Source organism: Cantharellus anzutake, assembly GCF_015039405.1.
Source record: "Cantharellus anzutake strain C23 chromosome Unknown EI90scaffold_19, whole genome shotgun sequence".
In the NCBI taxonomy this organism is placed as follows: Eukaryota; Fungi; Basidiomycota; class Agaricomycetes; order Cantharellales; family Hydnaceae; genus Cantharellus; species Cantharellus anzutake.
The window spans coordinates 828,574-957,405 of NW_024066969.1; the positions used below are offsets into that span (position 1 = coordinate 828,574).

Consider the following 128,832-nt stretch of genomic DNA (forward strand, 5'->3'; position numbering starts at 1 on the left):
TCTTGCATGTCCACAATTCGTGGGAATTCTGCAAATATATTGGTGGGAATTCTGCAAATGTATTGACCACTTTTCTGCACGTGTCCTTTCCTCCAATGGATCTTTCTGGCTCATTTGTCCTGCAAACTCTGTAGCGCAAATTTAGGCCCCAAAGGTGCTGTGCACAAGATCCTCTGTAACCTAGGGTCACCATGACAATATGACATATAATTCAGACCACTTTCACTATAGTACCGCTCAGGCAGTAAGGCAAGCCACCTGGCCCCTCTGCAAACAATCGATTGTTATCTTGAGCGCTTGTAGCTAAAACTGTTACAACTATGTTAACTCAGACTTCAGACACCCAGTTGGCTCCTGTAAGTATGAGTTTGGCTCACTGCGCATTCGTCTTCACTCATTATTCCAATCTCAGTTCAAAACTCATGCGCATCTCTCCAGATGCGATTGTACGCTCTAGAAACCTTTCCTACATGCAATCCACATGTGTGCGACTCTCAGATGCGCACCTGTGCTGATTAAGCCGTTCTCACTCAAAATTCACACGCCCATGCGCACCTAGAAATGCACGCTTGTACCCACTCCGCTTTCTTCTCTGTGTTCACGGCTCCCCAGGCTCAGACCCACGACTTTTGGGCCTTCCACACACATCTTCCACGTCCCCCACCTGCTTTTTTTGGCAACACACATGATATTTGCACCTGCGCATGCTGAGAAACTCGTGCCAGCACATCCTAGTCCAGCCACACGCGATATTCATGCGCTGACGGCACTCTACCTGTGTATTTGCCCTCCGACACTCTCTCTCGTGCACAGCTGTGGAAACTCGCCATGTACTGGCTTGATGGTAGGGATATGATTCTGCCTCGGGGTGGTGAGGAATACTGGGAGACACCTGAACGCGATGAGGTGATAGAGAAGGCTCACAATGTGATAGGAGTCCTTGCTGACAATCTCAAGGCTTCTGTTGTTTTGGGTGATTGCACGCGGTGGTGGATTTCTGCATGTGAATATATCGACGCTGTCATTGGGATTGTGCGTCGCGAGGCTTTGTGGAGTTATAGGGACGAGGGTGTCGGGTATAACACATGTAAGGATGTGTTTGAGTGGCTGGACACCATTTAGGCTGAGTGGACTTCTATTCCTATGGTCCGCTTGTATGAGCTTGCACGCGAGCACTATCTGAAGTCCCTTCCAATGGATCTCATTGTCCCTCTAGCCTTTGCCACATTTCGCCCATCCCTTTCCCCTCTTCCCCTTGATCTTGTGGCCGACTCTGCACAAGCCGACAACGAGCCAGAATCAGATAAGAAAAACAAAGGTGGGAAAAGTACTTAGTGTGCTCTTGCCACCACAGGCGGCATCCACCAATCATACGCCAGTGTAAAGTGGGCATGAGACAACATGACACCAGTTGGTTTGATGGGGTATAGGAAGTGCAAAGTGCATTCGTTTAATCAGATAAAGCTAGGGGAATGAAGAGCATTGGCAAAGCTAACTGGTGGCAGGTAATGGTGAATGTAGCGTGCTCATGGCAGACAAAAAGAAAAGGGAAAAGAACACCCGTGTGCAGAAAGATATTACCAGTTTGAGGGAAAGATCGATGATGTTGGCAGAAAACATTCCTGTTCCACTAACTTCACATGCAAAAGCCTTATCATAAGCAAGGTCAGGGCTGCACAGCAGCCATTTCTAGTTTGGTGGAGGGACTTCTTAATTGAATAATCTCTCAGCAATACTTGGTTATCACACCACAGGAGAAAAGTGAGCGATCCTGAACCTGCTAGATAACTAGCACACACTCTAAGCGATAGAAAGAGCAGTTTGGTCACTCCTGTATTGAGTAACATTTATTGCAGAATTATTTTATTAGTAGTTTTCCTTCAGTAAATTATCAGGAAAATCACGTCCTACTGAAAAGTGGTAAATCTAGGTGTAATATTGACTAGAAATCATAGTAAAGTCAATATAGAATTTTATCCCTATACATCAGGTGAGATCGTTGGGGGGTGTTTATTGTTGTTTAGACAGTGAACAATTATATATTTTGGCAACCAAAACACAGTCAGTACGCCAATCAGCACAAACTCTAATATCGTTATTGGACATAGGAAACTGGTTACATAAGGTGATCCAGCTCCGCTCCTTCAATGCAAATGGGATTCCGGAGTGGAGGTCCGGAGTCGGGAGCATAGGTGTTGCATGCTCGTCTGGAAGGTGTCGAGGTTGAGGTTGGACCTGGAATGTTCCAGAGTCGGACTGAAGGTGGTGTCGGAGCTGGAGGTGGGATAACCTCTTGGGAGTCGGCAAGGAGAAGGTGATGGAAGGGAAGTATGGCTCCGGAGTTAGTTTCGGAGTTCCGGGAGCCCAGAGTGGAGGTCGGGATTGTATGGATATGACACTGATTGTAAATTGGCTTTCATTCATTAATGGGCACTGTGCAGGTGACTGCGATGCAAAGCATGCACTCTAGTTGTATTGTCATGTTGTCAGAATGGGAAAAAAGGACCCTAGGTTTCAGAGGACCCTGTGCACAGAGTGGGGCCTAAATTTACAGGACCTGCTACAGAGTAGTGGGAATAACTGGGGAACGCTGCCTGAAGCAGCAGATCCTGCTACTCTTGCAATTGCATGCATGTTCACTCTCAATGTTGCTATTGGTTGAGACAAAGCCGAGATTCGTTCTAAACCCACTGTGCACACACTCTGGTTTCAGGATCACGTAATTTACACTGCAGCATGCAATAGAACTGTATGGGGCAGAGAATGGACCCTGGGTTTGAGGGTCATACAGGACCCTGTGCATAGGACAATTGAGAAAAAAACATAGGACCCGCTACGGAGTAGTGGGAATTAACCGGGTCGTCTTCTATTCCAGAGGTTCTGGCATTTGCCGGGACTGTTGCCCCGCTAATCTGTTGCGTCTCCTCCTGCGTGCACACAAGCAGCCCATCATTGAAATGGACTAACTAAGGCCTGAGGCAAATGGGGGAACGGAACGTTACCGTCCCCAACCAGTAAGCTCTACACTACCTCAGCAGATTCCATCGATGTCCCTGAAGGTTTCCCTTGTTTGTCCTTAACCCGCTTCGCTATCTTTCCTTTCAAGCCCCCTCCTTCTGACCAACACTGTTTTAATGTATGTCCTAAGTTGCCACACTTAAGGTTAGTGCAGCGGAGTGCCAGAATTAGCAAACATGGCGACAGTCTCAGGGTCCGAATTAGGGAGTTTTTCTTCCGAGAGGATGTAATCGATGTTGTTCCTCTTCATTTGCATGAGGGCGATGGATTTGAGAGTGTGGTAGGATTGGGGAGTGGCGGAGATAAGGCAGAGGCAGCTTTTGTCTCCAATTTGGAGACCCAAGGAGGCGACCTTGAGCCGCGTGTCTTCCAGCAGTTCAGAGTCGTCAAAAAACCGTAACTGGCACACCTTTTGTTTCAACATTCCTTGTACCCCACTAATTCACGGTATCCGGCGTCCCAGGCGAGTTGTCCAATCTTGTATTTACATTATGACCACCACCACTAATACATGGGTATCCAATGTCTCAGATCACGGGCACAACTTAGCACTCATGTATGGCGATATCGTGCTCAGTTATTGCCTGCGCAGTTGATAACAACATACATTATGGGCAAAAAAAAATTCCGCCATTTACTTGTAATCCCCCACAATGATCTCCGAGGCAAGCTCTGCAATCGCATAGATTGGAATCTGAGGATGGGCTGTGGGTACGAAAGGCTAAAAAAACCACAGGTCATTAAGCGACATGATCCAGTTAAGGCAAAGGACAAAAAAAAAAGGCACGCACGAAAATACTAGCATCGACGACGCGAAGCTTCTTAATTCCCTTCACGGTTAGGTCAGGGTTAACGACACCCCCGGGACTGTCCTTAGCCGAAATGACAAGCGTGCCTAGTAGTGAACAAGAAGCGAGATCAAATTAGTCATTCGCTTAACCCAATAATCAGAACCTACTGGTAGGGTGGAAAGCGGAAACTGGAAAGATGAATGCAAACGTCAGCACTCCAGATCAAAATCCTCGTATCACACACACACACACCCGTATTGTTGCGAATATACTGTATGATCGCTTCATCCGTCTGTGCCTGAGCTAAAGGGCCCCATTCTCCCAAAACATAGTCTTTGAAAACAGGCGCAGTCAAGAAGTTTCGTGCGTGCTTGAGGGCTATGGAAAGAATAAACCTCAGCCTTGGCCACGCCTCTGGAGGGTGATGTTGTGAGGGAAGCCTAAGCTTACCGGCCACGGCAGTGTGGAGATCGGGCTCCTTTGTGAAGAGTGCAGGATCGATCACGGGAGCGTCGAAAGGATTGCTTGACCTAAGTTTCACGCTTCCCCTAGAGCTAGGAGACAAGTTGACAGTCGCCATAGTCATGAAATTCCCCTCCGAGGGTTGGGGATAGAGTGTACTCGCGAATCCGTCATCCATGATGAATTCAAAGTTTGGTGAATTTGGACCTGGGGAATCATCGACGACGCCAGGTTGCGACCAGATGGGATCATCAGAAGGCAAACGGAAGAACCCAATCAATTGAGCGATCGTGTTGGACAAACGGCCTAAAATGGATGGTTCAGTATGTGGTTGCTTCGCCTGAATGGGGAAGGGGGGGGGGGTTGATTTTACCAGTTTTGTTTGTGTCGTACAAAATTTCTTGTTGTTGAGCGAAGGCAGGATCATGGGAGAGCTCGTCTCTTGTTCCATTGTCATTTATATACCACTTTTTCCCGAAAAATATCAAGAAATATGACCTTCCAACCTAAAATTCAGGAGGCCGGAACTCACGTTGTTTAAAAGTAGTGTGTGGTCTTGCAAGTTCTTGCCCACTTCGGGGTGGTCCTTAACCACTTTGATCCCCAATGCTTCGAGTTCTGACTGTGGACCAACGCCTGAGAGCAGAAGGATTTGGGGAGAGTTGATGGAACCAGCAGAAAGAATGACTTCTTTAGAGACATGAACGACGGTCTTTGGGCCTAGAATCCAAATTACATCACCAGGCAATTAATAAAATCGTTCCCTAATGCAATCCAAGGATCATTTACCATTTGGGCCTTTGGTAAACTCAACGCCAGTCACAACTGGTACTTCACCCTCAGTGAACAATATTCTGGTGACTTGGGCGTTCCGTAACAAATTCAAGTTCGGTCGGGCCCCAACCGCTTTGAAGTAGTTTCTCGAAGCACTCCTAACGCCCGTTCCTATGGTTCCAAACATTCTGCCAATACCGAGAGGTTTCCCAGAGTTGGCGTCGGAGTTCCAGCTGAAGTCCGGGTGCTCGAATGCAGCTATGATTGGACATTGATATATATGAAAACATCCGTGCGACACAGAAATTGACGTTGATGAGGCATACCTTGTTTAACCCTGTCGGCGAAAGGAGTTGGGTAATTAGGAAGGGAGATGAGTATGGGGCCTTTGTCTCCATAGACGGCGGGATTATAATCCCCGGTGTAGTCGTGACCACTGGTGGGGAGTTTGCGGGTTTCGGACTAAGAGCGAAGGGGGGGAGGGGGCGGATAAGATTAAGTCGGAACGAGGGGACGAATGTCCGAACCTTTTGGGAGAATGAGAGGATATTATCCCACGACCAACGTTGATCGCCGGTGATATTGGCGATTCTGTCGTACTCTTCGAACGACCCACGAGTATAGAACATGAAGTTGATCTACATCAATATTGTGTTCATCATCGAGCCTAATAGAGATGGGAATCGCTCACTCACCATTGATGTCCCGCCGACCACTTTTCCACGTGGGAATGGGACTATTCTGTTGTTAAGGCCGATTTGAGGCTCACTCTGATAACGCCACAGCCCCTCTGTGCCGAACGCTGGTTGCGGAGCAAATACCGGGACATTCCACGCCGGAGTGTTTGGCGCGCTGTTTGGAGGAACAACTGAGAGTGCGATTCCGGCACAATACTAACCAAACTTACTCTGTGCCAGCCTCGAGCACGAGGACTTTGAAATCAGGATTCTCCGATAGACGCGTCCCGAGGACAGCCCCCGCGGTGCCAGCTGCATATTTCGTAAACACTGAGCGCAATCTCGGCAGATAGGTGGAAACGTACCCCCGATGATAATGAAATCGTAGAGAGCTTTCAGTGCATTCTCAGAGGACATGGCCGGTTCGAACTACAGGATGATGATCTTGTTTCCTCATCCCCTTATCTAAATACGCAAAGAACGCGGCATTGACCCTTGCAGATTTTTTTGCTACTGTGTATGGGCATTCGCCTGGGACAAGTAACGGGATTGATTGGTCATCTCGGCGTGGAGTTGGCCGGATCTCGCGGAGCCCTTGACTACGGGGGGCGGTGCAAAGTTGTAGGACCCCCAATGTCTATCATTCAATTGTTGATGTGATGTGATGAGTAGAGCCATATACGCGCAAAGCCGCTTGTGAATCATGTCAGTACGGAACCTGCTGAATCATTAGGCAGGTTACCAGCCTTTACTATTAGTACTAGCTGAATCATGCATCTCAATCGCTTGGATGTGAAACCCGACGTCACAACGGCTTAGTGTGCATGGTGTATCCAAACCCTCTCGCAGCTAGGTCACAGGCGAGTTGGTTAAAGCAGATGATATTCAGTTCGGATTCAACACATTTGCGAATTAAGATAAGGATCTCATTATCATGAACCAAAAGCGGGTGCCGAACGTCAAGGCCCAAGGGCGATGAATAGGAGATGGAGGGTTTTGGGGGAAAAGACTTTTGTAATAGATACAAAAGGGAGGGGGGGGAAGCACACTGAAGCCACCATACGATTTTTGCTTTTTTTTTTTTTTGGCAGTGAGACAACAGGTACGTGAATTCAATGTGAAATGAGTTGCTGAAAAAAAAATTCTACATGAATTTCATTTCCTATTACCATTTGATGCTTAGTCGACCTAAGCTGACGATTCAAATACCTTTCATATACAAGCGCACGGATTTTTGTTGTCATGTCGCGGAAGGTAGCTCGGTCAATCGAAAGGATGGCCGAGGGGGGGCTTCGAACGGGGCTGCCAGCAGCGAAAGTGGGGGCTTTCATGCATGGTGTAAAGACAGTGAACACATAACGAATAATTAGCGTGCCAAATATGGTCAGCCAGTATTGGACGGCGCGGTATTCATTCTGTGTACCTGACTAGGTGCCCCCCGCAAATATATATGGCGTACTAACTTAACTGAGGGAACGGGTACTGGGATGGGAAACGAATGATAAACATTGTAAAGGGCGGCGTGGCAGGCCCGTATCCGAGGAAAACGGCAGTGTGGTTGGAGAATATTAAACTGAGTATGGCACGAGGTCAGCTCGCAAAGAAGGGCCTAAGGGACTGAAGAACAACACTGATATTCAAAGGGGGAGTTGTGCTTATTGAACTAAACGGCCTCGGACCTCTCAGTCCCGTTGTTCGGGCGGAGTGATACGTTCCTGGCACATTAAATGCAGCAGGCTTAGGTAAATATTATAGAAGCCAGTAATCGTCCATTCAAGGATAGAATTTGGGACGGAGGGGGTCACAATGCTGGAAGGGGTGCAGGGCAGGAGCCGAGCAAGGATGGGATAAGTACAATATACGGGTTTGCTCGGCAAGCCCCCCGGGTGTTTCGGAGAACGGCGAGAATGACTATACTGTGCTACTTATTGTGAGTAAGCTCTGATATGGTGGTTGGGGAGCACGCTGTCACGGACAGCCCCCCCGAGTGATGATGATGATTGGCGTAAAATTGGAGGGAAAACGTGCGTTTGCATGCATTGGTGGGCTGATGGCGACATGGCATCATGGCGTGATGTAGAAGTTCCAGCGTTCGTGCGTAGCGGTGGGCGGGCCCGTTGACTGGAAGGCAGCGGGGTGTGTGTGTCGAGCTTCCTTTCTCAAGTGGAGGGGATGGCATGAGCGGATCGAATACCCCCTCCCCCCAGGGGGGGGGGGGGGGACAGGAATCGACATGGGGCATGTCGCAAGAAGAACAATCTTGTACTGGATGGACCAAGAATGATCTCCTTCACTGTGGGGTCAAGATATTGAAGCAGTGACCCGCCAATTTCGCCTACAGCTTGGGTTTGCTGACCAGCGTATCACAGAAAGGCTAATTGAGCGGCCAAGACCTTTAGGTCTCTGAATTCGCACTTGACATCGCCACTGCTCGGACGACGCTCCAAATGGACGATCAGGGGGGGCAAGTAATAATCTTTACCGTGACGTTCCACACTTACATTGTATCGCCCCATGGAATCATTTCAGAATCCATACATAGAGATGCTATGCAATGGAGGGGGGGAACACAGCCCGCATCGGTGGGAAAAACCTAATCTCGTAGTATCGCCCCTCGCTATAGGCTACGCCACCAAATTCACACTACACACATCGCATGGGGAACATTGCTGAAAGCGATGGGACATGTACACGTGGTCCAAAAAGACACCAGAGGGTACCTGATATGTTGCATGCCGAAGAACAATTCCGAGGGGGGGAAGTCGATCACCAGCATTCAGTCAGACAGCAATCATTGTCGCTTGGCAGACACTGTAGCGATAGCACTGCTAGTTATTCCAAGTCGCGTACCATTCGTTCGTCAATAATGCACAATATTTAAGTAAGGCCTAGTGTGGGAAGGTAGTAATGACAACGTTGTGGGTGTTTACGTCCACTGTATGTATCAACCAAGCCGCCACCGGAGCACAAGCCGAAGTGGGATCCACTTTGATTAAGAATGAATCCAGGTTATAGGGTTGCATATGGCTTCGCGCTTTCTAGGAATAGAAGCGATACTAATATTTACAGTAGTATATCCGTGTGAGCAGTCAGAACGAGCTAGTGACCACATTACCAGCCGTTGGCATGCCGAAAGAGTTCAATTGCTTAGCAGCGTCCAGGGCTCATTTGTGCTATATCGCACTTTAGGTGGGCCTCTTTCTCCTGTCGTCCCTGTTGCTCCATGCTCGCCATTTCGACATTCCCCATTTCTACATCTGCGCCTCCCGCTTCGCATCAGTCTTTCCATTCGAATTTTTAAAAGATAGACCAAACAGCTTCAGAACGAACTCGCGTGACGAACAGATGCGCTTAATTGAGCCAACAGTGCTAGTGCTAGTGCGCGCTACCAGCGAGAGAATTATTGTAGGCAGAGGCTCCTGCACCAATACATATAGGAATTCCAGTAAGCAAGTTGGCGACTGCAAATGACCCGGAAGTTGATGGAGAACGCATGCAAGAGTCAAGTCCAAGATTTGGTCCTTAACTGGGTTGCTTCACTTTAACGGGAGAGGGGAGCCAGGCCAAAATCGGACTTGAACAGGACGTTCCTGGTAATCTCCGCAATTCAAAAAATTCGCTGTTTTCCCACGATTACACTCGTTGCACCCAGTCTGACGGCGCTTGTTGTGCCGGACAACCCAGTGTGAAAGGATCAGGAACAGCAGAGATGTCAAACCATTGCCGTACGCTATTCGGGGCCGGCTCTAGCCTCCCCCCTTGACTAAACTTCGATATAAGTACTGCCTCAGTAGCGCAAAATCACAAGGCAGTGATGCTACCGTCGCGACCAAGTCGTGTGAAATAGAATATTAAGCCTCGAATACGGGAAGGTTAATGTAGTGCTTGACATGACGCCGTTGGTCCCCATGGAGTAACGATGAATGATTGTTTCAACCCTCCGATCGATCGGATCCCCAGCTGTTCACATGTATGTACAGGTGGTTGCGCCATCCATATATACAACAGTCTGTACGTAGACATATACACAGTACTGTACTGTGGGCATATATATCCCAAATACATGATGCAAGCAGCTAGCTCAGCATGTACGACTACATAAGATGGAAAGCTATACATATAGCTAACATTGAGCAAGTCAAAAATCATGCTACATGGTAGAAGAAGCAAATGATGTCAGTGATCGATCGATGATTAAAAACACAAAAAAATGTGCTTTGACGTGTGAACATGGAGCTAAAAGGGATGATGATGATGACGTGGAGGCAAGTTCTCAGGAAACACAAGACCCGACCCGAGGCCGCCTCATCTCAGTTCGTCAAATCCAAACCCACCTGCCCCAACCCCTACCAAATTCCTTCCTGCCCCACCATGATAAGGCGGACTATACGAAGCACAAGAATACGAATCAAAAGAAGATGGACTCGAGGGGTTCATCGAACTCAACGAGTCGTATCGCGTCGAGTAGGAACGCGAAGAAAGGGACCTGTGGTTGTAAGTGTGGGTTGGTAACCAAGTGTGGAAGGATGAGGTGGAAGAGGCAGTGCGGGATTTTTTGTTTGAGGAAGATGTGGATGACCAAGGTAACCACCACCGCCATAATGATGACGTCTCGTCATCTTCATCTTCGTCGTCGTCGTCGTCGTCGTCATCGTCGTCGTCATCGTCATCGTCGTCACTGTTGTCTCGTTGATAAGGATAAGAATTCCCCGGGTCATTTTGGTTCATGGTACCACGCCCAAATAACGATGATGAGGAGTTTTTTGCAGCAACACGTTTTGGATGTGCATCCTAGTAAAAGCATGAACCCAGTTAAGCTCCCTGTCTCACCTCAAAGCTCAGATCAGGAAGAAAAAAACAACGCACCTGCCAAATGATCGTCTGACCAATCTTCTTCCATTTCCCTAATCCTCCTTCCTCAGCAGTATGTTTACCCCAAATCCTCTTCTCCTTGGCTTCCCAACTTTCAATTTCATACACCCTAAAATCATCTTCCTCACTGAATCGGACGTTTTTTCTTACGTCATTATTGCGGTGGTGGTTGCTACCAATGTCGATTGGGATCGGCGTTGTTGATCCAGTGGGTGTAAAAGTTGCAAGACTACTTGAGGATGCTGAAGGGGAGATGATGGAAGAAGCGGAAGAAGTCAGGGAAGGAGTATCGAGAGGAAGGGGGACTGGAAGGGGAGGTGTGAGATGAGGTGCGGAGGAGGACGTCGTCGTCGTCCTGCCCGGGGATGAAGTTTTTTTGAGCGCTGAGCGAAGAGTCTGGATGTGGATGGGAGACGATCGCGGAGAAGAGGGAGGTGAATTCGTTGAGGTCGTGGAAGTTGAGTCCATGCTCAGAAGGCGTGTCCGCTCGGTGGGTGCCCGTGTTTGTGTTTGTGTTTGTGCCTGTGCTTGTGTTTCCGCTGGAAATTGAATATGATGAGTGGGCGATGAAGGGAGGAATGTCGGTGATCTAGGTGAAGCAGGCAACGTAGAAGTTGAAGGAGAAGATGAGAGCAAAGGTGAGGGTGAACCGAGGCTACCACTCATCCTTGTAGAAGGCAAAGTATTGCTGTCACCACCACTTCTATCTCTCCTTCCTTCCCCCCTTAGAATCCTTACTAACAGCCGTCCTAAGGCAAGTAGATGGCGAAGGAAGACGAGGAGTGTTGAGAAGGCTTGCCCGAGCGTATGGAGGATTTGTGAAGGCAAGGGCACCGCCGTCGATGTTGTTTGCTTTTCGAGATCGTCGAGATCGTGGTCTGCATTGATGGTGGTAGTGGTGGTGGTGGTGGCAAGCATGGAGGTAGAGGTGGGTATCGTGTGGCAATGGCGCGGTGAGCCCGATGATGATGATGATGATGATGATGACAAATACGTCGATGTTTGATCCATTATTATAAGCACACGGTGTGTCTAACACTTCTAAACGACAGAGAGCGCCTAAGATCCTTTTCCTTTTTGCTGCGAGCGAATCAAAGTGTGTGTGTGGGAGGGAGGACGAGCTAACTTTTTTTCTAAGCTGTCGGAACGTCTAAGGGTTATCGTCTACACGAGCGCGTGCGGGGGGCGTGTCAACCTTGTGAGCTCTATATACGATCAATGCAAGAAGCGAGCGTGTCAGCAGAGGAAGAGAGAGAGAGAAGGGGGGGGGTGTCGTCCCCAGAAGCTAAGGACGATGTTTTTTTTTTTTTTTTAGAATTTGCGATGAAGGTTGGCTTGAAATGGTAAATGACTCTGACTTACCTCCACGCGTCATCAATTGAGTTTGACGCCACTAGTCTCATTCAGGAATATGGGTTGGCGGCCTAAACATGCAGACGCCTGGATCATGCAACAAAGGAAAGGATTACAATAGGCGGGCCAATGATCGAGCGCGAGTCAAAAAATCAGCGCTCGTTTCTGATTTGTCCGCGACTGAAAAGACTTATAAATAAGCGACCGGATCTTGATTTTGCTAACACCCCTTGTACAGTACTTGCTCTAGGCAGGATACCAGCCTCTATCGATCTATAGATAGACCTGTGCGCGATATGTAAGTAAAAGCGCTTTATGTATGTACATAATGCTCAGGCCGACCAGGCACGGATGGCTGCAGTGCGCTCAAACCCGCGCCCGGCCGGCACTGGCAATCTCGGCGCTGACCCAAGAAAGAAAAAAAAATTAGACTCTCCCTCATTCACAACTACTTATTTTCCGGGATTCGAGCATGCATGGAGGGCCGAGGACATTTGGGCGAACGGGGGGTTTGCGTCAACGGACCTAAAGATACCTTGACAACAACCTCCAGCCATATTCCCAATTGCGAGTTAATCACACCACCCCCAGGACCAAAGAGCCTGCTGCAACACGACTATGACAGGCTAAGGGTTGGGGAATTGGCCGAAATGGGTTCGCACTCTATGAGTTCAAGGGTAATATTGCTGGGGAGATTCGGATTCAGGCCAAGTTCGGTTGTCTAGTAACGCGATGTTGTTGAGACTGCATGCATGGATGTGGCAGCTAGAGAGGCTGTCGAGCTGGGTGAGATTCGACATCGAGTCCATGGCTTATGCCGAACTCTTTTTGGGATTATTCCTTCGGCCCGGCGAGCTTTAGGTTATGCTGAGCTGTTGGAATATGCGATGTGAGTGATATGTGTATGCACGCACGGTCAGCTCTATGGAATAGAATGATTTTTGTTCTTAGGTTCTCCGGCCGAGCCCATACGGAGCACTCGGCGGCACTGGAGTGGCTGTCATCAGCTGTCCACCCATGTAAGCGTAAAAGTATGGCCAACTAGTGTTTGATCATATCATATACGATTTTGCGCTGTTGCGCGTCACAAGTACTGTAGGCAGTGCGGCGGACATGCATTATTCATGCACACTCAGCGTGCAGGGGGGTCTCCCTTGTGACGCTTGCTACCGTGTTTCGGTCCGCGGAATTAACAGTGACGTTGCTGTGATCCGTGGTTCCCAGCGTCCTCGACTGCAAATCACTCTAACACGCGCGGGGGGCGCGGGATCACGCAGCCACAGTGGCCTATCAAGCTACCCCTCTTAAGTCCCAAGACATTTCAATGCAAGATGTGCTTTACCATCGCATCCTCACCTCAACGCCATGCTTGGCTCGTCGTCATTCTTCCCTTCCGTGTTGCCAAATTCCAATGACATGCACCGCAACTTTTTTAGCTTACGATTCAAACTAGCCCATTCTGCTCCGACACGGATTTTTGTCATGCAATTGTACAATGCCAATCTGACGTGCTAGGATAGTCGCTCAGCTAGCTATTCCCTCTACGTACGTACAAAGACTTATCATCTACTTATGCGTTGCGAGCTGCCGCCAAACAACTGACCGCCCTCTCTCTACCCCGGCACCGGGCATACAGTGACCTCTCCCCATCCCAAGGTGATCCGTAGCCGTCGGCTTTCCTTTACAATCCCCAACAAGCTTAGGAATACTTTGCGCAATGCCCAGTCTCCATACTGACAGGGGTGCGGACCAACATCCGGAACGTGGAGCGCCCTTCCACATCGGAGCCCACGCTCTTTGGGTCCCCCTCGTACCGAGCTTCGACGCGATCCCTACTGTGCTTCTGACATTGCTCCAGGTCCTTATTCTATGGTTGATGGGAGTGCGTCACTCACCGCCTTTAGCTCTACCCTGTGCGGACACTGGCAGTTACCAAAGCATTAAGCGACGAGGTCAAAAAGACTTTACATGCTATTATCCTGGAATCATTCCAATTAACCAAACTGATGAAATCCGGAAGTCGGTGCCGCTCGCCCAATTGCATATTCCAGCTTGCGGGAGGTCATGTCTAGAATCACTATCAGAGGGTCAAAATGCGCGCGAGCACACAGTGAAAAAAGGAACCTCTACCCGAACTTGCACCAGTTCATATGGAACATAGCGAGTTCGTTGTCTGTCGTGCGAAGGGTGGAGTCTGTCACACTTATCTGGAGACTTAATGCTCTGGCGGCGGCTATCATTGCTACCGCAAATAGGATCGGTGGAAGCTAATCATATTGATACAAGGTATGAAAGTATACGATTGATTGACAACGAAGAAATGGATTGCCCAACGACTGGTAAGGTGTGAGTGAATGGCGGTAGTTGTACAAAGATGCAATACAACGACATCAGCAGCGTGAAACAAGAGGTCAACAATGGCCGATGTTCCGATTGCCTGTGAGGGAAATGGACATTGGACGCGGAGTGTAGCCCTGCAAGCTTGACATCGATGATGAGGCCTGGTCATCCCATTACGACCGGGATTTAATCGAATAAGATTTCGTCTGGAACTTCACCAGGGCGTTCAAAGAGTTTGCCATAGCACCTTGTCCACTTTTCCGAATAGTGTGCGTATGGGTTCGTCGCGTTCAAGTAATCGCCACACAAAAAGCAATAATGTTGTCCACACTGTGCACACATCATCTGTAGGACCACCAGTCATTGGTAAGGATAGACCGGCCATGATGCCATCAAACTTACGTGATTACAACCTGTGATTGCGTTGGGGGAAAATAAATTAACAATCCTTTCAACACGGCTCCTGGAACACGCTTACCATAGGATTTTTCGCACCGCGTATGACACTTGGGACACCCAGTAGTGAATTCTTCGATATATTTTTGGCTCATTTCCTCTTCCTCCGCCTTGGCAATCATCCTCTGGAGATTCTTCCTTCCAATCGACCTTTCCAGGGCCTTCCTGCGCTGTGAGCTTTCCGGCAAGGAGCGGTATTCTTTGAGGATGGCCGACGTGCTGTGTGTCTCGCACGGTATCAGCGGTCCATGCCTATTGTGATCAAAAGTCGCGGTCAGGTCACATAACCCAAAACATAAGTATTTGAGACGATCTGACCATGATTTGCGACAAAACACACAAAAGGAATACCCACATCCTTCGCACATGCGAAATTTAAACCATCCAATCGAATAAGCGGAAAGTTCCTCGCCTGGAGAGTGGTCGTTTGCGGAAGCTGGGGGCCGGACGGGAGCTTGACAGAACTGAAGTGGACAATGCACAATTGAAGGATCTGAAAGTGTGAATCCATTCAAAATTTGAGCTAGACTACTCGTCAGCATGGAGTAAACACACCTCGTTCAATATCGCGTTTCACTTTAAGCCATTTCCAGCGCGTCACCTCCTCATCCGTGAGGACTCTCCTCACATCTTCCTCTGCAGCTTCACTGTTGGGCTCATTAGCTTGGGCATTCGAATTTGCGGATAAACATCTTGTGTCAGGACACTTAACCTGACCACAATCGCCCTCGCGCACAGCCATACCCCACCCTTCTCGCAGGCATCCCTTACAGAAGATATGCCCACATGAGAGTTGTATACACGCCGTTCCCTTACGACTCTCGAGACATATCAAGCAGAAGAAAGTAGTCCGTGCAAACGATTCCTCGCCCATCCGCGCGTCATGCCACCGAAGCAAACCGGCCATTGCCTTAGGAGCTGGGTGTGTTAAGCTGATGGTGGCCGACGAAGAATCAGCAATGTGCAACGTGTGGTCTAAAAATGAACCATCTAGGATGACTTCTGCGATACGCCATAAAACACCCTCGCCTAGCCCTTTTTGCTCGACCCACAAGTCATAGAAACTCCGCATCAATGGGAGCATCAGCGAAGAAGGTAGCCACGAGTGTGCGAAATATGCTGAAATGATGAGAGGGGGGTCATGCAATGGATATGCTGAAGAAAGACGCAAATCTAAGATCAAAGGAGGAAGGTGCGAAACTACCAACACTTCCTCCAATGATTCTGGAGTCATAGTGGATGTTGAGGAATCTTGTCCAGGGCCAGACGCCGGTGGGGGTTCAAACTCAACTCTGATGGGCTGCTCTCTGCCAAGACTGATAGGTAGTTCGAGTTTGATTAGAGTACCCCCATCTTCTGAGGACTCCAAGCGTGTTATACAGTCCGGATAAATCGCCTAAACGAAACATCTATGTGCATGCTCCGAGTAGAGTGAAAAGGTGCCTACTTCCAGTGCCAACAACTCATCTTCAACGATGCTCCGACATGTTTCACCACCGTATGCAGCACCAGCCATGTGTGCCTTCTGATAGCTCGACTTCTGTCGTAGAATTAGCAAGCACGGGTGGACTGTGTTGTGGTGACAGATAAGACTGCGGCGATAAATGAAGAGAGTCTGAGAGGAGCCAATATTCAAATCGCAGCAAGTCCGGCTAGGCGCTTGTAAAATGACTCGGACGCCCACTGTCTGCCAGTGGCGGATAGTAAGTACATCGAAGGACAGAAGCTGTTATTGGTTATTTGTAGCGGAGCCAATTGCCATTCATGGAAGGAGAACATACTTTGCTCTGACTCAGGTACATGCTCGATCAAGAGAAGATTATAATGAGACCGATGCATGCGTAGGATCCATTATCGTGTGCGGGCGCAAGTCCCGACGGTCGTCGGCCTCTATTAGTGCCACGTTGCTCCGCAACCATCACACCCAAGCCGAATGTCTGGAAAAAGAGGACACCGCCATCAGCGAACCACTTCATAGATCCACGACACGATGTTGACTTTTTTTGACCACAGAGATGCACAGGTAATCAGAAACTGAGTCTTGTTGTAAGACGACATACACAGCTAACTCAAACAAGCCTCGAAACCTGAAGTCCTCATTTTTATCGCTCGCTCTATGCATCTCTTCGATGCACTTGCCTAATGTCCTGATGTCCTCTCCATCCACACACAAATTAAACAGTAATCAAATTTGATTCATACACCCTCGATTGTTCGCACGCCTTAATTTGCTTCACAACCATCGACTAGGCTCTCTCAAACCGCGCCACGACTGCTTTATCTTCGCAATTCCTCAGCAAACGGAGCTTTCGCAATCCTTTCGAGGCTCAACTCTTTTCTGACGGAGGGACTACCGATGATCGAATGGGCGCCTTCCACGGGAATTACAGCTACGCTGGATACTGTCTAAGTGAGATGCATTGCGGTTTTTCGGTTTGGCTTCTGGGTGATCAAAATGTTGGCGGGAAAGATGGCCGGACCAGTCTGAGAGCGCACCCGGGTAAAAAAAACAATATGTTGTGCGATGCATTCCCATCTCGAATGGCACGAAGATCCCACATGCTGAGGGTGCTAACAGGCCGCCTTTTCCGGGCTTGTTTACTCGTCCACGTACGCCGCCTGTCACGGCATTCTTCAGATCAACCAGAGTGTCAGCAGGATCCAGGACATCGAAACAAGAGTAGTCAGTGAGAGCCTAGATACCTACGGAAGTGATTACAAGGGTCGTACTTGGACAAATGATTTGAGAAGGATGTTCAGATTTCACTACGCATTATAAATCTGGTGCCCCTGCCATTCTGACAGAGTGCAGGAGTATCGCTCTCGTGTACGAGTCGAAGTTCGCCTGATAGCTTTGGGAAGTCTCGTGGACCATCTGCCGATACCGGATAATGCGCACAACAGACCCATCCTGGATGTCACACTCAGAAAGTGCCAAAGTGGAACGGACTCCTGCCACCCCTCGAACAAGAGGCGCTGCTCAGAGGGTGGAATGCCCATCATGTACTGTTTATCTTTATCTTGAGATCGTTGATCGTATCGTTTCTCTCGATATAGAAACCGTACGTCCCACTCGGCCTGTAGAGATGGGAATGGTTTAAGAGGTGTCGCATGACGACGAAGACCCTCGTCTTAACGAGGAAGATGCATTGTACGACGGAGTTGATTAATGGAAAGAGTTGGCACATTCTGTATGTTGTTAGTCAAGAGGGTACAACCGTCCTCAGACTCCGTTTATTTTTTTTTGGTGGAACCTTCGGTAGCTTTCGCGGGCGAGATGCCTGAAGGTTTGTAGGGAAGGGCGGAGCCTTCCAGAGGGCAGTGATGATGGTGACGTAGGCTGAAAGAGCTTTTGGACCTAGCTTCTGGTATTCATCCTTTTGGGGACTGATTTAACTCCCCATAAAAGGCAATTTTCCTGTCACTGATCGGACTTTGGGTCCCGATTCAGGGTCCATTTTGAGAATGCCTTGCAAATGATCACTGTCAGCTCAAATGTGACCCCACAAAAGGGCCGGCCACAGCTTGTCGTTCAACTCTACGTCGGCCACCGAGCGTCTACAGACAAGAATTGTCAATGGCCATTGTGACATCTATCATTCTCGAAAGGAACTATCGCGTCGACATTATTGTGGACCTCGTGAGGCTCTTTGGCCCTCCCATTCTCATATTTTCAGCGGTAGTTTCCTTTATCGTTCCTCGCACAGTTCTCGCTGCGAATTTTTCGCGGCCTCTTCTCTATGTGTTGATAAGCGTGTTGTACTGGACTGCAAAAGTGCAAATTACCCAATGGAGGTACCGTCAAGAGGCCAAGAAACTGGGTGCGGTCTGCTTTCCTAAACTTCGGGGGAAATGGCCTGGAAACCTGGACATCATTTATCTGTACGTCTATGTCTAAACAAACCAATCCACTACATTAACTATTTTCATCTGAAAAAAAAACACACACACATTTGTTGTTTCTGCTCCCCCCGTCCCGGTTATGGACAGTGGGATGCGTTCACTCAAGGAGGGATACATCGCCGACTCTGAGGAATTTTTCGGCGATGGCGACACATTCAATATGGGAGCGTTCTGGACGAATATCTATGTTACTAGAAGTCCTACCTTCATACAACACGCACTAGCGACGGAACCTGACTTCTTCCCCATGGGAGAAGACCAGTGCACCTCGTGAGATCCTTTAATATATCATTTCTCCTTTTCTGCCGGGGACCTCATTTCATTTCATACATCGGTCTTGCCTGGTAGGCTTCACGGAATGTTTGGGAATGGTATTTTGGCAACTGATGGCGCTGAAGCTAAGGTACGTAGAGGAATAATGAGACCTTTTTTTGGTACGTGAAAGAACATTGTCCCAGTACATCATGAGCTCACCATCCCTCCAACTGACATGTCATAGCCAAACAGCGTGTCCGGGACTTCGACCTTCTTGATCGCTATGCCCAGAAGGCCCTCGCTCTCATCCATGAGAGGGCTCAATCTGGCCAATCCATCGACGTTCAAGACTTGTTCCAACGTTTCACTATCGACATTGCAGGAGAATTTCTCTTCGATACGACAGAACTTAACACTCTTGACCTACCGCTCCCCTTCCAGGACAAGTTAAGCCTGGTACAAGAGGAACTCTCGCGGAGGGACCTTATGGTGGAACAATCCACGCCATTGACAGGCTTCAGGATATTTCTGTCCTTCGTAGCCTTAAGGGGAGGGCTTGGGGGCTTTTCGAGTTTTTGAAAGACGAAACGAAGGAGCACAATAGGGTCGTTGATCGATTCATTTTACCGCTCGTTGCTAAGGCTTTGGAGAACAAGAAGAAGAGAGGGAATCAGAAGATCGATATTCAGGATGGGAAGTTCATCGACCATTTGGCGGATTCGATGGATAACGCTAGATTGATTCGCGATGAGGTAAGTACGACGTTCGACGTGGAAACCTTCAAGCTTTGGAGAAAATCCACCCTCCCATGCGTGGCTGGGATGCTCAGTGTGTTCATGGACTACGCAATAGTTGTTCAATGTCCTCTTGGCATCTTGGGATACTTCAGCGTCAACGTTAACCTTTGCACTCTATTTCCTATCCATATATCCTGAAGCCGCAGCCAAGTTGCGAGACGAAATAACCAGGATTCTTCCAAGCGGATCTCCTACACTCGATAGCATCCGGAAAATGACCTATTGTGAGTCTTGCGCGCGCGCGCGAACCTTTTCACAGTGTGAAGGCTAGCTGATGACACCACACTAGTGCGTGCCGTTCTCAATGAGACATTACGTCTCTTCCCTCCAGTTCCAACGATCCCTAAGGCTTCCAGAACGGCCTGTCTCGTACCTGGGGATCGCACGACAAACGGGAAACCAGCGTACATCCCTGCGGGAGAGGAGACGATTCTCCTATCTGTATTCGCTCTTCACCGAAAGAAAGATGTATGGGGGGAAGATGCAGAGCTATTCGTTCCGGAACGTTGGATCGATAAGGATGGAAGGCATAAAGTTTTGCATAACTCTCGTGCATTCTATCCGTTTGGCGCTGGGCCAAGGGCTTGTTTGGGTCAGGTAAGATGACGTTGATGACTATTTAAAGATCATTGCTCGGCTGTGGGAAACTGGCTAACGACGCTGCTGTATTATGCCTTGCAGGAGTTCGCATATAACGAGGCAAGCATCAGTACGTATCATATTCTATCCAAACGCTTTTCATCGTTTCGAATGGTTTTACTGATCACTGGGTGGGGTGTTCTGTTATCTGCGCAGTGCTAATTCGTATCCTTCAAATATGCGACACCTTTACATTACGCCAAGAACAAGATGCTCCCCAGGGTCTTGCCCACCGGAGTCATGGAAAGGGGCTCCAGGAAGGAAGGGAATTGAGCAGGTTTGGCCCAAGACGGCTATCACCTTATTTGTCAAGGTAAAACATAATCTCGCCGTTGACAACAACGCAACGGGATGTTACACAGCGGATCCTCACCAGATTTTCTTTTGGTTTAGGGGGGTTGTTGGGTCCAGATGGGCCTCGCATGTACTAGTTAAATGATGGTTTAATAGAAGTACATTGTTGCCACGCTATCACACCGGTATGCCCGTCCAGCTGGACATGATGGGGTGGCCGCATCAGAATCTACAGAACATCCGGATGCCGGGGCAAAAAAAAAACCACGGCAGGCCTGGATCTCTTTTTTGCGTTGCCGTTGGAACCGGCATCGGTGTTAGCTGCAAGTTGTAAACCAACACGGGCTATCGGTTACATAAACCCGGGAGCTGCTGGCGTAACTAGCTGTGCGTTATTTGATCGATGTGGTTGTATTTCCATCAAGTCAGACCCAGTTTACGCACAGCCGCAGAATTTGCTTATGTAAGAGTTACGAGGCCGTTGGCCGACCTAAATACATATTACATATCACGAGTCAGCGTTTTACTGTCTTCCCCGTACTTACCTTCTCGTTTTCTCTCTCAGCCACCGTCTACCAGTCAGCCCTTTGGCTTTTTTCTGTCTCCTCGTATTCACCTTTTCGCGTTTGCTCTCTCGTTCCAGTGAATTTCGACAGCGAATTCTTCAGCTCATGCGTTGCCGTCGCTCAGCAAGAGAGCACGGGGTTGCGTGTCTCTCCCGCAGTTGGCGACTTCGATCTCACCAAGACCAAGGATATCCTGGAAGACATCCCCCCTCAGTCGCCCCTAATTTCCAACTCCTACCCTGGGGCTTTCTCTGACTTCTATGGCTTCCCTTCTCATCCCATCTGCGTCTACCGTACGGGCGACGAGTGGCCAATGCCCAAAGGCCCCCAGGCGCAGCGTGTGCCGAGGGGGGCCAGGCCCGTCTGCAACCACCCAATCCGAGCCTTGTGGCGCACACTAGGTGAACAGGTGTACAAGTTCCTCGATTCCCTTGAAGTCTTGTGGTCGACCATCGATCCTGTCCGCTTCGCCGAGGAAGAAGGGGAAGCCGGTCCCCTCTATCTCTGGGTGGGCGTCATTCCTAGGTCTCTCTCCCTCGAGGTCGCCAAGGTCGCAGCCGTCGGCTGCAAGAAGATCCTCGCTGCCGCTCAGTTCCCTCACGTCGAGATCGCTTTCAGGGAGTCCGTCTTCACCCGATCCGCTGGCCCACAGCTTCTGAACCAGTAGACCCCACCGCCGACATTCGTAGCCCCTTCACTGGCACTCTCGGTGTTCAGATCGCTCCCCGAAACACTTCTCACTTCGAGGGCACCGGTGCTCTGTACCTCTGCGAGGGCGGCCAAAGCAATCGGGTCTTCCTCCTGACCACCCGCCACGTTGCTCTCCCGCCGAGCGTACACCACAATGAGCTCTATGAGCGCAAGAGGACCAGCCAGCCTCGTCATGAGGTTCTCATCCTCGGCAGCAAAGCGTACCCAGACACCCTCGAGGCCCTGATGGCTGACATCGGGCGCGAGCTTATCTTTGTCGATCACTTCAACAGGGAGCTTGCTGCGTTAGGGGAAGCCGTTGAGGGCGAGGACGCCACGGTAGCTGAGGTGCGCCAGGAGTTTAAAGGCAAGTTGGCAAAGGCGGAGAAGACGATCATGACCGTAAACGCGTTCCACAGTGACATCGCCAAGCACTGGAGCACGGCGAGCCAGCGCGTGATCGGTCACGTCATCTATGCCCCTCCTATTTCCGTCGGTACCGGCCCCAAGCCATTCACCGAAGATTGGGCTTTGATCGAACTCAACCGCGACAAGATCGATTGGAATAATTTCAAGGGCAACGCCGTGTATCTCGGTCCGTCCCGATCTATCTTACAGAAGTCATCTAGTCAGACTATTATATCCAGGAAACAAGATTTCGGCCCCTGACTTTGTCCTCAAGATGCACCCTCACCCTGAGGGCCGCTCCGCCTTCAAGTATCCGGTTGGCAGTCTCCTGCATGTTAAGGGCATCGTCAAGGAGGAAATACGCCAGCCGACCTTGCTCGACGCAAATGGAGAGGAGTGCCTTATCGTCATCAAAAACGGTAAGAGCACTGGTATCACCATTGGTCTCGGATCCGATATAGAGTCCTTCATTCGAGTGTACGACGAGTATGGCATTAAGTCGACATCGATGGAGATTGCCATCCACCCCTACAACCACAAGGACGGTGCATTCTCCGCCCCTGGGGATTCGGGGTCCATTGTCGTTGATGGGCTGGGACGTATCATCGGCCTGCTTACCGGCGGTTCCGGCACGACTGGCTCTACAGACGTGACCTACGTGACGCCGTATTCCTGGGTCGAGGAGCAAATCAAGAAGGCGTTCCCCGACTCCTACCTCTACCCGATCAAGGGGTAGGTTGCGACATCAACACCATGACATCGGCGAGGCTGGCGAGGCGTCTCGTTACTTTTCCACCTATGCGACTTCTTCTCTTTCCGTCACACTCCTTTATCTGTCAGTTGTCGCTGCCGACGTGGTGGACTATTGCTTAGGTTCGTCTCTTTCTTTTCCTCGCATTGAGGACTTTGACGTCTTAGGCCCTAGCATAGTGGACTCGTTTTTTTGTACAACTAACGGTTTTTTACTAATGGTGTAGGCCCCAGACTCGTCAGCTTGTCTCGTTTCCTTCCTCCCTTCGCGCAATTGACGACCTTGACGTCCAGGTCCCAGACGACTAGCTGGACTGCCGGACAAACTCGTGACCTTCGAGTGGCGTCTCCTGGGCATATGCGGACATTCGATTAATTGGTCCTTGTACGGTAGCATCTCGTTTTCTCTCGGACAGTCGCAACGTAACTTTGTATAATCACCCTCCACCACTCCTCGATCGCTTGTATGAACCTTGTATCTTGAATTGATTTCGTGTTTGAATTGCGCGCGATAATCCAAGGTTCAATACCTAAGTAAAGTCGACTTGGGCACTTGGTACTCTGGCGCTACGTAGTGCTTGTCTCTCTTCTCGCTCACCACTTCACCGTCGCGACTAAAACTCCAGTTTTTAACTTCGTCTTACGACTTCACCCCAATATAAGTACCACCGTTTGCAGGATTTCGGATACCGAAGCCAATGAGATTACCGCTAAGGCTTTGGAATATCATGTCGGACAAGGATCTACGTCGCCCGACTAAACTCGACTAAGATGATAACCGATACGTCAAAACCACATCTTTTTGGCAACAAGTTCAGTACTTCTCCACCAAGCTAGGACGACTGCAGCTCTATCTCTATTCACGACTCGACAACCCGACGTAACGGCCGATCTCTTTGCTAGATATTATGCACGTCTATTTGATAGGAGCTGATTTTAACAATGACGAAGTCCTTCGTATACTACCAACTTCGCTCATACAACGACGTTTGTACAACGTCGCTCTCTATATAAAGACGTAAGCACGTTAGCCCTTGTTACTAATAAAGTATCAGGTCTTTCTTGACTTTCTGAATATCGTATACGCCTAACGACATCGACTAACGATGTGAGGCGGACCTACTGAACGGCCTCCACCCATCTCTTAGCTGCAGAGTAGCTAGTAGTACTTCACCAGCCCTAGTCCTTCCTCCACCATGCAATGATTCAAGGCCATTGCAACCAGCTTATTGCTTCGGGTAGGCGTCGAGCTTTAGGTGGGTATTCCAGCCTAATCAGCCAACCGTTTTGCGTTGCTCAACACTAGAGGGTCACCCTCGGCCCCACGAGCCTGCAGTAGTCCCTGGATGAAGTGGGGGGCCTGTTGCGGTTGGTTATGTGAACAGAAGTGTGGAGGCCTGAATATTGTCATTTAGAATGAACTGAACAGCGCTGGAGGGGAGAATTGCACATGAAGGGGTGGCCGCATCAGAATCTGCAGAACATCCAGACACCCTAAGTGGATCCCACACCCATCGCAGGGACTTGAGCGTCTGGATCATGATATATATAGGGAGGTCGAGCTGAAAAAAAAAGAAGCCTCGAGTGCTGCAACAACATCACGGCCGGTGGGCCTATAGGCCCAGATCTCTTTTGCGTTGCGGTGTTGGAACTGGCATCGATGTTAGGGGCAAGATCGGCACAAACTGAAGAATGCTATTTGGGTTTTATATATATTGAGAAGGAACGGGAAAGAGTTGTTGATGAGCTCCATTCATTGGAAGATAGAGCACGTTCATTCCATGGGTGGTCAAACTCAAGAGCTGTTTGCTCATGGCGTGAAAAGCACTAGCTGATGTACCTCTGTGGGGCATTATCTTCATTTGATCGGTGTTGATAGGTGTCACGTCGCGATCATGTCATGACAAGACGCTCAGCAGATATACGTGAAGTTGTCCGAATTTGATTGTCATTATTGTCATGCATGGATCACACAACAATAACGGATAACAACGCCCCCCCCAAGCAAGCGGGCCGGGGCCATTCGGATTTACATGCATTGTTCATTGCGATCCGGAATAGTCCGCATGGTATCTATCATCCAAAGCCGCACAACTGTTGTAAGACCACATGTATGTACACATTCCCGAGAGGAAGCTATACCCGGCCTATGTTCGCGGTGGTCGGGCTAGATGAAGGAATCAGCGGTGCTTCCGTGTGCGGCCATTGCTGGTTAATTACGTTGTTGGGTTGCCGCGGCTGATAGCCACGGCATTATATCACGTGCCCTTCACCAATACTCTTGCGAGATCAATATATCACACCGGTTCGATCTTCCCTAGCTGATAACTCATATACATACACAGACTCCTACCCAGTCGTCTGGTAATTTTCCGAAATTTATCCGCAACTTCGTTGCTCTTCGGATTGAAAATTACCAGACGACTGGCTAGGAGTCTGATACATACATATTGATTTGTTAGCTTCGGAATCTAGTGATTCCTAGGCTGTTTCCGGATGGGAGTGACGGGGAGGTGGTGATACGGGTGCCGGCTCCGAGTATTGTTGGCCAGACGCTAAGCGTGCCTCTTGATGCGTTGGAGAACCGTGGCGGTAGGGGTGTGGCGGCTCCTGAAATTGTTGGCCGAACGTAAAAACGTGCCTCTTGATTTGTTGGAGAACTGCGCCAGCTCTGTGGAACGAAAGGAGGGAACCGCGTGCTTCAGAGACCCCCCAACGCCCAATGTGGTTAGCTGGTTATGGGTCTAAGAGGTTCTCTTTGCCGCGATGGATAAGGGCGTAGATGGCGCTCACACGTTTCGTTATCCTGCACTGGCCTTTATCATTCTTCTGCGCCGACTTTCTTATTCACCTTCCATTTTCCTTCCTTCTCGATTGCAGGGTTTAGTGGTCGAGTGGCCTGCTTTCACCCCATCAATGGATAATGGTGTAGATGGCACTCACACGTTGCGTTATCCTGCGTTGGCTCTTTTTCATTCTTTTGCACCGTCTTTCTTATCCACCTTCCATTTTCCTTCCTTCTCGATTGCAGGGTTTAGTGGTCGAGCGGCCTGCTTTCATTCTCCGTCCATTTCAAGCGATAACGCCGGGGGAGCCTCTAGACCACGGCAAGGTGGGTTCTCGTTCCTAGAGGTTAGCTTCTGGTATCCATCCTTTTGGGGACTGATTTGACTCCCCATGAAAGGCAATTTTCCTGTCACTGATCGGACTTTGGGTCCCGATTTAGGGTCCATTTTGAGGTGCCTTGCAGATGATCACTGTCAGCTCAAATGTGACCACACAAAAAGGCCGGCCACAGCTTGTCGTTCAACTCTACGTCGGCCACCGAGCGTCTACAGACAAGAATTGTCAATGGCCATTGTGACATCTATCATGCTCAAAAGGAACTATCGCGTCGACCTTATTGTGGACCTCGTGAGGCTCTTTGGCCCTCCCATTCTCATATTTTTGGCGGTAGTTTCCTTTGTCGTTCCTCGCGCAGTTCTCGTTGCGAATTTTTCGCGGCCTCTTCTCTATGTGTTGATAAGCGTGTTGTACTGGACTGCAAAAGTGCAAATTACCCAATGGAGGTACCGTCAAGAGGCCAAGAAACTGGGTGCGGTCTGCTTTCCTAAACTTCGGGGGAAATGGCCTGGAAACCTGGACATCATTTATCTGTACGTCTATATGGTTAAACAAACCAATCCACTACAGTAACTATCTTCATCTAAAAAAAAATCACACACGCACACACATTTGTTGTTTCTGCTCCCCCGGCTATGGACAGTGCGATGCGTTCACTCAAGGAGGGATACATCGCCGACTCTGAAGAATTTTTCGGCGATGGTGACACATTCAATATGGGGGCGTTCTGGACGAATATCTATGTTACTAGAAGCCCTACCTTCATACAACACGCACTAGCGACGGAACCTGACTTCTTCCCCATGGGAGAAGACCAGTGCACCTTGTGAGATGCTTATATATCATTTCTCTTTTTCTCCTGGGGATCTCATTTCGTACATCTGGTCTTGCCTGGTAGGCTTCACGGAATGTTTGGGAATGGTATTTTGGCAACTGATGGCGCTGAAGCTAAGGTACGTAGAGGAATAATGAGACCTTTTTTTGGTACGTGAAAGAACATTGTCCTAGTAGTACATCATGAGCTCACCATCCCTCCAACTGACATGTCGTAGCCAAACAGCGTGTCCGGGACTTCGATCTTCTTGATCGCTATGCCCAGAAGGCCCTCGCTCTCATCCATGAGAGGGCTCAATCTGGCCAATCCATCGACGTTCAAGACTTGTTCCAACGTTTCACTATCGACATTGCAGGAGAATTTCTCTTCGATACGACAGAACTCAACACTCTTGACCTACCACTCCCCCTTCCAGGACAAGTTGAGCCTGGTACAAGAGGAACTCTCGCGGAGGGACCTTACGGTGGAACGATTCATGCCATTGACAGGCTTCAGGATATTTCTGTCCTTCGTAGCCTTAAGGGGAAGGCTTGGGGGCTTTTCGAGTTTTTGAAAGACGAAACGAAGGAGCATAATGGGGTCGTTGATCGATTCATTTTACCGCTCGTTGCTAAGGCTTTGGAGAACAAGAAGAAGAGAGGGAATCAGAAGATCGATATTCAGGATGGGAAGTTCATCGACCATTTAGCGGATTCGATGGATAACGCTAGATTGATTCGCGATGAGGTAAGTAGGTCGTTCGACGTGGAAACCTCCAAACTCTGGAGAACATCCACCCCCCCATGCATGGCTGGGATGCTCAGTGTGCTCATGGACTACGCAATAGTTGTTCAATGTCCTCTTGGCATCTTGGGATACTTCAGCGTCAACGTTAACCTTTGTACTCTATTTCCTATCCATATATCCTGAAGCCGCAGCCAAGTTGCGAGACGAAGTAACAAGGATTCTTCCAAGCGGATCTCCTACACTCGATAGCATCCGGAAAATGACCTATTGTGAGTCTTGCGCACGCGCGCGAACCTTTTCACAGTGTGAGGGCTGATGACACCACACTAGTACGTGCCATTCTCAATGAGACATTACGTCTCTTCCCTCCAGTTCCAACGATCCCTAAGGCTTCCAGAACGGCCTGTCTCGTACCTGGGGATCACACGACAAACGGGAAACCAGCGTACATCCCTGCGGGAGAGGAGACGATTCTCCTATCTGTATTCGCTCTTCACCGAAAGAAAGATGTATGGGGGGAAGATGCAGAGCTATTCGTTCCGGAACGTTGGATCGATAAGGATGGAAGGCATAAAGTTTTGAATAACTCCCGTGCATTCTATCCGTTTGGCGCTGGGCCAAGGGCTTGTTTGGGTCAGGTAAGACTTTGATGACTATTTAAAAATCATTGATCGGCTGTGGAAACTGCCTAACGACACTGCTGTATTATACCTCGCAGGAGTTCGCATATAACGAGGCAAGCATCAGTACGTATCATATCTTATCCAAACGCTTTTCATCGTTTCGAATGTTTTACTGATCACTGGGTGGGGGTGTTCTGTTATCTGCGCAGTGCTAATTCGTATCCTTCAAATATGCGACACCTTTACATTACGCCAAGAACAAGATGCTCCCCCAGGGTCTTGCCCACCGGAGTCATGGAAAGGGGCTCCAGGAAGGAAAGGAATTGAGCAGGTTTGGCCCAAGACGGCTATCACCCTATTTGTCAAGGTAAAGCATAACCTCGCCGTTGACACCAACGCAACGGAATGTTACACTGCACACAGCGGATTCTCACCAGATTTTCTCTGTTTTCTTTTGGTTTAGGGGGGTTGTTGGGTCCAGATGGGTCTTGCATGTAGTTAAATGATGAATGCTTGTATCTGCCATCTGGGAATCTAATCGGGAGTGAGTTGGATTGTAGCGGGAGACGGCCAAGGTGGCCCAGAGTATTAGACGAAATGTCGGACTAGCGATGTTGTCGCTCAGTCCCGTTGTACGTGAACTAGAAATATATTGAAAAGTAATCACCTAGCGATGTTGTCGCTGGTGTACGAATATTAGATACACGTTTTATGAAAGATGAACAAGATCTAACCAACACACTTCAGTCCCGTTGTACGTGAACTGAGGAAAGGTTGGATTGTACAAAAATTGTTCTTTTATAGTCAGGCGCTATGAATGCGCACTGACTTTGGCACGGATGTCACCAAGAAAGGTAATAGGTGTAAATCTAGACGCCACACGACTCAACATCACCAAACGTGAGTTGGTCATAGCGTACACCATAGAACCAAGAATTCTAACACAGAGTGTATTAGCAGCTAGCATGCAGCGACCCACGCGTGACCCATTACAAGTACATCTTAGCTGCGTTGGCCTGTTCGTCTATACAGCGCCGAGAAGAAGTAAAATACATTCTGGTCACGAGATATCAACGGCGATGTGACACTGACATTCAACTGACATTCTCGTTCTTCCTCTCACCCGGCTAGCCGCCGTCTACCAGTCAGCCCTTTAGCCTTTTGCTATCTCCTCGTACTCACCCTTTCGCTTTTGCTTTCTCGTTCTAGTGAATTTCGACAGCGAATTCTTCAGCTCGTGCGTTGTCGCCGCTCAGCAAGAGAGCACAGGGTCACCTGTCTCTCCTACCGCCACCGCTGTTGGCGACTTCGATCTCACCAAGACCAAGGACGTCCCGGAAGACATCCCCCCTCAGTCGCCCCTGATCCCTGACTCCTACCCCGGGGCTTTCTCTGACTTCTACGGCTTCCCTTCTCACCCCATCTGCGTCTACCGTACGGGCGACGAGTGGCCAACACCCAAGGGCCCCCAGGCCCCGCGCGTGCCGAAGAGGGCCAGGCCCGTCTGCAACCACCCAATCCGAGCCGTGTGGCGCACACTAGGTGAACAGGTGTACAAGTTCCTCGATTCCCTTGAAATCTTGTGGTCGACCATCGATCCTGTCCGCTTCGCCGAGGAAGAAGGGGAAGCAGGTCCCCTCTATCTCTGGGTGGGCGTCATTCCTAGGTCTCTCTCCCTCGAGGTCGCCAAGGCCGCAGCCGTCGGCTGCAAGAAGATCCTCGCCGCCGCTCAGTTCCCTCACGTCGAGATCGCTTTCAGGGAGTCCGTCTTCACCCGATCCGCTGGTCCACAGCTTCTCAACCATGTCATCTCCGTAGACCCCACCGCTGACATCCGTAGCCCCTTCACTGGCACTCTCGGTGTTCAGATCGCTCCCCGAAACACTCCTCACTTCGAGGGCACCGGTGCTCTGTACCTCTGCGAGGGCGGCCAAAGCAATCGGGTCTTCCTCCTGACCACCCGCCACGTCGCTCTCCCGCCGAGCGTACACCGCAATGAGCTCTATGAGCGCAAGAGGACCAGCCAGCCTCGTCATGAGGTTCTCATCCTCGGCAGCAAAGCGTACCCAGACACCCTCGAGGCCATGATGGCTGACATCGGGCGCGAGCTTATCTTTGCCGATCACTACAACAGGGAGCTTGCTGCGTTAGGGGAAGCCGTTGAGGGCGAGGACGCCACGGTAGCTGAGGCGCGCCAGGAGTTTAAAGGCAAGTTGGCAAAGGCGGAGAAGACGATCATGACCGTAAACGCGTTCCACAGTGACATTACCAAGTACTGGAGCACAGCGAGCCAGCGCGTGATCGGTCACGTCATCTATGCCCCTCCTATTTCCGTCGGTACCGGCCCCAAGCCATTCACCGAAGATTGGGCTTTGATCGAACTCAACCGCGACAAGATTGATTGGAATAATTTCAAGGGCAACGCCGTGTATCTCGGTCCGTCCCGATCTATCTTACAGAAGTCATCTAGTCATACTATTATATCCAGGAAACAAGATTTCAGCCCCTGACTTTGTCCTCAAGATGCACCCTCACCCTGAGGGCCGCTCCGCCTTCAAGTATCCGGTTGGCAGTCTCCTGCATGTTAAGGGCATCGTCAAGGAGGAAATACGCCAGCCGACCTTGCTCGACGCAAATGGAGAGGAGTGCCTTATCGTCATCAAAAACGGTAAGAGCACTGGTATCACCATTGGTCTCGGATCCGATATAGAGTCCTTCCTTCGAGTGTACGACGAGTACGGCATTAAGTCGACATCGATGGAGATTGCCATCCACCCCTACAACCACAAGGACGGTGCATTCTCCGCCCCTGGGGATTCGGGGTCCATTGTCGTTGATGGGCTGGGACGTATCATCGGCCTGCTTACCGGCGGTTCCGGCACGACTGGCTCTACAGACGTGACCTACGTGACGCCGTATTCCTGGGTCGAGGAGCAAATCAAGAAGGCATTCCCCGACTCCTACCTCTACCCGATCAAGGGGTAGGTTGCGACATCAACACCATGACATCGGCGAGGCTGGCGAGGCGTCTCGTTACTTTTCCACCTATGCGACTTCTTCTCTTTCCGTCACACTCCTTTATCTGTCAGTTGTCGCTGCCGACGTGGTGGACTATTGTTAGGTTCGTCTCTTTCTTTTCCTCGCATTGACGACTTTGACGTCTTAGGCCCTAGCATAGCGGACTCGTTTTTTGCTTTCCTTTTTTTCGTACAACTGACGGTTTTTTACTAATGGTGTAGGCCCCAGACTCGTCAGCTTGTCTCGTTTCCTTCCTCCCTTCGCGCAACTGATGGCCTTGACGTCCAGGTCCCAGACGACTAGCTGGACTGCCGGACAAACTCGTGACCTTCGAGTGGCGTCTCCTGGGCATATGCGGACATTCGATTAATTGGTCCTTGTACGGTAGCATCTCGTTTTCTCTCGGACAGTCGCAACGTAACTTTGTATAATCACCCTCGATCGCTTGTATGAACCTTGTATCTTGAATTGATTTCGTGTTTGAATTGCGCGCGATAAACCAAGGTTCAATACCTAGGTAGAGTCGACTTGGGCACTTGGTACTCTGGCGCTACGTAGTGCTTGTCTCTCTTCTCGCTCACCACTTCACCGTCGCGACTAAAACTCCAGTTTTTAACTTCGTCTTACGACTTCACCCCAATATAAGTACCACCGTTTGCAGGATTTCGGATACCGAAGCCAATGAGATTACCGCTAAGCTCTTGGAATACTATCTCAGACAAGGATCTATTTACGTCGCCCGACTAAACTCGACTAAGACGATAACCGATACGTCGAAACCACGTCCTTTTCGGCAACAAGTTCGGCACTTCTCCACCAAGCTAGGACGACTACATCTCTATTCATGACTCGATGACCCGACGACCCCGTACGTATCGGCCGGTCTCTTCGGTACTAGATATTATGCACGTCGATTTGATAGGAGCTAGTTTTAGCAATGACGAAGTCCTTGGTATACTACCAACTTCGCTCGTACGACGACGTTTGTACAACGTCGCTCTAGCCCTTGTTACTAATAAAGTATCAGGTCTTGTATACGCCTAACGACATCGACTAACACTAACGATATTCTTCGTGTGAGGCGAGCCTACCAAACGGCCTCCATCGGCGCAGAGTAGCTAGTAGTGCTTCGCCAGCCCCGGTCCTTCCTCCACCACATACAATGATTCAAGGCCATTGCAACCAGCTTCCTGACACTTCGGGTATACCATGCGGGCGTCGAGCCTTAGGTGGGTATTCCAGCCTAATCAGCCAACCGTTTTGCGTTGCTCTACACTAGAGGGTCCCCCGACAAAGGCCCTACCCTTGGCCCTACGAGTCTGCAGTAGTCCCTGGATGAAGTGGGAGCCCCCTGTTGCGGTTGGTTGCATATGTGAACAGAGGTGTGGAGGGCTGAATATTGTCATTCAGAATGAACTGAACAGCGCTGGATGGGAGAATTGCAATGAAGGGGTGGCCGCATCAGAATCTGCAGAACATCCAGACACCCTAAGTGCATCCCACACTCATCGCAGGGACTTGAGCGTCTGGATCATAATATATAGGGAGGTCGAGCTGAAAAAAAAAAAGAAGCCACGAGTGCCGCAACAATATCACGGTGGGCCTATTAGGCCCAGATCTCTTTTGCGTTGCGGTTGGAACTGGCATCGATGTTAGCGGCAAGATCGGCACAAACTGATGAATGCTATTTGGATTTTATATATGTTGAGAAGGAACTGGGAAAGAGTTGTTGATGAGCTTCATTCATTGGAAGATAGAGCGCATTCATTCCACGGGCGGTCAAACTCGAGAGCTGTTTGCTCATGGCGTGAAAAGCACCAGCTGATGTACCTCTGTGGGCTGTCCTACCTTTATCCTCGTTTGATGATAGGTGTCACGTCGCAATCGTGTCATGACGAGACGCTCAGCAGATATACGTGAATTTGATTGTCATTATTGTCATACATGGATCACACAACGATAACGGATAACAACGCACCCCCCAAGCAAGCGGGCCGGGGCCATTCGGATTTACATGCATTGTTCATTGCGATCCGGAATAGTCCGCATGGTATCTATCATCCGAGGCCGCGCAACTGTTGTAGGACCACATGTATGTACACGTTCCCGAGAGGAAGCTATACCCGGCCCATGTTCGCGGTGGTTGGGCTAGATGAAGGAATCAGTGGTGCTTCCGTGTGCGGCCATCATCAAGCTAGGATACTCCGGTTACGTGTCGGGTTACCCGCGGCTGATAGCCACGGCATTGCATCACGTGCCCTTCATCAATACTTAACTCATGCGAGAATTACACCGGTTCGATCTTCCCTATCTACTTAATACCAGCTGATAACTATATAGCTCCATTTCCCGTCTGCGCGATATCATTGGCTGCAAGAAGCCAAAGCAAAAAGGGGGCAAAAAGTCAAAGGATTTGCTGCCACAAATGACACTGCCTTACATAAACATCATGATCCAACTACTTAACCCCCCATCGAATCAGTCAACCTCATCTCCCTTTTACCCTACTTCCAAGCCATGTCGGACGTCGACTTCCTCCGTTCCAAGTTTCGTTTCTATCCTGACTTCCCCAAAAAGGTGTGTGTCATTTATTCTCCTGTCACCACAATCGCCGCTATCTCTTTCACATCCGCTGCCCCCTAAGTCCCTCCTGCAAACGTTTTACATGATTTTTTTGCTGAACGAGTAATTTGACAGGGTGTAGCCTTCGCCGATTTCCTTCCAATCCTTCAAGATCCGATCGCATTCGAAACCCTTATCACCCATATTACCCACCACATCACCTCTCATACCATCCCTAGCATCTCCTCTTCTACCAAGGGAAAGCCCCCTTCATATCATCCCAACGGAAACGGTGTTGTCCGCAATGGTCATCCTCACGCCAACGGCGCAACCATCACCAGTGGAATAACACATCCCACCACCAACAACAGCAAGAAAATAGACGTGATAGTGGCATTAGACGCCCGTGGATTCTTACTGGGACCCATCATAGCTCTCAGACTGGGCGCTTCTTTCGTTCCCGTTCGTAAGAAGGGCAAATTACCTGGCGAAACTATTAGCGTGGTTTATCAGAAGGAATACGGCACGGTGAGTGTGTTTGTGTTGTGTTCTTGAAGAAGAAATTGACCGATGAGGACGGATTTATTTTTGGTTTTTTTATTTTTTAATTTTTTTTTAGGATTCATTTGATATTCAGGTTGGAGCTATCAAAGAAGGTGACAATGTTATCGTTATCGATGACGTCCTTGCAACCGGTTCGTCTTCCTTTTCTTCCTTCTTCCTCGCTCCTCACTGATTCTCTCTTCCCACGGTCATACATTCATGCACAACCCACACCTTCCACAATCGTACATTCACCGCACACGCACACGCACATATACATATACATATACAACCAGGTGGCTCAGCAAAAGCAGCCGGTGACCTTATAAGTGCCTGCGGAGGCAAAACAGTCGAGTACATCTTTGTCATCTATGCCGCTTTCTTGAAGGGGCATGAGAAACTTGATGCCCCTGTCTATAACATCATCGAGGTGAATGAATGAACGAACGAGAATCTCGGAAAGCCACCCAGGGGCGTATCTACGTGGTCCGGAGGAGAAAGGCCACGATATATAGCGGTATATAGGGAGAGAAGATCATTGTTTTTTTTTTGTTATTTATGATATGATGTTGCTCTTTGATGGACTTGGGAGTACGTCTTTGCCGTAGGGGATTGATCAGGGTTAACGACAATATCGTTTGGTTGTGGAGACACTTATACACATGTCCTAGTCGTCTTGCTTTTTTTTTTTCTCTCTCTCTCATCCCATCACGATCGAGAAGTTGCTGGATGTAATGTACAATTACTGTAAGCTAAAGCTGACGCCGATTTGTCCAACTCTTTTTGTCATGAATCAGCTGCATATTATGCAGTCAGTCAATCGCGATCGTCTGCGAAGAGCTTATGTATAATTGTAGCTGTTGGTGAAGCCTAATTGACAATGTGATGCCAACACCGATCGTGCTTCTAGAACTCGCGAAATTCGAGGGTCGCTCGATTTGCTCGCATGCATGTGTATCTGACGCCTGAGACAATATAAGCACTTCCCATGGATGGATGCACACGCCGATGATTGTACTATTACTTAAGAATGAAACCCGGGAAAAGAAAAGATTATATAATATTATCGAAGGACTATCGTATTCCGTAAAGCAAGCCCATTGATGTATAACTGAACGGGAGGTGGTGGTGTTGAATTCGCAGAACCAGACTCATGAGCCTTCTTCTTCCCTCCATCATCGTCATCACCATCATCAACATCATTCACTTTGTTCTTCTTCTTACCCGTAGTGTTTTCATCCTGTTTGATAACGTCCTCGACTCTCTTGACTTCCACGATTACGTCCCACCCTCCGCCGTCGTTCGCATTCACGCTCCTCTCCTCCGCGACGCCCAACATTTCGTCGATAACGCTTCCATCATCCCGACCAACCGCCACAATGCTCACATCCCAAAGTTCCCTCCTAGCCAATTCCTCATCTGATTTATCTATACTAGGATTGATTAACTCTCCATCGTCTGCATCCAACTTTCCTCCCCCCGACCCCCCGGTTCCACGGGCTCTCCCATCACTGCCCCCGCTACTGCCAGGACCAGCTTCACTCTCGCTCGGCTCACGCTTTCGTGAGTCATTCCAAACGATCACCCCAGCAAAGTGCGCCTTTTTAGCTAGGATGAGTTTTTGAAGAAAAGCGCATTCCCCTCGTCGGATAAAGACAACGACGGGTAAGAGATGAGCTGAGGGCTCTGATGATGATGGCGAAGGGAAAGTAGAAGATGAGGGGCATGATGATGAGGGTGTGGGGGTAGGCAGTGAGGAAAGCGTCGATGACGTTACCGAGCCCTTTTCTTGTGCTTGCCCCCCAGAACGAACAGGGGGCGAATACCAGCGTATGAAGTCTCGAGGGTAGTCATGGCATCCATACGGATTGTCCACCGGTGCACGAACAACACGTACGGCACCATTAAACGGCGAGTCGGCGCTAAAGATAAGCGGATCCGGCATCGTCGTCCGCGTCTGCTGTGACGTTTCACCCGATGCTGACTCCGACTCTAGGGGCTCTGAAAGGGGAAAAGGCTGTGGAGGCAAGACTGGATTTCCTCCAAAACTAGCCGTAGCGGCCAGAGCGTCAAAGACAAAACTTTCGTTGAACCCGGCATTGGCGCTTCGGAGCGGCGCTTGAAAGTTAGAAGGCCAAGGAGAAGAGGTGAGAGAGGGCGCAAAAGAAAAGTAAAGGATGACATCTGGAAGTCCGAATCGTCGAAATGATTTTGGCAAAGCTTCACTTCTCCGTAGGGTCCTGAGGATGATTGGATCGCTAATATAAACTTTCTGTCCAGTATAAACGCGATACTGTCCAACTTTAAGAGAAGAGCAAAAAAATAACATGCACGGGCAATCAGAATCACCTTCACATATCGCAGGCAAGAAAATGAAAGACTCACGTCGAGTAATGTCATACGCTGTTCGATCGATGCGAGCTGTCACTTGCGTTCGAATTCCAGTGATGTTAAGAACCTCATATCCATCGACGACTTTGCGAATTTTATCTGGCCCAGGGAAGCGATCTTCTGGAACAAGGCCTCCATCAGATGAGAGAATCCATTCGTGTACCTGTTATCGTCAAATAACAAAACGAAATAATCAGTCTCCAATCCATCAGTCAGGGGAAAACAGGTTGGGAAATCGTGTCCCAAGTATTCATACTAGAAAAGACTCACGTACTCCTCGACCCTTGGAACTTCACACCATCCATTCTCATCCCACCACGCCTTATCCTCCTCTGCGATCACAGCGAATGGATTTTTGTCCCCCGAAGTCTTGCTCCAAGACAACTTATCATAAGCATCAGGAGAAACAACGATACCAGCCAATAATCTTGCATATTCGAAATCGGGTCGTTCGCGCACGGATCCTATGAGACCTCCGAGGTCTCCCAAATCAGAGCCACCTTGGCGTGAGGACGTGACGAGGGGAGGACTGTATGCCGGGCATATCGAGTGTGAAGAACGGTGAAGTGCAGGTTGAATGGGGGGAGGTTGACGGAAATACATATTGTCGAGGAACAAGACGTGTCCTTCTGTAGTGAAAACAAAATTACGAAAATCCTGGTTGAACATGTTATCCTCGTCGAAAAGAAGGTAAAGATACTTGAAGCAATCGATCGATCAGATGGGAAGTTAATTAAGACTAAAATTAGCAACACTCGCTTTCAACGATTCGGAGAGGGCAAAAGACTCCATCCGATCTTCATGTGCTCCAGTCAAAACATTAGAGACGGTCGCCAATCCACAGGGTACCTTCGTTCGGCGAATAAAATCCTCAAGAATACGGGCTCCAACATCTAGATAAAATGAGTCCCGTGTCGCCTGTGAGACCAAGATCAGTTCCAGCCGCCATTTCATTAGATGAACAAACTCACTCGGTACAAGAAGTACGTGCTTTCAATGAATTCTATTGAAGCACCTCAACAAAGAACCCAAGACCTCAAGGACAAACGTACCCGGTCGTAGGGGGTACCCCAAGCTGATGCCTTCACGTGTCATGACGTTAAACGTTTCAGGCATTCCGCTAAAACGCTTCCATAGGTTCCAATCTAAGATGCTAATCAGAGGGGACGCCAAACACTGGAAAAAAGCGAGGCGTACATGCCATGTGGGATTTAATCGCACTCTCTACGTCGCCGGCTAGCACCTAGCCCTTAGGTCAGACAGGGCGCGTAATTCTAGGCAGGGACCCAATTCCTTTACCTGGAGACCAGGCCAAAATGCTCCTAGCGAATCAATCCAAGTGGTCGCCAACTCTCCGGTCTCCATAGAAACCGTACGATACTGCCAAGATTCAAAGTTTCAGTGCGTAACTCGCGCCATAATGACGGGGATGCGGCTTACCCAGAAACCATCCGCCCCTCTGGAGTGTTTCATAAGTGGTCCGTACGAGTCATTCCAGACGTCCAAATAACGGTTTTCCCCCGTAAGCACGTACATCTTCAAGGCATATCTTGGGGACGCCACAATCGAACCGAGACATGGGCATGGCAAAGGGAAAGGTACCTACTCATAAAAAGAATCGATACCAGCCCCGATACCGCTATTTCCGGGATTAAGCCATCTCTGCCCTTCTATGATTAATAATTCTTGAGATCTCCAAGAGCACTTACACCTGATATAAGATCAATAGTGTTTCCGATGAGGTCCAATTGTGAACGACGATTCCATATTGCAAAAAAAGATCTAACAGCAGCATCCTCAAATCTCGGGTCCCCAGTCAGCCGACTCAATGTTGTAAATTCTAACAGCAATGAACCTGCACCAGCAGAGCCTGATGGAAGACATGATGTTACCTCGTTCAGGCTTTAGTAAAGGGATGGGCGGACGGCTCACAAGTCTCGGTGGTTTCTCCCGCCGGAACGCCTCTTCGAAGATTTACCTGTGGAATATAAGAAGGGTTTTGGCCTGAATTCACAGCATTATGGCTCACCCTAGCATATGGAATTCCTGTAGGTGTATCGAAGGCCTGCAGCAGCCTTTCTCCCAAATCGTAGGCCAGTGAGAGGAGTTGATTATCATATCCAGGTATTGCAAATCCATAATTAGGCTCAACACTGAATATGTGAGCACTAAGGAGTCCTCCTAGCACCCTTATGGTTGTCTCAAATACTTGAGGTTTGGTATCCACGTCAAACGATACATGAGAAATTGTGTTCCAGACAGCGTTGTTAAATCCAGTGCGATTATTGAGGATTAGGAAGGAGTCCAGGTTATCAATCAAAGTGACAGAACAGTTTGCAAGAACATCGTTGAAATGGATGGCGGTTCTGCATGTGAAAGGTAATGAGCAGTGCTGAGATAATGAGAACCTTATGGTCCGACTAACGGATCAAACCAGTCTGGCCCCTGGCCCGTGCATGTCAGCGGCTTCAGTTCGTCAAGAGGGAAAGCTTCACTCGATTTAGCACGCGGCAGGCATAAAACAGTGTAAGCACAAACCATGGTGCATGTATGAATCAAACCCATGATTCCATAATGATCTAGTGAGCTCGCTGAAAGCAAAAATAATTCCAAGACCATTCGATCGAAAGTAACGGAACGCTTACCGAGCCTCCAACTTGCGTTCGGTCGTCCATCCACGTGAACGAGATTCGTGCACAGAACCAAAAACACTAAGTGTGAAAAGAGAGAGACAGAATGCGGAAACACTCCATCTCATATTCTGCTTTTGCTGACAATTGCAGGACAAGGAGCTGTGTTGGAAGGAGTGTGCGTGACCAGATATACAGTCTTGGAAGTAGGAAGGAGCGCTTAAGGTCCTGTTTTCTCCGGGGAGCGTTTACGAGGAGTTGGTATTTTGCGCAACAAGTAGTAGAGAAATCGCTCGCCGTCGAAGGGCGGCTCTGCACCTTCTCAACAACTATCAACAAGACATTAGTCATCATCATCGCCACCTCCGTTGTCTTCGTGAATAAAAACTGAATTGTTTGTTCTCTTCCGAAGCGATGGACATCAGCAGAGATATTGGGACGTATATGCTTCAGGGATGGGTGAGAATCTCGCATTGTTGTAGTATCGACTTTGTTTAACTGTATCACTCTCTAGATTTTGACAAATGATGCCTGTCCCAAATGTATTTACCCCCTCATGCGGTCCCCAGCTGCGCGCTCCCCACCGGAAACGTTCTGCGTTAATTGTGATGGAGGACCCACCGGGAGCTCAAGTAGGTGTTATAGGAGTCTTCCCCGTGTTGCGTCTGTCATTCAAAGACGGGTTGTGGTCAGCCAAGGGAGAAAAAACCTACACTAGCCAACCAATAATTGCTCAAGCATCAGAAGAGGCTTCTGCGCATGCTGAATCGGCATCAAGCAGTAGTCATCGGTCGCGTGCGTCTACCCCTCCCACAGAAGTATCTGAACCTCCACACAATGCCGGGGATGATTTCGATCCACTGCCACCACCTTCAGAAGAAGTTCTTCAGCGTAGGGCCCAATCGGATTATGCTTCCGCAGAAATTGGAAAACTCCTTTTGAGAGGATATGCAATGCTTGCGGACGAATGCCCTAATCTGACGTGCTATGGTGTGCCACTTGTGCGGCCGCCCAAAACCCCAGACGGTGGACCAAGTGCCAATAAGGTATGAAGCGAAATGAACTCCTTGACTTTCTTCATGTTCGTCAACATCTCTAACAGGAATGCGTTGTCTGTCGCTCCGTTTATGTATATGGCTCTGACGGGAGGAGCCTAGTCGCTGCCACAGTACCCATTCCGCAAAACCTGGTCGCGAACTCCAATGCCTCCATCCAACCCCTTTCGAGGGCGTTAGCTGAGGGAATAACCCAGTCAAAGGAGGTCACTTCAGCAGTATGTAGCCCTACATCTAATGAGGGTTTAAATGAACTCATGGCCATCGAGGATGCCCCAAGCACACAAGCGGCTCTCAATGACGCTTCTCTGCAAGCCTCAGACCCACTGCAGCAGACACTGCTCGCGTTGGAGCACTCGTTGACCGTTTTAGCCTCGCGGATGCGTGAACTTGCGTCACCCCCTGCTCTAACAAATCTCAACACAGCCGCAATGACGGATGTCGCTAAGACAATGGATTCTGTTTTAAGCGCTTTGAATAAGGCAAAGCAATTGAAGTAGGCACTCTGGGTTTGCCTTTATACTGCTTCGAAATCAATTGAATTGCATAACCAAAACATGCATGAAGTTCGCCGTTGACGCGCGGCTCCAAAGCGCAACCAGTAACCCCCCCGCAGAGAGAGAGGAGTGGCATAGACACCACACCCCCACACACTCAGACACGACTTCAAACCAGATATCACAACCCGTCATCCCGACCACACCGACTGGCCGCACCGCCACGTACAAGTAACAAAATAGAGTACAACAACAACAACGCGCGCTTCCAAAGCGCCCGCTTTGTTAATTAAGCCAGTGGCTAGAGCAAGTGTTTGGGAAGACAAAGCAAAGAATGCTATGACAAGCCATCTTAGCCTAGTTGGGGAAGAGTTACCGTGACAAGCAAAGCGCAGCCTCAACGACCACAAAGCTGCACTGAATTACTCTCTATTCATGCTCTCCCTCCCTAGCTTCAGGGGCTGACTGCGGCTAGAGCTTGAGGCTCTTTCGGGACAATGATAAGAGGCTGGTCTGCTGTCCGGATTCTCCCCAGTGAGCTTAGGTCCCCCCCTGGAATCCCCATTCGTTTCGCCACCCATTCTCCCTCGAAAATGCTCACAAAGTAAGCAGAGTCTACTGCTCTACCTTGAGGCGTGCATTTCGCTAAGTGTCTTCGCCTCGAAGTCAGAGGATCGCGCTGCTTGAGAGCATCCCGTCCTTACCAATTTTAAGAGATTCTACGATCTCCAACCGCGTATTCACAGACAAATCATTTTTGGGGAAGCCTCATTCAAGCTTCGAGGATGATGCAGATGTCTTCCCGGACAACGAGACGTTTGAGCATCTGGGAGACGCTATCTTGGGCTATTGTGTCACAAAACTCATCAGAAGCGTTTATCCCAAACTGAACCCTGGCGGTGCAACCGTGCGTAAATATTCCCCTTCAAACACCGCATATCCTGAACTATGGTGTATCAGATTGTGCGTTCTCGCATCGTGGAGAACAGAAATTTAGCCGCAATAGCCAAAGCATACCACATGGACGAACGGCTCACAGTGAGCACCGCACAACCTTCTATTAAGAACCACGATCGAGCATTGGGTATGATGGTTACACCTTCCCCCTCGTTGGAACTAAAATGCCCTTCCAGCTAGAGCCATCGAGGCCTTCGTAGGTGGATTGCATGAGGAGCAAGGTCTAGCCGCCGTGGAAACCTGGATTCGGGCATTGTTTTTGCCATTCGTGCGAACCGAATACGAAATCCTTCGTGAGGAGCTGCAGGTTCAGGGCAACGCTCCCCCATCATATGACGGCGGGAAACACCAACAATGCGATGCACGTAGCGAGACTTCCTCGAGTAGCTCCACCGTCATGCCTCCTGAAACCCTTCAAGCACGAAATGAAGCGACTGTTGCATTGGCTGAGTTGAATGAGAAACTAATCCAAATGAAAATCGCCGATAGAATCAGATGGTCTGAAGATAATTTGGCACCTGGGCAGAACCCTACCTTTCCAATTTGGAAGCTTGTTGTGCGATACAACGATGATGTAGTTGGCGAGGCGCGGGCGACCAGGAAAAAGGAGGCGAAGAACTTGGCGGCCTTTGCGGCTCTCAGGAACCTCCGAGTGAAGGGGGTTCTGCGGTAAAGCACCAGAGTATGTAAAAGAGGGTCTCTGTATTTGTCTGCGGTGTCTCAGTGTACTTCCTCCATTGCAATGACTACATTTTTCCATCAATGACACTGGGATCAATTGGCGATGGTTTGCCAAACCGCCCAGCGTGATGCGTTCCAGCAGTCTGGAGCAGTGGTCGTGTGTTCGAGGCCACGCTCGCGTTCTAGTGGAATCCCAATGACTGGTTGATAAATTTGACCGATAGACTGCAGGTGCCTGGTGTTTAGATGTTCCAGCTGGGTATTTCACTATGCAGTAACCCCTATCGATTGGCAATGGTACTGCTGTGTAACGCATTCTAGCCCATTCCGCAGGGAGTGTCCGACAAAGAGCAGCAATGCATCTCGAACTGTATCACTACATTACCGCCGCCCTGATTGAACACTAACCGATTTGGGACATGCCTGATTTTGGCTCAGCTTGGAGATCTGGGACATCAACAGAGGACGTACATTCATGGCTCGTCATATGGAACATGGTGGCACGGGCTAGGAGCGAAGCATTCGGTTCAGGAGGCGGTGACATGCCCTATTCTGGGAATTCCGCGGTGACCACTGCTGCCGGGTCGATGAATGGATTCACCACGGTGAATCTCGCTGTTGTACTGGATCTCGGTACCGATCGGCTGAACCCACCCAGTGATTGGCTTGCAACAGCCCCCTAATCCGATAACGGCCACCCACACGCATAAAAAGGACTCGTCTTCTTTGAGCCTTCCCCAAAGATTCTCTGCTCTTCCGTGCTGGTCAATTTTAAGATGATCCTCGAGTATGCGAAATAGCTCACAATGCGGATTCCAGAACTGACGGTGCACCTAACGACAGTGATGTAACAGAACTGATAAAGGACCTTCCGCGGTTGCCTGCGTTGTGGGATCCAGAACACGCCGGACGGGTCTTTAGAGACTCATCATCCGTTATCCGGTCGCGTTCCCCACTCGAAGACGATAGGGCTGAGTGTGAAAGGGACAACAAATCCCTCGCAATTATTGGGAGTGCGACACTGCACTACTGTACAGTGACTGAAATAGTGAGAAGCTACCCAAACCTCCTTCCGCGAGGCATAGAGGTTCGCTTAATGGTCTTTCATCTACGCTGATACTGACATGAATTTAAGACGATTCATTCTCAAGTCACTGGCGACAAAAACCTTCTCCAAATAGCCAAAGGATACAAACTTGGGGATAGGCTGTGTGTCAACGCGGCTCATCCCCACATTAAGGAGCATGAAAACGCATTGGGTTCGTAAGAAAACAGCCGAAGCACTGGCCGTGGTTTTGAGATTAAAATATTCCGTCTGTAGTTAATGCGCTGAAGGCGTACGTAGGAGGCCTCCACCAGCAAGGAGGAGAAGCAGCCCTCGAATGGGTGAGGAAACTTCTAGGCCCCTTCATAAGGGTTGCACATTCCCGCATTTCCCATGAAAGAGACCAAGAACTTCCCCAGTATTCTCCATCAAGTCAAGACTTTCCCCGTCCGGGCACTTCGACTGAGGGTTTTCCGTCTTCCCCTGGGGAATTGAGCGGCGCGTCAACCGGACGTGAGGGTATAGTACCAAACGGCATGTTGAGCCAGTTGAACGAGGCGCTGGCAAGGCGCGGGATAGCTCTCGGCATGCTGAGATGGGAGGACCAGATGCAGACCATCGTTCACAGCCAGAGCCCATCTTCCGTTATCTGGTCAGTGACTGGCCATTACGGCGGAGCGCAGATAGCGGAAGGCCAAGGAACGACAAAGAAAGATGCTAGGAATAAAGCTGCCGGCATGGCTTTGAGGACACTTAAACAGAGGGGGATATTAAACTAGTCACTCTGTTGAATCTCGACTGGTCGCCTCGTGGATTGAGTTTGTAGTCCATATTTTATTTTGTAGACGCCAGTTATGTATTGTAGTTTTCTATGATCCCAAAGAGTGTTTTTCATGGTTGGAACACAAACAGGTGCGAAGAGCAATCAGTGCAGTTGTTTATGAATATTTGGTCCGAGGACGCGGCAGGCGCGTGTTGGTGCTCGGGGTGCCATGCAAGCCACATGCAACACTGCCGTGGATCAAGTCCTTAGTGTCTAGAGCACTGCCAAATCTGCCAACTGGAGGATATGCCACCGTCACCGACCCCACCATTTGGGCTCTTTAAATCCAAATCTAAAGAATTTCCTGAAATCCGCTCTAGATCGGTAAACTTCCAACCGGAGGAGCAGATGGCTGCATACGGTGCCACACATCCTCAAGAAGAGGATTATTGGTTGCAACATCAGGAGGGACCTTCCCCTGTCCAATTACAATATGATCCTATGCATGAGTTTCCCCAGGAGCGCCAGTTGCAGCCCAATCCAGGCCCAGCAATAGTATATCAGCCGAGTGAACGTACTGGATCCCAGCCTGGGTCCCCCACTACTTCTACTGCTTCTCGGCGTTCCAAGCTTTCCAAAAGATCTCCTCGGAATGGAGCGTCCGTCGTCCACGCGGGAGCTCAAGTGGAAAGTTCAGCTGGTCGAACCCCCCCTCACCTGCGAAGCCCACATAGCGATTCGGGGACTCTTCCAGGTAGTCCGGTGGGATTGGGCCATCCCTCAGGTGTTCATCAAGTATATATGAACCCAGCTCCACCGACAACCATATCCATCATCGACGCGCCATCCATGACTCCCACTCCTTCCCCTCCGCCCCCTCCACCGAAACGCAAAAGCAGCCTAAAGAGGCTTTTTATGCCTACCTGGTCCCGCACTTCCCTCCCTGAGACTCGGAATGTAGGGGGTGAAACAGATACCCCTGCTGTTGGGGCACAACGACCATCTGTAGAGCCCGTTCCGGTCTCCATGCCCATCCAACCGAAGCGGAAAGGGAGCCTTGCGGGGCGCCTTTTTCGAAATCGATCCAGATCCTTAGTCACGGAACCCCCGGATCCACAAGAGGAAGTCGTAACAATCCCTTCGAGGCAAGAATCGTACGTGGCCCCCAATCCGCCCGAGAGAAAGCGTAGCTTCGGTCAGGGCCTCTTCCGAAGTCGATCCCGCACCGCTGCGGTGGAAACTGAGGATGCACCGTCTGTGTATTCGAGGGGCGAATCTCCGACGACCCAATCTGTTGGGTCGAAGAAGCGTTTTGGCATATTTAGGAAGACATCTCGCGATATGCCTGCCACTCCTGAGGCTGAGACTTTCCATCCATCAGGAAGCGCTGTGTTTTTGGGTAATGTTCCGACTCGGAGTTCACTTGATGACGGAGCCCCAGACTCCGCGAGCGCCAGCACTCCAAAACGAAGCAGGAATCCTTTCAATATATTTCGAAAGAAGTCGACTGATTCAAGTCGCGGAAGTGTAGAAGAATATGCGCCTGAGAGGGCAGAATCTTTCCCTCCACAGGAGGGAGTCACACCTACCTCGGGCACTTTCCAAGATATGGATGCCCCAGCTCCCATAGTGCCGAGGCCTAAGCCGAAAAGGTCTTGGACGGACAGACTCTTGGGTAGGAATAAAGTGGGTCACATCTACCTACTCCTGGTAGAGACTTATTTGGTTCGATAGGCTCCCAGAATCTTCTCTGTTGTGCACGAGGAACCAGAAGAAATGCTACCAGAGGACCAACCTCCACTGTCACCACAGGTCGAGGTGAGGATGGCACTCATAGAATTCATTGTTTTTCTGACTGTGTCACAGCGACAACTCCTTACCCTTGATCCAGCTCATCAAGCTGACGTGACGCAATATCCGTCAGCTTTATCTGCTGTAAGCTGTAGTGACATTCTAATGGCGCAGTCACACTAAATACGTCACATTCAGGGAGAAGAGCCCCCCCCAGTCGTCGACTTAGTGGCACCACGCGGCACCACTTCTCCACGGCATCGCTCGGTATATGCTCAACTTTATTGCCAGGGTCGAGCCATCTTACATATTTGCACTAGCCACAGCCTACCTATCCTGATGGGTATCACCAATCATTCCCAGAGCGAGCCTACCCACCCGTGAGTACTCATCCCTTCTGTTGAGTTACCGCTGATAAATTCGCAGAAATCTCCCCAGCGTCTATCCTCCAGACCAGCGTCACGCGACGCGCGGAGCCCCCGGGAATTACTCATGTCATGGAGGCGCCAAGGTCCACAACTGGACCGGTTTACCATGTATATCCATACGCAAGTAATACTCCACAGGACCCCGTCAGTGCTACACCAGGGCATCCTGTCAATGCCGGGAACTGGCGAGTTTCAGTGAGAGGAGGAGACGAGGATGATCGAGAACTATCCCAGACCTATCCATACACTGCTGGTCAGGAGGTCGGCGGGCAATCTCAACACAACCCTTCAACGATGACAAAGGTCCGGAGTGGAGCTCAGGTTGTATTACAGCCAGGCCAGGTGTGTGGCATTTTTATTTCATGGTATATTTGCATAGTGAAGATCAAGTAGGAATATGAACTCCCCGCGGACGGAAATGCTGTATTAGTGGTTCAAGAAGGCATGGACCTCGAGGGAAGCCTTTGTCGTACTCGTTTACGTGCCTCCCTAACTTCAGTTCCAGGTTAAGGATCCTGTCACTGGCGAGTTTGTTCCATACAATGAGGAATACATCGCAAGACAAGTCGATAGTAGGCGCGCTGCGTATGAGGAAACTTATTTCATCCCTCCGGGTAAAATTGTCGAATTCCAGGACGAAGAGGGCAACATCCTGTATCGGTAAGTGATGATGTTCAGTTCAGACGTGTCTTGATTGTGTCTCCATGGCTCTAGATCAGGGGGAGCTGACCGTCGCAGTGGCATTCACGATCTGGGCAATGGTATCCAGGGTGCCTATGATCCTGATGGTGCTTATGTTCTACATGTATGAGATTGGGCTGTGCCACATTTCCTCTTACGCCATTATTTTGGCGGGTTCTCGTCGTCATTGTCGGCTAATGCGAGATTTTCCTTTCTAGCTTGATGGCGACACGATAATGATGGGTGATCAGCGCAATCGTACAGCTGCAAAGTTCGTCATCATAATGATCTCATGGCAAAGCGATTGCGTACGACCATGATTGGATTTGTAGGCCTGCCAGATCGCCAACACGTGCCAACCTCGATGGCAGCTTATATGGGGATGATGCAGGCGGATCTGAGTTTTCGCCTCGTGCCACAGAGTATCGCGCATCTGCCGCACCACCATCTCCCCCGGAATCGTTCCGTCATCCGGCTTCTCCCACTGCTGGATCATATCGTCCAGAAAAATCCCCGCCCCCGGAATCCATCCGATCTGGAAATTCCTCTCCACATTACGCGCCAACATATGACACCCAACAAACCCCCAATACAATTCGGTCTCCGTCTCAATCCTTGAGAGTCCCTGGATCCCCACGCTCCGATCGGTCGTTACATTCACAAGCCGTTGAGCTTATCGAGGGTCTTCACATGCTCCTTGAGAAGAATGAGCACTGGAAGCCCCATGGTCCGATGGATGTTAGGCTTTTTTCTGTTCCCGTGTCTCAAACTGGTCTCATGTATATTTCAGTATGCTCGCTCCGTACGGAAGTGGAATATCGGTCATTCTCGCCATTGCCCTATGTCCTGCCATGACGGTTCCCTGTTCCATCGTATGCCGCAGGAAGGACTTTCTCTTGATCGAAGCGTAGCAGGTGCCCCTCCTGGTGGCGTTCAAGGGTCCCAGCTTACGGCAGACGATGTGCAGAATGGTAGGCGAATTATACTCTTGTTGACGTATGCTCCTAATATTTGTCTGTGTTTGCCAAGATTTGGAATACGTTGTGCCCGTAGTGGTCGGGACCCCTGGCCAAATAGTGCGTCTGGATTTTGACACAGTAAAAACGTCCCGATCAGAGTGGCGAGAAGTACACTGATCTTCATTGCCTTCGTCAGGGCAGTTCCGATCTTTGGGTGTGGAGTACGCACTTGCACGCGTCAACGAGTAATCTCAAGAGTCATCGTGTTTACGACCCCCGCAAGAGCTCGACTGCACGATCAATGCCTGGAATGACTTGGAAAATCTCCTACGGTGATGGGAGTAACGCAAGTTAGTCGATTCGTTCACTTTGCGTGCCGTTCGTACTGACAGTAATTGCAGGTGGCATTGTCTATTCGGATGTACTCACATTTAATAAACTGACGGTTCCTAACCAAGCCATCGAGGCTGCAGATCGTTTGAGCCCCACCTTTTTGTCTGAGAATGGTTCCGACGGCTTACTTGGTCTTGCATTTCCCATGTAAGCCGTCTGATTTTATCCGCCTTAATATCACAATCACAAGCTTGAAACCCTCAAGACTCAATACAATCAAGCCACATCCACAGAAGACCCCAGTACAACACCTGATCGAACAGAAAATTATCAGTCAACCGATTTTCTGTGCCAAATTGGTGAAAGGTGGTTCAGGGAGCTACTATACTTTCGGTTACATTCCACAAAACGTTGTGGACAGGAACCGCCGCATCACCTATGTAGATGTCGACTCAAGCCATGGGTTCTGGGAGTTTCCCTGTCCACAGTTGAGAGTTGGGCAGCACACAGTGAACCAGCGCCCGGGAAATACCGCTATTGCCGACACTGGTGAGTTCTCGTCGTTCATCATTCCACACCGTTGAAGATTTACGGTGTTACGTATAGGGACTACGGTAGGTGTACGATCGCCCTCAGTATGGACTAACCACGAAGACTTCATGTCCCCAGCTTATTTTGCTTGAGGACTCGGTACTTGACGACATCTATGGTCAAATTCGTGGCGCTCGAACGGACCGATCGGGCTGGGTTCTTCCTTCAAATGCCCATTGTCCAGACGTGTCCTTCTCTATTGGCGGAAATTTCTTTTCTATCTCCGGAGAAGATTTGAAGTTCGCGGACTCCGGAAATGGCATGAGTTTTGGGGCCATCCAAAGCCGTGGCTCCAATCGACAGGATATACTAGGAGACGTGAGTGTGATCGTCAAGTACCTCGTATGGATCTTACCTAAAGTTCACGTAAACCCCAGGTATTCCTAAAACGCGTGCTCGCCGTCGTAAGTTGTTTGTCACTGCTCCCAGACGTTGTTAACTCAGGAACCTCTTGATCAGTTTGACCAGACACCAGGGCGACCACGACTCGGGCTAGGCCAAAGGTCGTTCAATGAGAGGCCCACACAGCCTCCCTCACGGCGGGGTCGTTGAGTAATGATTTTTGGGATTTTTCTAGAATAAACAAATAGCAGCGCTGCCATCTACAAAAGCGTGTATGAATGCCACCTCAGATCCATCTAGGCCTTAGGTCGATTAAGATTTAGTAATGACTATACGTATCTACAGTGATCCTTGAGTGAACCTGATCAATCAATCAATGGTTGTCAAGACCAAATTCCATCTAGAAGCGACAAGTAAACAGGAGGGTGAAAAGAATGTGTCCTCTGGCGCTTAGCGAATGAAACCCGGCACCAAGAGATAATTATCAAGCAGCGAAAAAAGCACTTCAGGTGTCCAGACTGGTCAACAGACGACACCAGGATGGTTAAGGAATCCGCAGGGGTGAGGTACTGGAAATTGAGGTGAGACGGGTTCTGTACACATGTGAGCCTCTCCGGAACTGCGGGGCCAGATCGAGAGCGTTGTTACCAGCGGTGAAAGGTTGAGCGAGAAAAAGCACAACAACGCAGTGCCCAAAACGCGAAATGAAGAGTTAAGCGTCCATTATCGGAGGAATACGCGAATAGAGGTAAGAAAAAGAAACGTGCACCAAAAATAAGAAAAAGGAGAAACTTGAGTGTTCGAAACGAGTTGCTGATTTGATTGATATGTCGCGAAAAGAGAAAGCGAATAGATGCACGAACATTTGGTATGCCAAACGTCTTGAGATTGATGGAGAGTGCGCGGGTTGTGAGTAATGATGCAGAGATAATAGAAGAACAAGGGAATGAAATCAGCGGAGGTGAGACAGTGACGGGACAGGGGTAGGTAATAGTACATCGAGAGTTTGCTGCGTCGTTGTGTTGCAGTGGAAGTCAGAGGCGAGGACCTGAGCGGTATGCAGATGACGAGGACTATTGCGAAGATAGCTAGAGTTTTCAGAGTTAAAAGGAGTGTAGGTAGGGAGTGATGGTAATGCTGTGTTCATTTTGGCGGAAGTGACGAATCAAAATTCGCCGTCGTAATGAAGGGTAACGCTACTGAATGCATGGAACAAATCATCCCTGTGTTGCTTCCCAGTGGTTGGAACAAGAACCCCATCCTCAGTCACCCCTAGCTTACGCGAGCTTTTGGATTTTGGATTACCACTAGAAGTCTGGCCAGAAAACGAGATCCTCTCATTCTCCTTCTCGACTGGATCCTTAGGGTCAGCAACATAAGGGTCTTTCTTCTTGGGAATGATCTAATAAAGAAGACTGAGACAGGAGACACGATCTTCAAGACGAGACGCACAGGAGGTTGCATGTGACGCAGAAGCCCCCAGTTTAGAGGAGTGAACCACTTGTGCTGCTTAACTTCACTGGCGCCGCTTTTGCTCCCTAATCTCCGCCATTCATCCTTGTGAAGTAATCGGAGAATGATATCGCGACATTGTCTACGGCAGATGCATGAGTCCTCTGCATAACACTATAGGCTGTGAACTCACGGAGAGCCAGTTGTTGAGTCGGGAAAGCGGACCTCATTTGCCAAAACATTGGTAAACGTCGCACTCCGATCACGTCCCTTGAAGGGTGTTGTTGCGTACTAAGAAAAGATTTAGCTTCAACATGTATCAAACCCACGAACGACCCACAATCATCTCATAGATGAGGATCCCCAATGTCCACCAGTCAACAGAGGACGTATGCCCAAGGTTCTTGATGACTTCAGGAGCAATGTACTCTGCGGAGGTAATTCAGGTCTCAGGAAAAAGGGTACGGAAGAAGGGAAGATAACAAGCCTTCTGTCCCCACAAACGAGTTCGTGCGCAAATGGGCAGTACATGACTTGGTGTCAACCAGCGGTACGCCGGGCGTAACACCAGTCACAATACTCGCAGGATTCCCCCCTGGTTCACCCGAAGCTTTAGCCAAGTCGAAATCCGAAAGCATGATGTGGCCAGACTCGTGCAAAAGAATGTCTTCATAGCAAACATCAGTGTCCATCCTCATCGTCCGAAAAAGTGAATGACCTACTTTCTGGTTTAAGGTCGCGATAAATAAAACCAAGTAAATGCAGATACTCGAGGGCCGCAACGACCTCCGCGGCGTAGAATCGGGCATCCTCCTCTGCCAGGCATTTCGATGGTAACATCTGCAACTGCCGGAAAAACTCTCCACCTGAGCAATACTCCATGCAGAAGTACAAGTAATTGTCGGACTGAAAAGAATGATAAAGTGTAATGATGAATGGATGGTTTGCCGTTGCTAGAATCTCTTGCTCAGCCAAAGCACGTTTGATCTTCTTGCGTGCAATCATTTCCTTTTTCGAGAGCACTAAAGAGAACAAAGACCGCTCCGTTTAGGTCACACAGTGCAAAGTATAGCATGAAAGCTCACACCTTTCATTGCATAGAGCTTCTCCGTGGCCTTATGCTTGACGAGATACACCTTGCCGACATCCCCGCGCCCGATGAGCCGAATCTTAGCAAAACTACTTGGTCCAACTTCAACCTGAATACGAAGTGAAAAAAAGGGTCGAAGAGAAGAAAAATCCATTTAGTTTTTCTTGCTTTGCCGAACGTTGAAACATGTGCAGCGAACCCACCGCTTTGACTTTGATGGAATTGCTGGAGTACGTCCTTCGGAACCGCGCGCGCGCCTCATCGACACCAGGGGACATGCCGACGGATCCTGATGCGACACTATTCGCTCTCGACCCACGTGCCGATCGCAAACCATATTTCGAAGCATACCGCGATGACGAAGAGGAAGTCGTATCCAATGAATCACCATTCTTCTTCTTAGGTGAGTCAACAGGTGCATTAGGGAGTGGAGGAGGAATCAAAAGCTCCGCAGGAGCGAGCAACCCATTTATGGTAACAGGGGGAGTGCTTTGTCTGCTACCAGGGACGTTAAATAAGTTTTTCGCGTTAGGGGCAGAAGCAACGCGTCGAATAAACCGTGTGGCAGCGTTTGGTCGTTTGACGCCTTCCGGCTTAGCAGGAGTGTTCTGATTTGAGCGCATTGACGTACGGCCCTTGCGCTTCATAGTATCAGCTGTTGCCGGTGGACTAGTTGACCGAGGACTCTCGAATGTAGGCGTTTGGGGGAAAAATTGGGTTTGTGATGCATCGGGTGTAGTGGTCAAGTTGAAACGTCGTTTCGAAGGCGAACGGCCTAGGAAACGCTGCGAAAGCGATTTGGAAGATGTTTTAAGAGACAGCTTTGGTGTTTGTAACGAAGCAGAACGAGATTGCGCACGCGATGGCGGACTGGAAACTGGAGGTGTTCTGGGACTTGTTGGCGTATCAAGTCGGGCACTTCTGCGGGGAGGGGAAGTCGAATCGCTTGAATGTGACGGAGACGAATTGTCATAATATGGCTCTTCTCCCGATGGTCTCGACAATTCTGAAGGGTACGTAGATGCTGAAGGAGAGTGATATGGTGCCGTATTCAGAGATGGGCGAGGGATAGGTGGATGAATGCCATTGGCATAAGCACCTGGAGTACGGTCGCCCTCTTGATCATCAAAATCTGTCCCATTGATGTGTACGCTAGGCGTCGGGGTATTCTCGATGCCTGGGCCATATTTCCGCTTGGTATCCTTGCGGAAACGAAATACAGACTTCCAAGAAGGTCCAGGGGATATTGATGAAGGGGTTGTCGCAGATACAACGCCTTGACGATGGTACAGAGGGGATCGAGGGGAGAGAACAGGCATACCTAGGTGGTGAAGGGAGCGAACACGAGCTGTCCGCTACAGCTTGCGGCTAAGCAAACTGGTTTTGGGAAGGGAAAGGTGGTTGGAAGTCGGGCCCGGTGATAAGCCATCGGATTTAATCCCAATGTCCGCCCAGGCGTACCTTCAATAAAGTTTAATTATAAAGACACCCACATCTTTCAATCTCATTTCTCCAGCATATTTCCTCATTCGGTTTGGTTACGAGTTGTAAATAATCTCGTTTCTTTTCCATCCGTGCCGATCTAGTCGACCTTTGCCGCATGCATACCGAGGATTAACCAATATACATGGGTAAGACGCTGAGTGCTGCATTGAAGCTCTAAACACTCTCCAAGTTTGTTGACTTCTTCAACTTAGACCCAGGGTAATCAACATGCGCCGGTCCCAATTCCCGCTGGTTGCGGGCCGTGAGCCAGCAAAAGCGATCAAGCGATTTGATAGTCACACACAACTACAATGGGCATCTTCTGATTCTTCCCTGCTGTCAAGCAGACATAAATCGTATGGCATTCAATAGAATCCTATTTGGAGCAAATTCTTTGATACAAGTACCTATCCCGGATATATTCTCACAAGGGCGGACACCCTTTTCTCAATCCAACGCTTTTCTTTACAAATTTTGAGAAAATTACCCAAAAAAGGATAAATCGGGTTCACTCGACTTCTATTTCATCCATCGGTAAGCAAGCACCCCCAGTTTGAAAATATGGACATACCCCATCACTGAGACGATCCCCCCGAATAATCCCAAAGAACGGTCTTGATCTGTGTGTAGTTGTCAATTGCATACGATCCGAGTTCACGGCCTATGCCGGATTGCTTGTACCTGCGACAAAAATAGAAGATCATTAAAATGTTGCTGATGCGGGGCAGAGGAATCGCCACACCCTCCAAATGGTGACTGGGACGACAGTACAATATGAAATTGCACGTCAGCAACGTAGACCTCTTTCCCACAAGGGTGGGTAAAGGGTGAGAGTTTTGATCGCACCTGGTTGTAAAGAAGTCCGTATTGATTCACCCAAACGGTCCCCGCTTCCAAGCTCGCCTGAACACGCTGACATTGATTCGCGTCACCTATTAGAACATGAGGAAAGTTTGGGGTTCCACCAATGAAAGAGAGAAGCGGGTTTTCACTTACTCGAGTGAAATCCTGCACCCAAGCCGTATGTCGTATTGTTCGCGAGTTCGATCACCTCCTCTTCCGTGTTGAACTTGGAAACCACCAATACTGGTCCAAAGATCTTAACCCCGACAAACGATGACCGCAAATCATCAGAATATCGATGATGGATAAAGAGGATAATAATCAAGCGAACCTCTTCTTTGACAACTTTCATGTCCGGAGTGACATCACCAATGACTGCGCAGGTCATGTAAGCGATCGAGAACAACCGACGGGACGTATACTATCTCCCCAAAGGAGAAAGCATCCGAAGATATGATTTACTTGTTGGAAGATAGTACCATCCTTTGCCTTCCCACTTGGTACCACCATAGAGAATCGAAGCTCCAGCTTCCTTCGCGCCCTCCACATAATTAACGACCTTGTCACGTTGAGCCTTGCTAACAAGTGGACCTCCGAGGGCTCCTTCCTTGAAGTTATCCCCGTAACCAGCCGTCCATTCCTCGGCGGAGGCTTTAAGTTCCTTCAAGAAGGCATCGTACACGGAAGCTTGGACGTAAAGTCGAGACCCAGCACTGCAATCCTGGCCCTGGTTCAGGAAAATACCTCCAGTGACATGGGTCGCCGCTGCAGTGAGGTTTCAATACATCAGAAACCTGAATTCAAATCTGACATGGCAACAGTGCAAATTGTCATTGCTCACCATCTTTCAGATTAGCGGATTCAAAAATGATGTGCGGGCTCTTGCCTCCCAATTCAAGTGTGACCTGGTTTGAGGGTACAAATTTGCAGTTTCAGCGTCCAGACTATCTATTTGATGCGAGAGCTAGCACCTTTTTCAGGTTGCTAAGCGCAGCAGCCTGCATGATCTTTCTCCCAGTGAGAGTGGAGCCGGTAAAGGCAACCTTATCGACATTGAGATGCGAAGCCAAAGCAGCGCCCCCAATCGGCCCGTAAGAGGGCACGCAGTTGAACACCCCTGGCGGGAATCTTCGAGACAGGAACATGTATGTAAACTTCGATTCGAGAGAAATCCTTAATTTGCTTACCCTGCTTCCGCGACTAGTTCACTGAATTTCTGCGTGAACGCTTCAATGAGGCACAAGCGAAGGATGGTAAGTCCAATGAGTTACGTACCAAAGCAGGCAACGGCGTGAGCTCTGATGGCTTAAGAATGACGGTGCAACCAGCAGCGAGGGCGGGCCCGATCTTCCAAGCCCTGAGCGCACTTTGAGTTTCACAGCCGCCGGAGGAACGATCGGACTCACAGCATCATGATGTTGTAGTTCCATGGAATACTTAGGAGTGATGAGCCATGATGTTGTCAACCTTAGAAACCTGTATATGGAAGCGTACATTTGGGCACAAACCCCAAACGGCTCGACGCGGGTGGAGGCTGACTTGAGGCCTTTATCATCCACCTCAATAGTCTATTGGGGATTCGTCAGGGCGATGGTCCAGAACCCCTGGATAGGACCTGATATGAACCTGCCCAAAAATCTTGTCGGCCCAGCCAGCGTAATATCTGATGGATCATATTGAGCAATACAACCATCAGCGAGAACATATATAAGCTGTCTCATACCGAATACACGCAATTGAATCAGGCAGATCCACCTCCCTGGCTACCTGTGCGCTCTTGCCATTGTCCAATGCTTCGAGGCCAGCAAACGCTTCAGCATCACGTTCCAGAAGATCGGCTAACCTATTCAACAGCTTTCCACGTTGCACAGGTGGGAAGTTGCGACCCCATACGGTTTTGAACGCATTTCGAGAAGAGGCGACGGCGATATCAATGTCCTGTTCTGTAGCTATAACCGAACCGCCACGCACGTTTGGTCAGGGCGGCATCGTGAACATGTGGAACAGGGGTAGAGATAGGGACCGACCTGAAGAGACGGTCGCTAGAAGCTCCTCGGTGACAGGATTGATCGAACTATTTCATTGCAGTTTTTTCTAATTAGGCCTCTAAACGACGGCAACACTAACTCAATAGTAGCACCCTCAACGGAAGGAACGAATTTATTGTCCTGAAAGCAGGTATCAAAACTGATGTTCCGATGAGCATCTCCTGTCCGCTGCAACTCACAATAAATAGACCTGTTGGAACATCTAACTTGCGCCCATTTGGGAAAGCGAGGTTGACAACGGCCGGGATCTGCTTGGCCATGAGGGAAACTCGGTGCCGAAAGTTGTTGCACAAGGGAGCCCGACAGAGCAGCCCCACTTCTCGACCACGTGCAGAGGATGTACGATAACAATATCATCCTTGATCAGGCCAATAGCAGGAGTGCAAGCAAGGATATTATATACACAACGAATCCGGATAAGGACGGCAACGACTTGTTTGTCATAGAGGCTGGAGTCCTGCCTAGGGAACGACTACATTAGCTTATTGCATGTCCACGATGCTGCTTCCTGCTCCTTGAAGGGTTTCGGCACCCCAAACCTCCATTCTTCGAAGCACCAGCAGGTCAGTTCAAAAAGCAGACACGCTGCATCCTTAAAGTCAGGGAACAAGATCAAGGAGTTTGTATTATCTCCTCAACTTCCATTACATTATACTGTGGCGCCAACTGCAGCAATTGCTCTCCCGACACTAGTGCCATCGATGCTATCGACGTTCCTGAATTCCATATGCTTTCAGAACTTCGTCCCCAACAGACGATGGGCTCTTGAACAACGGATCAGTTCCTCCAGCCGTCTTGGGAAACGCGATCACATCCCTTATTGAAGAAGTGTTACACAGAATGGTCATGAGACGATCGAACCCTGCCATAACAGATGCCGATTAGCACGACTGCAGGAGTGTGGGTAAGATTGTATGAATAACCTAGGGCGATGCCGCCATGAGGTGGCGCTCCGCAGCGGAGAGCATGTACTAACGGCTCGAAGGGTTCTCTCTCTTCCCTGGAGAGCTGTGAAGGAATTTTTTCAGTGAACCCCCGTTGAGTCGTGTGCAGGACATTGACATACTTGAAGGACTTGCTTGAATACATACTCTTGAAGTTCAGCATCATGGATACGGACAGATCCACCCCCTATCTCATTTCCGTTAAGAACAAGGTCATAATGCTGGCCGCGAACCTATCGGAATCAGCGCAGAAGAAAATCATCAGCGGTGTTAGAAAACAAATGAACCGAAAACCTCGTACGTTAGCCGGGTTGATAGTCCCATCTAACAATCCTTCCGCGTCTTCCCACATTGGGGCAGTGAACGGATGATGGGAACTACTCCAGCGACCGTGGCCCAGGAAAGCATCTTTATCCGCATCAGCACGGGTAAACAAAGGAAACTCTGTAATCCAAAGAAAATTGGGTTCGTGCGGCGGCGAATAGCCTTTAAGGTCACCCGCAGTGTAAGGGCACGAAGACGGATTCCGTACGGCTGAGACGCACCAAGTTTTGCAGCTTCATCTGCCAAGCGAAGCCTTGTCCTCCCGAGAAGAGTCGATCCACCCTGTGGTGATAGTTGGATAAGGACGTATTGTTCAAGACAGGAAAGAGATAATCACCTCAAGCCGCTTTTCCCTCAGCGCCAAGAACAAAATGTCACCAGGTTGGAGTGATGCCAGGGTATCGGGACGATCAAACCCGTGGTTCACATCACCAACCCCGGTCACCGCGTGGCACAGCAAATTGGAGCCCTTCCACCAGTTATGCTGATTCTCCGAGGCGATCATGATGCGCTCCGCCTAGTTCGCATGTCGAAGCGTCAGAATGAGCTCTCGAACAGGGACCTTTGAACCACACCTGGCAGTCATTGAGGCCTAACGCCACTTCCGAGGCTTCTGATGCAGCTTTGGAGAAGGCAACTTCCGTCATTGCAGAAGACTGTTGGCTGCCTCTGATGATAATACATTCCAATACTTTGTCCGAGGCATCGAGAAGCCCGGCAACCGGCTCGGGGAGCAGTGGCGCAGCATTCTGGATCTATTGGGACCGGGTCACAGGATATAGACGGCTTCATCGGGGCGGAATTAGCCTCACCAAGCAACCAAATCGCGTATCAGGTTTATCAGACCCATACTATCCCAAAAGAACGATTGGCATCATGAGTGTAGGGACAGCTGAGTGACATGCGAGGGGGATCATACCTTAGCCATAGCTTCCTCATACGTCAGCACGTGGAAATTTCGATCTAGCTCCATGCCCTTAACTTCACGCCAAACTTGTCTTATGATGCCTTCGACAGTATCTTTGACTTCTCGCCCTCCAATTCTCCATCCGTCTTGATGTTGACCGTTATGATCGCCCCATGAAACCCAGGCCATCTCCATATCAACTTGGGTAAATTCGGGCTGCCTGTCTTTCCTGCCATCTTCATCTCTAAAACATCGAGCAAATTGATAGTACCGGTCAACACCACCCGAAATAATCAGGAGTTGTTTAGGTTGTTGAGGCGACTGTGACAGGGCATAGAAGTGGGGACCAATGGTTGCGGATGACGCGCCATTTGTGGGGGAAGCCGATGCAGGTAATCGGGCGGGCACAAGGAATTCTCGCGCCCCTTCGGGCGACGAACGCAACAGCATCGGGGTTTCGATTTCAGTAAACCCTGATATGAGATGTAAGGCTGAGAAGTCACTCTCAGCACGCCAAGGATATCATTGCCATTTACCGCTATCTGCCAGATGTGACCGTATAATGTTCGCGACCTGACTTCGAGTTCGGAGATTCTGGGAAAGATAATCTCGTCTCAAATCCAAGTAGCGATATCGAGATCGCAAATTCTCATTTGCCTTCGATATAAAAGTCAGCGAGCGCGCAGTTGAAAGCATGTTCATTTTCCCTACAAGATTCTGGAGATCTGACGGGTAAAATGGGAGTTCTCGTTCTGCCGCATTTAGAACAGTGACATCATCCAAGATCACTTCTACCCCTCCTGTTTCTTTCTAATTCAACTATCAGCTATGCGTGAGAGACAAATACATGACTGGCAAGCTCACGTCTCGCTGAGCTTGTTGTGGCCGTGTTTTCACTCTGCCCTGAATTAGCAATGTAGACTCCAAAGGCACGTTAGATAGCTCTTCAATAATGTTCCGAGAAATCGGTGAAAAGGACGGAGCCGAAGAGCCATCCTTGGAAGCATCATGACGAGGCAGCCGCGCAACTAACTGTGTGGTTCCGAAGCTGTCTTTCAAGGAAAAGAAAGCCATACTCTTCGATATCTTCCTTTCTATCAATTACGAAAACTAATTAAACTAGCCAAAAAGATGAATGCGCGTACCTAATAGAGGTGAGCCATCCTGTTAGAATGACCTGCTCTCCGTCATGCTCAGGTCCCAGTCCCCCGCATGTATGCGTCCGAGGAGGATATGGTCCTAAAATCAAGCAGAAAATTCAAATATAACACGCATTAGCTACGTTTGCGACTCACTTCTGTGGGCCAGTGCTCGGCCAGCGCTGCTCGAAAATAAGCGCTTCATCGAGCGTGAGAATAAAGTGTGACTGACAAGCGTCACAAATGAATCAAGCTCCCAAATGGTGGAATGAAACATATAATTGAGAGAGTAGAAAAATCACGGAAATAAGTAATTATATCGTTGTGATGAACAATATTAGAGTCTGGCGTTATACTAGGATGTAGAAGTTATATTATGTATGTAGCGCTCAATTCCAGTTACATAATATGTGAATTCAATGCATTGTAGTTACCTACCGTGCGCTAGGAAGCTATTGCGCGAGTTTAAGCCATCTCCAAGAAAGGGCCGGAATGACGGACATTGACAATGTAAGTGTCTGTGCGCTACAACTGTCCTATAGTGAGAAGGCCACACTACCCAAGAAGTTATACGCTCAGCCCCGTAGTACGTGAACTGAGGAAAGACGTAGAATGAATATACATATTATTAGAGACAAGGTCGACGTCCCACCATTATGGCGCACGGACTCACCAGCCGCAGTGGATTGTCCATTATTCCCCATTTATCCTTCTTGTTGATAGGCGGCGTTGTAGGCTTAAAAGCCACTCGTCGCGACTGTTTTTCTCTCTCTCCTCAGTTGCACTATCGTGAACTGAGGTGAGGTCTCTTTTCTTGGTCTTATTAGACCTTTACTTAACGTCTTTCATTGTCTAGCGCTAGTCTATTACGCTAGTTCTCTCACACATCTGGAGTGCGCACCAGCGTGGTAGCGAGTTTACCAAGAAAGCTCCGTGGATCGGATCACAACGTACGTCGAATCCCAAGAAAATTAACAAGCAACGGCGCGCGGCTGGGCTTTGCTGGTATTGTGCGATTCCTCACATTTTGTTGGAATACAAGTCATATTGGTGCCGCTTCGGCAACATGTCAGTGGTGAATTATTGGGGTTATAAGACGCTTACCAGAGTTCAGCTTCTTGCGCCAGAAAACCTGCTTGACATTGATGAGAGCGGCAATTTTCTAATATTCGCCTCGAATGTCTGCAAGGCGATTGAGTGATCTCTTTTCATATCGGAAGGATAATCTCATATCACTCCATATATTGATCAGTCTAAGCCGCAAGGGGTACCAGGTGTAGCATAAACCATGCAACCTCGTGACGGCGGTGCCTCATTTTTCCGCTCGCTCTACTCGCTCCCATGCATCCATACACCATAATACATGATTAGTTAGATGGCGCACCGTAGTGTAGAGGGAGAGAGTGTGGTAGGGACAGTGGCGGACTAGGCGCCAAATCGAGACCCCAACTGGATATATATCCAACAACATATTCTCTACTGGCACTAGAACACAGCGGTTTCCAGGCTGTAAACCTCAGTTATGATGTGCGTCAAATCGAAACACTAGTCATGAGTGCAGGACATCATATCACTGCGTAGAGCGATTTCTCAGTCCGGAATTTCCGGCTCTACTGCTTGCCGGCGTGGCTGTGCCGGCATCCTCTTCTCACACTCGGCTTACGAAGAGCTGAACATCCGTTTCCTCGCCACTCCCATCTACGTAGGCACACCTCTATAACTATCGCCCATCAGCCAAAAAAAAACAAATGTCGCCCCATCCAGTCACCGAATTCATTTCCCCGAGCGCATGGGCGTTGGTCGAGGATAAATTCTCCCCGTTTGCACTAGAGACGCTAGGGGAACTCTGCAACTTTGTGAAAAATGACGTTATTCCTGCTTCAAAAGCATATCATGCGAGCATATCCACTGATCCAGCTAAGCGATGGAGGACAGTCAGCCCTGTTATGGTTGACCTGAAAGTCAGAGCTAAGCAGCTTGGGCTTTGGAACCTATTTCTGAGCAAGGCCCATTACCCTGACGTCGGCGTCCCTCTTACTAATCTCGAGGTCATTATTTCCGTACCACCCTCCATCGATGTTTGCTGACAAGGGTTTTAGTACGCCGTCATGGCCGAAGTCATGGGAAGGACAGGCCATATCGCTCCAGAAGCAACAAATTGCTCTGCCCCCGACACAGGGAACATGGAGGTCCTCGCCCGATACGGGAGTAAAGAACAAAAGAGGGTTTGGCTCAATCCATTGTTGAACGGAGAGATTCGGTCCGCGTTCGCCATGACCGAGAAAGGCGTAGCTTCCTCTGACGCGACGAACATCGGGACCTCTATTCGTCAAGAGGGAAACGAAATCGTCATTAACGGGCACAAGTGGTGAGTAGAAACAGTCGGATTGAATGAAGCATTGACATATTTGTTTGTTCCCTAGGTGGATTTCGGGGGCAACAGACGTCCGATGCAAAGTTCACCTGGTCGTTGGCAAGTCTGACCCCCATAACAAAAATCGATATGTGCAACAGAGTATCGTCGTCGTTCCCGCAAACACTCCGGGTGTCAGAATTATTAGACCAATGCAAGTGCTTGGGTACGATGATGCACCGGAGGGGCATGCCGAAATAATATACGACAATGTGCGTGTTCCTATCGGCAACCTTGTCGGTGGTTGGGGGCGCGGATTTGAAATACTCCAGGGTCGTTTGGGGTGAGTACTGACGCATTATATTTCATACTGATTGAAATGTCATTGTCATTCTAGACCAGGACGGATTCACCACTGCATGCGTTCCATTGGTCTTGCTGAATCTGGTCTGGCACTCATGCTAGAGCGTGTAACGGACCCGAGGAGGACCACCTTCGGGAAGTTCCTTTACGAACACGGCACCGTCGTGGCGGATATTGCTCGATCTCGTGTCGAGATCGATGCTGCCCGTCTACTTGTCCTGAGTGCGGCTCATCAGATTGACAAGGTTAGGGCAAAAGGCGCTATGAAGGACATCGGAATGGCAAAAATTCTTGTTCCTACTGTGGCCTTGGGTGTTCTGGATCGAGCTATTCAGAGCTTCGGCGCCGAAGGGTTGAGCCAGGACCAGCCATTAGCGCACTGGTACGCTGGACTCAGGACGTTAAGGTTCGCCGACGTAAGTGCCTCCTTCGGTTTTAAGGACTTGAATCAATTAAGCGGATTTTGCAAAGGGACCCGATGAAGTACATATTCAACAACTGGGAAGAAATGAACTCAAGCGTGCCGATGGTCTCAAGAAGCGGAGACTAGAGATTAAGGCTCAGGAGGACAACATTGCTGCGAAGTATAAAGCCAAATTGTAAATCTTTGAGAATGATTTTTGTATTCCGCCTCGATCTCCGGTGTATTGCCATTTCCATGCTGCAACTATCCAAAATATCCATTTCCCACAGCATCGATTGTCCGAGAGCGGATCTGACAGGTAGAGTATTGGCAGTATATCGCCATGTTAATTGATATTGAGCTTGGCGTAGCTGCTACGATTTGCTTCCGCGTTTGCATTTAAAGCCTCGAATCTGGGATCGAGTTACACCCCTCGCACGCGACGTTCACTGTCCGATCTTGCGCAGACGCTATAAAAGAGCTATATAACATTGGGTCTATTCAATTACCTGATTTTCTTCGGACGCGAATTTGAGCAGCTTTCGACTACACCATGGCAGACGAAGGTCGTGGCGGTGGTGGGAGCTCCAATGATGAGGATCTTTCTTTACCTCGAGCGACCGTACAAAAACTCATTTCCGGTAAGCACAACTCTTTCCACCGTATTCGATATATCCACAAGGCAAACACCATTAGTTGACTCGATTAGCACAAACTGCATGATCGGGTTTGGTGTTTTGCCGGATTCTTTTGGGTCAGCTTACGCCTAATCGCAAACAACACTGACCGAAAATTTATGTGAAAGGAAGAAATACTGCCGAAGGACATTGTTTGCGCGAAAGAAACTCGAGATTTGATTAGTGAATGTGGTGTTGGTATGTCTATTTGAGCTTATGTGAGGTCGGCATGAGAATTCACGTTAGTATTGCTTTTTCCACCCCTCCATTCCTTTATTCAGAATTCATCCATCTTATCTCTGCCGAGGCAAATGAGATTTGTGAGAAGGAGTCAAAAAAGACCATCGCTCCTGAACATGTTCTCTCAGCTCTCAGGGTATGGATGCATCATTTATCCTTTGGAGGAACAGTCCAATCATTTCTTTCAAGGAATTGGGATTTGAGAAATATATAGAAGAAACCGAGGAAGTGTTGAAGGATCATAAGCAACAAGTGAAGGCAGGTTGGTTTAACCTAAACAAGGGTACCCATTCTTACAACATCACGATAGGAGCGAGAGAAGAAAGGTTCCAAGTGGGAACAAACCGGTCTTACTGAAGAGGAGTTGCTAGAGCAGCAGGAGCAGCTCTTTGCTGCAGCACGAGCACGGTTTGAGGCCGCCGGCGGAGCAGCAGGGCCAAGTGGGTCTAGCTAATTGGCATTTATTGATAACTCTGAAGTGAAGAGCGATTTTGAGATAATTTATTCCTGACTCTGGACGCCTTTTGGATGTTGGAGCATGTACTATCTGTAGGACCCAATTCTGTAATACCCCACCTTGTGATAGTCCACCCCAAGTAATGATACTGATTGGACGCAAATGGAACATTACAGTAGTAGAGAAGGTAGGAAATATTATGACAAGCGACTTTGTCGACTTAACCAAGGTCAAAATGAAAACACGAAGAGAATGGATGTCAAGACAGATGTCAAGGCAGCATGACGGATCAACAAATCAAAATAGGGAAGAAACGCGAAGGTACAGTAGAGTTCAGTCCGGAGCAGGTGTCAGTGAAGAAAGAAGGGATGGGAGAAGTAAATCCAGCAAGGATGAGTGCAAACGAAATGAAAATAGATGTCGCCAAATTGTAGGTAACGGGTATACAATAGGGGGAAATGCAATTACAGGATGGATTCGTGCAAATAGAATACCCACGATTTTAAGTAGAAAAACAAAAGACATTCAGTAATTCGAAACTTATAGCACATTTGATGGGACTGAAGCCTAATAATGCTACTTGTTGATGCAAGTGGAAGGCTGATGTAGATGTGGCTTGATGTGATAACGGATGTTTTGGGGCGGTTATGGATACAGTTAGATGGCCCGGCTCAGAAAAGGTCACGCAGGCTAGGAGGGACTTCGGGCTAAGGGAAGATATAAGTTGTGGAAGCGGGAAGCAACAAAAGTTGGGAGGACTTACGCATTTTATTCTGATGAAGCCCCCGCCAAGATTTTCCGTCAGAGCTTGGTCGAAGACGAAAAATCCCTCTCTCACTCACTTGTAGAAACACTCAATCGACCGCAACATCTCCACGTCGCCACCAGTAGCAGTAACAAAGTTAACGACCACGCCAGGGCGTTGCTGGTTTGAAGTTGAAGCAGGAGCAACACTGTCAGCTTATAGAGTCAGATTCCTGTCACATCCTTGGTGCTGAAATACCAACCAGTGAGCGTACTCCTCAACAGCTTTTGGGAGATCTGTGGGAGACGGGTCAGTTTCAACCTGCAAATTCAGGCCTTAACTCACCGTAGTTGACGACTAATGGGACATGGAAAGAATCTGGCAATTTAACTGGGGCGTCGAAAACCACGAGGACTCGGGTGACAAGAGGCCGTCCAATCCTGTCTTGAATATCATCATTATGGCGGAATTTACTGAGGGCCGCAGATTTTGTTCCTGAGTTCATGTCGTTGTGCTGGGAGGATAACGGAGATCAGTCAGTACCAACCTTGTATCAGACAGACACATACAAATGCAACAGTGTCTAAACCGCGGCTTCCAAGTTTATACATGACACTATCAAGAGACGCGCCACTTCCAACATGAACAATTGCGTAAGGTGGATCGATGTCATCGAAGAGATCGGCTAACGCATCGAGCTTCCATTCCTTTGCTTGAACCGTCTCTGCGTTAGAAACGCCACGGCCCGAGCCAATGACACCAGCAGCATGGTTTCCATTGCTGGAGTCGAGGCGCCCACCGGAAGTGAAAGCCAGGTAAAGGTAGAATTGGCGTAATGCACGTGGACCTTGAGCTCCGTCTCCATGCGCAGCATTCCCATCTCGCCGAACAAGCACGCGCACTGGTTCTCGGAGTTGGATGTTATTCGCAAGGCTGAGGACATCCTGCGGAACGGTGTTTGAGAAAAGAGCGGTCTGTCGCTCAGGAGAAGCAGGCGCAATCAGAGGCAGGTTCGAAGTGCGAGTTCCTGGTTTCTCGCCACCGCTGTTGCTTCCAGCCTCAGGATTACCAATGATGGAGAGGGTTGAAGAGAACCGGACTGCGCCGGGGCCCGCAGGGGATGAGGAACGGGCTCCTTCATTGTTCGAGACTTGATCAAAAGGGCTGAAAGTGGTGTGAGAGTTGGGTAATGCGTTCGCAACGGGTGCCACACTCCCAGCTACCGCAGCCACTCTAGGGCGAGGCGAAGGGAAGAGTTTAACAATGTTAAAAACGAATTCATGTAGGTTGCGCGCAATGAGTTGGTCGACCTCATCGAGCACTAAGAAGCGAACCTCTTGGCCAGGAAGACCACCAGGGGATGTGAATAGCGCATGAAGCTTCTGCGGCGTCCCACACAGGATGTGCGGCATGCTCTGTTGCAACAGGCGAAGCTCTTGCACGACGTCTCCGCCAGTACCAACACCAAGAGCGGAGCGAACGCCAATGGGACCACCGAGGTCTCGAACCATCCTTTGAGCTTGAGTGGCTTGATCAACAGTAGTGGAAATGATAACCACGAGAGGTCCGCGGTTGAACGGTTTGTTGGCGATGCTTGTCAAAGCCACGTGGATCGCCGGAATCACGTACGCAGCGATGCGCTCCTGAGTTGGAGGGGCTTGAGCGATAATATCCGAACCGCGAAGAAGGAAGGGAAGGGCCCGTTGCTGGATCTTATTTGGTGGACCAACACTAGGTCATAAAGAAATTACCGATTTGTACCTAGCATGTTCAAAATGACAACTTACCCATACTTTGCAATGGAACGCAGCAAATCAGGGAATAAAGGCAACTGCTCCCATTTCGTAATAGCAGGACCGGTATCGCGTCCACCAGATGCATTGTCGCTATCAATTGTCTACGGAGGCTGATTAGGCAGTGCCAACGATATAATCGCGAAAGCATGACTCACTGAAGTTGAATCCCTTCGCACCACTCCCAGAGACGCTTTGCGCTTGTCCTTTATTAACTGCCCAAAACCGGGAAGGCCAGCATCGCTGGCACTCCTTTGCATCAAGTCTGAGCTGGTAGCAGACCACTGCCGTGAGGGAGGCGCCCGATTGCGATGAGTAACCATCCCAACCTCGGGACGGCTTGGCAATGCATGGACTTGGTGGGACGCAAGTCCAACGCCTTGCACTGGCCCGACATTTTGAGCATTGGACGGACTCAGAACGTTAGCAAAACTCAAGCTATGCTGCTCGACATTATTATTAGGGTTCTGAGTACCAATATTACCGTTTGCATGAATGGCGGTGACATTATTCATATGTTGTTGCGTTTGCAACGCCAACAGCTGGCTCACAGACGTCGTCAGGGTGTTGATTCGCTGCTGAAGGACGCGAATCTCATCTTGATTGTGCAGGGCATTGCCACCCGGCAGCCGCGACTGACTGAAGTTCGCAATGGAGCCATTCCTGCTCGGCATACCGGGATCATTGGGAGTTGCATCCGCCAAGGCCCTCTCAACGAGGAAGTTAACTTTACGCGTCACGTCTCCAAGTTCGCGCTGTATCTCCTTAGTCGAGTACTCGCAACGGAGCAAGCGATCGAGAAGATCATTGACAAAAGGTGACGCCTTAACCTGGGATTCAAACGACAGGACATTTGGTTGCGTGTCAAAACTAGAAGGTGGCCGTTCGAAGGCACCACTGGTGGTAGAGAACGACATAGACGAAGCACGACTAACCGTGTTGCGGTCATTCAATTGGGGGAGGATGAACGATGAACGATGAAGAGTGTTGTTAATGGTGTCCGATAAATTTCGGGGCCAGGATCCTCCACTGTGGCTATAGATGCAATGGATGAGGTGCGGTTCATCCCGTTGAAGGAATCAAATGCGATGGAGGAGGGGCGGGAGGGTAACGAAGGCCGGGCGCTAGGCGTAAGCCCAAAATTCACACTATTAGGCAGGAATTCTCGCCCACTCAAGGTATGGAGGGAAGAACGGTGTTGGTCAGACTCGTGAGCGAGATCAACGGATCCGGACAAGCTGCTCGTGCCACGGGACTCGCTAGGTGAGACACGAGATTTATCGAGGCGACCAAACCAGGAGTCACGTTTAGAGGGCTCAGCGAAGAGCCACCCAACTGAAGCGGAGGGCGAGTGGTCGAATCCTTCTTTGAACTGAGAGCGGTAGGAATAGAATTAGTGAATTGATAATCCTCTTGTTGACGGCGATTACTGGTCAAGCCCCTGGAATCGGAGGAATCAACAGAAGAAAGTGTCACATTATCTTCAACGTCCTTGTTCGGAGTTGCGAGTCCACTTGAAAATGAAGCAGACCCGAAACCCCGGGGAACCATATTGGGAGAAGACCGATGCACCGTGCCACCATCTCTGTAAGACTCACGAGAATTGAGACCAGTGAGAGAATAATCTTGGAACAAATTGTTTTGGGTGGGGCTGGGATCAGACGCGTAACCGGGGAATCCGGTCGAACTCGTCAAGCTTGAGATACCCAAGCTAGATTTGGTGCGGAATTCCTCATCCGACGAATGGCTCTGCGTGTGGGCGATGGATGACGGAGAACTGGACATCGTTTGACGGTCGTTGAAATCCCCTGACAACGGCGCTCTCTGCTGATTTATCGGGAAAAAGGGCTGCGAGGTCGGGTTCAAACTCTGAAGGGCCCTCGGACTGTCCGTCATAGTTTGGTATCAATTATCCGCCGTTACCGGTATAGAAACGAACGCTTGGGAGGCTAGACGGACAAGAGTGGCTTGAGTCGAGCTGTTGACACCACACGCGCCAGGGTCATCCCTTTTGGAGAAACACGCCTGATGCGCATCGAGACGGGGAGGCAAAAACGCGCGCTCACCTCTAAAAACAAACGAACGAAAAGAAATGGTGACAGCGGGGTTGAGGGAGGGGAGGATTAACCTGCGTTCGTTGATTTTTCTTTCTAGATTGATCTCAACCCAAACTTCCGTCGCCCTGCCTCATGAATCGGCAACTCGCACATATACAAATTCAGCATCCGCCATATTCCTTAATGGGCCGGGCACGTTGCAGGGTTAGAAGCAGCCGCCATCCGCATGCGGCACAACACAAAACATGGACCGTGGAAGATACAAGGGATGGCAACATTGGAAACATTCAAAAAATGGGCATTATGGTTGGAACACAAAGCGGAAGATACGCAACGAACGATCCTCGGAGCAAACCGCAAGATCCAGATTCTCGCCTGGGTCCGTGCCCCCCGGTCGCCATCCTAAGCGATGAACCTGATCAGCATGGGCAATGCTGCCCAAGGGAATAGTTAATGTCGGGTAACACAATACAAACGAACGGAAATAGGTATCACCTGGCATCAAGTGTTAACTCAACTTCCCATTTACTTGCAGCGTTAAGCGGCGAGACATACACGGCAACCTCTCCATTTTCAAATCCGACTGCCATTCTCCGTCTACGTTCAGACTATGTTAGTGGGTCATAAGCTAGGAGATATCTAGGGTAAACCTTTTCGACCTGTCGCTAGGAGCAAAGTCCACTGCCGTGGCACCTTCTTTCCCCTTTAGCGTTTGGATCACAGTCCACTTTTTAGATGCCTCATCTTGCTTCCATATCTTAATCTTCAATAAAAATGTGAATGGTAAAGCGAATAAGACACACAAGGAGCATTGATTTACCAGTTTGTCCCGGGCGGCCGTAGCGAAAATGTCACCCTCGTGGGACCAAGCGCAGTCCCATATGATCCTGGAGTGAGGTTTCTCGTGACAACATGGCGCATATTCTGGAAGGGTCAGGGACCATGATCTACAACGCGGAGACTTGAAACATACCTCCGTTCAGTTGCCGTTCAAAAAGGCACCATGTACGATCACGGGAAACAGTGAGAATATATCGGTCATCGGGGCTGAACGAAATCCGAGTGATAGTGAGGGTATGACCAGCTAAGGGTTGACCAAAAAGGCGCCACGTTCCGGTGTCATGGAGCCTCACCACGGCGTGCTCGGCAGTGCTCGACTTACATGCAGTCGCCAGGAGCGAGCCTGAATGGGAAGAAGCTATACTGATCAACTGCAAGGACAATGAGCAAAGTGCATGAAGAAGTTGAGAAATTCACGTCCCACCTCGTACCCATGACCAAACAACTTCTCAATCTCAGGCCAGAGGGTCACCGCTGAAAGTTCAGGCTCAAACGGCATCCGAGTGAACATATCAGGATTGATACCCGCCGCGACAACACTATCCGCATCATCACCTATCCTTAACATTAAAGACAGTTCAATTATCCGCACAGTGCTCACTTGGTTCCGTGGCTTTGTTAGATAGCCCAAGCGGGGGCACTGATGCACCACTGGGTCGGGATCCCTTTGTCCCCGATCAACAATACATGACACCAAGATGGACAAAATGGGACTGACCATGTCGGTATTGATCTGGGTTGCTTGTATACCCGCTAAAGCCTGAATGAAAGCCTTTGGTGCATCGAAAACCCGGGCAACTTTCTCATCGGCTGCACTGACAAAGCGCAGTGGGTCGATGAATATTGCAGAGATCAGATCGTAACCATGTATCTGCGGCCGAGCAATTTCATGCCAAGTTTCAACCCGAGTCTCTCCGTCGTTGCGTATCCAATGACCATGAATACGAGTCGTCTGGTCGAGACTGCAGAACTCACATCAGCTGTATCTCTCGGTCCAAATCTCCATGTGTTCACCTCGCTGACAACAAATAGTTTCCTTCAGGATCCCAAGCAAGCCCCCTAACAGGCCCTTGATGCCCGGTGACGGCACCTATCTCCCTCCAAGTCTCATTGGCTCCTTCCTCCCTACTCCACCGTCTCCATCCCCCATTCCAACCCCAAGCCACCACCTCTTTGCCGCCCTGGGCCCAAAGCCCGCCAACAAAGCCACCAGCTTTCACGCCGCCAACATCACCAAAGCGATGATGAATAGTCCATAAGCAGTCAGGTTCACCCTGCGGCACAGTAGGAGGCGAACTAGGAGACCATATCATAACCGATGAATCGGCAGACGTGGATAATAATGCCGGCGGCTTCCCAGGGACACTGCACCACGAGACCGAGGTGACACCTGCCTCGTGGCCGATTAACAAAGCGTCAAACGTGAGGCTAAACTGTCGCCTAAAAATGGGTAATTTAGATATAGTCAGGTGAGGGGACACAATACTGGATACCTGGTGGAACCACCTTCAGTTACAGTGAGAACGTGAGCTCGGTTTGTGATAGTTTTCCCCCCTTCTTCGGCATCACCGGAGACCTCTCCTAGGCGTTTTTCAAAAGCGTCCAAGAGGTCATCCACTTCCGATCGAACGAAACTTTGATGGGCTTTGATGAGCCAAAGGCGGACATAACCATCTTGCGACGCGGAGGCGAGGGTCAGTGAGCTGCCCTCATTGGTGTTCTGCGTGCCCGATGACATATAGAAAGACAAGCCCTTTACCCAGTCTTCGTGACCAGCCAGGGAAAGGGAGTGTACGAACTAATGACACTCATCAATTATTACATTGGGAATTGAGAGTTAACGAATAGAACCTTCTGACCGGATCGGGAATAGATCTGAATCAGCCTGTCAGTGCTTCCCACTGCGAGAATAAGGGCTGAGAAGGACAGAACATCAGTCCGAGAAGTATTCGATTATGAGGTCCAACCCACAAGGTGAATCTGGGAGCTCAGAAACAACAATTGAGAAGGGATAACGTCCTTTCATATCAATGGTTTGAAGGTGTTCCAATGAATCTGTACAAGTCCTCCAAGCATATGTTCGTGTAGTCTTTCAATGACGCTTGTAATGACATTACTTGATTGCAGTTGCCAGACTTTGATAGTAGCATCGGAAGATCCACTAATTAAAATATCCCGATACGAAGAGATAGCGTTGATAGTCATCTCGTGTCCTCGGATCTTTGCCTTCGTAGTCCACTGGATGTAGACGGGTTAATGAGACAAAGGAAGAAAAGGTCAAGCAACGCACTACATCATTGTTCGATCGCTCCCATAAGCGTATTGAGCCAGCCAGATCTGCGCTACAGAGCAGCTTTCCATGTTCAATCCAATGAGTACAAGTAACTTCAGCCTCATGACCAGCCAATGTCCTTGAAATCCCTCGATTAAAAGGTTCCTACATATTGTGTTAGTGACCCCATCTCTTGCATCGAATTTCGCTAGGCTCACCGATACATCCCAGATTGCTATGAATTTGTGCGTCCCAAACGCGACCAGAGGCGAGGAGCGGTTGGTGGAGGCAGCATTTGGGTATCGGTTTGCGGAAGCTGAAATGTACAACGTGTCCACAGTGCCTCCCATCGAACTCGAACCTCAAAAGGAAGGCCAGAAGGAAATGACCTAGTGCCCTAAACTTGAATGAGTCATATGATCACGGCTCACCCGGCGCGGAGTGCCGTGCCGGACGCTGAGCTCGATGTCTTTTCCTTGAGCAGCAAGATGGGAATCGATTCATACAATGCAGACAAGGGGCCCGATTGTCGTTGATATCAGTCAAGTAATTTAGCCTTCCTGGAATGCATTGGTCTCATTCCAATATCGAACATTCGGACCAAGCTCGACCACTCTGTCACATATGAAGAATGAAAGTATGCCTATTGAGATTAACTCCTTCCTCGCCTTGTCGATTTTGGGCTGTGTTGCGCCGAAGTCCTATGACGGCTCGCAGTGATCGAAATCATTGGAGTGAGTCGAGAACTGACTACGTGTGGTGAGTGGGTGACGAATTAAACCCTGTGAAGCGCAAGTCCTACCCAGACAAGCTATCAGAAGAGACAAGATGAGACTCCGCTTGGCCATTCCGTGCTGCGATATCCCAATATATGCACAATTGTCCCCGTCTCCCGCCTCATCACTCAAGATCACTATTTTATCTATGTCTTCACCCATCCCGAATCGCTGCTCCCTGGGTGCCGTTCTCTTAGGCAGTAAGAATGCTGGTTGTAACAAGACGGAGGACGACATCTGCGTCACTGCGAGAAACATCCTAGTATCCTACATCAGAGGTACGTTATGTTAGAATTCTTGGTTTTATGGTGTTCGCTATGACCAACTCACGTTTGGTGATGTTGAGTCGTGTGGCGTTTAGATTTACACCTATTGCCTTTCTTGGTGGCGTCCGTGCCAAAGTCAGTGCGCATTCATAGCGCCTGACTATAAAACCCCAATTTTTGGACAACCCAACTTTCCTCAGTTCACGTACAACGGGACTGAGGTATGTTGGTTATATCATGTTTTAAATCATGTATTAAACATTAGTCCACCAGCGATAAACTCGCTAGTCCAACATTTCGTCTTATACGTTATAGGTGGATACGATACGTTTCCGTCACCACTATCGATGGAATTACCCTAACGACAAGGAGTCGCGTTTTCTGGCCACTAAATCCTTCGCTGGATGATGAATTTCGACAACGTTGATTAAATAACTACAGCCGTACTGCGAAGATCGCTAAGTTGGTCTGATGCTTCATTGCATGATCGAGAACTCACTTAGAAAGGAATGGGCAGTGTAGGCACCGTGGGTGCATTCAAAGAGATGGATCCTTTGAGGTAGCAGAGGAATCCTCCGAATTTTGCGTTTCTTCCTTAACACGTTGAGCGAGCTCCTCCTTCACAATTTCCAATCCAACAAAGCCTGCGTGACTTCCTATGACAGTTGTCCCTGCCATCGCCGCTACCGTCTCTGCCATTACCCTCGCACTGGGGGTACTCACAACATACGATGCCGGAGTGTCCCTCTTTTCAGAAGCGGACATGTGGAAGATAGGAGCGGGCCGCAGGTGAGGCAGTGATCTCCTACCCTCTACGGCTTGCTCAAGGCTGGAATAGTTGAAAATTTGTCGGCCGGCGTCCATGGCCATTTTGGGAACGAATGCTTCATGGAATTTCTGGTCTAGATTCTCTGGCGTTACAAATTCTCCACCCTGGTGGTATAAAGATGTCAAGAGGCGAAGTTTTGCGTCAGATAGATTCGATGTTGGCTCATTAGATGACTTCGTAGTTGTATGGCCGGAATTGTTAGGGGATGACTGCGACGAAGATGAGGGTCGGAATGAGGATGAAGCGCTTCCATGGGCATAAAATATTGGAGGACGGAAAGTCTTCCGTAATAAATGTGAAGGGGAAAGTCTGCTATACATTTTCATGACGGAGTGATCGTCGACAGGACAAGTCCAGTGGCCTGAAGAAATGAGCGAAACGCAGCCGGCAGTCCCAGACTCGTACCCAGTCTGAGGAGCTCCGTGGACGCGCAAAATAATAGCTTTTTTACGCAATGTAAATAAACGTTCTCACGCTAAATCGTTATTCTCACGTTCTGCTTCCGCCATTAAAGTCACGTTCTGTACTCAATACAGAAATCACATGGTGCGGAGTTAAACACATCGCCGATCACCTACTCCGCGACACTTCGCTCCTCAGACTGGGGCAAAATGTAGTATGGCTGTGCTGCGGCACTTTCCGGCCTCTGTCTTCCCACGGCAAACAAGGCTCGCTTCGAGGCTCTAATCACCATACCCCTCCCCAACCCAACACAGAAAAAAATCCAAAACAAATGTAGTAGTTAACCCCACCCAAAATTAACCCAGCCCAACCCAGTCCAACCCCCAGCTCAACCCGATTCTTGTCCTTATGTGCTAAAATTATGTTGGAGTCTTGTTATCGCGACTCAGCACTTTGTCATTATTGAACCCAATCAAGGGAAAAAGATGGTAGACCTACCTAATCATAGCCCAACGCAATATAAACTCGAAGTGGTACACAAATCCCAAATATGTGGGGCAATGCAATGATTTTCGTGAGGTTCATTTCAAAAGATATCTAAAAAATGATCAATATGGTCATGTGTTGATCGCTACAGTATCCCCACCCCAAGAAATTGGCCGATGAGGTGAAAAAGAATATTATTTTGAGTGCGCGATACTCTATTCTAATAGAGGCTGGCAACCTGCCTAGTGCGATACAAGACTCCAACATAATTTTAGCACATAAGGACAAGAATCGGGTTGAGCTGGGGGTTGGACTGGGTTGGGCTGGGTTAATTTTGGGTGGGGTTAACTACTACATTTGTTTTGGATTTTTTTCTGTGTTGGGTTGGGGAGGGGTATGGTGATTAGAGCCTCGAAGCGAGCCTTGTTTGCCGTGGGAAGACAGAGGCCGGAAAGTGCCGCAGCACAGCCATACTACATTTTGCCCCAGTCTGAGGAGCGAAGTGTCGCGGAGTAGGTGATCGGCGATGTGTTTAACTCCGCACCATGTGATTTCTGTATTGAGTACAGAACGTGACTTTAATGAACGTGAGAATAACGATTTAGCGTGAGAACGTTTATTTACATTGCGTAAAAAAGCTATTATTTTGCGTCCACGGAGCTCCTCAGACTGGGTACGAGTCTGCGGCAGTCCCCGAGCACACGGTTCCCATTCTCAGCTCTATCTCGAGGCACGGCAGAATCGATTTGGACAGCTAAGGCACGACTAACAACTTACAAGCTCAACCTTGTTGACCGACCAAACTAAAAGGAACAAGAACGCAGCAACACTGAGGGCAGACTCAATGACCAATGAGCAAAAACAAATGAACGCATCCAACTCAATGCAGAGCAGTTCTTGTATATGAAGTCGGTAAAGATATCCGGCCGCACGTTGCCTCCGCAGTAGATCCTGTGCAGTCTTCAAGGCCTCAAGCCAGACTGAAAGTTCGCGAGCATCACATTAGGCAGGATACCAAGCCTCTATTAGAATAGAACACTACATGTCCCGCTCACGTACTACTGAAGAAACGGACAAGGATCTCGACTTGGTCCCTCAGCCAGTGAGCCATGATGTGCTCACATCTAGTGAGGCGTTTCCACCAAGCGCCGTTGTCCTTCATGAAGACGTAGAGATCGAAGATGAAGAGCCTGTGAGTTCACTTAGCGCCCGAACATTCCCCTCGATGAATCATGATCGCCCATAGGAGAGATTCTTTGAGACGGGGCTCGGCTTGGATGCTCTAGATGCTATCAACCCACTCGAGGATGACGACAGCACCAACTCCCTCACTGGCGCCCAGCGCCCTCTTGCGCGGACCATGACCATCTCAGTCCTTTCAACCTTTTCGTATGGATCGGCTTTATCATATCGGAGCTCTGGGGTCATATATTCCCTAAAGGATCTTTGCGATCATGTCATCGAGAAACACATCTGGCTACAAATGGCAAGGATTGTCAGCACATCCTGCTATTCTCAGTATCGAAACCTCGTTCTACATCGCTTCCTTATCCTCCAGTTACGCCGTCCCGGGAAACAGGATATATGGTTACGGATTGATCGAAGGGCTGGATTAGGTGCTCTCTCACTCATGTGGAAACTTGGTAAAACACGTGCCCATGATACGGTGAGCAGTGGCCGATCTACTAGCACTATAGGATTTGCCACTGATGCCCCTCATAGGCTCAGCTCTCGGCGTCCAAGGAAGCCCTCGTTCGAAAGGCACGTCTGGAGAATGTCCAAACGTTTGAAAAAGCGCCCTTCCTTGGTGATTTTGGCAATTATCTTCGCGTTATTTGCGAAGAACTGCTAGAGTATAAGATTTGGCCGGTATGGATTCCACAGCGCTGAGTCCAATGAAGCGCCCTCATGACTACGATCCCTCCAGGAGAACTGTTGGATGTTCTGTTCTCTCTTGCAAGAGCACCTCGGGATCTCGGGAGACGGGGATTACACCTTCGGGATCCCAATTGCTCGTGACACAGCACCACTTGTTCGAACGAGAATATCTGAACGAGCACTGGCCCATGTTTCACCCAACACGGTGAGCCATGCGTAATGAAATGAATTGGGAGGTTGTTAATCTGGGGTAGATAATGACTGCCTTGCGAAGTGCGGCCTGGGTGTGTAGAGCTTGTTATTGCAATCGTTTTTTTGATGACTCACAGTTTGACCCGCACAACAGACCTTTATCCCTCAGTGGCAACCCTTAAGCCTTGCAAAGCCGACGGGGTGGCTTTCTCGCTCGATAGTGACGTTCCTTGCCAAATTTGCCTACCCAGCACAAGGCTTAGATACCAGTCACCATTCGCAAGGCCTCATGGAGTGGATCACAAACTCTTCGCTTGTCGCTCGCTTAGAAAAGAGCGAACTCCACTCTCGTATCGCTATACACTGCATCGAGACCCTTTGCCGTTTGCCAGAGGAAAATATTCTCCAACTTCCGAATCCTTTGATCCTCAACTCTGACATTCCAGACCTTGCTCTTCGGATCCAGTCGAATATCTCCTCTGACGTTCAATATGCCGCGCTCTATGGCCTTCTACATGTGGCGGAAATTGAAAACCCCTCAACGGAGTTGTTCAGCAAATTAGAAACATTTTTCGCCAAATCAATGATCAAATGGCTGGAAGTATTGAGCCTGCTAGGGGCGACAAAGAATGCTGTTGTTGAATTAGATAAAGTTACTATATGGTGTGAGGTGTGTGATCTGCCTTTGGTTGCTTAATCATTATAACGCCAGTTTATAGAATCAGTGCCGTCAATTGCAGGACCAGAAGCCACAAAAAGCTTTGCTCCGACTGCTGTTGCAATGCTGTCGCTTCACCTCCCAATACTATGAAGTCATTTCGGTTTCTGCTGGTCATATCGCACATTCAGCCGACGCAAGTTGGCAAAAGCAATACTGCAGACGATCTCCTGAGTGTCTCCCAACAGTGCGAGGGGCCAGTTCTGCATTAGATATTTTCCTTACCATCCGAGGCCACATCGAGGGGGTCACCTCGGTCTCATTCTCGTTAGATGGATTGAGGGTAGCGTCGGTATCCAGGGATGAGACGGTACGAATCTGGGATGCACTAACTGGGCAGGAACTCAAGGTCCTCCGAGGGCACACCAAGTCGGTCACCTCAGTCTCATTCTCATCGGATGGATTCAAGGTAGTATCGGCATCCGAGGATGAGACGGTACGAATCTGGGATGCACTGACCGGGCAGGAACTCAAGGTCCTCCAAGGGCACACCAAATCGGTCGCCTCGGTCTCGTTCTCGTTGAATGGATCCAGGGTAGCGTCAGCATCCGAGGACGGGACGGTACGAATCTGGGATACACTGACCGGCCAGGGACTCAAGGTCCTCCGAGGACATACCGGGTCGGTCTACTCAGTTTCATTCTCATCGGAAGGATCTAGCGTAGCATCGGCATCTTGGGACAAGACGGTACGAATCTGGAATGCGCTGACCGGGCAGGAAATCAAGGTCCTCCAAGGGCACACCTGGCCGGTCACCTCGGTCTCATTCTCGTTGGATGGATCCAGGGTAGCATCGGCATCTTGGGACGAGACGGTACGAATCTGGGATACGCTGACCGGGCAAGAACTCAAGGTCCTCCGAGGACATACCTGGCCCGTCGCCTCGGTCTCATTCTCGTCAGATGGATCCAGGGTAGCGTCGGCATCCGAGGACCAGACATTGCGAATATGGGACGCGCTGAATGGGCAGGAACTGAAGGTCCTCCGAGGGCACACCGGGCCGGTCGCCTCAGTCTCATTCTCGTCAGACGGATCCAGGGTAGCATCAGCATGCAGGGATGGGACGGTACGAATCTGGGATGCGCTGACCAGACAAGAACCTAAGAACCTCCAAGGGCACACCGGCTCGGTTACTTCATTCTCATTCTCGTCGGATGGATCCAGGGTGGCGTCGGCATCCGAGGACCAGACAGTACGAATCTGGGACGCACAGACCGGGCAGGAACTCAAGGCCCTCCAAGGGCACACTGGATCGATCGCTTCAGTCGCATTCTCTTTCGATGGATCCAGGGTAGCGTCGGCATCCGGGGACCAGACAGTACGGATTTGGGATGCACTGACCGGGCAGAAACTCAAGACCCTACGAGGGCACACCAGGGCAGTGACTTCAGTCTCATTTTCGTCTGATGGATCCAGGATAGCGTCGGTATCCGAGAATGAGACGGTGCGAATCTGGGATGCAGTGAACTGGGAAGTGATCTCCACTGATGAGTCTATCACATCTAACCCCTATCCGGATTCATTTCCCAATTTAAGCAACATTTCCTATGATTGCTCATTTGCCATAGTCAAGCATGATGATTTTAACCACATCCACCTCTTTGCCGGACCTTGTGGATCCCCTCATTTTATTGCCCCTTCCTGTATAAGTGACATTATTACTACTTGGAAGATGTCACACAATCAGCAAGCACTTGCTGTTGGTATGCGTGATGGAGGAGTCTTGATTATCCAAGCTCCACAGATATACCATTGTGTAGAACATGCATAGGGTAAAACTGACTGGCCTGTCAAGGGCGCCTCTGAGATAACATTTCCACGTTATAATCCACTTCAATTACTATTTCGTACATCGATCGGCCATGCAAGTGTATCCACTTCTCTTTCGAGCCTGAGCTTCGTCTCGCGCACACAGGTTCCGGAGATCCAAACTTAGCGTGGAACGTCGATCCCAAATACAACGCCTCGCAAAAGCTACTGGGATTCCACCAAAAATAAAAGAACTAGCGTGGCGCAAATGCTCAGTTTTAGAGATCCACTCAATTACGCAGTCAGGGATGACGCCAACGGCGCTTCTACGTCTCGGTCACTCCGCACTGGACGCATGCAGACCGAAGTCACAGCATAAGTGCATCCTGTGTAGGAAATGAAATTGCAGAAATTTGACTGATGAGGCGAGGAGACGCATTTGAAATTCACACATGCTGTCTTGAGCAAAGTACTATTTTACCTGCAAATATGGGCTCGCGTGAATGTTAGGGTGTTCGGCAGGAAACTTCCATACACCTTCGCAGTACTGTGCTGGTGTGTGCAACGACACAAACCTTGGTATATTGGTCACGGTGCTACGAAGTGAATCATCAAGGAACTCTTTTCACTTGCGTTCTTGTGTACGAGTGCTTGGCAAGAGTCATTGAAGAATTTGGATCAGGGAAACGGTGGGTGTTGCAACCCCCCGGAATACTCTTTCGATGATAACGCTGACGGCGACTGAATGCGGAGGTGGTTCGATCTCCAGCAACGAGGATTTTGTTAATGTCCCCGTTCAGGCCGCTTACTATGATGCAATTTGAGCAGTTTCCCATAGGCTTCAAGTTGAGTCTATGCTTCAAGCTCAGGAAATAACTTCGAGGATCCTTGTGGCGTGTGGGCCATGGATTAAACGTGAAAGCTTGTGGGTTCCTCTTCCCTCAATGGGAAAAGTCCCGTGTGATCGGGGGCCAAAACATGAACGAAACGCTGACAGAACGGAACACAGGAAAAACCCTTCATACACTATTACCTGACCAACCCAGACGTCGAGAATCACATAACCCACCGCCGAGAGTCGGGGTTCGGGCAGCCGCAATGCCACGTGACTAGACCGACAGGCATCTAAAATTGGATATCGTCGTCGCTCAACGAAGTCTGTTTCTCAAGATGTCGACTTACACGCCCATTGACAATGTGCCAAAGGTACTGCCGTACCCCACTCTTTAATTTGAATCTAACATGTCTCACTGGTAGATTCGTGACACTCTGCGGGCTGGTTTTGCCACTAATCGTTCCAAAGATGTTCGATACCGAAAGACACAGCTTCTCCAGCTTGCCTATCTATTGCAAGGTATAACTGTCTTGCCACTCTTTGATGGAACGTTTTAGCTGATTGGTCCTAGACAACAAGCAGCGCCTCGTGGATGCACTCCAAGCCGACCTCCACCGACCAGCAGCTGAAACTTTCTTGGTGGAGATCGGGGCTAGCATAAAGGAAGCACTTATTGCCTATAAGAGAGTGGATAAATGGGCAAAACCCGAGGGTGTCCCGTTTGACTTACTCACATTTGCGATGCGAGGGAGGACATTGAAGGAACCTAAGGGCACCGTTCTCATTATTGGGCCGTTCAACTATCCATTGGTGAGCTCCATAGTTGGAATTCTTTTATGTATGTGGGGGAGTGTTGACGTTCTTGTTTTCGAAGTGGTGTCTATTCGTCCCCCTTGTACGTTGTGTTGGTGCGCATGTGATTCGTAGGTTTCTCACCCATGCAGGTCGGAGCCATCGCAGCCGGGTGCGCCGTCTGCATTAAGCCATCCGAAGTCGTACCATCTGTCCAAGACCTTATCGCTGAGCTCATTCCTCAGTACCTGGACCCGGACCTTTACCAGGTTGTTACCGCCGAAGTCGAAGGCACAACAAAGGTGATTGTCGATCGTGCGTGCACCCTGTTGCGCAATTGGGCTCACTCCCACGTGGGATTTATTTACGTAGCTTCTTGAGCTGCAGTGGGATCACAGTGAGTGTCCTAATCATGAGCATTATGGAAATTTACCAACTGCACTCCGTAGTCATGTACACCGGCAATGGAAGCGTTGGGAGGCTGGTTGCAACCGCTGCGGCTAAACACCTCACCCCGGTCTCTCTGGAGCTTGGCGGAAAGTCCCCAGTGATTGTTGATGACACAGCCGATCTTAAAGTCACAGCTCGCCGTGTGCTGTGGGGGAAAGTCATCAATGCTGGTCAGACATGCGTTGCGCCTGACTACGTTCTAGTTACGGAGGGGCGGCAGGATGCTCTCGTGGACGCTCTCAAAGAAGTGTAGGTCCCTCGCCATGTCAGGTGCTGTTGATCATCAAACTCAATACGGTTGTTAGCCATCGAGATTTCTACCCCCAAAATTCCGTTGCGGAGTCTCCCGATTTCTCCCGTCTGGCTGCCGACAGGCACTTTGAGCGTGTTAAGAAGCTTCTGAATGCCACCAAGGGTGAGATTGTTTTGGGGGGCGAAATGGATGCGAGTCAAAAGTTCATCGCGCCCACTATCGTCAAAAACGTAACTTTTGAGGATTCTTTGATGGAAGAGTGCGTCATAGTTTCTCAAGCTGTTGGTTGCTAATTGGATTTGCCTTTGTAGGGAATTGTTTGGACCTGTCCTACCGATAATACCAATCAAGGACGTCCAAACTGCAATTGACTACATCAACTCAAAGTGAGCTGCCTTCGAAGCACTAGACTTGGCTTGTATCTGAAGATACCGCTTTCTTCTCTTCAGGGATCGCCCACTGGCCTTGTACCTCTTTTCTACCGACGACAAACTGAAGAAAGATATCCTGGCCAAAACCATCAGTGGCATGGCTATGATCAACGATATTCTGATGGCTGCTGCCGGTGTGTCAACATTTTCCGAGGGTCAATCTTACGTGCTAACGAACCCGATCCATGCAGTGGAGGGGCTCGGGTTTGGTGGAACTGGTGCTGTGAGTAATGATAGGGCCATTTCAACAGATCGCGAAGCTAACCATTCGTTCTCTGCCTTTTAGTCGGGATGTGAGTAACGTTGGCCGGGATTTCGCGACTAACCTTGATGTTACCCTTCAAACCTCAGATGGAGCACATAATGATAAGGCTGGTTTCGACACCTTCACTCATCGTCGCTCAACAGTTGATGTCCCAGGATGGTGCGTCTCAAATTTTTATCATCCCAATAGCGTCGATTTTATCCAGAGTCATTATTCCATATCCCTGTTACAGGCTTGATTATATCGTCAAATTCCGTTTCCCACCATACACGAAAGAGAAAGAAAACTTGGCCAATAAGTTGTCAATTCCGAAGATCCCGTACCCCCGCCCAGGTACGCAGCCACCGTTCGGCTGGGAGAAATGGTTCACAGTATTCATTTTGGTTGGTGGACTGGCAACAGCGCTCACAAGGAAGAAAGGGATCCTAGGTGCAGGGACAAATAGTGGGCCCGCGTAACATTTGCATCATTTAATTACACATTTGGTATTCTGCTCTCATGACATGCATTTCCCTCCGCCTCTGACAGGTACAGTTGTATCGTTTCTCAGACCGCGCTAGTTTTGCTGTAACTTTGACGCAGTCGGGTGTTCGCTGGTAGTTCTCATAATTTCAGTTTGCCGGATACTGGATATAACAATATAACGATATAACAAGCATACTGAAGATCATAGCGGCACGGGCTTTGGATGAGAAGTTAATCAAGTGACCCTTGATAACAAAATAATCGGAAAGTACATGGATAGCACAAAAATATACCCCAGCAACGCCCGAGGAGTGGAAGAGTGCCATCGCTGGTGGCATCTCGCATGCTGGGCTTTCCGGCACCATTTGGAGAGAGAATATAGCTAATCCTGACTCCCTTCACTCATAGACATGCTAGATTCTGAATGGATAGGAGAAGGGGCGCGCTTTTCAAGTTCCGGCCCTCCCAGACGGACAGGGACTGGCGAACGGGAACGGGAACGGGAAGGCGGGCGTGAGCGTGAGGTTGACCTTGAATCAACTGATCTTCCTCGTGAACTGCGAGATCCTGATTCTGAACGGCGACGAGGTGGCAGACTAGGAGAACGACGAAGTGGGCGACGTTTACCGGCCTCAGGAGTGGGTGAGCGGGATACAGGAAGGCGACGTGGAGGTGACCGACGACGCGGAGATAGCTGGCGGCGCGGAGGCGACGGGCGACGTGGAGGCGACCAACGGCGTGGAGGCGATCGACGACGTAGAGGTGATTGACGGCGCGGGACAGGGGATCTGGAACGGGAGTCGCGACGGCGCGGCGGAGGGGAGCGTGATCGTCTTTCGTGGGAAGAGCGCATGGGGGGAGGGGACATGCTACGTTTTCGGCCCCGGGGAGACGGAGGAGCAGGAGGGCGGAAGCCGCGTTCACGGCGATCGCGGTCGTTGCGAGAGGTGTATGTTGAACGTGCCTCTTTCTCTCTCGCCTCGCGTTCGAGACGTTCCTCATATTCACGTCGTCTTCTCAGTCGTTCTCGTTCTTTCCTTTCGGCCTCATACTTGGCTCTTGCGGCAGCATGCTGAGCCTCAGCCTCCGCGCGCTCCGCTTGCTTAGCAGCCCGCTCCTGAGCACGTTGCTTCTTGTCCTCTTCCTGCTTTTCGCGATCGAAGGCAGCACCTTCGATATAGTTTGAAGAAGTCCCTAAGGCTTGGGCCATTTTCGAGAGCTCGCTCTTTTTCGCCACAGCAATTCCATGCGTATCATGGGACTTGAGATTTTTTCCAGTTGGAAGTGCAATGTGTGAGAGATTTTTGAGTAAGTTTTGACGAAGAGCGTCAACTTGTGCTTCAATTTCATCTTCAGGCACTCTGTGGCAAATGAGATTCCTAATGCTGAATGGGCGGGGTTTCGCTCACTCTTTTTCCTCCAACTCGAGCTGCAATTCAAGGCATTTCAGCTCTACTTTTCTCTTCCGTTCATGTTCGAGTATCCCTTGGTCGGGTTCCCTTAAAGACGGGCCCCCTTTACCAAACTCGACTATTTGGTCGCTAATGGGATCTCGAGAGCGCAGGTGTGACAGGTTTCGAATCACATAGCCATTGGTGCCGCTAAGAGTGAGGGATTCAATAAGGTTGAAATCCTTTATGCCGTTTCCACGTACCTTCCTCTGGGTGTTGTGAGCCCGATTCCATTGTACATGTTGGTGGTTGAGTAAAGGATTGAGGATTCGGCCGAGTCCCACGATCACGGGGATGTTTAGCACGCCATTCGCACGCCATATCATGCAAGGGCAAATTTTATTCACCACGTTCAATGGCGTTGCTGCTGTCAGCGACAGCTGAGGAGAAGGTTTCCGCAAGAGCCGCTGAGATAGTTGAGGCGATTGCTGCGCGCAATAGCAGTACCGTCTACATTTACGATGTAGCTGCCCAATTCGGTCTCGGAGGACTGGTCAAAGCAGCAAAAAAGTCCCAAGCATGTTACCCCACTGTAGTCGACTTGCAGACTCGAGATGGATCTGGCTTACTCCTCGCAGGGAGACTCTCTGAGGGGACAAGCACTGAGGGGTCGCAAGCGTCCGTTACACTGACAGCTTTTACCACACCACACGGGTTACTGCAAATGGCTCCAGCGATGGCCTCATTCCCTCCGGCGTCTCCTTCCTCACGGGCCATTCTGAATATCCCAGCTCTCGGGAGCATCGGGGAATCGTTGTCTCTGCATCCTTCCCTCGAACAATTGGCAATAATTTTGCCTGTAATCCCCGAGGAATTCTCGATCATCCTATCGTCTTCTCCTCAGGAAATCGCTGATGTGGCGTCTGCCGCTTATTCTGTCACGGACTCACACGTTATTCACGTCTTCAATCATTACGATGGTGCCCGTGAGCTTCGCGAGCTATCCTACCCCAAAGACCGGAACCGACCCAAGCCCAAGTTTCTGTCATACAAGCCCTTGAGAAATTTGGCTATGGGTCATTCGATTATTTCGGAAACAAAAATCCAAGAATCGTCCTTGTGTCATTAAATGGCGTATTTGCCAACTCTCTTCGTGCCTTCGCCACAACGACATCCACAATCGGCCTCATAGTTGTGCGTGTGTTACAACCTTGGGATATGGAGCTTTTCAAGAAAGTAGTTCCGACTTCTGCAAAATACGTGCATATATTGGAGGAAGTCATGGATGAGTTCAGTGAGGGAGCTCTTTACGGCGACGTCGTGACTTCGCTGGTGCCATCGAAAAATGATACCCACCCTTGTCTCCCAACCTTCTACGTCACCGGATTACCCCGAAGAGAATGCTCGACCTCATCAGAGACCCTCAAGTTCTAAGGGAGCTCTTATCCGAACTCGTGGGAACCCAGCTGCCGTTGCAAGACCCAACAACACTCGACGCCAAGAAACTTGTTTTCATTGGATCCTCTACTCCTCGTGGGCTTCCCTTAAATATCGTGAGCGCCTTTACGCAGAGCAAAACACTGCACACGAGATATCTCCCCACCTCTGACATTTTCTCCAATCTTGGTGGAGTCGAGGTCAGCAGGGTGATCCTTGCCCCTTTATCCTCGCCCACCACTGATTTTCCATTCAATACCATCCTTCCCCTGGAAGCTTCAGGAGAAAGGATATCCGGCACCGCCGATTTTACTGCCATCCTTGATCCGAGACTTCTAAAAACTCACGATGTCCTTCGGCATGCGCATCAGGGATCGCCAGTCCTCATATTTACTTCGATGAGCACACAAGACCTTCTCGGAAGTTTGGTGGAATCTGCGAAGCAGCTTATCCCAGAACGGGATTTAAAGCTTTTCAAATACGACGACCACCAGACGTTCGGAGATGGGTATGGCTTTTTAATTTATGAAGCTCTGGCGCATATTGCCTTCCTGCGCTTATACGTGGGGAACGATCTCATGAATTTAACCCTGCTTTCAAGGGCTTTATTGGGTTCCCAGGTCGATCAGATACCCGTTGACGATCTCGTGAATGCTGTTTGGGAGGACTTAGAAGTTGTTCCGGTTTTGTCCACAGTTAATGAATCTTTGAATCCTATCTCTATCGAGCCCCCAAAAGCGACTCTACAAGGATTCGACTTTAATGCAACTTCTCTTGACGATGCTGATGCAGGGATTTGCGATGCTGTTCAAAACAGTTCCATCACTACCCTTGGCATGAAGCTGCGAAACATATCATTTTCCGCGAAGCATTTAAATCGACACCCGATTCTGAAGTTCTTGCGCTCCGGCCGGAAGTCCCGACGGACACGTACCTAATCACTTGCACCGTCAACAAGCGACTCACACCCCTTTCATACGGCCGCAATTTGTTCCACTTGGAGTTCGACATCGGAGACACCGGTCTTACCTACAAGATAGGCGAGGCGCTGGGCATCCATGGTTGGAACGATGAAGGCGACGTGTTGGACTTCTGCCGATGGTACGGCGTCGATCCTAATGCAGTACTCTCAATCCCCTTGCCGTCTTCGGCGGGCCGACAGCTCATGGCGACTCGCACCGTCTTTCAAGCTTTACAACAGAATCTTGATATTTTTGGAAAGCCACCCAAATCCTTTTTCGCGGCTCTTGCTACTTATGCCAAGGATCGTCGAGAGCGGATGGCTCTTCACTTTATCGCCTCGGCCGAAGGGGCTGCAACACTGAAAAAGTTCAGCGAAGTTGATACTGTATCGTATGCAGACGTGCTGCAGCTGTACCCGAGTGCGCGGCCTAATATCTCCGAGTTAGCAACAATCGTGGAGGAGATTAAGGAGAGACATTACAGCATAGCAAGTGCCCAGAGCGTTGTTGGCAACCGCGTCGATCTCCTTGTGGTGACGGTCGACTGGGTGACCCCGAGCGGTATGTGCTACAATGACCGCTCCTCCACTGTGCTTACCCCAAAATTTCCCTCAGGGGCACTAAAATATGGGCAATGCACTAGGTATCTCGCAGCCCTCAAGCCAGGCACAAAAGTCACCGTCTCCATCAAACCAAGTGTGATGAAAGTAAGCAACTTTTTTTTTCCCGCCTAACTTATCCTCACAACTCTCTAGCTGCCTCCCTCAGATCTGCAACCCGTCATCATGGCAGGCCTTGGGACTGGGGCCGCCCCGTTCCGTGCCTTCATGCAGCACCGAGCTCTTCAAGTCAGCTTGGGTAAATCTGTGGGTCCTTTAGTCTACTATTTCGGCTCACGGCACCGCTCCCAAGAATATCTTTATGGGGAGGAAATCGAAGCTTATATCAAGGATGGCATCATTGCGCATGCTGGGCTGGCTTTCAGTCGAGATTCAGATTCTAAGGTTTACATTCAGCATAAAATGCGTAATGACGGAAAAATGCTGGCCGACATGATTAGTGGGGATGGTCCTGATACAAAAGACTCTGAAAAGGGTGTATTTTATTTGTGCGGCCCTACCTGGCCTGTCCCTGACGTGTTCGAGGCACTTGTGAACGCCTTAGTCAAGTATTCAGGTCGAGACAAATCAGAAGCTGGCGCCTATCTAGAAAGTCTGAAGGAGCAGGAACGATATGTTCTAGAGGTGAGTTACCTATATTGTTATCACCAACCCCGATTCGTGCTCATTTTACGTATGAAACCAGGTGTATTAGATGTAGATGTATATTGTGTTCTCTGCATGTTATAGGAGCGAGTTTGCTGACTATCGTTAGCATGTCATCCCTTGGACATGCTTCAGTGACATTGACAAGTGCTTTAATTGTATATTCACTTGGCTGACATGAACAAAATCGTAAAAGTCCATTATCTGTGAAACTTGGGCTACCAACTTTTCCCCTTGTACTTTTTCCTGAACCAGAACGTGTAAACGAGTGCGGCGATGACACCAAGACCCACAACTGTCACGACTACAGCAATGACGATCTTCTTCGTTCTCGACGCAGTACCCTTTCCGCATGAGAATACAGCGTCGCAAGGATGTGTCCCCTGCTTGGGTCGTTTCGATTCATACGCGCCTGCCTGCAGCACGGTGTAGAAAGGGTCCTGAGTGTTCGAGATGACGTTCGCAGCGGCAATAGTAAGTAGTGGTGCGTTGTAGTCCAGCGCTACTTCTGTTTCGGGCCAGTCAGATCTACAACGAACGCACACCAAGGTCCAAGTAAGCACGATCGTCATAGATCAATCAAAACCCACGAACTCACCGTATGTCCCAGAATTGGTCATTTTTATCTGGTCCCCCCACAACTGCACCATATAGAACGTGGGCTTCCTCAGTTGGGTACGTATTTATCGTGCCCGTATCGTTCCCACCACTGGCCAACGCACTATGTGGATTTCTTGGAGAATTAGGATTCACACCGACAACATAAGGCATTTCCATCGGGTTGTTTCCCAGGACGTAATCACGCTGTGATGCAGCAAACGCCTGAAGTTATCATTAGGAGAAGCGTGAGCACAACGGTTTTGCATTGAGGGAACTAGAAGTAGTTTCCAGGCACACCTCGTACGAGTTCCTTCTGGTGTCATTGGTTGCTAGCGGTGCATAAAGGGAGAGCAGCATTGCGGCATTCAGCGCTGGGTTCAAACTGGCCTCATTCGAGTCTCCTTGATAGTACAAAAGTCCTCCTGTGATTACCGCGAGGTTCAGCCACCTTTCTACTTGCAGTAGAGTGGTTTCAACATACCCTGCGTCAGGTGGCCATACCCCTGCCCATTTACAACATTATCTAAATACCTCTCTGCTTCTTGTGTCCAAAAATCCGTCGTGTTGCTCCATGGCTCGTACATGCTAGACACTTGAACCCCAAGGACACCAAGCGCTGGAACTTTGTTATCCCAGTTGAGAGCACCGTTTCCACCTCCTAAAGACGAGTTTTTGAACAAATTCAAGGCGCCTTCGTAATAGTACTTGGCATCCCCATCCGGATTTGACGAGTTTTGATACTGATATGAGTATGGCGACTCGAGCGAAGCCGCGGCCAAGAAAAGAGCAGCGAGAGCTTGGTCATCCAGGTACCCGGACGAAGGGTATGACGATCCGACCGAAGAAGGAAGTGACTGAGAGTATACCTGTTGGGGCTGAGTATCGCGTGCAAACGCAAAGAGGTTTTGAGCGTAACGTAAAAGGGTCTTGGAGAACGTGAGGTCTGTTAGGTTCGCTGGGGTGCCAATGGAAGAATGATTGCTTTTTGTACCACTAGGATAGAGTGAGGTCCCGTTGTACAAGATCGAGCATGCTGCGTAGGCGGCGGCGGCGGATGCTGCTACGTCCGTCCCGGGACTAGGAATGGGAGTTATTTATAGATAAAGGTTCACCGAATGAGGTAACAACCCACTATTTGGTACTGATCAACCATGTTGGTCGCGGAGTAGGAATGTTTTGGTCTCCTCCCCAATAATTGTTGTCTATCGACGCTGGAATGAAGGAGTGGGAAATTAGTAATAGCGCCATAAAATCATTAGGAGCGTCATACCATCGCCAACTTGTACCACCAGACTCGTTATGTTTGGCTGAGCCTGGGAGAGCCGATGTGATCAACACGAGACGGGCGGTGCAAGAAAATGACGCACATTTATCAAGTATTGAAATGCCCAACGAAGGATACTGTCGAGGTAAGGTGTTTGTTGAGCCAAGTCATAGCCTATGGCAACTGCGTTTGGCTAAGAGCATTTGTAAACGAGTGTGGATGCTCACCAGAGCCAAAGCTTGTGGCTCCCCAGCATATAGACGTCAAAGTCCAAGTCTGGCAAAGTGGATCAGCTAGGGAGGCGACGTATTGGTCAACAATAACGTACTAAAGGGAACGTAATCTTGAGGTAGTCTATCCATAGGTCGAGATGAGTGAGAAGCGCTCAGAGAGTACACCATCGAGCCATACATGCCTCCTGCATCATAGAATCCTCCCGAGGGATTATCACTGAGAGCGGAATTGTTCCTCCAGCTCACGCGATTGTAGGTGGACAAGTTTCCGCTGCGTTGAGCATCGTAGAACCATAGGAGGTCCCCAAGAAGGTTTGACCATTGGGGATTAGGTATAGTAGATGAGTTGGAGCGTATAGCCCCTGAAGAAGCCGGTGGAGGTTGGAACGGTTGAGAAGGAATCGGGAGTTGTGCATATACAAAGGGAACAAGATGAATGAGGAAGAGACATTTCTGGGACAAAGCCTGTAAATTCATAAACTCTAACTCTGGGCGGCAATACCTTTTGCCTTGAAACTGTTCTCGTGCGTTAGACGGCGGTTTACTCCTGAGTGCTATGTAAGAACTTGCCTCGAGGCATTTGTTTGGTCTTGATGACGTCGGGACGGGTGCGAACCCTCATCTTTTCTTTTTTTCTCTTCACATCGCGATCAGGAATTATCAGTTCCTTGCTGTCCAGTGGAATGCAGAATAATCTTACTCTTGCAGGAATCGTCTATCGAGCCTCGACCGGGGGACTTGTGACATTACACATTCGTCACGCTCATGTACTCCTAACGTCCTGTCGAGGGCTTCCGTTCGACAAGGATGGAGAGGCCTGCTACGATTTGTGTTCTATCTCAAGTGTGATTGTTGCTTAAACTTATCGCGGTACCTTCTCAGTCTTTTCTCGTTGAGCTGTCGTTTCTATAGTCTACTTCACCACGATCTTGGACCGTCCGAGCTCACGGCTCCGATGGAGGGGACAGGCATATAGTCGCAGTCGCGATGCCCGCTTTCATGAGATTGTTACAAGACGGACAACATTGCAATCCACCACATCTTGGTCGCTGTCAATTATTCGCCCACAGGTCTCAATTGTAATGTATGTACTCGATGCCTAAAGTGTATCCTGTGTTCTCGTCAGGATAGACCCTTAATGCGAGTGCATTCGATATCCCTGGTTTGTAGTAGTATTTCTTTGATACCGTCCCCTTGGGTGCGCCGACGGCAGTGAGGGAGTAGTCCGCAATCTCGTATCCAGTTGCCAATTCCAACAAGTCGTAATATTGACCCTCTTGGGAAACGTCGTCAGCGTACGAACATGCTTCGGCGGTGAGAAATTCAAGTCCAGGGGATATCCATCGCTTCGTCACACAAAGCTTTGGTAGGTCTGCGGAGTACGGATCCCCATAAACTCGGATGTGGCCATACCAATGCTTTTTCCCGGACGGAGTGACCGTGTTGGAAGGGAATCGCATATACTTGGAGTTGCACATCTCACTGTGGTAAAGGGTGAGGTTAGTAGTAGGCTTCTTACAGAAAACCAACGCGTACAATCCAAAATTATCGCCCTGGAACGGGGCAGCATTGATCAGCACAAGGGGATCGTTCCCCGCACTCGCCTTGCTACCCGCAGCTTTCAAAGCATCTGAGAGGTGATAGTTCGAGCGGATCCCGGGAAGAGCTGCCTGGGAGTCGGTGCTGTTTCTTAGGTACACGTACTGCGCGCCATTCAGATCGACGAGGCTGCAGTTGAGCGGGGCGGTACGAGATTGTAGGATACCTTCAAGAAAGGTGAAAGCAAAGGCGAAGATACTGCTGGTGGACACCATCCTTGGGGGTCTTTGGTTGCGATCCAATTGTTGTGCTAATTCTTTTATATCGTATCCAAGGCGGGCTCTAGAGCCCGTGTGATGACATAAGTGCTCAGTCAGTACAATGCCCGTGTACAATTCACGGTCAATGGTTCTTCCCATTAACCTCGCAGGTCCTGCGTGACACTTGAATGTGTCCGCAGAGCCACGAGGACAGTGGAGCCTGATGCTGGACGAATTCCTTTCTATCGCGTATATGTTACATGGAAGACATGGAGATGTCGTTTCACAGTGATGATGAGTGGGCTCCTGTTAGGATGTCTTTCCGGCACATCGGTCACGAAGTTCACTTTAGAACCTAGATCGACATGTGAGCTGAGACAACGCTATCTTTCCCGCCGATAATCTGTCACAGTAATATAATAAGGTGCAGCGTGAAGTGTAAGTGTTCAGTGACTACCCGTAATGCTGTGTGCGGCTGAACGTAAATACCCTAAGCGCACTAGTAGAAACAAATGTCCAATAGTGCCATCAAGTTCGTTGTATATATATAGATCGTCAGTTCACATGCACATAACTGAAGTGGAGGGCATAGCCTGTGTTTTGATCGGGATGCACAGTGAAAGCGGGAGCCTTGGCTGTACCAGGCAGATAATAATAGTTCTTTGAGTGCTGCCGGCTCGGCGCCCCAATCTGAGTCAGCAAATAATCCGCCAATTCGTAACCTCTCCCCAATTCCAGCATGTCAAAGTATTGGTTTTCTTGCGAAGCATCGTCTTTGTACGAGCAAGGCTCTCCAGTCAAGAACTGAAGGCTGGGAGAAATCCAGTGTTTCGTCAGGCAGAGTTTCGGCGAATTGGGGGACTTTGGGCCCTCTCCGTAAAGTCGGACGTGACCGTACCAGTGCTTCTTTCCCGAAGACGTTGTCCTTTGTGCGGGGAAGCCCATGTAATTCGATTTGCAAGATTCGCTAAGAAGGCATAAGACTTGAATAAGATGAAGAGATTGGATTGGATCCCTTGATGCTCACAAGTCAGCTCTGCAAAGAGGGTGATTTAGCGTCTTCTCTGTGTCAAAAAAAATGAAATCATCCATGCTCACAAGTTGGAATTGAACCCGAGGCTCGTTTGTTCGGTGTCGACAACAACCATAGGGTTAGTCCCTGGATTCGCATGACTCCCCGCTGCTTTCAAAGCATCTTTAAGACGATACTTGGAATATACTCCGGGAATGATGTGTGCAGAAGTTTTGTTCTCGAGAACAAGGTATTCCGCACCGGTGTCGACTATGTTGCAATGCAATTGAGGTACGCGGGGAAAGGGAGTGGCAAACGCCCACGCGAAGAAGAGTGATGATATGATGAGTGACAACATCCTGACTGCAGCGTTAATTCGGGAGGAGAGGGATGAGAGCTAGAGGGGCCAAGCCTAAGTCCACCCTTTCTCGTGCGGATATATATAGTCCAAGGTTCCTGAACACGAGGGTAAGGGGTTCCGTAAATTGGACGTAAGAGCAAGGCGATGTTTTGATTCAGGGCAGTCACCATGGCGTGGAATTCTTGGTAACCAAGGCGTGGCGAGCAGCTGCCCCTTGCCATGCACGCACAAGGTTTGTAATGATGTGGGGGAAACGCTAACGATCCCGCGATTAGAGGTCATGAGTCACGAAAAATCAGACCTCCTCCCATCCACTACCACTGCACCGCAGGTGACTGATCATGAAGTAATAAATTATGAGACTACACTCTGCAGTGCTGCCAGGGGCTTCGACGCTGGCTTAGGACATACTTACGTAAAAACGCGCTAATCGTGCTATATTTAGCTAGGAATTTGACTCGCTCCGTTGTAGGTTGTTTGCTTCGAGAAGTAGTTGGTTGGTCTTCGGTCGCTCTCTGTCGATCCAGAATGCTTGCTTCTCGCAGCTATCGGGTTCACATTGCGGGAGACTCCGATACACGGAGCTCAAAGGTCCACCCCAACGCTCAACTTTCATTTAAAACCCCTATCAAACCAAATAATGGAAAGTCGGTTGGTTTTGGGACTGTCACTCGCACGAATCTTAAAGAGAACGCGACCAATCATCGCCCACCCAGGACTGGTGGAAAGTCGAATGTATTTCCTATGACTCCAGGGCTTAAAGAGCCACCACAATCACGTTCGTAAAGTAGCGTTCATTCCGACGCGTTGTTGTTCTGACGCGCGTGGTCCTCTTCACACCAGTGCACCAAAACACGCTCAAAACCAATAACAACGCCACATTGAAAACCCAACACCAGAACACCACGAAATCATCGCGTTTGTTGAATCTTACGAACAATACACCATACCCTTCTCGGTTGCTGCCTGTATCACCTCTGGGCGGGACGGCCTCTCCAATCAAGATCCCCGCTCTTCTCACTACTGATGGATCGATTTTGAAGGCATCAGAAAGTACTATTCCGCCCAGTCGTTCACGCCACAGTGCACGATTGCCACGCCTTTCTGATCAGAATCAAGCTTTCCAGACTCCAGCACCGGATGGAAGACGGGGGTTCTGGGAACACAGCAGTGAGGATATTAGTGCTGAATCCACCAGTCTTATGGGTGATGGATCGTCTCTTATGGCCGGAGCCGAGTTTGAGGGTGATGACGAAGTTGAATATATGCCTCCTCCCGTTGAACGTGAGTCCTCTTCACCTTTGCGTCAAATTGGCCGCGCAACAACTCATCCCTTTTGATAGCACTTCCCTTTGATCCAGGATTTGATCTACCTGACTTCAAAGCACTTGGAGAGAGCTTGTGGAAGATTGGCAACATTGCTCAGTTCAACGCGTTCGACTATGTGAAGCCTACCCAACCTCCTTTCGAGCTGGAAACTACTGGTATGGACGAGATGGATGAGTTGATACCAAAGTACCGTCTTCCTGAAGGAGGTGATCAAGGTCGGTTCGCATAAACCATAAGAGGTGGTTCCAATGCTTATCGTTTGTTAGAGGATTCAATTGCGGCTCTTGCTCAGCTATCGAGCTACCCGATGCCGGAACACGCATCCAAGGGTGAATCATCTCGTACAACCCCTGCCTCTGGTTCACGGGCGCTTGGCGCAGGTCGCTCTACAACCAACGCTCAGTCCAGTGCCTCGGCTGCGTCAAAGAAAATCAGGTCACTTGCATCTCACCAGAAAACGACACAGATCCCAACAACTTCCCTCACATCCTCACGCGCTACTACCGCTTCTCAAAGACAAACTCGTTCCATGTCCGCTGCTGCAAATTCAGGGACTGCGATCCAGCCAGCACGTGTAACCCGAGGGGCATCTCGTCCAGCCACTATAACTGCAGTGAAGACCGGTTCCTCGACAAGCGCACCTCGTGGGAGGACTGCCGCTGTGCAGCCCAAGTCCAAGATGGAGAAAGGAGCAGTGACTCGAACGAAAACGCAGGCTCGAAGGAACTTTAACCTGGAAGACATAGTTCCTGACCTCATGCAACCACAAGCATGGATTTGTGACGATCCCTCCTTTCAATTATTGGACTGAAACGTACTTCGCTTGATGAACTTTTATATCATTTCGTATCACACTTCCGTACATAATCAGCGCTTCTCCATGCCATCGCTTTCACCCAATTGTATCTCTTGTTCGGGCACTTTATTCTCTTGGAATGACTCATGTTGACTCTGTTAAAGTCCCTCGCTCCGGACCCTAATGCAAAGCAGTGCGGCCACGCTGTGCATCACACAGGCTAAATATCCAGAATAGACAACAACGCTGTACATCAAAAACACATTCTCTTGGTTACCAACTAGCACCTTCTCTATATCACATTTTGGGCTTGTTGCCCTCCTGGCGGTCTGATTGACTCCTGAAGCGTTGGATTCAATGCCTCTTGGCTCCGGCGCAATATCATCCCCGAGTTCGCTACAAACGCTAGCAGACGCCGAACGCATCTCACTACTGTTCCCCCCACCGAAAGAGTATCGGGAGAAAGTCTTGAATATACCATCTAGTACTCGCTCGTCTCGCCTCGTGAACCCTTTTGAGCAGACGTTTCCGGCAGCTTCCAGTGGAGGGGTGCAGGATGCCTCTCTAGTAGCCTGTTTGCCCTCCTCTTCTAGTGTTTTCCCCCCTACGCCTCCTCCGAAGAATGAACAGCGTATATCGCATCATCGTCGCAAATCTACCAAAGAATTGGTCTCTCTATACGAAGCCAAAGAGAGTCAAAGCAAACCAAGTGGACCACGCATAAATCCGAATCCTGCACAGTCTGCTCCCGACTCGTCTCCTGAACTGGACTTCCGTGGAAGATACCGGAATCAGGGCCTCGGTGGCAAATCAGCTATGTCAGAGTCTAGAACTAGAGCCTCATTCCCAGGTCGAGAATCCATACGCAACTTTCTTGGGGCGTTCAATATTGCAAAGAGATCTAAAGAAGCGCCACGAGAATTTGTGGTGTTGAGGGACAAGGGCATCCTGAGAGAAGCCCCGATCATGCCCAAGGTCTGACTGTTTCAATACTTTGGCTATACGGGAGTTAAAATATCTGACGTCACCGTCCACACCACGATGGGGCAGAAAAAAGTCCTCAAGACTGGCGATGTCATTTATCGTCTCCAGAATACGTTTGGAGCGGACCGTTGGACGAAGTGCATCGCGACTTTAACGGAAACTCATTTGGAGTCCCACTTTCCAACCGGTGGGCCGAAAGGTAGTAACAACGCTAGCATAGATATGACTACGTGTCGAGGGGTTCGAAGTATACCGGGGTATAATACCGATTCACTCAAGAACATGAACGGCGCTAGTTTTGACTCTTTATATGTCTTTGAGCTGGAGCTCGGGGATCATAGCCGTAGGCAGCTCGCTACTACAAGCATCAGGGAGAGAGGGGAATGGGTAAGTAAAATCTGGTGAGTCCCGCCTAAGAGGAATAATGAAACAACATAAAATCATATCAACATATCTCAGGGATGTCATCTACACTCACCAAGGTTTGCTCCCTGGCAATGCGTTTGACGGAAACGGATCACCTACTTCAGTCAAATTCGTTAACGAACCACCCCTCAGAGTTGTCAACGTTTCTCATCTTACTGCCTTATCCGGACCGTCAACTGACGGGTCTACGTCGACTCATCCTAGCCTGGCCACAGATGAATGCAAATCATCCGTTCCGAGTCGCCCACTCTCTAGAAGCGAGTCATCTTCTCCAGACTCCTTTAACACTTCCATCACGTTCCACAGCCCCGAGATCTTATCGCCCACTCCTTCTAATGCTACTTGTCTTTCACCTTCATTCGTGTCAAGTCCCTCACTCCATGATTTGGATAGTCAAAGCATTGTCCGCAAACGGTTAGCATCAATCAGATCATCTCAAACTCCCCCAACCAGTCGCATTTTAACTCCTGGTGGACGCAAAGACGTAGCTCGCGTGACCGCTTACAGGGATGACTTAAGAGTGACGCAGAATACGAACTTGGAGGATCATTGCGAAGCTGTCCCACGGACTTTCGTATTCCCATCTCGTGCAAGTGGTGCTATAGCTGTTTCTAGTCGCATATCCTCGTCTGTGCATGGAGGTTACCCATCTGCTTCATCATCTATGCTTGTGACTCCCCTTCCTTCGAATCACTCGGAGCTGAGCAAACATCCATCTGAGGAATCCTCGTCGTCGTCGCACTCATCACCAACTGGAAGTGGAGACTACTCGGGCGGAGAAGATGAACGTCCTGAACTTGACTCTGGGTTTCCCCCGCGCTCCTCTCGACTAATATCCGAGTTCTCTTCGGCAATTAATGGGACCTATCCGTCTGGCCGCCCCAGCACCTCATTTTCTTCTAGTGAGGCCTCACGAAATCCTCTTACAACCGCGCCTAGCAATATTTCTCTGGCTGTATTGAAAAGAGTGGACGATATTCACAGCGAGCTGCAGTCTTTCAGCAAAGAAATTGGAGAGATTTCGTTTGTTGCTCATTCACTGTCACAATCGTGTCTCAGTCGGAATGAAGAAGTGACGGCGAGAGATGCACAACTCCTGGATGGTCTATCATCTGTGAATGCGAGACTAGACTCAATGGCGACAGAGGACAACTCCTCCCGGTATGAAGTGGCGCTAAACGAAATCTGCGGGGCTGTCAAGCTTTTGCCACATTTGGATAGCAAACTTGATGATCTAAAGGTCTTAGTGAATTCCGCACCTCTGTCTCCTTTCTCGCGTCGACGTCATGTCCCCCAAAATCTCGATACTTTCCATGATCCTTCCCCAACTAATGAAGCTGATGGCGGTAATGATCCAGATATCTCTAGCATTAACACCAAGCTAGATAAGATGGGAAGTCGTCTCCGTTCCTTAGATTCCTATACGCGCAGAAATAATCTGACGCCTGACATCTCGGCTAAACTCGACTCCATGGAGATCAAAATTCAAGCTTTGGCTAATCTTCCTGACAGCACGAAGGACCATGATCGCTCTGGGGCTGTGATTGCTCTGCTCGAAAGTCTGTCCGAGAACCTTAGTGCTGGCTTCTCGGGCACTGTTCCCGATTCGTCGTTGCATAACGATCTAAGAGAACTTCACCTGAAGCTCGATGCCCTGCAGAAATGGCTTGAAGCCCGTGATATGGCTGGTTTCCCAACTTTGAACGAGGAAACTTCGGATTCTGGATTGTCGTCTTTGCCTGCGGCTCAGGTACACCTCCTTTAAGCCCGATGCTTTCCAACCTGATATAAAAACAGGGCCAGGAGTGCAAATCCTCGGACGTGACGGATGCAGAAGCTATGACGTCGCGGATTGTCGAAGACAGTTCAGAGGTGACAGGGAAGCATTTATCTCCGCGATAACGACACTAAAACAATCTGCAGCTTCGGGACATCAAAGAGCTTTTGTCCACCAATGGCACGCAGCAAGAGTCATTAATTGTTCAGGCGTCCGAAAATGCCCGGTATCTCCAACGTACGCGTTCATTTCACAATCGGCATATAACTTGCACGGCATTGAAAACATTTGCAGAACTGAATCAATGGCTAGAAGGTTTCCTTCAACAACACTCTCATCAGGGTCAAGCCATTTTTAGTGGCGTCAATCAACTGCTCGACATGAATTCGTCTTCCCAACAAAGTGCTTCTTCAACTACCCAGATGTTGGGACAAATACATGGTTTATTGCCGGAGTTTCGTCAGCGAGACGCTATGCTGGATGCAGTTCACCAGAATCTGCAGTTACTGACTCAGCAGGTCGACCAAGTTGTTCAGCGAACGCAAATCTCCCTCGGTCCGTCAACACGATGGTAGAGTGTCAAACGTAATGCTGAGCACGGAACTTGTTTCTAGATCCCCGAGCCATCGAGGTCATGCTACACCGACATCACGTCGAAACTGAGGGATTGATTCGAACGCTGGCATCGGGTATGCGTTTGCACTGTGTCCTATTAACTCCAGAAACTTAACATATTTTTCCACTATCCAGAAATATCAAATGAAATACACGGGGAGCGGCTTCGGTTTGTCGAAGCCATGAAGGAAGCAACCTCGGTAAATTTGCACAATCAGATAATTGAAGTAAGTACAATATTGTTAGAGGCTAGAATACGACCCATTGGTTTATAACTTGTATAATCTACAGTTTAAGAAGCAACTGTCGAAGGAAGTGATAAGCATGGAACAGGAGTTATCGGATATAATGGCTGTGAAGTACTTGATTCGATCCCAGCAGTCTGGCAGAGTTGAAGAGAATGCTGCTTGATGGTGCCTTCCTCACAGTCGACCCCCCTGGGTGGATCGTGTGGCTTATTAGTGTGGTGCGCAGGTTCAATATATCGACATGTAGCCGCTATTCGGAGATCAGCAATCTTATCAATCTTGTGCTGTACGAAGTCAGGAGTCAGTGCGTTCTGCACCAGAAGGGACTACTATTGCTTACCTCAAACATATTCTGCATTTCCCCTTTCATGATGAGAATGTCGCCCTGTCACTGCATTAACAGATTATCGGCGGGAAAAATAACGTTACCCCAGCTCACATGTCTGAGTTCCAAAGCAAAGTTCGCGACCGATGTGCCTTTGGGCCGGAAAGACATCCTAGCAGGGGCGCCCATACTAAGCGATGCAACTATATCTCGTAGCCCATACTCGTCGTCACTGTGAAACGACATCTTCATGTCTTCCATATACGCGATAGAAAGGATTTCGTTGAAGTCTCCATCGGGCTCCACTATCCTCGTGGCTCTGCGGACACATTCAAATGCCATTTGCACACACGCAGGACCTATGAGGTCAATGGTTAATGGGAAAAATCATTGATTGTGAATTGAATACCTTGATGGAGGGGTATGTGCTCCTGGTTTGTTATGCTAGAGTACTGAATTCTTTTTGTTAGGACCCAGCTTCGACACACCCTGAGAGTACCCCAGTGACGGACCTTGTACGGCTGTCCGACTATGCGCAAATTGATGAGTTTTGAAAGTCTCACAAGGAGGAAAGGTTCAGACCATTGAAAGCAAAATGGCGGTTAATAGCCCCTTTGAATTGTCTCAATGTCGACGGCTTTCATAATGTAGGGATGCTCTAACCTTGGCGCTGTATTCACATTCATGAGGATGTGGTAGTGTTGTGAATTCTTACTGAACTTACTTGAGCTGTCTGTGACCTTAGCTCGCGTCGGATGAAAAGCTCAGCGACTTGATTATTCTTTTGATAAGCCTCAAAAATTGTGTCTGCGGGAGATGGCTCTGGACATCTCAAACGATGAAGGATGCAGCTGTCAACGGAAAAGTTCGTAAGCTGATTTTGGTACCGAGCCTCCTGGTTACCTTGGGTTCTCCGACAATATCCATGTTTCAATCTGGTAACCAGATATCTCCTGCATCTGGTACTGGAACAAAGGAAAGTTTCGTAGTTCTACCCTCAAATTGGTAAACTCCGCTGGGGATCTGATGCGATGATTTGCTTGTTGTTTATCCTAGAACATCTAATTTGTGAGTTAAGGTTGACCCAAGGGAATCGAATCTCTTACACCACATCCGGAACAGTCCCAATATAGCCAATGCGTGCGACGAGTCAGCTTTCCACATTTCGAGCAATGCCATCCAAACCAGGACATCCTTTCGGTGCTCAAACCAGTCACGGGTTCCTCTGGAATCATTTTGCATATAGACTTGAACTCCCTCGCCCCCGAAGTTAATTTAAAGGCATCGTCACAGTATTTGAGGTGTTCCCCGAAATTTTCCTGTGTAAAGGAGCATAGGTTCAATTACTCAAACGAACATAGGGCTACCGACCTTACGAAACTCTGTGCAACCTGGTATTAAACATAGGGGTTCGGCGAATATAAGAGGCGACTCTGCGAAGCATGCGCTGCAAACGTGAGATGCAATTCTGGGAACCATGAGCTGCAACCACCACCGGACGATGCACGTTGCGTAACTCACTCGATACGTGGTCCGATAGGTGGAGTTAGGGGCGAAAACCACCACGGGTCGGCTCTCTCTAACCACTCAAACCGAAACATGTAGCGGGTGGCTTTGAAATGTGAACCCTCAATGTTTGAATCATTGCCACACAGAAGTGCAGACCTTGTCCTTCTTTCTGAAAGGCTCCGCTCTTCGAGGTAGCGCTCGCCTCATCGGGATACGCTTCGTCGCTCACAAAGTCACTGCATTGACCCGCGCCACATGTTGAAATCAACTCACCCCATACGTGGGTGATTGCATAGGCACCCAACACAACAAACTTGTATTTTTGTCGAAATCGAAATGGGAAGCTCCTACACTTCGGCCCAACAATAAGAATGATGGCCTTGAAGTTTTTGTGCGCTCTCCAAAGGCTCTTGACTGATCCCGTATCAAGTGAGTGGTCTCGTGACATGGGACGACCTTTCATCTTATTCGGAGGGTCCGATTTTGCTGTGCATCCTCCACTAAATTACCCGTGAGTAGCGTTGCGCAATGACGAAACGAGGGAGATACCCGTGAGAAATGATAACACGGCCGTCAGCGCTGCATCTATCCCAACGACTTGGAAATCCATCAAGCAAGTAACCCATAGCGCCTTCGCCCTGCGAGCAATAAACTCCTACGTGGCTATTTTATGAAGGCAGTTTACTCGATGCTCATAACTACATACCCCCTTGGAAAGACCTAAAGTATGAGAGAGATTCCGCTAGCTCATGACGCCCCTGCCGGAACCCGATTAGTAATCTCGCTATCAGAGGACCTGGTATCGGTAAGCCTACCGTAGCCCACACTGGGGGCACGCAGTCCGACAGGACTGGCCTGTCATCAGGTGGTGGGAACCACGAAGAGATCGTGTCCAACGGGTACCGCATTGGTGGCACCTGTTCACACTGTGGAGGGAGAATTGGGGTGGGTTGCCGTTTCCAAATCTGAGATGATTTTGGCCTCTTTCCACGGTTTGGCATCGCAATAGGTAACGGACTAGATGCGTTGGACCTCGCGGCATTCTTCATTGGTGTTGAGGACAGTGCAGGGTAGGCGCTTTGAGGGTTTACCAGGATGATTTTAAGACTTCCGGATGTCGATGGGAGTTGAGAACGCCTCTTTCCTCCATTCCCAATCGTCGTGCCCTCACGAGTGTCGCTGGCGCCATGGGATTGATTACCATTTAGGGAGCGGGCCTTTTTGGTGGTGCTATATTCACCGTGCATTCCCGTAGGTTCGTGTTTACGCTTGACTTTGGAGGGTGCGGCCAAATGATAGCCCATCGGCTCTTGGAGTAGAAAAGAATATTCCTTGCAGGCTGAGCGGTCACATTGTTGTCCCCCAGACTTGCCGTCCTCTGGATATTGGCTGAGGGCCGCTTTACCACGACCCTTCCTCACTCCCTTTGCCCTTTTCCGTTTTCCCGCAACACGTAAGCTATCCACATGCTTTTGACGTCTCCCCTTCTGGCTCAGGCCCGAACGTGGGCCACCCTTCCCCTTGGGAGACACTTGGACCCGAGGAACCGCCTGGGGTTCGACAGTGGGAGGAGTTGTGGACGGCGTTGTCCTTCGTATCTCGTACAAAGAAAGCAGGCTAGACTGAAACCTCGAAGACGCATCCACTTCTAGGAGTGTCAAAGGACTCACCTTTGAAGCTCGTCGCACGCTTCATGCCAAATTGGCATATAATCACCAGCGCCAAGCGATTGCCTGTCTTGTAGCAAGTCATAGATCCTAAACAAGGTTTCAACGGCAATTTCGAGAAGACGTATGTTCATCATGGGAAGCTTTTCAATCTGAGATTCTGATAGACCGAACGATTTAAGCCACCCTGTTATCCACTACATGCATATAAAGCATCAGTATTGATACCCGCTGCATGCGCAGGTGAGACAAACTAACATTCCCCATCATTCCTCGTTGACTATAGGCAACTTGATGTCGCCATTCTGACCGACGCTTCTCTTCGTTAAGTGTCTGGCGTCTGCGAGAACGCTCGGATTTCTCTGCAATAAAGCAATTAATATCTCCTGAAAAAAGGCCCCATTTAAGAGTCCTCCAATCATCGCTGCATGGATTTTCAATGAATGGTGCACTCATATGCGTGCGTGTCAGAGCCAAGGCTAGGCAGGTTACTATTGGAATAGAAGTGAAGACACACTTGGGGTTGACACACCGATCTGTCTGATATATATTTATGTGGCGTCTTCGTCACGTGACTTTTCGACGAATAGACGCAAGCATGTCGATCCGTTTTATTACCCCGCGGCCTTGTTATCAATGCATCACTAGTAGCATCTCAACGTGGTTTGCTAGAGGAGAAGAAAAATGCCTCGTGAACTGTGTTGGATGTTTCCTTGACACTTCCCTGCACATGGTCAACCGCTTGGAAGCAAATAGATGGCCCATTCTTCATTATGAATGGAGGGGCACTACAGTGGTGAATGCAGCGATAAAAGGTGTCCATCGGTCTATCTTTCTCTATCCATCTCATATTGGGTCGGAAAAAAACTATCTCACTGTGCCCACAGGGGTTGATTGTAAGGCTGGTTGGGGTGCCAGCCTTGGTGACTCCTCAATCCTCAGGCTGTCGAGAGCTAGACTGTATGGAGCTAGTATTTGACAGGGGGGGAGGAGAAGAGCAACGCCCCTTTTCCCGACCCCGGACACTATATATGTATATACAGTTGTTATACATTGTTTAGTTCGAAGATTATTAGAGAATGCGTGCAAAGTAGGCAGGACTCCAGCCTCTATGACTTCGTAATATTATATAGATGCACAAAAGCGTGCATCATTCATCCCTGACATCCATTCCTTACATTGATCCTTCTGTAGGTTCACCTATGGAAACCTTGTTATGACTTTTACTTCCCTGAAATAATTGTAAGGCTGGTTGGGGTGCTGGCCTCGGTGACTCCTCAATCCTCAGGCTGTCAAGAGCTAGACTGTATGTTTGTGTAAGGCCTGAAAAGGCCATGCATGCACTCTATTTTTATCTTGTATATATTTAACATATTATGTTCTTGATATCGCGCACGAAAGCATGCTTGTTTATTATTTACTCAAGCCACATGTATTCGCCGACTCCGGCACAAAGTCGTACATAGTATATAAAGTGGCGTGGGTGGGTAGATTGGCTCTTTAGCCTATCTACTCCCCTGTTGAAATTATAGCTTGTTACAGCATATATTATGGACGGTCTGGGAACCAGGCCATCAACACAACTAAGTGCTTCAGGTAGAAATCTACCCATGACTATCTTACAGTTTGACAGGGGAGAGCAAAGCCCTTTTCCCGACCCCAGATCATATACAGCTGTTATACATTGTTTAGTCCGATAATAAAGAAATAAAGGAATGCGTGTAAAGCGTGCATCATCCATTCCTGACTGTCCATTCCTTACATGACTCAATGGAGTCGAGCGTGTGGCATTGTGTTACCTTTCTTGGTACCATGCTTGTGCACTATTCAAAGTGCCTCACTTATAAAGTGAGAAATTCTCTTTATACTTTATGTCTTTCCTCAGTTCACGTACTACAGAACTGAGGTGAGATAGTTTTTTCCTGGTCTTGTGTCCTGGTACATTGTGTCTGACTCATGTGTAATTGCTAAGTAACTTGAATATTATTTTAGTTCACGTACTACGGAACTGAGAAACATATCACTAGCGCAAATCGCTACCATTCTAATATTTGGATCTCCGTAAACTCCCCTCCTCGGAACCTCTCTATTCCTCTGATGCAACATCCCCGTGTCATTCATGTCATTCTGGATGCGTCCAGTTGGTATGCTCATTCAGGCCAATTGCCATGTCGTTCTTTGCTTGCGGCTCAAGGCCTAGTTCAATCTGCCCAGTGTCACTTTGCCTGTTCTGTAGCGGAGTCTTTATCTTGTCCATTTTTTCATCTTTTCCCTCTTGGAGGATGTGCCTCTCATTATTCATGTTTCGATTCTGGATCCTATTATTGTCGCCTTCACCATGGGATGGCCCCATGGGCAGAATTTATGGTATCTCGGGCATCTTCCCTTCATCCTCCGTCGTTTTCCACCTCGTTCCGCAGGGTATGTGGCATTCATGTTTCATTTACTTAGTCGCTAGGATTTGGGGCCGGGTCTTATCTTTGAATCGAGGAATTTAATTGCTGGTGGGGAGGGGAAAGATAATGAAGAGGGAGAGATAAGAGAGGGGGAAAGAAAAGAAAAGATAGCGGTTGTGGCGGTTTGTTTGTGCATTTGTTTGAGGTTTTATTTCGTGTGTGTGTTTGTTAATGGTCCGACGAGGGTGACTGTATTGTAGTGGAGTTAGCCGAATCTATTGTCCATAACTTGTGGCTGGGGTTTAGTTATCGCTCGTCAAATATGCATTTAACTGGTGACATGATGCTGAAGAGCTTCGTAGACCTCTAATTCAATGCGAGCTTCAATCTTTTCTTCCTCCGAACCACTCCCGGCAATGACACGTTGAGCCTCAGCAAGATTTGAACGAATAGCCTAAAGCGAGGATCGCATGAGGGTAAGGATTACAATCTAAGCCATAAGAGATAAGATGTTCTACGTACTTCGATCGAAAACTTGTCTAGGGACGCGGCCTCAACCGCATTTATGGTGAGAGAGCTGCCAGGGTGCACGACAGCAAATCCTCCGCTCACTAAAGATGTGAGTAGTATAACGCAATCCCCGCAGAACGAGAAACAACCCACCGAACCACTTCTGACTCTGTCCCCCAGATTCGATGATCTCCAAAACCCCTGGGCGGAGAGGCTCTACAGATGGGACGTGGCTCGCAAGAATGCCCATATCACCTGATGCTGCAGAAATGTTGACCTGAGTGACATCGGTAGACTTGAAAATGGTCTAGAGAAGAGCCTGCATGAGACCAAATCCTAGGCAGAAATACTGCTAATTGCATCGATACGGGACAGCGCAAGGACTGCCCCGAATTCCTCCGTCATGCGGTGGGAATGAAGCCAGCGTCACACGAACCTCATGAGGAAGAACAAGCGAAAGTTGCAGCTTGTCGGGAGATACAGCCTCCGCGTAGCCACGACGGGAAATAACGCCCAGTGAGGGCGTAGTCCTTGAGGCAAGGCGACGAACAGCAAATGCTCCGGATGAGGTTACAAAGGTGCGCAAAGCAGACATCGTGGGTAACTGAAAGGAAAGTGCTCGGGGTAAATAGGTGTCAACAACAGCCAAAATTCGCAAGTGTTTGATCACTAGAGTGCGTGCTTCGCATCGCAACAACCTGCACAGCATTCACGGAAGAATGAGAGATGACATGCAAGTGAATTGACGGATATGTACAGTTAAGAAATGGTACATCAGAGGAAATGGAATGGGAAGTTTTGTACAGGGAAATTATTGCCATTTGCAAAATTCGAGGCAAACTCCGAAATTCAAAATTCCGCAAAATCTTTCACGTCACTGCTCACTCAAAACTCGACCGATTTTGGCGATTTGACATGCATTGGAAAGCGTCCAAGTAGCGCTTCATGATTGTTCGGATGGCGCAGCAATATGAGAAGATTTTTTTTCTTGCCGATTTGCACATGAACAGTGGAATAGTATCGTGATTTGAGTGCAATGTTGTGCGCACATGTCCTTTATTTAGCACTTTCTGAACATCACAACATTAATATTAGATTATGGAGGCAATGGACATGACATTGGCACTGGGGATGAGTCTGAAGTACAGCCACCAAAATGCGCGACAAATTGGTAAATCATCTGAGTTCGGATTCTCACAACTGTACAGTTCCGCCTCTCTTCTTACTCCCATCTACATGTCCACATGGTCACAACAAGAGGAATGCGACGGGCAGTGGATGTGCCACCACCGAGCGAATCTGATCCCACCGCCACTCACGCAGTAGTGACTGTGGCTAAGCCCATGGTGAATCAGAAACAACGTGGTAGGCGTCGAAAAGAAATGCCACCGCCTGAGATCGTCAACCCCCTTCCTGTGGGCCTGGTGGTTGAGGAACCAAGTGAGCCCCAGGTTGTTTCCTCGGTTCCTGCCCTTGTTTCCCCCATTCTCGCCCCCATTTCTCCTATTCTCGCCTCTGCCGCTGACCCTCCTGTCGTGAGGAAGACCAGAAAGCCGCGCACTAAAGCCAAAGCAATTGAGGCTGACCAAACAGAGCAGATTGGCATTCCAGAGTACACATTTGCGGTCGCAAATGCGCGAATAATTCAAGAAATGCCTAAGGCACCCAGCGGTCCTGCCACTTTGGGCGCAGTTAACCCAAAAGAAGTTATAAATGTCAAGCACGAGAACAAAAAGCTGCAAGTTGCAGCGAAAGTTTCCGCAGTCATTCCTGACTCCGACTATGCGATGATGAGTGAACTTGAAGATCTATCTAGTGATGAATCTGAGATCACTGGTGCGCTGGGCGCAGACGATGCTCCGGCGCTAGTCCAAGAGGAGGCAGTTGAAGGTGAGTGCCAATTCTCATTCCTCACCCCGCTGAGACTGGTGTCATTCATGTTTACCTACTCCTATAGACTACATTATAGACTTCGAAGTTGAGACTGACGATGTCGTCAAACTTCTTCGACTACCCATATCTATGTCATGGTGGACATTCCAGGATCAGATTGCCGAGACAATGGGCTGCCATGAGACCCGGCTACGCTTGGGCTATAGGCTCAGCACTGCAAGAGCGGGAGAGAAGGCACACAGCCTCGAGACACTGGACGAGTATTCCGAAATGCAACAAGAAATAGTCTCGGAACGCGAGAAACGGGTGGTCCTCCAGAAAAAGGCGTCCAAGATGAAGCCTCCGAAGGCGTTGAAAGTGTTGATTAAGGACAGGCGAAATAAGGCTGAGAAAAAGGTGTGAGAGTAGATAGATGTTCAAGAATCTCATGCAACGCTAATGCTAACAAATTTGTAAGACCATCGCGAAACCAAAAACCGCCTCAAAAACTTCTTGTGCTAAGCTCAATAATAGTGTCGGTCCAGACTTGGTTGAGTCCACATCGGCAACGTATATGCGGCAACTCACAAACAAATACGGCAATTGTAATCAACATGGAGGGGAATCCTGTTTTGTCCGGCCTGATGGGACTCATCGGCACTTGACTATTGCAGAGCTCACTTTGTGGGCAATTTCCATCGTAAGTCTGATATTGGTTTGCTTGCTATGTAAAACTTATGACTACATAGGAATTGCACTGTGCAACCCTCTCGGTTCCTCCTGACTCGCTCAAACTTTCAAGTGAGAACGATACCCGTCCTCCCAAACCCAGCAAGTCTTCTGGCCCTAAACAAACACCTGGTGCGACATCTGGTTATCCACCACCACCAATTCCAGGTGCCATGTGGCCATATCCCACAGGATTTGCGCCGTTCAATACCGCCGTGCCTCAGGCATATGCAAGTCACGATGCAGGTGTAAATCCCGGTGCAATTCCAATCCGTCAGTTCGCATTTTAGGATGATCTCATGTGTTGCTCACTGTTGGTTCTGTTTATAGCGCCAAATTTACGCTACATGTCAATTGAAAAACTCCTTGAAGTGCTCGATGAAGAAGAACTGCCGCCAAAATCTCACCTCACGATGAAGTACAAAGAGCAGTTTGCATCACACGGCTTTCGCACCATCTACGATTTGACTGATACCGATTATCTCAGCCCCAAAGTACTTAGTGAACTCCTTGAGCCTAAGCCTCCCTTTGCAACCTGTGTACGCATCATAAGGCGTGCGAAGGATGAAGTACAACACACTCAAGATGCTTATCTGTCTGGCGATAGGTCGGTTCTCATCTAGTACTTGATTTCACAACCGCTTCACACCCTCAGTTCCCCTTTTCCCATGCGAATATATACCTTTCATGTAAATACCTTGCATTTTTTCATTCAGTCCATGCTCTCCAGGTGGCGGACGCTATTCTCAATGTTTGACCGATCACATGTTACAAGCCAGGCCTGTTGCAGCGTGCATGTGGTTCTCCAAGTTGGACTGTTTTTCATTATTCCGCAGGCTCTCGAACATTATGAAGATCTGGCCGATATCAAGGGCATCATCGTCCACGCTAAGATTCTCAGTCCGGATGTACGTCAGTTCCCTTTCTGTATGATCTAGTGGGTTTAGTCGACTCACCATTGATCAATCATTTGCTTGTATGAACAAGATGCTTTGCATATCCAGGCCGTTACTTGGACTGGCCAGATCTGCGAGGTCGAACGAATTTGCCACGAGAGCAATTACTACAATCCAGAATTTCCTCAAGGAATCGAAACTTTCCAATCAACTCCCGCTTATCATTGTCTGTTTATCAAAATGGATCGGTCAAGTTTATGTTCAACACGTCAACACCGCCCGCACACCTCAGGTTGTAGGCGGCCTCCTGGACGTTGACTGCGACGAAGCGACTATCAAAAGTCTTCTCACCTCCATTGTTGGAATTTTCCCCATCAATAAGCTCGCTGAGAAACGTAATCACCTCAAACCCATTCAGCCTTGGGTTGAGGAACCAAATAATGTGCGTGCCAGACCCTTTAGCCACCTTCGTGCACACTCACCAAAAATCCCAATTATATCCGCCTTTGGTTGTTGGTAAATATTGCGAGGCCCGCAATCCATACCTTGCATACATTGCCCATGTGAAGGGCTTTTGCGATGGCATCACAAATGCTAACTCCATGTTCAAACGCCAAGCTCGCTACTTGGTGAAGCGTTGTCATCTCAAACTTCGGGCTCACGTACTCGTCCCTAGCAATGGCCATCGCCATCAGCTCCTTGACCAGGTCTGTCCCATCTGGTCATCCATTGATAAGTACTTAACACACTCTTGAATCGGGGTTACTGCTGTCGCCATCCCTGAGGCCACTGACCTGGATGATGTGTCAGCGACTGTTGAGGCGTTCATGGCCACCGATCTTTCCATCGAACTGATCGAGATGTTGGAGAAGATTGTCATTGAATCCTCACCTCTCAGCGAAAACAACAACCTCCAAAATCTTTTACTCCTCAGTGCCATCCGCTCCCATAGGGCTAAGGTGGATGGCTACATCCACAAACTCACCAACTACGACCACTTGGATATCGCCTGTATTGTGACTGACAATGGTTTATACAAAGAAGCGTTCTGAGCAGGGGGTAGATTATGCCAACAAGGTTGACTGTCTGGGCCCGGCTTGCCAAGGCTCAGCTCAATGGATTGCGCATCAAGGATTCGATTGGTAAGTAGAAATCGTCCCCAGAATGCGATTTGTGCTTATCCATGCGTCTGCCAGACTCGTACATCAAGGCTGGCGATCCCTCCAACTTCCTTGAGGTTATTGAGATCGCTAATCGTGCTGGCAAGCAAGACGACCTCGTCCGCTATCTCCAAATGGCGCGCAAAACTCTTTGTGAACCGAAGCTCAACACCGAGTTGGCGTATGCTTATGCCAAGACAGATCGTCTCCACGACATGGAAGATTTCCTTGGCATGACGAATGTGGCCGACATTTTGGATGTTGGAGAGAAATGCTTCAACGGTGAGCTTTACCAAGCTGCGAAATTATTGTTCAGCAGCATTTCGAACTGGGCTCATTTGGCGACAACACTCATATATCTCGGCGAGTATCAGGTGGCAGTTGAGAGTGCTCGCAAGGCCGGTAACACAGAGTGAGTCACGTCGGTACATATATCCTGTTTGCCATGCCAAAAAGCTTTGCTGTAGAGATTTTATACAAACTACACATTGATAGCCACAAATCTGTGGTCTGAACATCATCGTGCACGCCGTACGTATTCTCGATTAACTCCCCAGAGGCCTCGTTGCTCATCTGCCCACCATATCAGGAGGAATTGTCTGCTGTCATGAAGCTCTACGAACATAATGCTGATGTTTTGGATAGATGGGTATTTTCACAGAGCCAGCCATCCTATATTCTAAATATCGCCCAGAGAGATGTAGGTGCGGAGACTCGCCGGGATGAATGATTTACTCATAGCCTTGGCCAGTGATGGAGTACCTCAAGCTCTTTGCCTCTCGGATCAACATCCCCAAGGTGAGCATCAATTATGGATTCTAATTGCATCTGGCATTTCAAAGGCGATCAAAGCTGTGGAGAAAGCCCTTTTGTGGCCTGAGCTTGTGTTTTCGACGTCAAATATGATGAATTCGTGAGTGGAAACCCTCTACCCCACAACCTCTACTGCAACTATAATCGTCTACCGTAGGACAACGCTTGTTTGTCAATGGAGCGTGCAGCGGATGCTTGGGAACATAACCAGTTCAACGAGGTCATCGTCAAGGTTGCAAACATCGAAATGTACGTGTTTCTTTGCAACGTGCAATCATAGTCATGATACTGACCACGAACTTCTCTAGTTACTACCGCGTTAGTCAATGTACTTGTCCCATTCAGTCTCTCTACTGACGAGGTTTCCCGGCTCTCTCCTTTTATCTCGGAGAGCAACCCATGACCTCCTCGGCATTCTGATCCCTCGAATTGACCATTCCCGTGTTGTCTGCATGTTCAGCACCTAAGAGAATGACAATCTTCTCCTCATCAAGCCTTACCTTATCTCCATTCAACACGTGAGTCGTCATACCGTGACACACAGACGATCCCTAATAAAAGGTTTTGCCATAAAGCTGAACATTGAAGCCGTCAATGAAGCCTACAACAACGTGCTGATAGAAGAGGAAGATTATGACACTCTCTGTGATTCGATAGACAGCTCTGACCGTTATGATTCCATCGCCCTTGCTAAGAGGCTAGAGCAGCACGAACTACTCGAGTTCAGAAGACTGGCAGCACATCTCTATAAGGTGATGGAGTTATGCTGGTCATGGCCAGTACTTCCGCTAATATGACACGCTTATAGAAAAACAAGCAATGGGATATATCGATTACATCATCGAAGCAGGACAAACTTTTCAAAGACGCCATTATCACCGCAGCTGTGTCGGGCTCAACCGAGGTCGCCGAGGATCTATTGTCGATATCGGGAACAAGGTGTGCTTTGCCGCTATGCTTTACGTCTGCTTCAATTTGTTACCTCTTGACGTCGTTATGGACCTATCTTGGCAACATGGCCTCAACGACTTCTATATGCCCTATAAGATTCAATCCGAACGTACTCTAAACGAGAAGGTCGGATACGGTCGTTTCTCCCAGATTGTCCATCAAACTTAACGCTGCATTCACAGATCACTCAGCTCAAAAGAGAGGTCAAGGAGCGGACCAAGAAGGAAACCCAGAAGGAACAAGCGGAAGTTGAGATGCCGATAATTGCTCCTGGTGGGATTCTACGGATCACACAAGGTGGCGAGTTTGGCTCCAGTCTTGGCGCAGGCGTGACCCCTCTGTACGCTAACAGAACAGGGTTACCCTCACTCCCCACTGTATGTTTCGTGATGACCTGTGCAGCACTTCCATTCTAACGTTGACTGATAGGGCTTCGGTTCCTAATTTCGTTTATCTTCAACATTTCTCTTCTGGACTTGCACTTTACACCTTATCCCCTTCATCATTTGCATGTAATATCCGTACATTTACCGGCCAAGTCTATGCTATTGTACCCGTTTCTATCCTTCCAGCTTAGTGGCTGGGGTCTGAGCAGTGAGTCGGGGAATCCACTCACGAAGGTCGCCAAGATGGGTCATCTCCACGATATGGAAGATTTCCTTGGCATGACAAACGTGGCCGACAACTCCTGGCCCCACTCTTGCGTTTCATTTCTCACTGCCTGGAGGACCACAACTACATTGAACATTCTACAAAATGTAATTACATTTACGGAACCATGAATGTGCAAGTTCAGGTGTGATACGAAAGATATATTCATGCAAACGGGTGATTGTCGCGATTTTGGCATCATCATTATCAGTGATGCACATATCTTCACGAAGCACCTCATCGCGTTGAGTCAAACCTTTCAGCCAACCAAAGGACGGTTCGATTGGGCTGAAATCAGGGCTGTAAGGTGAAAGATAGACAACTTTTTTGCCACTAATAAAGACTTGTTAGCGTTACTTGTTGAAATAGAAGTAGACATGTATATACCTTGATTCGATCATTGACTTGATGTGTTCCCCTTTGTGAATACGGCAATTGTCCATCACGACAACTGAATTTGGCCCAGGAAAATCGTTCATTTGCGCCAGTAGCCCGTTGATGAAATCGGTGAATAGCTCGGCAGTGAATGAGCCTTCCACAATCTTCAGCCGAATAATGCCATCGAGGCATAAAGCTGGTAAGACGGAGTATCTGAGCCTTTGTATGAGATTATTTTCCACAAAAGATGAGAATTATTCATACCTTCGACCCCGAATGAAGTGGCAGCGCTTTGTCGCGCACTCCCCACGGAGAGACCAGCCATAATCACGATATGTAGTACGCTTATCGAATGAACTCTCGTCAATAAAAACCAGCTGCTCCGGCTTATATTGTCCAATTTCGAGTAGAAAATTGGCCCGTTTGACTTCGCTGCGCTCAATTGCCACCTTCGTCATCTGTCACAAAATCATGGTTAATAAATACAAGGGGAAATGGGTAAAATAGCCACCTTTTTCCATGTCAATCCAGCATTCTGTAATGCACGCCAAATGGTGGAAAGGGATACATCAAGATCCCGGAACTCACGCAGGTGAGCTTGGAGTTCTTCAAGGTAGAAATCTTTGCGGAATTCCAAAAGACCTAACAAGTACTAACCTATGCACTTAGAGAGGCCAGGAATATAGTGATTGGAAAAATACTTACATTGATATCATTCTCTTCTATGAGGCGTGGCTGACCAGCTTTGGATGGCCCACGTGAAATTCTGAATGCGCCACCATTTGCCTGGCAGTTTTCACGTACACGATACACTGTCCGTAAGCTCACACCAGCTACCAATGCAATCTGTTCAGGATGGACATGGAGTGCCAACATCCTTGCAACAATATTGCCACGTTCCTCAGTGATCCTCTGGACACCTGAAGTCACCAAAGCAGTAGTCGCACTTGTAGGCACACAGGGGACAGTGCCACTCAGAAGATGGTCCATGGTCTAGCGGGTTTGTTCAACAACGGTGACTTTGCTCTCGTGACTATGATATTAGGAGTTGTCCGAATTATATTACGTTTACGCTGTTCCCTTTGTCTTTCTAGGAAGTCATACGCTCTTTGTGTAACCTGTTGCAGGGCTTATTCAGACTTTCAAGACCTCCCAGCACGGAAAACACCAAAAAAAATATATATATATATTTTTTACAATTTGGTTTGCACCTGCTTCATGCACTACTTGGACGCTTTCCAATGCATGTCAAATCGCCAAAATCGGTCGAGTTTTGAGTGAGCAGTGACGTGAAAGATTTTGCGGAATTTTGAATTTCGGAGTTTGCCTCGAATTTTGCAAATGGCAATAACTATGGTACACGAGGGGATGGGGATGCTATGTACATGCAAGTAATGGTACAAGATGTCATCATCAACAGTGAGGCTTGAAGAGACGAAGACACAAAGAGGGAAGTAGCACAAGAAAAACGCGTAGTAGTACATGAATGAGGACCCGATTCTGATGTGGCTTGTCAGGAAGGCAAGATAAAAGAATAACGATAGCTTACAGAGAGCTCGCTTGGAAGGGGAAGCCGTAAGAGCGGACACATCGTCAGGCGGTTTAGGGCCATCGCCTAAGTAAGCAACTCCGATTAGTTTGAAAGCTGCTCTGTTGAGATTAGTGCCCGACTCCTTGAATTTCTCTAAAAGGCACTGCGTGACAACGATGTCGCCGGGTTTGAGGTCATAAATATATGGCTCATTTTTGTCTTGCTGAAAGTTGTACGAGCCTAAAGGTTTGGCATCGTATATGTTCTTGAAACGCCCCTCCTATGGGTCGGGTATGAGAAGGGGATTATAGTCAGGGAGAAAGATGCTTACATCAGATGTAAATGCCATCATTGGCACAGAATCCGAGGTAATGCTTATGTTCTTGGCATTTTCTGGAAGAAGATTGAAGCGTGTAAACTTAGTTGAAGTCTCAAATATTACTTACTGTTCGTATACGTGTTGATGAAATTCATAGCATTGACAAATCCTTGTCACGTAAGAGGAATGATTTCAAGCGCATAATTGCTTTCATATTGTTTAGCGCGTTTAACGATTCCTAAGAAAAGAAATCGGACTCTGGAACCGATGAAGTTCTTTCCAATCTTGCAATTGAAGGCATAAATTTTGTTAGAAGTCAAGAAAGCGAAGCGCATGTCAGAGGGTTTAAGGAGTTCATGTTGGAATAACCATCAGGGATGGAGTAACCTCCCTGGCATAACGGGCGAGTAGTGTATGGATGCATGCTAGAGGTCCTGGGTTTGATACCAGGCTTGTCCATTTTATGTCATTTGTCCAGTCACCTGGTTTACCTCAGTTGAATTCATGACATAAGTCTATAGTGCTAGCAGTGTTGAATTTCTTCATGGTGGACAGCCACGGTACATCAATTTGGAGGCTAACACCCCAAATTGAGGGTGAGTGTTGGAATAACCATCAGGGATGGAGTAACCTCCCTGGCATAACGGGCGAGTAGTGTATGGATGCACGCTAGAGGTCCTGGGTTCGATACCAGGCTTGTCCATTTTATGTCATTTGTCCAGTCACCTGGTTTACCTCAGTTGAATTCATGACATAAGTCTATAGCGCTAGCAGTGTTGAATTTCTTCAGTTCAATGGCAATGATGCCTTCTTCTTCGAGGTAGTTAACTGTGGTGAATGCATAGAGCTGTCTGAGGATTAAAGTGAGGTTGCATTTATAACAGTGGACAGCACCACTCACTCAAGAAAGTCGGAGGGGAACCGACAGCGATTGTCAAAGGTGGTATCAGGTGGGTAGTCAGTTGCAAGGAGTGCGTCATTGTCTGTAAGGCCGTCATGTGGAGTGGTAGTGAATCTCGTCATAACAAATGCGGAGGGGTGTAGGACGAGATCGGACACAGGATCTTCTTTATTTTCTTCAATTTCTTCGATCTTGCAGTCTATAGAGGGAAGTCATGTGAGGGAATCAAGCAAAATAGGGGAACATACCATTATCGACTGTATCAGACCAGTTATCAGGAGAAGTTAAGCGGGGGAGATCAGAGGGTGTACTTTCTTTGGAGTCTGGACTCGCATTGTCTGATGGAGTTCAAAAGGATAATGTGTCAGCATGCAAGTGAAAACATTAATAATTAAAGTACAGACTTTGTGTCAGAGACCAGGGTCGAGACGAAGGAATGTCTCCGCAACGGGGGGCTTCGGCCTCAGCAACTTCTGCCAAGAGCGCTGTGCCTAGTGACACGTCCGTGCCCTAACTTACTGACTGGCAATTAGAACCTAGGGGGGGTAACTCTAGTTGATTTTTCTACTGGGGCGTAACCTATGTACAAGTGGGATATATATATGGTTACAGCGGAGATGGTTCCGCAATTGGCGGAGCCGAACGGAGCGGAGCTAACGGGGTTTAACCATTAGCCGACTGAATATTACCGATGAGTTGGTTCGCGGGGTTAGCGGAAAGGCAGGCGATAACCCAGAAACGGAAAGGAGGGATAAGCCCGAAGGTGGACTCTGCAGGGCAGGCGAGTGTATTGCCCAGCGGAGGCGGGGGTGCGCTAGCGGACGTCGGAGCTGTCCGGAAGTCTTCAGGGCTCCGTACTTAGGGAGGCGTAGGTAATAAATTGAAATGAGGGGGTGGTGACCATCGAGGGGTACCGAGAGGATTGCGGAATAATGGGGGCTCCAAGGTCAGTGAGGGAGGAGCGGAGTTGGAATGGAGGAATCGGAGGGACCGGAAGTCGATGGCCGGGGATGGATATGACACTTTGAGTATTCGTAGGTTCAACACTGTGATCATCGGTAGGAGTCTCAATGGAATCTAGGACGAGTAATGTAAGGGAAGTGAAGACAGAAATTGCGTGGAAATGGAGGCGCACCAGAGGTAGTTGCAGCGAGCATGTTACTCGTAGAATCAGGGATGGCTGGAGAGATTGTGTCAGAGGTTAAAGAGGAAGGGATAGTCGATGGAAGAAGCGCACGTTGAGTAGATTCAATTGGATTAGTTGTCATATTCGAAGGAGAAGCAGTGTTAGTGGTGGCGTTGCGTCTGGTTTTGGTCATCGTGAGCATAAAAGCGTTGTAGGAGGGGGTGGTGTTGAGAGAGATGGGGGCGTCGGGATGGAAGTTAGGAAGGGTATAAGTAAGTTCTTGGGGAGGCAGATGTCCAGAGGGGTGTGCAATGGGTAAGGGATCTAATTCATGGGCAAATAGTGCGTTGAAGTATCATGGGGGAGGTCATGCGTGGGTGCCATGTATTGCGAGGATAGGGTGGCACGGAAGGGGAGAGAATGATTGCATTGACCCAGAATATTGGTTTTTTGCTTTCTTGGCAACACGGAACGAAATACTGTAAGCGATAAATTGTGAAGGTCAGATTGGAGAATTTCTGACGTTATGGAACGCGGTGATTTGTGGTGTATTTGGGCAATGTTATAGGTCATGGGGACGTATGATCTGACATGCAACCAGTTGTAGTAGGTGTTGACGGTATGGGAAGGAGGAATCAGGGTGCATTATGTAAAAGAATTTGTGAAGAATGGATAAATGCGTACCGAAGAGATGTGTTGGTCAAGATGAATGCAAAAAATAGTCATGGTGAACATTGTTATCAGGACAATCTGTGAAATAAAGCAAGAAATCAATTTGTTGGTATTATGGAGTTTATAGTACTATTGAAGCAATTCAATGAATCGCGTGTAATGGTGAGGGTCAGTAAGAGCAGTGTGTGTCGTTCGTTTCATCATCATCATGGCCTGGCGTCGACTATCGAAACCAGACGTGATATCTGTACTGGAACGGGAAGGAAAGCACTTAACTCGATCCCAGAAACGCTCTCGTAATCTTTTGAATGAAGAAATAAACCGTAGTGGTGATGGTGTCATTCAGGCACTGAATGATTTGGCCCATCAGCGCGGGCTCGAACATGGCTTTCTGGATATCGCGACTGAGAAGGAAAAACTGTTGTGTGTGTCACGGTTTTTGAGTGCTACATCGAATGTAGCCGTGAAGGGTGGTGTTTGTGGATGTTGTGGAAGGGAGGTAGGGGCGGGTGCATGGACAGAGGTTCAGTTCGTGGAAGTTCCGAATGTTCATCAGTTGCAACCAAGTGAAGTTCACGATGGAATGCGATTGACGTTGGGGCTTTTATTGAATGAAGCGGCATTGCGTGAAGGTGATGATGGACACAGGATTGTGGGATGTGTTATGAGTGTCTTGGATCGTTAAAGAGAAACAAGAAGCCACTCTATTTGTTGGCGAACGGGTTATGGCTGGGGGAAGTGCCTGAAGAGATCCAAGAACTTACGATACCTGAGCAGATGCTCATTGCATTGGTTTATCCTCAATGTTTTGTCTTCAAGATGCATCCTATTAACAATCGAGGGCTGGATCCAGATTCACTGCAGCGTTGAAGGAGAGAACGAAGGAAGGTCAGTTGGGAGGTTCAAACGAGACCACCACCAAGCTGTTCCCTGGTTCTTTAGTTAGGATGGGGAAGTGTACTAGTGTTATTTATTGTAAATATAGTACCAATCCGAGTGTTTTGGCTAATTCTATTTTTATGGGTTAGTTTTAAAGTTCCTGGGAATTGACTTACAGATAAACCAAGCCCTGCGGAGCTGTTTCTTTATTGAAATTTATTAATTTGTCTAGGTGTAATTCTGTGTAGCGTTGTTTAATTTGGATTTAAACTTGAATTTAATCTTCTACTTGGTGAAGTTTCAAAGATTCTGTTCAGTTAATGAATTTGGATTGTGTCTGGAGTGTCAAGATAACTGTTTTGTGTTTACACTTTGAAATCTGGAGTGTTAACCAGCTCTCCTGTTGAAATATCTACTTAATATTTCTCTCCTTAATTGCTGCCTTTTACTACAGTGGCAATCTTAACTGTATATCACTTTTTCGCACTGGAGTGACAACCAGAAATGCTTGAGAAAAATAATACTCTATTTTCTTACTTCTCTGAGGGGGGCGAAAAGTCGCAGAAAGGGTCTCCTTTTTATACTCCTTGGGTTGCCTTCCTTTTTCACGCTCTACCTTCTATTTACAGGATTTATTTACAGTGTATTTTTCTCAAACTGAATAAAAAATGAAAATTTCACACTATAGTTCTACTGCGCTTTTGCTGCGCTGAACTGCGGTTCTACTGCAGTCAGACTGCGCCTAGAATCCTTATTGTCCTCCCTTGCCTAAGCTATTTTAATGGTTAATTAGAACTTGGCTGCGCTGCATTTGCCGCAGTTACCTATTTCAAATTCCCTATATATACCATTAAATTTGCTATGACTCGATGATTCTGAATTCAAACTTCGCATTACTATGCGTACGGCTGTGCTGGGACCTTCAGCTGATTTATTCCATTTTTATTTAGTGACATTTAGTTAAAATGAGACTGAAATGGTAAATGAGTGAATTATTCAGGTTTAAAACTGAAAGTAAAAGTTGCTAGTAGTCAAGAATTACTCAAACAAATGTGTTATAGCTCTCCACCTCATTAGAATATCGTTCCCTAAAATTCCCGCCATGGTCCGTCGTAGTTTAGTGGTTTTCGTGAATTTCGTTCATATTCCCTGATTCCCCTTTGTATTATCACATCCTAATCCTCCATATGTATTGTTCGTTGTTATAGTAGGTCGTCCTTGAAGATATCATATTTTTATGTATTTTATTTAGGACTCTGGACCTCTTGAAGCTGTTTTCCCGCGCGTTTTCTGGTTTCTAACTTCATGTCCCTATATCTCATTCATTTCTGGATGTTTTCTCACGTTCTTGGTATCATAAATTTTCATTTATTCCCACCTTTCCAATGGTACTAAGATTGTGTCCTATTTCCTGGTATTTGTTGAGTTAGCAAAAGTTCGCGCGCACATTCGGTAATCACGTGCATCATTCCCATAGTCGTTCGTATGCGGGTGCCGTTTCCATTTAATTGTTTGGGATTTATGATATGCACGGGTTTTTATTTCTTTCATATGGGCTTCTGTGATTTATTTCAGATTTTTCCCTCATGATCTAAGGTTGTTTTGCACTTTCCGTGCTTTGTTTTGACCGGGCTCTTCCTCATTTGGACGGAAATTGGTCTTCGCGATCTGCCGAAGTGCGGATCTCGGTTCCGACGGCCGGTTCCCTGCGCATCGCCACCCTCATGTGTCATTACACATGATGCGGATTTCTATATTCCCGTCATGGGTATAACTTCACAACGGCTGGACCGTTTGGGCTGAAAATTTGCATAACTATAGTTCCCCATTTTTAATAATTTCCGTGTAAATTTCGTTGTATGTTTTAATTATGGATCCTACGCAAACATCGTCTTTTCCCTGAGCTTGGACTTTTGATGTCGCTATTCCCGTTATTGGATATCTTATTAACGCATGATCCTTTTATTATGAAAATTTGGGAGGATTAAGATTAGATCCCTTCCTTTCTAATGGGCCATCAAGCTTGTCTCGGTCGTTACTAGTTAATCTTCGCGCTTGCCTTTTAGACATTGTCCTCGTTTTGCAGGAGTTTTAGTCATATCTCCATCGTTTATAGGTAGTTTCCCCTGTAATTACTCTCATTGGTTCCGTTTGGAGGACATCTACATTTCCTATTGTAAACACGACTCTGACTTTTGCATTAGTTCCTGAGGAATCTTCGTTCCGTGGTACTTCCATCCTTGGCTACGTGTTCGGATGTGGGAAAGTAGTTTCCATGGAGGTTCTCTGATTATTTTTATAGTCAAATCTTGGTCGATTGTCCTAATTCTTGGTTTAATATTTGCTATAAATTCCCCCGAGAATTCCGTCTCGTTGATAGTAAGCTTGAAGTATTTTTGCTATTTTTCTTTCTTTCGATTTATCGTGTATAGTCATAATAATTCGTAAAAATTCGTAAAATTCGTTAAAATTCAGGTCCTTCTATTTTCTCATATCTACTTGTCGTATGAGGTTTTTGTGATTTATCTGGCATATTTCCATAATGGGTTTCCATAGTGTGGCCGTTATTTCTCCTACAGCGTGGAATGGTTGGAAATGTAACGAGTTATGAGATGGATGTGGGAGAGATAATCGATATGTTGGAGGGTCGAAAAATGCCTCGACCAACGAGGATTCTGTTGTCAGTCATTGCAGTAACATACCTTGGACGTGGGCGTCTGCTGCAGAACTGGCTCAAGAGTACCTTTCGTGTTCGGCATTGCAAGGTGCTTATTGCATTACAATGGTTGATTTCCAACAATCCTTTGTACATGGATTACGAAGTGGATATGGAGATCATCACTACTCTTCCTGAGGATGATGTACCGTTGGAAATCTTGGCAGCAGCTAGACAAGAGACCGACATTAGTTTGTTGAATCGGGAGAACGATACCTTTTTAGGTGACAATGAGTTAACAGGTGAGTGATAGCGTCTTTTAAAGATAAGAACATATGTTGAAATTATCTGTTCTTAAAGGTGTTGATGCACTGAATGGAGAGAGTGAAACGGCAAGTGAGTGTGTTAGAATGGGCGGAAACGGACGACTCTGGAGTGGAATCGGAGACTTAGCGTGGAGGGACCTTGGCCTCAGCAACTCAAGCGGAGCGCTGTGCCATTGCTGTTTGTCCATTTGGTCCTTAATTTCACAGTAGGTGAGCAGGAAGTCTCTTGGGGGCATTTCAGGTCGATTTCGGACTAAACCAAAACGAGTATGTACAAGCACCGATATATATAATGGAAGGGGCAAAAGCACAAGGAGAACAAAGGGTAACTGAATCGGAACGAAGACGTCCGAACGGGAACAAAGGGTAGAAGGAGCGGAGCGGTACCGAAGGTCATAAGGCAGGACCTGTGATACGTCCGAAAGGAGGTAGGGAGGGCGAGGCCCAGAGGGGCAGGAGGATGAGGGGAAGTGGGGATGATGACTAACTGGCTAGAATAGGAAGAAGCAGTAGTCCAAATAGGGATGAGGGAAAAACGCGAGAAATACATTACAAGTGGCGAGAGCGCCGAAGGCGATCCGTGAAGCTCGGGGGTTGCGGAGCTTACAGAGGTTATGGAGGCGGGGTTGAAAGTCCGAGGGATATTGGCAATGGTGTTTACGTAGTATGAGGTCACCAATGCAATGGACTAAGACCGAGGTGGAGTCAAAGTCCGAGGTAGGGACTATGACGGAGGCTCGGAGCAAGGTACGAGCGGTGTCCGAGTGCGAAGTACGGGACAGCGGTGGAAGGTCGTAACTTGGCGGAAGGGTGGTGGAGGAGTAGGAGAGGGAGGAAAGGTAAGGGAGAAGGAGTGGCGGAAAGGAGGGTAGTCAGGTCTGAAGGTGAGTATCGGAGCGGACGGGGGAAGCGTAGGAGGATGACGGGAGGGTGGAGGTGTTGTGAAGGGGGAGTGGAGTAGTAGGAGGGTGGCGAGAGGGGCGGTGTTCGGTCCGAGATGAGTATCGGAGCGGACGGAGATAGGGTCGGAGAGGTAAGGAGGAGGTGTGTACCAGGACCGAGGGTGAGTATCGGAACGGCAGCGGTAGGTTATGACTCCGGAGGTGAAGAGGGTGGAGGTCCGGAAGTCGGGTCGGGGTCGGGTATGCACGGATATGACAGTATCCCCTTCTTAGGCCTGAACCCTTGAAGGCCTTAGAATAGGTCTCTGGATATACCTGCTGCAATACCGACGAAGGTGGTGATGGAACACGAGGAGCGTGGCGAAGTGTAACAAGGAAGACTTACAATGACCAGCTCGGGATCTTGGGGATGGTGTTCGATCAACGAAGGGAGGAAGGGGGGAGTGAGGTCCGACAGGACTTCACGAGGAACTAGGGAGAGTGGGGAGACTCGGAAGGGCGGAGTCGGGTACGGAAATGGCAAGGACTCAATCGGGAATAGGGAAGAGGTACGATCGGAAGGGTTGGGTCGCACAGATATAGGTAGTCGTCTGGCGAGTAAGAGCTGAAAGGTGAGTGAAGAGGTCATGTAGACGCGGTCTTCGAGGAGAGTTTCAGTCTTAACTTCCATGAAATTCCTAAGAGTCGAGGTCCGGGGGTCGTGGTGGAAAGTCCGGAGCAAGGTCTGTTCCAAGACCAAGCTTTGGTGGGTTGGGAGGTCCTCAAGGAATGGAGGAATCCAGGGGTGACACAATGGAGGCCGGATGGGCGAATCACAAAGTGTGTTGGGGGGACCGAAGGTCCATGTGATGATACAAGGAGGACCGAAGTCAGCTCCGAAGTATCCGAAGGAGCGGAGTGAAGGAGTTCCCAATTGCGACAACAATCTCAAGGATGGGGTTGTGCTGTGCATGGTACAACTCAGTCACAGGAGGGATGATGAGATGAGACGAGTCCGTGGAGTTCCAAGGAACTTGTAGGTCTGGAGCTCGCTCAGGAGGAGTAGAGGTCCATGTGGTGAGGCTTATGGCGAAGAGTGGAGGTGCTAACGTAGCAACTCATATGAACACTCAGCATGTTTGTCTTCCCGGAATGGGTACCGGAGTAGACAGATACCTAAGGAGGCCATAACCAGAGGACAGTGGAAGGTCGGAGAACAAACTCGGCATCCCTTTCGGAGCTGGCAAGGGGAGGAACTCAAGGTTTGACAACACAAGAGTGGAGTTCCATGGTCGTAAGGGAGTCGGGGTTGTTCGGGGTACAAGCCAAAGGCTTGAGAAGGGGTACTGTGGACTAGTGAGGGGGGTCCGAAGGTCCGGAGTAGACACTCGGGGTGCTGTCCAGGTAAGGTTGTCGGAGGAAGGGAGTGTATCATAGATACAGGGTCGAGGGTAGTCGATGTCAGGGAGGAGAGGTTGGTTGCCCACCTGAATGGGTCTTATGCATCGATGGAGTCTCGATTGTCGGAAATGATGGAGGTCCGAGGGTGTGCGAGGCACAGGGTGACGAAAAGGAGGTTGGGTATGATGTTAGGGTACAGCTTTCGGCATCGGAGGTAGAGCTAGCTCAGGGAACTTGAGCAGCTAGGGTTGTCTGTAGGGACGACGCGAAAATACTCCTGGTGGAGACCGATGTATAGCGCTGAGGTAGATAGAAGCGGAGTCCATATCCCCTTCTTAGGATTAGACGTCCCAGCATCTAATCGACACTACAGGCTAAAGTCGGATCATCCGGAAGCGGAAGCGGAACATCATAGGGAAGGTGGAAGAGAGGAGTGTGGAGTAACCGGAGGGTTCCGGAATACTTCCAAGGAGATGTGGGAGGGTGAGGATCGTGGTAGCGATCGTCCAGAGAACTCTCGGAGGTGAGCCCGAAGGCAAGAGAGTAAGTGGAGTAGAGATGTGTGCGTGCCATGTGCAAAGGTTAAAAGTTAACCGGTAGCAAGCTTTGGCGTAGCATACAAGGTTACCAATGGTGTAGGAGTCTTCCTCAGGGTAAGAGGTAGACAGAGATAGGGTGCCAGCCATCGGAACTAGTCCGGAGGCGACAGGGAAAGGCGAGGGTGGAAGGAAAGGAAGTGTTCTCATACCTAGACAACATTCACTCAGGTCCATTACTCAACGGAGTCTCAGGGTGAGCAGACATTAGCCAGATACTTGAGCACAAACTTATCCAATGGGGAGACGTGGAAACGTCAACAGATGGGATCCTAACTCAAAGAGAGAGGACGGAGGGAACGGGTCAACCAGCGGAACTAGGTCCGGAGGCGACGGAAAGTGTATGGGGAGGTTGCGGTGGTGTGTCCGGTGTTTCGGAGGTACTGCTCATGATCTAGGCTCAACGGAGCACATAGGTGAGACAGTTATCCTAGCGGTGGAACACTGACCGAAGGCAACGAGGCAAAGTAGAGTCGGGGTTGGAGTGTGAGGTGGTCAAACTGGGGTGTCCGAAGTGTCCGGACGTAAAGTACTGCGGTACCAGTCACTCAACGGAGCAAGAGGTAGAGTACCAGTGTGTCCTAGACAGTAGACAAGGTCCATTCGACAAAGGTGATGTAAGAACATCTTCGAAGTTGGTAAGGGGGGTGTGTGTCAACCAGCGGTGTGGGGTCCGGAGGCGACGGAAGAGTAAGTAGAGGTGGGTGAGTTGGGTTGTAGAGTTCGGAGGTCCAGGCAAGGTGAGCTCAAGAACTACCGCTCAACGGAGCGCGTAGGAGAGACAAGTTATGCCATGAGACATCAGAACCACAAGCCAAGTCAGCCAGGGTGGCGTAGAAACGTCATCGGAAGAGAGGAGGACATAGTATCCACCAACGGGATGAGGTCCGAAGGAAGATGGGGGCCAGATGGGATGGAAGCGGAGCGTGGCTCGCTATCCTGGAGTAGGGCACTTGGCGTTACTGATGGAATGCCAGGCAGTGGGGAGTGCAATGGGGAATCGGGTGAGGCGCCTACCGACAGACGAAGTCCGAAGGCAAACTGGGGTGATATATCGCGGAATAGCCTGGGATGTTCAGAGTACGGACCTGGTAACTGCTCTTAAACCCCTCGACCAACGGGTCGAATAGTGGGCGAGTCAGTAGGTGTCCTAGAACTAAGAGACAGGGTCCAGCTATGGGTGACAAGGGATTGTCCAGGGTGATTCGATCCAAAGCGAAGCGGATTGGGTAGGTCAATGGCCTGGGTACTGGTGTGCCAGCAGTGCCTGTCGACGCTTGGATGATGGCCAGCGAAGAGCCGGTGCATCGGAAGGTGGGGGAGGTCAAGGACGAGGCGTCCAAGATGGGGGTGTGGAGGTCCGGAAGGACCGAGAGGCAGGGGGGAAACGAGGGGCGAGGTGTGGGAGTGAAGGTGATAGAAGGCGGCTCCCAGGGACCTAAAAGTGGTGTTGGGGCGCGTGTCAAACGCATCCGACAGTGTCGAAGGGTATGGACCAGACTGGTCCATAAGATGGAAGGCGGTTCCCATGCGACGCAGCGGGTGGTGTGTACTGCGAAGCGACAAGGGACCGAGGAAGAAGGAAGGTGGGGGAATGGGTGGCTTACCCGAAGCCAAGACAGAGGGTGCGGTCGACTGTGGGAGGTGGAGGCAGTCAGGCGCCAGGTGCTCGATGTCGGAACTAGACAACAGCAACGAGGAGTCCGAAATACTGTTAGAATGGGCGGAAACGGACGACTCCGGAGTGGAATCGGAGACTTAGCATGGAGGGACCTTGGCCTCAGCGACTCAAGCGGAGCGCTGTGCCATTGCTGTTTGTCCATTTGGTCCTTAATTTCACAGTAGGTGAGCAGGAAGTCTCTTGGGGGCATTTCAGGTCGATTTCGGACTAAACCAAAACGAGTATGTACAAGCACCGATATATATAATGGAAGGGGCAAAAGCACAAGGAGAACAAAGGGTAACCGAATCGGAATGAAGACGTCCGAACGGGAACAAAGGGTAGAAGGAGCGGAGCGGTACCGAAGGTCATAAGGCAGGACCTGTGATACGTCCGAAAGGAGGTAGGGAGGGCGAGGCCCAGAGGGGCAGGAGGATGAGGGGAAGTGGGGATGATGACTAACTGGCTAGAATAGGAAGAAGCAGTAGTCCAAATAGGGATGAGGGAAAAACGCGAGAAATACATTACAAGCGGCGAGAGCGCCGAAGGCGATCCGTGAAGCTCGGGGGTTGCAGAGCTTACAGAGGTTACGGAGGCGGGGTTGAAAGTCCGAGGGATATTGGCAATGGTGTTTACGTAGTATGAGGTCACCAATGCAATGGACTAAGACCGAGGTGGAGTCAAAGTCTGAGGTAGGGACTATGACGGAGGCTCGGAGCAAGGTATGAGCGGTGTCCGAGTGCGAAGTATGGGACAGCGGTGGAAGGTCGTAACTTGGCGGAAGGGTGGCGGAGGAGTAGGAGAGGGAGGAAAGGTAAGGGAGAAGGAGTGGCGGAAAGGAGGGTAGTCAGGTCCGAAGGTGAGTATCGGAGCGGACGGGGGAAGCATAGGAGGATGACGGGAGGGTGGAGGTGTTGTGAAGGGGGAGCGGAGTAGTAGGAGGGTGGCGAGAGGGGCAGTGTTCGGTCCGAGATGAGTATCGGAGCGGACGGAGATAGGGTCGGAGAGGTAAGGAGGAGGTGTGTACCAGGACCGAGGGTGAGTATCGGAACGGCAGCGGTAGGTTATGACTCCGGAGGTGAAGAGGGTGGAGGTCCGGAAGTCGGGTCGGGGTCGGGTATGCACGGATATGACAGAGTGTCTACATCAATAGCTAGAGAAGGATGTACTTATAGATATGTGTGTAGTGGGAGTGGAAAGCGAAGCATGCGTTGTACCACTTACACACTTAGGGGCAGCTCCACAAGATATAAGTCTGTTATCTAGTGGAGACTTACTCAAGCATGCGCTTGCCAACCTATCAGAGGAAGGAGGATATGTGGTTCGATCCTGGAGACAGTATGCAAGGGATTTGGGGGAAGATCAGAATACATTCTTCATGTCAGCGTTTCCAACCTTATTTCCATATGGACAAGGAGGTCCTAGGGGAGAAAGGAGTCGTCAGTTGTCGTTCTTGGAGTACATTCGCTGGTGCCTTTTGTATCACGACAAGCGGTTCAGAAGGCATCACTCATTTCCTTTCGTTGCATTTGGGATCCATCAGAAGCAAGAGTGCTTGGCATCTGCAAGAGTTCAGATGTCGTGGAGGGATTTCGAATCGGATATGCGGTCTTTGGCATCTGTGACCATATCTCAGTTAAAAGTGGCAGCGGAGGAGGAGAGACAGAAAAGGCCAATTTCCGATGTCGGTGTTCGGAGATTGTTGCATCATTTGAAGATAACAGCAGGACGAGTGGTTGGTACAAATCAAAGTCGAGCCTCCATTCATAGCAAGATTTGGAGTCTCAGTATAAAGTATGGACCGCTGAGTCTATGGGTTACCATCAATCCCAGTGACCTACACGATCCAATTGCTCAAGTTTTTTGTGGAGTGTCAGGGCACACCCGCCTGACCTGGCTCCACCCGGCCCAACCTGACCCGGTACCCCGCCAGTCCACCCTTCCTTACCCCCTCCCCCTTTCCCTTCTTCCCCCTCATCCTCCCCTCCTCAGTTTCTCCTTATCTTACTTCCCCTTTATTCTCTCTTTATTCTACATGGACGACTTTCTCTGTATCAATGTACAACTGACCCATCTGCAGCGCGCCCACCATGTACCCGGCCCGGGCACCTCGGGCGACTTCCCGCTGTGCCCAGCATGCGCGCCTGCACCGGATACCCTCGGGATCTCCCACGGAGACACCCGGGTGGTTACGGCTGTGTGCGAGGGTGACGTGGCATCCATCATGTGATCCAAGCCGCATGTATATAAACGAACCTGAAGTGGGAACCGAAGAAGTAGCCTTCTTCTCAACTTTCCACTTCAGGTAAGTAGTACAATATTTCTCCTTTAATAATAATAACAACTTTCCACTTCAGTCTAAGTGGCCAGGGACTACTGTCCCACATCGGGCCTGTCAGTACGCACGCCCGATCCGCCCCCCGCCAGGCTCTCGGTCCCGGACGCTATACCCGGACCCCCTCGACCCCGGACGAGTCCCTGACATGGAGCAGACATCGATCTCGATCACTTCGATCGTACATTAGGGCCGAATGCACATGAAAGAGCAGAAAACATAGCATCAGATCCATTTGGAGCTGCACAATTCTTTCATTTCTTCATAACGACGATGTTGGAGACTTTGGTCGGCATCCAGAAACGAGGACATCGGACCATTTGCAGCGGTGGTGTTCTTGGACGTGTGGTGGCCT

At 49.1% G+C, this 128,832-nt stretch overlaps 44 protein-coding genes across 44 annotated transcripts; 22 read left to right on the forward strand and 22 right to left on the reverse strand.

Moving 5' to 3' along the window:
• Positions 1–3,652: 3,652 nt before the first annotated feature.
• EI90DRAFT_3122545 (aryl-alcohol oxidase-like protein) lies at positions 3,653–6,139 on the reverse strand (the record flags this gene model as incomplete). The annotated part of the gene is made up of 13 exons (XM_039063520.1): positions 3,653–3,739; positions 3,810–3,913; positions 3,977–3,997; positions 4,062–4,187; positions 4,260–4,577; positions 4,645–4,738; positions 4,804–4,991; positions 5,061–5,303; positions 5,372–5,507; positions 5,573–5,683; positions 5,741–5,897; positions 5,953–6,034; positions 6,088–6,139. 13 exons carry the CDS (start codon positions 6,137–6,139, stop codon positions 3,653–3,655), a joined length of 1,719 nt encoding a protein of 572 aa, XP_038917089.1.
• A 3,744-nt stretch (positions 6,140–9,883) lies between these two features.
• Positions 9,884–11,701, reverse strand: EI90DRAFT_3054452 (uncharacterized protein). Its single transcript, XM_039060088.1, has 2 exons — positions 10,589–11,701; positions 9,884–10,513 (listed from the first exon to the last, which is right to left on the reverse strand). The coding sequence occupies exons 1-2, from the start codon at positions 11,603–11,605 to the stop codon at positions 10,028–10,030; spliced, it is 1,503 nt and encodes a 500-aa protein (XP_038917090.1). The 5' UTR covers positions 11,606–11,701; the 3' UTR covers positions 9,884–10,027.
• A 290-nt stretch (positions 11,702–11,991) lies between these two features.
• On the reverse strand, positions 11,992–12,564 carry EI90DRAFT_3054455 (uncharacterized protein). The gene is made up of 2 exons (XM_039060089.1): positions 12,293–12,564; positions 11,992–12,245 (listed from the first exon to the last, which is right to left on the reverse strand). The coding sequence occupies exons 1-2, from the start codon at positions 12,387–12,389 to the stop codon at positions 12,100–12,102; spliced, it is 243 nt and encodes an 80-aa protein (XP_038917091.1). The 5' UTR covers positions 12,390–12,564; the 3' UTR covers positions 11,992–12,099.
• A 1,789-nt stretch (positions 12,565–14,353) lies between these two features.
• On the reverse strand, positions 14,354–16,479 carry EI90DRAFT_3054460 (uncharacterized protein). Its single transcript, XM_039060090.1, has 6 exons — positions 16,191–16,479; positions 15,299–16,139; positions 15,062–15,236; positions 14,766–14,995; positions 14,690–14,700; positions 14,354–14,632 (listed from the first exon to the last, which is right to left on the reverse strand). Exons 1-6 carry the CDS (start codon positions 16,257–16,259, stop codon positions 14,474–14,476), a joined length of 1,485 nt encoding a protein of 494 aa, XP_038917092.1. The 5' UTR covers positions 16,260–16,479; the 3' UTR covers positions 14,354–14,473.
• Positions 16,480–18,120: 1,641 nt separating this feature from the next.
• EI90DRAFT_707231 (uncharacterized protein) lies at positions 18,121–19,540 on the forward strand. The gene is made up of 4 exons (XM_039067977.1): positions 18,121–18,625; positions 18,734–18,916; positions 18,995–19,049; positions 19,146–19,540. Exons 1-4 carry the CDS (start codon positions 18,321–18,323, stop codon positions 19,350–19,352), a joined length of 750 nt encoding a protein of 249 aa, XP_038917093.1. The 5' UTR covers positions 18,121–18,320; the 3' UTR covers positions 19,353–19,540.
• Positions 19,541–20,748: 1,208 nt separating this feature from the next.
• Positions 20,749–23,031, forward strand: EI90DRAFT_3145403 (uncharacterized protein; the record flags this gene model as incomplete). Its single annotated transcript, XM_039065285.1, has 4 exons — positions 20,749–20,761; positions 21,356–21,860; positions 21,887–22,482; positions 22,535–23,031. 4 exons carry the CDS (start codon positions 20,749–20,751, stop codon positions 23,029–23,031), a joined length of 1,611 nt encoding a protein of 536 aa, XP_038917094.1.
• A 3,386-nt stretch (positions 23,032–26,417) lies between these two features.
• On the forward strand, positions 26,418–28,854 carry EI90DRAFT_2918166 (cytochrome P450 monooxygenase CYP63; the record flags this gene model as incomplete). The annotated part of the gene is made up of 9 exons (XM_039054639.1): positions 26,418–26,701; positions 26,812–26,994; positions 27,067–27,152; positions 27,221–27,729; positions 27,830–27,998; positions 28,060–28,367; positions 28,448–28,475; positions 28,562–28,719; positions 28,816–28,854. 9 exons carry the CDS (start codon positions 26,418–26,420, stop codon positions 28,852–28,854), a joined length of 1,764 nt encoding a protein of 587 aa, XP_038917095.1.
• A 463-nt stretch (positions 28,855–29,317) lies between these two features.
• Positions 29,318–31,337, forward strand: EI90DRAFT_3145405 (uncharacterized protein; the record flags this gene model as incomplete). Its single annotated transcript, XM_039065286.1, has 3 exons — positions 29,318–29,347; positions 29,708–30,788; positions 30,841–31,337. 3 exons carry the CDS (start codon positions 29,318–29,320, stop codon positions 31,335–31,337), a joined length of 1,608 nt encoding a protein of 535 aa, XP_038917096.1.
• A 2,311-nt stretch (positions 31,338–33,648) lies between these two features.
• Positions 33,649–34,917, forward strand: EI90DRAFT_2971631 (adenine phosphoribosyltransferase; the record flags this gene model as incomplete). Its single annotated transcript, XM_039055733.1, has 5 exons — positions 33,649–33,947; positions 34,068–34,226; positions 34,308–34,460; positions 34,552–34,627; positions 34,772–34,917. Exons 1-5 carry the CDS (start codon positions 33,888–33,890, stop codon positions 34,915–34,917), a joined length of 594 nt encoding a protein of 197 aa, XP_038917097.1. The 5' UTR covers positions 33,649–33,887.
• A 599-nt stretch (positions 34,918–35,516) lies between these two features.
• EI90DRAFT_2971633 (glycoside hydrolase) lies at positions 35,517–39,624 on the reverse strand (the record flags this gene model as incomplete). The annotated part of the gene is made up of 16 exons (XM_039055734.1): positions 35,517–36,776; positions 36,861–37,029; positions 37,137–37,565; positions 37,626–37,784; positions 37,838–37,869; positions 37,919–38,011; positions 38,064–38,109; positions 38,166–38,246; positions 38,307–38,415; positions 38,473–38,528; positions 38,576–38,736; positions 38,799–38,844; positions 38,896–39,232; positions 39,292–39,355; positions 39,405–39,457; positions 39,512–39,624. 16 exons carry the CDS (start codon positions 39,622–39,624, stop codon positions 35,539–35,541), a joined length of 3,186 nt encoding a protein of 1,061 aa, XP_038917098.1. The 3' UTR covers positions 35,517–35,538.
• Positions 39,625–39,910: 286 nt separating this feature from the next.
• EI90DRAFT_2917775 (uncharacterized protein) lies at positions 39,911–40,548 on the forward strand (the record flags this gene model as incomplete). The annotated part of the gene is made up of 3 exons (XM_039054623.1): positions 39,911–39,955; positions 40,011–40,132; positions 40,215–40,548. The coding sequence occupies 3 exons, from the start codon at positions 39,911–39,913 to the stop codon at positions 40,546–40,548; spliced, it is 501 nt and encodes a 166-aa protein (XP_038917099.1).
• Positions 40,549–41,736: 1,188 nt separating this feature from the next.
• Positions 41,737–42,303, forward strand: EI90DRAFT_2886563 (ribonuclease III domain-containing protein; the record flags this gene model as incomplete). Its single annotated transcript, XM_039053966.1, has 3 exons — positions 41,737–41,955; positions 42,009–42,132; positions 42,182–42,303. Coding segments are annotated over 3 exons (465 nt in total), but the record flags the coding sequence as incomplete, so codon positions are not given.
• Positions 42,304–44,032: 1,729 nt separating this feature from the next.
• Positions 44,033–44,662, forward strand: EI90DRAFT_3054507 (uncharacterized protein). The gene has a single exon (XM_039060091.1). The coding sequence runs from the start codon at positions 44,268–44,270 to the stop codon at positions 44,508–44,510; it is 243 nt and encodes an 80-aa protein (XP_038917101.1). The 5' UTR covers positions 44,033–44,267; the 3' UTR covers positions 44,511–44,662.
• A 22-nt stretch (positions 44,663–44,684) lies between these two features.
• EI90DRAFT_709906 (uncharacterized protein) lies at positions 44,685–47,187 on the forward strand. The gene is made up of 6 exons (XM_039067978.1): positions 44,685–46,180; positions 46,229–46,306; positions 46,361–46,429; positions 46,484–46,665; positions 46,712–47,055; positions 47,107–47,187. Exons 1-5 carry the CDS (start codon positions 44,801–44,803, stop codon positions 46,839–46,841), a joined length of 1,839 nt encoding a protein of 612 aa, XP_038917102.1. The 5' UTR covers positions 44,685–44,800; the 3' UTR covers positions 46,842–47,055; positions 47,107–47,187.
• A 1,205-nt stretch (positions 47,188–48,392) lies between these two features.
• EI90DRAFT_2917651 (aspartic peptidase domain-containing protein) lies at positions 48,393–49,664 on the forward strand (the record flags this gene model as incomplete). The annotated part of the gene is made up of 6 exons (XM_039054620.1): positions 48,393–48,491; positions 48,550–48,703; positions 48,755–48,893; positions 48,952–49,235; positions 49,293–49,300; positions 49,356–49,664. The coding sequence occupies 6 exons, from the start codon at positions 48,393–48,395 to the stop codon at positions 49,662–49,664; spliced, it is 993 nt and encodes a 330-aa protein (XP_038917103.1).
• Positions 49,665–49,995: 331 nt separating this feature from the next.
• On the forward strand, positions 49,996–50,711 carry EI90DRAFT_3015822 (uncharacterized protein; the record flags this gene model as incomplete). The annotated part of the gene is made up of 5 exons (XM_039056925.1): positions 49,996–50,032; positions 50,095–50,200; positions 50,271–50,367; positions 50,460–50,602; positions 50,648–50,711. The coding sequence occupies 5 exons, from the start codon at positions 49,996–49,998 to the stop codon at positions 50,709–50,711; spliced, it is 447 nt and encodes a 148-aa protein (XP_038917104.1).
• A 73-nt stretch (positions 50,712–50,784) lies between these two features.
• EI90DRAFT_3145407 (kinase-like domain-containing protein) lies at positions 50,785–53,480 on the reverse strand (the record flags this gene model as incomplete). Its single annotated transcript, XM_039065287.1, has 9 exons — positions 50,785–51,021; positions 51,072–51,213; positions 51,265–51,362; positions 51,412–51,498; positions 51,572–51,738; positions 51,794–52,093; positions 52,159–52,270; positions 52,365–52,769; positions 53,040–53,480. The coding sequence occupies 9 exons, from the start codon at positions 53,478–53,480 to the stop codon at positions 50,785–50,787; spliced, it is 1,989 nt and encodes a 662-aa protein (XP_038917105.1).
• A 741-nt stretch (positions 53,481–54,221) lies between these two features.
• EI90DRAFT_3122557 (NAD-aldehyde dehydrogenase) lies at positions 54,222–56,797 on the reverse strand (the record flags this gene model as incomplete). The annotated part of the gene is made up of 16 exons (XM_039063521.1): positions 54,222–54,327; positions 54,389–54,402; positions 54,493–54,578; positions 54,643–54,864; positions 54,952–55,254; positions 55,331–55,394; positions 55,461–55,617; positions 55,677–55,705; positions 55,765–55,846; positions 55,896–55,925; positions 55,984–56,057; positions 56,116–56,152; positions 56,213–56,438; positions 56,517–56,563; positions 56,617–56,657; positions 56,717–56,797. The coding sequence occupies 16 exons, from the start codon at positions 56,795–56,797 to the stop codon at positions 54,222–54,224; spliced, it is 1,599 nt and encodes a 532-aa protein (XP_038917106.1).
• A 444-nt stretch (positions 56,798–57,241) lies between these two features.
• On the reverse strand, positions 57,242–60,056 carry EI90DRAFT_3145409 (uncharacterized protein; the record flags this gene model as incomplete). The annotated part of the gene is made up of 15 exons (XM_039065288.1): positions 57,242–57,399; positions 57,461–57,545; positions 57,604–57,714; positions 57,783–57,967; positions 58,003–58,087; positions 58,143–58,322; positions 58,381–58,560; positions 58,618–58,656; positions 58,725–59,185; positions 59,249–59,369; positions 59,424–59,522; positions 59,577–59,654; positions 59,742–59,802; positions 59,858–59,951; positions 60,008–60,056. 15 exons carry the CDS (start codon positions 60,054–60,056, stop codon positions 57,242–57,244), a joined length of 1,986 nt encoding a protein of 661 aa, XP_038917107.1.
• Positions 60,057–61,599: 1,543 nt separating this feature from the next.
• Positions 61,600–63,170, forward strand: EI90DRAFT_3122559 (uncharacterized protein; the record flags this gene model as incomplete). The annotated part of the gene is made up of 5 exons (XM_039063522.1): positions 61,600–61,899; positions 61,951–62,219; positions 62,275–62,547; positions 62,602–62,983; positions 63,039–63,170. 5 exons carry the CDS (start codon positions 61,600–61,602, stop codon positions 63,168–63,170), a joined length of 1,356 nt encoding a protein of 451 aa, XP_038917108.1.
• Positions 63,171–63,523: 353 nt separating this feature from the next.
• EI90DRAFT_3145411 (histone-fold-containing protein) lies at positions 63,524–64,341 on the forward strand (the record flags this gene model as incomplete). The annotated part of the gene is made up of 5 exons (XM_039065289.1): positions 63,524–63,611; positions 63,780–63,845; positions 63,929–64,023; positions 64,077–64,145; positions 64,198–64,341. The coding sequence occupies 5 exons, from the start codon at positions 63,524–63,526 to the stop codon at positions 64,339–64,341; spliced, it is 462 nt and encodes a 153-aa protein (XP_038917109.1).
• Positions 64,342–65,015: 674 nt separating this feature from the next.
• On the reverse strand, positions 65,016–67,799 carry EI90DRAFT_3122561 (uncharacterized protein; the record flags this gene model as incomplete). Its single annotated transcript, XM_039063523.1, has 8 exons — positions 65,016–65,051; positions 65,108–65,117; positions 65,187–65,297; positions 65,352–65,385; positions 65,435–65,603; positions 65,659–66,820; positions 66,877–66,986; positions 67,041–67,799. 8 exons carry the CDS (start codon positions 67,797–67,799, stop codon positions 65,016–65,018), a joined length of 2,391 nt encoding a protein of 796 aa, XP_038917110.1.
• Positions 67,800–67,831: 32 nt separating this feature from the next.
• Positions 67,832–68,667, reverse strand: EI90DRAFT_3122562 (uncharacterized protein; the record flags this gene model as incomplete). The annotated part of the gene is made up of 2 exons (XM_039063524.1): positions 67,832–68,247; positions 68,313–68,667. 2 exons carry the CDS (start codon positions 68,665–68,667, stop codon positions 67,832–67,834), a joined length of 771 nt encoding a protein of 256 aa, XP_038917111.1.
• Positions 68,668–69,240: 573 nt separating this feature from the next.
• On the reverse strand, positions 69,241–72,401 carry EI90DRAFT_2917729 (WD40-repeat-containing domain protein; the record flags this gene model as incomplete). Its single annotated transcript, XM_039054622.1, has 15 exons — positions 69,241–69,373; positions 69,435–69,536; positions 69,590–69,702; positions 69,760–69,863; positions 69,913–70,150; positions 70,204–70,334; positions 70,381–70,444; positions 70,498–70,741; positions 70,794–71,219; positions 71,273–71,577; positions 71,631–71,695; positions 71,751–71,834; positions 71,897–72,017; positions 72,073–72,216; positions 72,270–72,401. 15 exons carry the CDS (start codon positions 72,399–72,401, stop codon positions 69,241–69,243), a joined length of 2,406 nt encoding a protein of 801 aa, XP_038917112.1.
• Positions 72,402–72,619: 218 nt separating this feature from the next.
• Positions 72,620–73,189, reverse strand: EI90DRAFT_3054547 (uncharacterized protein). Its single transcript, XM_039060092.1, has 2 exons — positions 73,158–73,189; positions 72,620–73,094 (listed from the first exon to the last, which is right to left on the reverse strand). The coding sequence occupies exon 2, from the start codon at positions 73,083–73,085 to the stop codon at positions 72,753–72,755; it is 333 nt and encodes a 110-aa protein (XP_038917113.1). The 5' UTR covers positions 73,086–73,094; positions 73,158–73,189; the 3' UTR covers positions 72,620–72,752.
• A 441-nt stretch (positions 73,190–73,630) lies between these two features.
• On the reverse strand, positions 73,631–74,242 carry EI90DRAFT_3122564 (uncharacterized protein; the record flags this gene model as incomplete). The annotated part of the gene is made up of 1 exon (XM_039063525.1): positions 73,631–74,242. One exon carries the CDS (start codon positions 74,240–74,242, stop codon positions 73,631–73,633), a length of 612 nt encoding a protein of 203 aa, XP_038917114.1.
• A 1,425-nt stretch (positions 74,243–75,667) lies between these two features.
• Positions 75,668–79,573, forward strand: EI90DRAFT_3054553 (WD40-repeat-containing domain protein). The gene is made up of 8 exons (XM_039060093.1): positions 75,668–76,002; positions 76,057–76,476; positions 76,533–76,679; positions 76,738–76,893; positions 76,943–76,972; positions 77,035–77,550; positions 77,600–79,492; positions 79,538–79,573. The coding sequence occupies exons 1-7, from the start codon at positions 75,853–75,855 to the stop codon at positions 79,367–79,369; spliced, it is 3,189 nt and encodes a 1,062-aa protein (XP_038917115.1). The 5' UTR covers positions 75,668–75,852; the 3' UTR covers positions 79,370–79,492; positions 79,538–79,573.
• A 944-nt stretch (positions 79,574–80,517) lies between these two features.
• Positions 80,518–82,831, forward strand: EI90DRAFT_3145413 (NAD-aldehyde dehydrogenase; the record flags this gene model as incomplete). Its single annotated transcript, XM_039065290.1, has 13 exons — positions 80,518–80,553; positions 80,605–80,701; positions 80,754–80,992; positions 81,057–81,077; positions 81,127–81,276; positions 81,347–81,371; positions 81,424–81,673; positions 81,730–81,936; positions 81,989–82,063; positions 82,127–82,242; positions 82,300–82,335; positions 82,460–82,532; positions 82,606–82,831. The coding sequence occupies 13 exons, from the start codon at positions 80,518–80,520 to the stop codon at positions 82,829–82,831; spliced, it is 1,551 nt and encodes a 516-aa protein (XP_038917116.1).
• On the reverse strand, positions 82,827–84,581 carry EI90DRAFT_2995146 (uncharacterized protein). Its single transcript, XM_039056186.1, has 3 exons — positions 84,493–84,581; positions 84,248–84,439; positions 82,827–84,199 (listed from the first exon to the last, which is right to left on the reverse strand). The coding sequence occupies exons 1-3, from the start codon at positions 84,528–84,530 to the stop codon at positions 83,221–83,223; spliced, it is 1,209 nt and encodes a 402-aa protein (XP_038917117.1). The 5' UTR covers positions 84,531–84,581; the 3' UTR covers positions 82,827–83,220.
• Positions 84,582–84,667: 86 nt separating this feature from the next.
• Positions 84,668–88,107, forward strand: EI90DRAFT_3054562 (uncharacterized protein; the record flags this gene model as incomplete). The annotated part of the gene is given in 8 exon segments (XM_039060094.1): positions 84,668–85,215; positions 85,263–85,606; positions 85,627–86,482; positions 86,509–87,189; positions 87,244–87,335; positions 87,384–87,872; positions 87,934–87,993; positions 88,005–88,107. Coding segments are annotated over 6 exon segments (2,724 nt in total), but the record flags the coding sequence as incomplete, so codon positions are not given.
• EI90DRAFT_2995148 (Six-hairpin glycosidase-like protein) lies at positions 87,694–90,622 on the reverse strand. The gene is made up of 12 exons (XM_039056187.1): positions 90,561–90,622; positions 90,493–90,506; positions 90,156–90,443; positions 89,985–90,033; positions 89,861–89,931; positions 89,764–89,806; positions 89,626–89,704; positions 88,975–89,570; positions 88,791–88,915; positions 88,492–88,715; positions 87,934–88,421; positions 87,694–87,872 (listed from the first exon to the last, which is right to left on the reverse strand). The coding sequence occupies exons 1-11, from the start codon at positions 90,610–90,612 to the stop codon at positions 88,112–88,114; spliced, it is 1,851 nt and encodes a 616-aa protein (XP_038917119.1). The 5' UTR covers positions 90,613–90,622; the 3' UTR covers positions 87,694–87,872; positions 87,934–88,111.
• Positions 90,623–90,949: 327 nt separating this feature from the next.
• Positions 90,950–92,009, reverse strand: EI90DRAFT_3154138 (uncharacterized protein). Its single transcript, XM_039065911.1, has 2 exons — positions 91,527–92,009; positions 90,950–91,472 (listed from the first exon to the last, which is right to left on the reverse strand). The coding sequence occupies exons 1-2, from the start codon at positions 91,946–91,948 to the stop codon at positions 91,064–91,066; spliced, it is 831 nt and encodes a 276-aa protein (XP_038917120.1). The 5' UTR covers positions 91,949–92,009; the 3' UTR covers positions 90,950–91,063.
• Positions 92,010–92,278: 269 nt separating this feature from the next.
• On the reverse strand, positions 92,279–93,321 carry EI90DRAFT_3054571 (uncharacterized protein; the record flags this gene model as incomplete). The annotated part of the gene is made up of 3 exons (XM_039060095.1): positions 92,888–93,321; positions 92,817–92,825; positions 92,279–92,756 (listed from the first exon to the last, which is right to left on the reverse strand). Coding segments are annotated over exons 1-3 (688 nt in total), but the record flags the coding sequence as incomplete, so codon positions are not given.
• A 308-nt stretch (positions 93,322–93,629) lies between these two features.
• On the forward strand, positions 93,630–95,374 carry EI90DRAFT_712486 (uncharacterized protein). Its single transcript, XM_039067980.1, has 4 exons — positions 93,630–93,940; positions 94,006–94,446; positions 94,506–94,706; positions 94,758–95,374. Exons 1-4 carry the CDS (start codon positions 93,691–93,693, stop codon positions 95,300–95,302), a joined length of 1,437 nt encoding a protein of 478 aa, XP_038917122.1. The 5' UTR covers positions 93,630–93,690; the 3' UTR covers positions 95,303–95,374.
• A 70-nt stretch (positions 95,375–95,444) lies between these two features.
• EI90DRAFT_712606 (uncharacterized protein) lies at positions 95,445–96,336 on the forward strand. Its single transcript, XM_039067981.1, has one exon. It carries the CDS (start codon positions 95,645–95,647, stop codon positions 96,266–96,268), a length of 624 nt encoding a protein of 207 aa, XP_038917123.1. The 5' UTR covers positions 95,445–95,644; the 3' UTR covers positions 96,269–96,336.
• A 1-nt stretch (position 96,337) lies between these two features.
• Positions 96,338–99,629, forward strand: EI90DRAFT_712607 (uncharacterized protein). Its single transcript, XM_039067982.1, has 7 exons — positions 96,338–96,658; positions 96,731–98,447; positions 98,501–98,569; positions 98,621–98,711; positions 98,769–99,029; positions 99,089–99,163; positions 99,225–99,629. Exons 1-7 carry the CDS (start codon positions 96,582–96,584, stop codon positions 99,362–99,364), a joined length of 2,430 nt encoding a protein of 809 aa, XP_038917124.1. The 5' UTR covers positions 96,338–96,581; the 3' UTR covers positions 99,365–99,629.
• On the reverse strand, positions 99,563–100,306 carry EI90DRAFT_3054577 (uncharacterized protein). The gene is made up of 4 exons (XM_039060096.1): positions 100,245–100,306; positions 100,072–100,191; positions 99,678–100,021; positions 99,563–99,621 (listed from the first exon to the last, which is right to left on the reverse strand). Exon 3 carries the CDS (start codon positions 100,002–100,004, stop codon positions 99,726–99,728), a length of 279 nt encoding a protein of 92 aa, XP_038917125.1. The 5' UTR covers positions 100,005–100,021; positions 100,072–100,191; positions 100,245–100,306; the 3' UTR covers positions 99,563–99,621; positions 99,678–99,725.
• Positions 100,142–101,051, reverse strand: EI90DRAFT_712795 (uncharacterized protein). The gene is made up of 5 exons (XM_039067983.1): positions 101,034–101,051; positions 100,769–100,981; positions 100,566–100,714; positions 100,326–100,513; positions 100,142–100,274 (listed from the first exon to the last, which is right to left on the reverse strand). The coding sequence occupies exons 2-4, from the start codon at positions 100,895–100,897 to the stop codon at positions 100,345–100,347; spliced, it is 447 nt and encodes a 148-aa protein (XP_038917126.1). The 5' UTR covers positions 100,898–100,981; positions 101,034–101,051; the 3' UTR covers positions 100,142–100,274; positions 100,326–100,344.
• A 132-nt stretch (positions 101,052–101,183) lies between these two features.
• On the reverse strand, positions 101,184–101,901 carry EI90DRAFT_3054578 (uncharacterized protein). Its single transcript, XM_039060097.1, has 4 exons — positions 101,878–101,901; positions 101,721–101,826; positions 101,445–101,671; positions 101,184–101,387 (listed from the first exon to the last, which is right to left on the reverse strand). Exons 2-4 carry the CDS (start codon positions 101,795–101,797, stop codon positions 101,242–101,244), a joined length of 450 nt encoding a protein of 149 aa, XP_038917127.1. The 5' UTR covers positions 101,798–101,826; positions 101,878–101,901; the 3' UTR covers positions 101,184–101,241.
• Positions 101,902–102,472: 571 nt separating this feature from the next.
• On the reverse strand, positions 102,473–103,412 carry EI90DRAFT_712873 (uncharacterized protein). The gene is made up of 3 exons (XM_039067984.1): positions 103,097–103,412; positions 102,842–103,035; positions 102,473–102,769 (listed from the first exon to the last, which is right to left on the reverse strand). Exons 1-3 carry the CDS (start codon positions 103,292–103,294, stop codon positions 102,664–102,666), a joined length of 498 nt encoding a protein of 165 aa, XP_038917128.1. The 5' UTR covers positions 103,295–103,412; the 3' UTR covers positions 102,473–102,663.
• Positions 103,413–103,439: 27 nt separating this feature from the next.
• On the forward strand, positions 103,440–103,595 carry EI90DRAFT_2897237 (uncharacterized protein; the record flags this gene model as incomplete). Its single annotated transcript, XM_039054021.1, has 1 exon — positions 103,440–103,595. A coding segment is annotated over one exon (156 nt), but the record flags the coding sequence as incomplete, so codon positions are not given.
• Positions 103,596–105,144: 1,549 nt separating this feature from the next.
• EI90DRAFT_2971672 (epsilon subunit of F1F0-ATP synthase N-terminal domain-containing protein) lies at positions 105,145–106,339 on the reverse strand (the record flags this gene model as incomplete). Its single annotated transcript, XM_039055735.1, has 4 exons — positions 105,145–105,688; positions 105,757–105,845; positions 105,898–106,051; positions 106,181–106,339. 4 exons carry the CDS (start codon positions 106,337–106,339, stop codon positions 105,563–105,565), a joined length of 528 nt encoding a protein of 175 aa, XP_038917130.1. The 3' UTR covers positions 105,145–105,562.
• Positions 106,340–111,792: 5,453 nt separating this feature from the next.
• On the forward strand, positions 111,793–112,431 carry EI90DRAFT_3188400 (uncharacterized protein; the record flags this gene model as incomplete). The annotated part of the gene is made up of 3 exons (XM_039066384.1): positions 111,793–111,966; positions 112,023–112,291; positions 112,348–112,431. Coding segments are annotated over 2 exons (435 nt in total), but the record flags the coding sequence as incomplete, so codon positions are not given.
• Positions 112,432–117,951: 5,520 nt separating this feature from the next.
• Positions 117,952–118,428, forward strand: EI90DRAFT_3015844 (uncharacterized protein; the record flags this gene model as incomplete). The annotated part of the gene is made up of 2 exons (XM_039056926.1): positions 117,952–118,168; positions 118,205–118,428. 2 exons carry the CDS (start codon positions 117,952–117,954, stop codon positions 118,426–118,428), a joined length of 441 nt encoding a protein of 146 aa, XP_038917132.1.
• Positions 118,429–128,832: the final 10,404 nt, after the last annotated feature.

Coding starts and splice junctions, on each gene's coding strand:
- EI90DRAFT_3054452 (XM_039060088.1), bottom strand. CDS start 11,605: ATGGATCAAACATCGACGTATTTGTCATCATCATCATCATCATCATCA. Junction 10,514..10,588: donor GTCAGACGATCATTTGGCAG/GTGCGTTGTTTT, acceptor TGCTTTTACTAG/GATGCACATCCAAAACGTGT.
- EI90DRAFT_3054455 (XM_039060089.1), bottom strand. CDS start 12,389: ATGAGGGAGAGTCTAATTTTTTTTTCTTTCTTGGGTCAGCGCCGAGAT. Junction 12,246..12,292: donor CGCACTGCAGCCATCCGTGC/CTGGTCGGCCTG, acceptor GCTTTTACTTAC/ATATCGCGCACAGGTCTATC.
- EI90DRAFT_3054460 (XM_039060090.1), bottom strand. CDS start 16,259: ATGGCTGGTGCTGCATACGGTGGTGAAACATGTCGGAGCATCGTTGAA. Junction 16,140..16,190: donor ATGAGTTGTTGGCACTGGAA/GTAGGCACCTTT, acceptor TGTTTCGTTTAG/GCGATTTATCCGGACTGTAT. Junction 15,237..15,298: donor GAAACGCGATATTGAACGAG/GTGTGTTTACTC, acceptor TCACACTTTCAG/ATCCTTCAATTGTGCATTGT.
- EI90DRAFT_707231 (XM_039067977.1), top strand. CDS start 18,321: ATGGCCATTGTGACATCTATCATTCTCGAAAGGAACTATCGCGTCGAC. Junction 18,626..18,733: donor AACCTGGACATCATTTATCT/GTACGTCTATGT, acceptor GGTTATGGACAG/TGGGATGCGTTCACTCAAGG. Junction 18,917..18,994: donor GGAGAAGACCAGTGCACCTC/GTGAGATCCTTT, acceptor CTTGCCTGGTAG/GCTTCACGGAATGTTTGGGA.
- EI90DRAFT_3054507 (XM_039060091.1), top strand. CDS start 44,268: ATGTTGAGCCAGTTGAACGAGGCGCTGGCAAGGCGCGGGATAGCTCTC.
- EI90DRAFT_709906 (XM_039067978.1), top strand. CDS start 44,801: ATGCCACCGTCACCGACCCCACCATTTGGGCTCTTTAAATCCAAATCT. Junction 46,181..46,228: donor GACTCTTGGGTAGGAATAAA/GTGGGTCACATC, acceptor TTGGTTCGATAG/GCTCCCAGAATCTTCTCTGT. Junction 46,307..46,360: donor AACCTCCACTGTCACCACAG/GTCGAGGTGAGG, acceptor ACTGTGTCACAG/CGACAACTCCTTACCCTTGA.
- EI90DRAFT_3054547 (XM_039060092.1), bottom strand. CDS start 73,085: ATGTTTCTCGCAGTGACGCAGATGTCGTCCTCCGTCTTGTTACAACCA.
- EI90DRAFT_3054553 (XM_039060093.1), top strand. CDS start 75,853: ATGTCCCGCTCACGTACTACTGAAGAAACGGACAAGGATCTCGACTTG. Junction 76,680..76,737: donor TAGAGTATAAGATTTGGCCG/GTATGGATTCCA, acceptor CGATCCCTCCAG/GAGAACTGTTGGATGTTCTG. Junction 76,894..76,942: donor CCCATGTTTCACCCAACACG/GTGAGCCATGCG, acceptor AATCTGGGGTAG/ATAATGACTGCCTTGCGAAG.
- EI90DRAFT_2995146 (XM_039056186.1), bottom strand. CDS start 84,530: ATGTACAATGGAATCGGGCTCACAACACCCAGAGGAAG. Junction 84,440..84,492: donor CTCACAACACCCAGAGGAAG/GTACGTGGAAAC, acceptor CCTCACTCTTAG/CGGCACCAATGGCTATGTGA. Junction 84,200..84,247: donor CTCGAGTTGGAGGAAAAAGA/GTGAGCGAAACC, acceptor CATTTGCCACAG/AGTGCCTGAAGATGAAATTG.
- EI90DRAFT_2995148 (XM_039056187.1), bottom strand. CDS start 90,612: ATGAGGGTTCGCACCCGTCCCGACGTCATCAAGACCAAACAAATGCCT. Junction 89,807..89,860: donor CATTTCAATACTTGATAAAT/GTGCGTCATTTT, acceptor CGGCTCTCCCAG/GCTCAGCCAAACATAACGAG. Junction 88,916..88,974: donor GTATGGCCACCTGACGCAGG/GTATGTTGAAAC, acceptor CGGTAATCACAG/GAGGACTTTTGTACTATCAA.
- EI90DRAFT_3154138 (XM_039065911.1), bottom strand. CDS start 91,948: ATGGGAAGAACCATTGACCGTGAATTGTACACGGGCATTGTACTGACT. Junction 91,473..91,526: donor CAGGGCGATAATTTTGGATT/GTACGCGTTGGT, acceptor CCTTTACCACAG/TGAGATGTGCAACTCCAAGT.
- EI90DRAFT_712486 (XM_039067980.1), top strand. CDS start 93,691: ATGCTTGCTTCTCGCAGCTATCGGGTTCACATTGCGGGAGACTCCGAT. Junction 93,941..94,005: donor TAAAGAGCCACCACAATCAC/GTTCGTAAAGTA, acceptor TCTTCACACCAG/TGCACCAAAACACGCTCAAA. Junction 94,707..94,757: donor TCCTGAAGGAGGTGATCAAG/GTCGGTTCGCAT, acceptor ATCGTTTGTTAG/AGGATTCAATTGCGGCTCTT.
- EI90DRAFT_712606 (XM_039067981.1), top strand. CDS start 95,645: ATGCCTCTTGGCTCCGGCGCAATATCATCCCCGAGTTCGCTACAAACG.
- EI90DRAFT_712607 (XM_039067982.1), top strand. CDS start 96,582: ATGTCTTTGAGCTGGAGCTCGGGGATCATAGCCGTAGGCAGCTCGCTA. Junction 96,659..96,730: donor TCAGGGAGAGAGGGGAATGG/GTAAGTAAAATC, acceptor AACATATCTCAG/GGATGTCATCTACACTCACC. Junction 99,030..99,088: donor GCGAACGCAAATCTCCCTCG/GTCCGTCAACAC, acceptor ACTTGTTTCTAG/ATCCCCGAGCCATCGAGGTC.
- EI90DRAFT_3054577 (XM_039060096.1), bottom strand. CDS start 100,004: ATGGCATTTGAATGTGTCCGCAGAGCCACGAGGATAGTGGAGCCCGAT.
- EI90DRAFT_712795 (XM_039067983.1), bottom strand. CDS start 100,897: ATGATTCCAGAGGAACCCGTGACTGGTTTGAGCACCGAAAGGATGTCC. Junction 100,715..100,768: donor GGGACTGTTCCGGATGTGGT/GTAAGAGATTCG, acceptor TAGATGTTCTAG/GATAAACAACAAGCAAATCA. Junction 100,514..100,565: donor ATATTGTCGGAGAACCCAAG/GTAACCAGGAGG, acceptor TTCCGTTGACAG/CTGCATCCTTCATCGTTTGA.
- EI90DRAFT_3054578 (XM_039060097.1), bottom strand. CDS start 101,797: ATGGGTTACTTGCTTGATGGATTTCCAAGTCGTTGGGATAGATGCAGC. Junction 101,672..101,720: donor CGTGTTATCATTTCTCACGG/GTATCTCCCTCG, acceptor CGGGTAATTTAG/TGGAGGATGCACAGCAAAAT. Junction 101,388..101,444: donor TGCAATCACCCACGTATGGG/GTGAGTTGATTT, acceptor TGAGCGACGAAG/CGTATCCCGATGAGGCGAGC.
- EI90DRAFT_712873 (XM_039067984.1), bottom strand. CDS start 103,294: ATGAGTGCACCATTCATTGAAAATCCATGCAGCGATGATTGGAGGACT. Junction 103,036..103,096: donor AACGAGGAATGATGGGGAAT/GTTAGTTTGTCT, acceptor ATATGCATGTAG/TGGATAACAGGGTGGCTTAA. Junction 102,770..102,841: donor GCGTGCGACGAGCTTCAAAG/GTGAGTCCTTTG, acceptor TCTTTGTACGAG/ATACGAAGGACAACGCCGTC.